The following is a 144179-nucleotide window of genomic DNA, read 5'->3' on the forward strand; positions in this document are numbered from 1 at the left end:
TTCACAGTTTCGTACACTCCACTGTCTCATGTACTATTTGAATGGAATAATGGCTATCCGTGCCCTGGTTTCTTTTCTAGGAGTTTTATGGACTCCATAAAACTAATACCTTTCTGCTCACGGATCTAAATACTAGTAGTTGTTTCTCGGAATTAGCACACACAGGTCGAAACCTGTCCATCTTCTAAAAAGAGAATTACTTCACTTCTGACACCTCCCTCCCCCCTCACCCATGTCAAACACAAATTAACCTTCAAAACCTAATTGGAAACAAGCATTGGTAATGCTAATAGGCTTTGCTTGTAATTTAAAGTGCCTCTTCAATCACTTCTAAGCTTAGGCATTGGAAATCCATCATGCATTCATTCTGACACTCATCCATGCGCTCATATATCCATTCATCCACCCACTAACACATGTTTGCACTCCCCCCTCAGCCATCAACAGCAAAACACATAATCAAACTTAACAAGCACTGTGAAGAACCGGTCTGCACTGAATAAAGTGAGCGGATGAAGCTGGAGAGCATTTACGGACTGTAATTAGAGGGATGAAGTGATGCAGGCAGGAAGCAACCTAGTTACTCCCGATGTCTGTCCACCAAAAAGTAAAACAAATCAGAATACATTTTTTATTTTTAGTGTTCTGTAGCGTGAACTCAACCTGAAGATATTACAGTGCTTTAAATAAGCACCAGTTACATTACACACCTTTTTGGTACGCACAGGGAGATTAAGGCGCACATGCATCAAAAATCAATAAAGCGAGTCCTTATTAGCGATAAATAAGTTATCGATAATAAGGATTCGTTTTTCGGGATGCATGTACAGATTCAGTAAATTCTAGCGATTCGGTAAAAATGGCACAAAACATTCCAAATACACGATAGCAATTCCTTAAATTAAAAATGAGCTATTACCAAATTCGGTATTAGCTATTTCGGTAATAGCGAAATCAGTAATAGTGAATTCGCAAAAAACTAGTCGCTCCGGAAGCAGGCTGATGACATCACAACCAGGAAGTCATCCAGCCCATGCTTCATTCAGTGCCCTGAGGAGCTCAGAGGAGGAGGCAGAGCACAGAAGATGACCTGAGAGACTTCACCCTCACAACACAGCCACACAACACCTATCCAGGATGGACAACAATGCTGCAAATACATCTGCCACGCCCAGCAAGAGGAAGAGAAAGTTCTCTGATAGGGAACTGGAATACTTGATAGAGGGGGTGAGCAGCAAGCATGATAAACTGTTTGGAAAGTTATCCCTCAAGGTGCCAGAAGCAGAGAAGCGCAATATATATGGCTGTGCATAAAGGAGAGGATAAATGCTGTGGGAGTCACGTACCGCAGCACTGACGACCTGAAGAAGAGGTGGTATGACCTCAGGAAACGTGCGTAGGAGCGCATTGCAGAAAGGGTGAAGGAAGTGGCTGGAACAGGAGGGGGCCATCCAGAGTACCCGCCAACACAGCCCTGGAGGACCTCGTTGAGGGGACTATTGAGCCAGAGGCTGTCGTGGGAGTCACCCAAATGGACACTTCCTGCGCAGCAACCACACAACAAGGTGAGATGCATGCCTGCGCTCATACGCTGCATATTGTATACCCATGCACATACCCCCAGGCTAATCACAGTGTGCAGGAAGAAGTACATTACACATATACCCTCACACACGAATTGCATCATGGGAGTTGTAGTCATGTTAGCCAAGTGTGCATATATGATCACCAATGAGCAAGAAATGAGCTCAGCAGTACAGGTCCAACAGTGTATCAAATTTGTTATTTATTATGTGAAAAGTAGGCTAAATGATGAACAGATAGATTACCAAAATAATATACCAATTCACTGTTTCACACACAGATGCATCTCTGGTGGACTCAGATGACAGCAAGCGCCTCATAATTGCAGAGACACCGGCAGAGACTGATGGAGAGACTCCGCCGGACCGTCAATCCACACCACCACTGCCACCACCAACACCGACACCACCACCACCACTGACAACACCACCACCGTCACCGACAACACCACCAGCAGCACCACCAACAAGACGCAGGGCACATGTCCTCGCCCTGCACGTGATTGAAAGAGAGCCGAGCCCAGAACCCACAAGAGTACCTATCCAGACAAGTGTGACTCCACCAGCTCCAACACCAGCACGTGTCCAAGTTAGAGAGCGGCTCAGGTCCATGGGCAGGATTGCGGCAGGATCCAAACAGGCTCCAAATGCCAATGGAGGGGTAGAGTCCCAGATGCTGCGTGTTCAGCGCCTGCAAGGGAGAAATATGAGCACAATGAACCTCAATATCTCATGAGCCCAATGACAGACACTGTGCGTCAACTAACCACAGTAGTAGCAGAGGGGAATCAAGAAATCAACAAGACCCTACAGGAGCTCACCCGTGCCATCATAGCAGGACAACACAGTGAGTGCAGGAGGCATTGGCAGAGCTTGCTTCGTTCTTCTGCATCTACTAGGGCCATCACCAAGCTCCGCAACAGCACTGCTGTCTTATCACGCTGCTCCGTGCCATTGCAGATAGACCTAGGGCATTACTGCGGTGATGTAGCGAAGGCCTTAGGCCTGGTGACCACTTCTGTGGAACATCTACAGTCTGGGACATTCAGTGTTAGCAACTTGGGAGGGGAGGAGGGCAGTGTGTAGCGTGTCTGTGCCAGAGACCAGTAGTAGGAGGCGCAGTTCACGCAGCTCATCAGCCACAGGCACACATCGTGGTGATGTTGAGGAGCCATGCGACAGGATGCTGGGGGTACGTGGCAAGAGGCGCCAGACATGCAGTCCCGCCTATTTGTCCATGGTGGTGTAACCACCATTGGCCACTGAAATATTGTAATTGCATTCCTGTGCTGTTAACGGATATATATCTTTTCACAAAGGATTCAATCACCATCATGTGTCCTAAATATGAATATTTACTTTGACAAGTGCTCATGTGAATTAAACATTTGCACTCAACAATATTTTGTGATGGCTCATTCTTACCTGGATCTAAAGTAATGTTGTGTGATGTATGTCCGCCTCCTCAGACCTTCAGCTGTGTTTGGCACGTGTGACTGTCGTTGTTGTCCAGGTGGTTGGTCATTCCGATCATTTTCATTTCCGTCCATCTCAATGGATGTCCCCCTTCTGGTTGTAATGGTGTGCAGCATGGCACATACTGCTACAATCCTGCAGCAGGACTTGTTGTTATATTGCAATGCACCATCCACATTATGTAAGATCCTGAAGCGACTTTTCAGGATCCCAAATGTTCTCTCAACCACATTTCTGGTGCTAATGTGTGCTGCGTTGTAGCGTTGCTCCTGTGGTGTTGTTGGGTTGAGGTAGGGGGTGATGATATATTCCCGCAAGACGTATGCGCTGTCACCTACAGGAGGGAAGCAAAGGCTTAGCGGCAGTAATGCAAATACATATGTGATGATGATGTAATGAATAGGTATGTGTATGTGCCGAGTAGGTGTCCCTCTCTGAATTCACCATTGAGCAGATGCCTGTGGATGACACTGTGTCTGAATATAAATGAGTCGTGTGTGCTCCCTGGAAATTGTGCCGCTATGTCCGTAATTATGTGCTTGGCATTGCACACAGCCTGCACGTTGATCGAGTGGTAGGACTTCCTGTTACGGAAGATGTACTCATTGGCTGAGGGGGGACAGATGGGGACATGCGTGCAGTCAGTTCATCCGATGACATGGGGGAATTGGGCCACCTGGTAGAAGTCCTGTTTGGTCTGATTCAACTGCTGTGGGGTTGTGGGGAAGGTGATGTGGGTATGTATCATTGTCAGCGTGGTATCAATTAATTTACGGAAGAAGCGTGAAAGCGCGCTTTGTGAGACGCCTCCCGCTACCGCTACGACCGCCTGCAAACTTCCAGACACCAGTAGGTGCAGGCTGCATAGGACCTGGACGTGCACAGGGATTGGTCCTAGGGGTCTGGTGCTGCAGTAGTGGTTCCAGGTCAGCAATGAGGCGCATTATCATGGTACAATTCAGACGGTACTACTTGTCATACACTTCATCCTCATTTTGGCCCAGCAATGTAATGCGCACTCTGATTACCCTCTCTGGTCCTCCTCCTGCGCTGTGCTGCTGCATTCATTCTCATCCTCCTTGCAAGCACGTAGAGGGCTGCCATTTTGAAAGAATTACGGGGTCTCCACTGCCATTTTTGAAGGGTTTCTGATTCATTACACCTGTGTTACACTTTGAATTTGTTCTTTTTGTGTTTCAGCAACTTTACCACCTGGTTGAGATTCCCCTTATTCTGCTCATGCTAAATAGCGATTTTGATGATTTTTGGTATTAGCGATTTTTGATGCATTCATTAGCGAATCTTTGTTTGCTAATCGCTATTGGCAAGCGCAATTGTTGTTTTTGCTATTTCCGATTATTTATTTTGTGATTCGGTAAATTACCAGGGTTTCTTTTAGCGATTCTTTAGTTTTTCCGCTATTGGGGTTGATGTATTGGAATATGTTGTTTGGCGCTCGCTAACGGCCTATTTTACCGATTTGCTAATTTAGCAAGGACAAATTTGCTTGATGCATGGGCCAGTAAGTGCATAACGTATTTCTCTCTCTTCACTGTACCACACAATTCTCTCTCCAGCTTTAACAACCTACCTCTAAACACTCTCTCTCTCTCGAACTCTACCTTTCTCTAACTCTCTTTCACTCTCTCATTCTTTCTCTCTTCACTCAACTTCTCACTTATGTACGAAATAAATGTTTCTCTATATATCATCTCTCCCTCACTTTCTATCACTTTTTCACTCACGCACCCTCTCTCACATAAATAAAAAACATTTCCATTTCAGCACCAATAGCTCTAACTCGAAAATAAATGTGAGACCTATTGCATTGCAAATGCTTGTTTATATATACATCCTCCCTTAGACTCCGCTAATATGGACTTATGAGGTCAAATATATGACCTACGCTGACAATAACCAGACGTTAATATCTAATTACAACACAGTGTTGATCCCTAATTTAGTTATTCATGATTGCAAGTTAGATGTTGGTTCTTGGCTGTCACATAACTCTCTTAAATTGAATGCAGATAAGAAAGATGTTCTATTTTTTCCTAGTAGTTGTCTTTCATCCGCTGTGCCTATGAGTCTTTGACAAGCTTTACTAGGCTCTCCTCTCATTCCATGCTGTGTACAATTTAGGCTTTTATCTTGACAATAAGCTGCCTCTCACTAGCCAGGTCAACCATGTATCATCTGCCTGTTTCTTATTCACTTACCTTTCTAACCATATTCATTTGGAATACTGTGATTCTTTCTTCACCAACTTTTGTTTAATTATAAAGTTTTGTATAGCACGAACATGACCCCAGTGGATATCAGAGCGCTTTACATGAAGGAAGGTAAAGAATAAATTGGACTAGCAAAACAGTCACATATAAGCATGACCCAACAACATTGAAAATAAACTTGATCTCTTAAAAATAGTCCGCGAGGAGGAGGTCAAGAATCATGAAGAGTAGCTGGTATGGTTACGTTCAATGAGCATATGGATGTTGTCTTAGGGCAATATCATAGTTATCTGAAATGATTTTGCTTTTTTTTTGAAGGAGGAGGTAGATGAGATTAGGCAAACATCCGGTTGTAGAGCATTCCATATTTTAGGTCCGTCAACCGAGAAAGCTCTAAAACCCATTTTCTTTTTATGGAAATGTTAGAGTTTCAGAAGCAGGGAGCTCGCACTTCGCGAGTGTCTTCAACCCCCTGATTTTTCAAGCTTTTGGGCCAGATAGGGCTTTATGAGTCATGCAGGCAATCTTGCTTCATGTGGTAGCCTTTGCAGAGATTTTATAGCTAGGGAAATGTGATTATTTCTTTTTGTTCCGGAGACAAGTCTGGCTGCCACGTTCAGGGAGGCTCTTAGGAGGACCAAACTTGTATTGAGGTATGCCGCTTAGTGTGTTGCTACCAAAATCCAGTGTATGCAAAACAAGAGCTTGAACCACTTGCTGTAGGTCCTCATGTGGGAGGTAGGGTTTAAGTTTCTGTAGAATTCTCATCTGTTAATTCCCACCATTAGTGATTGTGCTTATGTGATCCTGCATATTCAGATGTTTGTCCAATGTAATTCCCAAGGATCTAGCAGAGTCTATGATGCAAGGAGAGCAGTTGAGCGCTGTAAGATGTTTCATCCAAAGATCAATCTTGGGGATGTTATTTGGGGAAGAGATGAGAAGAAATTCGGTTTTGTTAGCGTTGAGCTTGAGATGGTTATCAGTGAGCCAAAGATGAGTGTTTTGCAAAGTAGAGTTGAGTGATATAAAGTCCTCTGGGGAGGCGATTTTGAGATACAGCCCAGTGTCACCTGCATACATGTGATAATGGATGATGGCGGATTTTAAGAAGTTTGCTAGTGGGTTCAGGAATAGATTGAAGAGAATGGGTGGGAGTGCGAATCCCTGAGGAACACCAAGAGTGATCGTGTGGGGATTAGAGAGATTTATTAATTTTAACTCTCTGGGATCTATTTTGGAGAAATGAGGAAAACCATTGGAAGATTATCCCTGATAAGCCCATTCTATGTTCCAGTAGGTTCAGTAGGCTATCATGTTTAACCGTGTCAAAGGCGGAAGATATGTCAAGCAAAATCAGAAGGCATGATTAATTTAAATCCAGCATTTTTTATATATTGTCCACAACATGAGTGAGTGCAGATTCAGTGGTAACGTTGTTTACAACGTGGTGTTTACACCGCACGACCTTTACCACGCTGCCATTACAACGCAAGTCGTTACTACGACTTGCTCTGGATGGCGCTGTTGGTTAAGGAATATTGTAATTTTATATTCTAACACCTTCCCTACTGTTACGTGGACTGGTGTTGGAATATAAAATTATAACATTCCTCAATCCGCGACCTCCAACGCAAGTCGTTGTAATGACTTGCGTTGTAATAACCGCGTTGTAAAGTACCGCGATCTAAAAGATCACGTTGTACTGACATACATCCGATTCAGTGCTGTAACCTTGCCGGAAGCCTGACTGCTGTTAGTCAAGGAGTTGAAAATTGTCTATGTGGTTGCAAATTGGGATCTGGACACATTTTTCTAGCAGCTTGGCTAGAGTAGAGATGTTGGAGATGGGTTGGAAGTTGTTTGGATTTGAGCAATCTGCATTAGGTTTTCTTTATATATGGGGGTTACTTGTCCTACATTTAAACAGTGAGGCATAGTGCCTTGGCGTAGTGAGGCATTTACATTCTTAGACCACAGGGGAGAATGAAGATATTGATCTCTTTGAAGATAGACGGCAGTAGAGGGTCCATGAAGTGATTAGATGGATTCAATGATGAGAGAAGGTTGTAGATGTCATTTTGATTGATTGATGTGAAAGGGTGCCAAGAGGCATTATTTTTGGAGAGTTACCTGCGTGGATCACTCCCTTCATCATATTGGGGGTGCGTGTGGAAAGCTGAGTGAGGCAGCCAGTAGTAGCTCCTTCTCTAATTGTAGTTCATTCTCAATATTTGTTGTTTTTTTCCATGAAGAAGGAGGACAGTTCTTCGCAGTTTAGGAGAAAGCTAGTTCCGTGCGTAGCGGGTTTGATATGCTGCATGACTGTTGCTTGATTATTTCAAATAGTTTTTGGGCCTATTTCTGGCTTGGTAAAGCTGTGTTCTGAAGAAGTTGGCTTTCGCTTGTCTTATTCTTCTGTTGTAAATGTTCCTCATTGATTTTAACCTCTTCGCTGTTTATGACCAGCTCAGCTCGTCATCAGCCACGGTAGTCGTGTGCTGATGACAATCAATACAAATGGTTGTCCAACCCAGTGATTCATTACATTAGGGTTGTGTACTTTGACGCTAAACGAATACTGTCCGGTCATTGTTTTGTTGTTCAAAAAGACAACCTGAGCTCGGCATGTAAAACGGCTCTTTGAATTTTGCCGCACACAGCGGGAAAAGCCGCTGCAGCGATGCAGTTAAGCATTGTAGGAGTTCCAAGGAGGGAGAGGATCTCCAGGCTCTTTCTCCTGATCTTAGATTGCTTCTTTTAGAGTTCAAGTTGTCATTGAACCAGGGTTTGGAGACTTTATGGATATATTTTCTGTTGAAGGGGAGCACTTGTGTCTATGATTTCCAGAAGGGAGGTATTGTAGAAGTCTGTGAGAGCATTATTTATGTTGGCCTGACAAATCAGGGTGTTGTAGCAGAGGATGGCTAAATCATTGTGGTTTATACTATGGAGATTTCTCTTCCATTGTTGTGTTTTCTTCGGTTGTACTGTATTCAGGGTAGCCATTAAATTGATGAGGAAGGTGATGTGATAATGGTCTGTTCAGTCACAGTGGCTAATGGACTCCAAGGTGATGTTGTCCTTCTTTGAGATTATAAGGTCCAAAGTCTCACCTTTGTGGTGAGTTGGCCTGTCACAGATTTGAGTCAGTTCATGATTTGATAGGAAGGCCTTCAGGTTGTCCACTGACTGGTCATTCAGGTCATTCCAGTTGAGGTTACAATCTCCAAGGAAGATCTGGGGCACTTTGGGGTTATTGTTACTTCTGATGAGTTCCATGATTCGTTCGATGAACTGAGAATTATCACAAGGAGAGTGATAGAAGGCTTGTAGTTTACAACTGGGTTTATTATTTTACGAGATGTTGATGCAGAGATATTCACAGGTAGGTAGTGTGATTGGTTCTGACTGGAATACAGAGATGGTGTTGCGGTAATGCACGCTATTCCCTACCAGATTTCTTAGGTCTACCTAGTCGAATGATCCTGTGACTAGGGGGTACAAGTAGGTCTGTAATGGGATTAATTAACTAATTAATTAATTGTTGTGTCTTGTAAAGCGCACTGCTACCCGGAGGCCTCGTAGCGCTATAGACCGCTGGGGAACCCGTCCTGGCTTTCCCTGTGAGATAGTCCCTCCTGGGGGTCTCCAAGGTGAAACCAGGCATCCCCGGCGTTTGTGTGGGGCCGTTGTGGAGATGAGGCAAGCTAATGCCCAGAGTTGCCGAGTGTGATCCCTGGTCGGAGTAGGCACCGATGCGAGAATTATCAGTCCGCTGATCCTGGTCCAAGACCCTGCCGCGTCGGGAATCGAACCCTGGTCCCGGGCCGTTCTCTGCACTCGGGTCTGCCGCCTCTAACCAGTTCAGCTAAGTTTCCATGAGGATACCTATATCAAAATTATGTGTGAGGATGAGGTCGTAATTAAGAGCTTCATATTTATTTGCAGATCTGCAATTGAGGAGCATACATTTCATATGATTATTAGTGCGAGGATAGGCTGTCCGTGATATATTAATGCGCTTGAGGTTGTCATTGTTTACATTTTTGTGATTGTAGCTCGGTTCTATGAATGGGTTAGCCTGAATGGTTTTGATTTGATTCTGACCTGCCATATTGGTATTTTCCTCTGGCTTGGTAAGAGAGGAGGAGTTTGTGGATCTCACTGTCTGAGAGATCATTTCTCGATCTCTTTGGGCAAAAGGAGGTGTTGGGAAAATGTATGGTTTTCAGTCTAAGATTGGGAATGTGTCAGGCTTGGGATGGGAGCGTATCTGTCTGGGAATCATTCTGAGTTATCATGGCGCTATTTGGTCTATGGCTGATCAATAGTTCTGAGGTGATGTATGTGAGTCTCTGGAGATCTTCTTTGAGATGGCGCAAAGGTATGGGTAGAGGGAGGAGGTCCAGGTGAGGGGAAATGCAATAAGAGACGTCAAGCAGAGTGGAGGAGCCGTTAATGGGGGACTGGTATGATTGTGAGTCTGGACGGCCTTGATGAGGGTCTGATTGAGTATAATTAGATGATGGGGAAGGGGGTAGAGGGGATGCTTATGTGGTAGTCATTGGACCTGGGAGTTCTAAGGGTAGTTAGGTCAGGGTATATAGGTTTGTATAAGTGGGTCTTTCGAGCATAGGAGAGCACTGTCGGAGTACCTGGTGGGACCACATTGGAGGGCACCGGGGAAGAAAGGGAAAGTGTATGTGGGGAAAAAGTTTGGTGATGGAGGAATCTATGCTTGCTCTGGTAGTGTGGTAGGGAGCCAGCCAATGCTATGGTCCTGCCAGTCTTAGAATGATTCACCGGCCATGTCTGTGATGTCAGTTCTGGAGTGGGGATGGTGTTAGGGAAGGTGGAGTGTAATCATTTATGACTGGAAGTGGGCTGGGTGAAATTGGAGTAGACATGGGCGTTAAAGTGAGTGAGAGTGCTTCATCAAGATCTCCAGGCTGATTTTGGGAGGGAAGATTGTTCTTATTGTAAACCATCTTTTTGAGGGTAGGGAAGATCTTGTTCACTAAAGTCAGATTTTCATTCAAGGATTGTATTAGAATGATTTGAATATTGTATGTAGATATTATAACATTCTCACTGCAGAAGGGAGAGGGAGAGATGGATATTCTAACAACATCCCATGGTGTTAGAATATCCATATCAATATCCTGGTGTTTGCGATTCGCAACATGGAGGATAAGACATTTCTCCAATGGGCTCTTCTTTTTGTATAGAAGATGGGGTCATTAGTTAGCGTTCCCTTGATGGCCCAGAAGTAAGGGTCAGAGATAAGAGTTTCAGGATGGGTTTTGAATAGCTGGTGTTTACGTTTTTTGATGAATTTCTGGAGAGATTGGGTGGGTATTTAATAGTGAAGGCATTGTGGCACGAGGGTTTCAATTTTATTTTCATTGCTTATTGAAGGAGGGTACCTCCTAGGGTGTATAGAGTGGTAGGATGGGGTTTTTGACCTATCTTCAAAAACTGTAAGGTGGAGAGAGGTATTCAAATTATAAAACCAAGTTTTTTGTTTTTTTATTATCAATTTTTAGCAGTAAGGTTGAATTTGGAGATTAAAGCATCCTTTTCTGACCTGGAGCCCAATAAGTGGTGCCTGTATAAGACTTGAAGGATTCAAGAAATGAAGCTCACTAAATTTAATGGGCATTTAAAGATGGCCACCAGATTTGAAGGGTTGTGTAATGGTGGCTGTGGTAATCCTATTTTGATTTCGAGAAAAGTTTATACTGTATTGCATTTCTAGACAAGTGTGGCATCATTTTCTGTGTTTTTCTGACCTTACTCTGTGGTGCGATGCACTGCGAAATGGTGGGTCAGGCCACGAGGATCCCACTGGTGAGCATGGAGTTCCCTCGGTCTTTACCCTTTCAGCCTGTGTGTCACTGAAGAAAATGAAATAGCGCAATCCCCCATCCCAGCGAACCCAAGCTTCACCATAAGTCCAGGAAACAGCATGTCAACACACTGGCAGCCCAGTGTTCTAATTGTAGCTCACTAGACCACTTCCTCTCACAGGAACTCTTTGTGTGGGTCAACGCAGACCACCATAGAAATGCAGTGAGGGGGTTGGGGGTGGAAGCACTCACCAGGTCATTCAGACTACTCGAGTGAGGCTGAGGCATGGCGGGTCTTGGTCTGAGCTCCGGTGGTCCGCTGGCAAGTTCCCTTGTGCTGCTGGATCCCAGCCATGCAGGGGGCGAAGGCGAGCCTCCCTCGGCCATAGCGATGAGCGGAACAGGAGCTGCAAGCCGCCACAATGCTCCTCCAATGTTAGTTAGGTGAGGGCATATAGGTTTGTATAAGCGGGTCTTTCGAGCATAGGGGAGCACTGTGGGAGTACCTGATGGGACCAAGTTGGATGGCACCGGGGAAGAAAGGGAAAGTGTATGTGGGGAAAATGTTTGGTGATGGAGGAATATATGCTTGCTCTAGTAGTGTGGTAGGGAGCCAATGCGATGGTCCTGCCAGTCTGAAAATGATTCACCGGCCATGTCTGAGATGTCAGTTCTGGAGTGGGGATAGAGTTAGGGAAGGTGGAGTGTAATCACTTATGACTGAAAGTGGGCTGGGTGAAATTGGAGTAGACATGGGCGTTAAAGTGAGTGAGAGTGCTTCATCAAGATCTCCAGGCTGATTTTGGGAGGGAAGATTGTTCTTATTGTAAACCCTCTTTTTGAGGGTAGGGAAGATCTTGTTAACTAAAGTCAGATTTTCATTCGAGGATTGTATTAGAATGATTTGATTATTGTATATAGATATTATAACATTCTCACTGCAGAAGGGAGGGGGAGAGATGGATATTCTAACACCATGAGATGTTTTCTTGGTGTTTGCGATTCCCAACATGGAGGATAAGACATTTCTTCATTGGGCTCTTCTTTTTGTATTGAAGATGAGGTCATTAGTTAGCGTTCCCTTGATGGTGCAGAAGTAAGGGTCAGAGATAAGAGTTTCAGGGTGGGTTTTAAATAGCTGGTGTTTAAGATTTGTGATGCATTTCTGGAGAGATTGGGTGGGTATTTAATAGTGAGGCATTGTGGCACGAGGGTTTCAATTTTATGTTCATTGCTTATTGAAGGAGGGTACCTCCTAGGGTGTATAGAGTGGTAGGATGGGGTTTTTGACCTATCTTCAAAAACTGTAAGGTGGAGAGAGGTATTCAAATTATAAAACCACATATTTTGTTTTTTTATTATCAATTTTTAGCAGTACGGTTCAATTTGGAGATTAAAGTATCCTTTTTGACCTGGAGCCCAATAAGTGGTGCCTGTATCAGACTTGAAGGATTCAAGAAATGAAGCTCACTAAATTTAATGGGCATTTAAAGATGGCCACCAGATTTGAAGGGTTTTGTAATGGTGGCTGTGGTAATAATATTTTGGTTTCTGGAAAAGTTTATACTGTATTGCATTTCTAGGCAAGTGTGGCATCATTTTCTGTGTTTTTCTGACCTTAGTAGTAAAGTTTTATTGCGCAATTAATTCAAATCGTTGCAATGTACATACACTGGGATGAACGTTACATATTAAAAGTAAGAGGATAGACAAAGCAGTTAAAACAGAAATGTTGTAAATTAAAAAAAGGAAACAGAGAACGTGCGATAATGACACCAGAAAAGGAGCTTATGCTTGGTCAAAAAGCAAGTTAGAGGAATTAATTTCTAAAATAAACTTAACAAAACGAGCCGCCAACTGCGGAGAGTCTCCTCTCATGCAGACGTCTAGTGCTTCCTGGCTGGTCCTGATGTTGAGAAGAAGCCAAAGGGGACGCAACCAGAAGTTTCTTTGGGCTCGAAGTTTTTGGCAAATGCACAATATATGGATGAGGTTTTCCTCTTCCTGCTTGCAGAAGCGGCATTCAGATGAAGCTCCTTTCCTGTACCCCTGGCCAAACTTGTACGCCATCAGCGGGATTAAGCCAAAATGAAATCGCATCAATTGGAGTTTTATATGTACTTTCGTAGAAGCTGCCAGATACGATGGGAGGGTTTTCGAGGTGTATAGTTTAGAAACCCAGGGGCCATGAAAGAGCTGGGCGACGCATTGCTCGTCGAGGTCGCTTGAGAGACTTTTTGCCTGTTTGGTTAGAAGTTTTGTTTTCGCTGCAATGGGCAACGGAGATGACCATATGTCCTTTGCTTTAAGGGATTCTAGACATGACGTCAAATATTTATTCCACGATGTTTTGTGGTTGCTGAAAACTAACCATAGGCAACTCTTTAGAGAGTGTGGGCTAGCGTGCTTTAATTTTAAGCAATAGTTAATGTAGCGTGCACTCATTATCCACCTCTGGGAGAATAATGAAAATTCTTTCCGGATTTGGGCGTGGGCAGTAGAATTTGGCAGCCGAAAAACCCTACGGTAGCAAGAAGATTGTGCTCTGTCCAACCAATTGTTCATTTTGTCCTTGAATATTATTGCACCGAACGAGATAGTGGGGAGTAATTTTGCGGTAATCAGTTTTATTAACGGTACTAGATTTTGGGAGTGCAGAGCACTTTTTGTTCTGATAAAGGCCCATTCCAGACTATGGGCAACGGCCTGCATTTCGGTTGTATGCACTGTGGGTCTCCCTTTGTGGTCGATCCACACCCCCAGATACTTATAGGTATTGACAGTTTCCAGACTTTTCCCTTCAATGAACCACGTAGACTTTTTGGGTTTTACAGATGATATAATCATTGCTTTGGTTTTTGTCACGTTTATCTCTAACATGTTCATATTGCAGTACTGAGCGAGGGAGTCGAACAGTCTCTGGAGACCAACCTGAGTTTGATCTAGCAGGATGGTATCATCTGCATACTGGAGAGTTTGGATCTTTCTTGACTCTATTCGTGGAGGGAAAGTACGGGTGCATGACAACCATTCAGGGAGGTCTGCGAGGTACAGGTTGAAAAGCATTGGTGCAAGAATACACCCTTGCTTTAAGCCTCTGGTGGTATATATTTTATTGGAGGTCGACCAACTCGATGTGACTCGCACTTTGACCCAGGTGTCAGTGTGTAAAGCGATTAATGCTTTCAGTAGCGACTGTGGGATGCCCCATCTTGCTAGTTTTGCCCATAGGTTTGGCCGACTAACTCTGTCAAAGGCTTTTCGAAAATCGATAAACCCAAGGTGTAAGGTTTTTCCTTTTGCGGCTAGGGTGGATTCCATCAGATGAGCAAGACATATCAGGTTGTCTTCAATGTGGCAGCCTCTTTGGAAACCAGTTTGAGTGAATGGAACTAAATTGTTAGTTTCCACCCACGTAGTGAGTGCAGATAAGAGAATGCTGGCATATGCCTTCCCGTCCACGTCTAGAAGAGCTATCATTCGATAGTTATCGGGGTTAGAGCGCGGTCCTTTCTTATGGAAGGGGACAAGAAGCGATCCTTGCCAAGACGCCGGGATGGAGCCACCCAGTATACCAGCCTCGAAAAGGGGGGTCAGTATCCGGGCCCATTTTCCAGCAGAGGCTTTGAATACTTGGGTCGGGATTCCGTTGGGACCTGGGGCACCACCCGAGCGCATTTTCTTTATTGTTCCAGTTATATCATCCGTTAACGTATTGACAGGAATCATGGTTTCGTCATGATTGACTGGATGGTCAAGAAAGGGCGAGCTGTTAATGATTTGGCCGTGTGGTGCTGTGTAAAGTTTATACTGTATTGCATTTCTAGGCAAGTGTGGCATCATTTTCGGTGTTTTTCTGACCTTAGTAGTAAAGTTTTATTGCGCAATTAATTAAAATCGTTGCAATGTACATACACTGGGATGAACGTTACATATTAAAAGTAAGAGGATAGACAAAGCAGTTAAAACAGAAATGTTGTAAATTAAAAAAAGGAAACAGAGAACGTGCGATAATGACACCAGAAAAGGAGCTTATGCTTGGTCAAAAAGCAAGTTAGAGGAATTAATTTCTAAAATAAACTTAACAAAACGAGCCGCCAGGGTCAGAGATAAGAGTTTCAGGGTGGGTTTTAAATAGCTGGTGTTTAAGATTTGTGATGCATTTCTGGAGAGATTGGGTGGGTATTTAATAGTGAGGCATTGTGGCACGAGGGTTTCAATTTTATGTTCATTGCTTATTGAAGGAGGGTACCTCCTAGGGTGTATAGAGTGGTAGGATGGGGTTTTTGACCTATCTTCAAAAACTGTAAGGTGGAGAGAGGTATTCAAATTATAAAACCACATATTTTGTTTTTTTATTATCAATTTTTAGCAGTAAGGTTCAATTTGGAGATTAAAGTATCCTTTTTGACCTGGAGCCCAATAAGTGGTGCCTGTATCAGACTTGAAGGATTCAAGAAATGAAGCTCACTAAATTTAATGGGCATTTAAAGATGGCCACCAGATTTGAAGGGTTTTGTAATGGTGGCTTTGGTAATAATATTTTGGTTTCTGGAAAAGTTTATACTGTATTGCATTTCTAGGCAAGTGTGGCATCATTTTCTGTGTTTTTCTGACCTTAGTAGGAAAGTTTTATTGCGCAATTAATTAAAATCGTTGCAATGTACATACACTGGGATGAACGTTACATATTAAAAGTAAGAGGATAGACAAAGCAGTTAAAACAGAAATGTTGTAAATTAAAAAAAGGAAACAGAGAACGTGCGATAATGACACCAGAAAAGGAGCTTATGCTTGGTCAAAAAGCAAGTTAGAGGAATTAATTTCTAAAATAAACTTAACAAAACGAGCCGCCAACTGCGGAGAGTCTCCTCTCATGCAGACGTCTAGTGCTTCCTGACAGGTCCTGATGTTGAGAAGAAGCCAAAGGGGACGCAACCAGAAGTTTCTTTGGGCTCGAAGTTTTTGGCAAATGCACAATATATACTAAATTTAATGGGCATTTAAAGATGGCCACCAGATTTGAAGGGTTTTGTAATGGTGGCTGTGGTAATAATATTTTGGTTTCTGGAAAAGTTTATACTGTATTGCATTTCTAGGCAAGTGTGGCATCATTTTCTGTGTTTTTCTGACCTTACTCGGTTGTGCGATGCACTGCGAAATGGTGAGTCAGACCACGAGGGCCCCACTGGTGAGCATGGAGTTCCCTCGGTCTTTACCCTTTCAGCCTGTGTGTCATTGAAAAAAATGAAATAGCGCAATCCCCCATCCCAGCGAACCCAAGCTTCACCATAAGTCCAGGCAACAACACTGGCAGCCAGGGTTATAATTGTATCTCACTAAACCACTTCCTCTCACAGGAACTCTTTGTGTGGGTCAAAGCAGACCACCATAGAGATGCATTGAGGGGGTTGGGGGGTGGAAGCACTCACCAGGTCATTCAGACTACTCGAGTGAGGCTGAGGCGCGGCGGGTCTCGGTCTGAGCTCCGGTGGTCCGCTGGCAAGTTTCCTTGTGCTGCTGGAACCCAGCCATGCAGGGGGCAAAGGCGAGCCTCCCTCGGCCGTAGCGATGAGTGGAACAGGAGCTGAAAGCCGCCACAACACTCCTCGGACAATCCATCAGGATCTTCCGATCTTCGTGTGGATGGCGATGCGCCAACGCTGCAAGGGCCGGAGAGGTGGCGGGAGCCCAAAAGTGAGTACCTAGGTCCAGATGTAGGTAATTTTATTTTACCACTTCTTAAATACCGAATGTTACCGATTCGGTATTTAAGAAGTGGTAAAATAGAGGGGGTGTAGGTATTACAGATTCTGTAAATACCGATTCGGTAATGCCCATTGATTCCTATGGGCATTGAAGCCCATAGGAATCAATGGGCATTACTGAATCGGTATTTACTGATTCGGTAAATACCGATTCCAGCAAGGGTGCAGGGGGTGTCTCTTTGACACCCACTAGCACCCCAAAAACAGGCATGTGTGCCATGTGACACACAGACATGCCCTTAGGGCATGTCTGTCTGTCACATGGCATAGGTGTGCAAACATGTGCATGCACACCTGGATTCTGTATTTTACCACCCAATTGGATTGGGTGGTAAAATACCGAATCTGAAAGGCCTTTGGGACTCAGAAGAGTCCCACCTACATCTAGAAGTTACCGAATCGGTAAAAATACTGATTCGGTATTTTACCGATTCGGTAAATTTACAGATTCTGTAAATTTACTGAATCAGTAAAATTGTCCCCCTACATCCCAAAAACCCATTTATCGGCCGTTACCAGCCGGTAAATGGCCACCTACATCTGGCCTCTAGTTCTTTGTCTCACCGTGATCTCAGCGCGATAATGTCCTCAGGAAATATCTCAATTGTCGTGGATGGCAGGGTTGATCCGAGGATATGTTTCAGACTGATATCCAAACAAACCCAGGAGCCCATGTTGCTCACTCCTACATGGCAATCAATGACTCGCTCCTAAAACAGCTCATACACATTCAGAATGCCACGGCTACACTGGCCTTACATAACGTACCAGAACATTCTTGTGACTTGACGACGTTCATAAAATCAGAAGCGGTGTTTCGGTTTTACCACATGCATTTTTGCAGGGGTTCGGCATTCAACATATTTAAGCAAGCAATATTTGATAAGTTCAAAAATATAAAAAATAAACTTTCAAGATAAAACACTAGTGTACCCAAAGGACACAAGTGGTCCGAAGACTGGCAAAATTAAAGCGCATGAACTCATTTTAAAAACAGAAGAGGGTCCGAGACTGCATATTTGTTGCATGCGATCACACGGCAAAGGATTTAAAAAATGCACCAAAAGCAATAAATCATGATCTTATAGACCAAGAGCGAAAGGATATTGGAATGAAGGCATGCGTTCAGAGAAAGTAATATTGTGACCAAGCATAATAGAAAAAGAGTTGAAGAAGAAGTGGAAAGAGACAAGAAACCAACATCTGACTAGCAAACATTAGGACATTTGAGTTTACGATAGCATGTGAGGGAAAAAAGAATTGCCCATGTGCATGAGCTGCAAATCACTCTAAAACTGAAGCATGGGGATTGGGGAATGCATTTTCGAGTTGAGAACAGACCACAAGCCCTTAGTAACTGTTGTCAACAGGCAGAGCTGTCTGTATAAGACTTCAGTGACGCTTCAGACAGTGGAATACAAGTTTGATTATCTTAGGCATGCCAAGAGGGTTTTACAATAGTAAGCAAAGCAGATCCAATTTGAAAGCTCATCCTTGCACTCGCAACACTGTCTTATTATGCAAATGTAAGACAGTCATTTTTGGATTTGAGGGCGGATTGATGGCTTCAATCGCCACTTCAGAACTTGAAATTGAGTGTGCATTTGCACTTTTGGAAGCATTGGGTCAGCTTCCTACGGCAGTGATCGCTTGGGAGGGCAGTAGTCAAACTGTCCACAGCCACAACCCACCCTCTGTAGGTGTTTCTGCGGCTATTTTTTGAATGGGATTGCCCCCAGACATGGGAGAAGCATGGCAACCCTGAGTAGGATGGTAACAGGGCTGGTGGAGAGGCCACTATGGCACCCTCTCTGGTGCTGGTCAGAAGAACAGCAACACAAGCTCTGGGGCAGGCAGGTATTGTACAAAGAGTTCTGCAGGAGCCGGGGTCCAGTCAGAAGCAGATGATCGAGTGGACCTAGCCGGTGTGGGTCATGACCAGGGCAGGAATTTGGCAATATCATGCAGTAAGTCCGGTATGAGTGCTCTGGAGGAGCATGGGGGCCCTCAAAGACCTTTCCACTGCAAGGACACGTTAGTTCAGGGTAGGGGGCCTGTTACGGCCTCACTCCCCTGGAGAAAAGTGTTCTTGGGTTCTTGAACAATAATGTGGAATTTGAACAGGGACTGAGGCAGAAGGAGGGTCTGATGAGGCTATAGGTGGAGCAGAGGGCCCTGGAAGGACTGCAGATGAGGAATGGGGCCAAATAAGTCTCTACAGGTGGTGAAGCACAGCGCTGCTTGGTGGTGGTAAGGATCACAGTGTCGGCAGTGCCTAATGAGAGGTGTGCCAAGGAGTGTGGCAAAGGGCCACAGGATGCTTTGGCTATGGATGGGACCCTATATGGTGTGGATGACAGTGACAGCGGGAGGACTGGGGTATCCTCTTCAGAGGGTGGGGGAGGGTCTGACACGGGTCTGTGATGTGCTAAGGACAGCTGACCATTGTCCAGAAGGGGAGCAGGTGGAGGGTGAGTCTTCTGACAGTTTGAAGGGTAGCCCAAGCATAAGATGTGAGCATCAGGGCAAGATACACATGTGAGAAAGGCATAGATCGGATCCGCATCAGGAAGATAGCAAGCAACCAAGGAGAGAAGACAGCTGTAACCCCTTTGGCGAGGAGCTAGGAAGTGAGTATAATGATGACTTGGTGGACTCATGGGGAGGAATTCGGCAGGTAGTAAGAAGGGGTCTGGACTTTCAGGGATCCGGGGGTTTTGGTGGCATGGGTGACCTTGAGAAGATGCAGTAAGAATAGTGTGAATTGTGGCAGAAGTTTCTGGTGGTATAGCGGAAAGGGGAAGCGGAAAACAAAGGCACTGGAACTGGGAGCATCGGTGATTCGGGCAGGGCTGAACAGTGGGGTCAGCCTCGGGAGAGTGTAGCGATTGGTTAAGTAGGGTGGGAGGCTCTGCTGTGACACCGATGGGGTAGATGGGAAAAAACACAGCGGAGGACCCCTGATGGGGGACTCTACAGGGGTGACACTATTGGAAGGAGAGTGATATGGTGTTGCTTTATATGGCCACCAAGGGGTCCTTTAATGCATACGACCAAGGATAACATTTGAGCAAATTAGTATATTGATTTGTTTAAATTGCTGCATAGGCAGACTGTGAGCAAGGAAGGTGTGTATGTGAAGGAAAGGGAGCTAGCTAAAGGCCAAAGGTGCCCTATAACATTGATACTTGTACACCGATTTTCATGACTTTCGCAAGCATCATGTGCGAGAAGGTCCTGGAGCAGAGCCTGGCCTGATGGAAGTGTATGAATGTTATTAGTACAGTATGCTAGAGGTACCTCCTGAAAGTTTCACCATGACTGTTCCGGATATAGCAGCATTCACTCCCTGCTGCAGTTTACAGCACAGGCTAGGAGCTGGACGAGGCAGGTGGGACAGCAAAGGGCGGATACTCTGGTTAAACTTGAGGCAATGCTTCTGCGGTTGTAGATACATCCTGACAGTAAAGCTGCAGCTTTCCTGTGGGGGGGTTTTCATTTTGGTTTTCACATACCTTACATGGGTCCCCAAGTGGGTCAATAGTTGGAGGAACTAATGTGGAAGAAGAAAGGCAAGGCCATTCCCAGTGCCTCAGTTGAGGGACTTGCCGGTATTAGTGGTGGTCCAAAGAAACACAATCTGTCATGGTCTGAAGGGGGAGGGGACGGTGAATGATTTAATTGACCAGGGGGAGTGTTTAGTGTCATATACCAGCATAGACACAGCCATTCAGTTGGTGCGGGATTCAGGGCGAGTGCAGAACTGGGCATTTTTTTGCCTTCTGCCAGTGCACCCAGATGCTTTCTACTGGTTGGGACTACAGTTTCAAAGTGGTTTCTTTGTTGGCAAGTGCATGCCTATGGGATGTTCAGTACAGTGCTCAGTGTATGACACATTTAGAAAATTCCTGGAATGGGTGGTTCACACCGTAGCAGCACCTGACCAGTTTCTTCATTACTTGGACAATTTCTTGTTGGTAGGGAGAGCAAGGGTAAAGGAGAATGTGGAAGATTAATGAAGACATTGGCAGTTGTTACAGACTATTTTGGTATGCCACTGGCAGCTGAAAAGACAGAGAGACCGACAACTACTTTGACATTTTTGGGCATTGACTAGCACTCTGTGTTAATGGTATTACAGCTGCCAGGTGACAAGTTGGAGGAGCTGAATGGTTTGATTGATGAGTTATTGGAGAGAGGTAATTGTGAGCTGTGACTGGCACAAATGGTGTTGGGTCATTTTCATTGCTAGTATGGTCGTGCCCCCAGGGGCATACTTTTTGCAGAAGCAATGCCTTTGCGTTGCTGGGGCTGTCAAGCAACATCACAGTATTCATTTGTTCAGACGGATGAAGAAAGACTTATTGGTTGGAAGCTTTTTTGGTGGGTTATGAGTGACAATGTAGCTTCCAAATGACCCAATGAAGTTGAAGGAGGAGTTTGTTTTAGGCCTCGCGAGTAGGGGGCTTTGTGAAGTTCTGAGAGGAGCTTGCTGTGTGGAGAGCTGTCCCCAATCTTGGAACGTCAAGGGCTACAGTATTGCCTTTTTCCGTTGCTGCGGTCAGTGCGTCCGTGGGGTAAAGAGTTGAGGAACAGGAGGGTATTTGTGTGTGTCTGAAAATGCAGCAGTGGTAAAGGTGAACAGAGTAACTGCTTCTGATGCTTGGGTGTTGAAGATTTAGAGAGAATTGGTCTTGCTGTGCTTGGAGGAGAAAATCTTATTTTGAGCTAAGTACATTGTGGTTTTGGAGAACGTGTGGCTGATGCACTTTCTTGTTCACTGTGAGAGAGGTTCCATGGTTTGGCCCAAAGTGTTTCCAGAACACGTATAGAACATCAGGCAGTGAAACCAAATATACTAATGGAATATTTGCTGGCGGATTCCTCAAGGAAGGTGTATCCACATGACTGGAGGGAGTTCATTGCATCGGGTGCCAGGAAGCATGCTGTGACAAGATGGGTTATGTTTGAGATGCGAGGACATACTATAATTCATTTTGGGTCAAAAAGAGAAGGATTTGCCTGTAATTACCACTTCTGGCTAGCTGACAGGTATTGCATTCCATGGTAAGGTGCAATAGGGTTATGACACATACAGAGGAGTACTGGGTCGAAGGCTGTTAGTTGAATTGTCTTGAATGCATGGCATGGAACCCCTGTAAGGCATCTGGTGACTGTCAGGATTCTGAAAGCTAAAGTAGAGCATGCGAGAATCACAAGTGCTTCCGCCTGGAAGACGCCGCACATCAGAACGCAATTCAGCTTGATTTTCTTCTGAGCCTTAAGGGTTTCAGAGTTGGTAGATGAGAAAGGAAGTGCAGGGTTGGTTTTGGCTGATTTGGTGTAGCATAAAATGGATTTTGAAGAGTGTTTGAGGAGGTCAAAGACGGCCAGAAGGGTAAGGAGGCTGTGGTGTGCTTAGACTGTTCTGATTAACCACGGGTCTGCCCTTGGTTGCATCTGTTGGCCTTATTGGTGGTATAGAGAAGAGGGGAGGGCCCCATTTTCTTGCACAAAAATGGTTCTGTGGTAAGCTTGGGGCAAGTGCTGGAATGATGAGAAGGTGCTTATGGGGTACCTGTCACTGACCTCTGATACACACTTGTTTCGGATATGAGCAGCTACGGAGTGTTTCTGGCAATGGAAGGGGGTAGACTGATTGAAGGATTTGTGTAGGTGGTACATCAGATGTGTGCATAGTTATGTTCCACCAGAAACAAATAAAAGGGTTGTTTGCTTTATTTTGTGGAGTCTCACCGGTGGGAAATATGGATCTGCAGGTGTTCCTTGGTAAAGTTGGCGGGGTAAAGGCCAAGGTGTAATTTGGAGAAAATTACAAAAAGCAATTTGATGGACAGAATGTAGATCAATGTCTTACATTCACCCAAGTACAAGGATCTGGGCCTAAATCCATTGTTATTTGCACTCCACACCACCCTGGGTTAGATAATGGCTTTATGCAAATCAGCTCTGACCCTGTGCCCCATGGGAACAGTCCAGTCCGAACTACAACAGCCATATCTTTCCCAGACCGGAATCAAGCATCCGAGGACCGGACCGGTTTCGAGGTAACACCTCTCATCAGCCCGGCTAGCTTGACTCCAGTGGTGTGGAGGCTCTGGGACCCACGTCTGAGCTACCCCGGTACACTCAGGGAGAAAATTACAAAAAACAATTTGATGGACAGAATGTAGATCAATGTCTTACATTCACCCCAGTACAAGGATCTGGGCCTAAATCCATCGTTTTTTGCACTCCACACCACCCTGGGTTAGATAATGGCTTCATGCAAATCAGCTCTGACCCTGTGCCCCATGGGAACAGTCCAGTCCGAACTACAACAGCCATATCTTTCCCAGACCGGAATCAAGCATCCGAGGACCGGACCGGTTTCGAGGTAACACCTCTCATCAGCCCGGCTAGCTTGACTCCAGTGGTGTGGAGGCTCTGGGACCCACGTCTGAGCTACCCCAGTACACTCAGGGAGAAAATTACAAGAAACAATTTGATGGACAGAATGTAGATCAATGTCTTACATTCACCCCAGTACAAGGATCTGGGCCTAAATCCATAGTTTTTTGCACTCCACACCACCCTGGGTTAGATAATGGCTTTATGCAAATCAGCTCTGACCCTGTGCCCCATGGGAACAGTCCAGTCCGAACTACAACAGCCATATCTTTCCCAGACCAGAATCAAGCATCCGAGGACCGGACCGGTTTCGAGGTAACACCTCTCATCAGCCCGGCTAGCTTGACTCCAGTGGTGTGGAGGCTCTGGGACCCAGGTCTGAGCTACCCCAGTACACTCAGGGAGAAAATTACAAAAAACAATTTGATGTACAGAATGTAGATCAATGTCTTACATTCACCCCAGTACAAGGATCTGGGCCAAAATCCATCGTTTTTTGCACTCCACACCACCCTGGGTTAGATAATGGCTTTATGCAAATCAGCTCTGACCCTGTGCCCCATGGGAACAGTCCAGTCCGAACTACAACAGCCATATCTTTCCCAGACCGGAATCAAACATCCGAGGACCGGACCGGTTTCGAGGTAACACCTCTCATCAGCCCGGCTAGCTTGACTCCAGTGGTGTGGAGGCTCTGGGACCCACGTCTGAGCTACCCCAGTACACTCAGGGAGAAAATTACAAAAAACAATTTGATGCACAGAATGTAGATCAATGTCTTACATTGACCCCAGTACAAGGATCTGGGCCTAAATCCATCGTTTTTTGCACTCCACACCACCCTGGGTTAGATAATGGCTTTATGCAAATCAGCTCTGACCCTGTGCCCCATGGGAACAGTCCAGTCCGAACTACAACAGCCATATCTTTCCCAGACCAGAATCAAGCATCCGAGGACCGGACCGGTTTCGAGGTAACACCTCTCATCAGCCCGGCTAGCTTGACTCCAGTGGTGTGGAGGCTCTGGGACCCACGTCTGAGCTACCCCAGTACACTCAGGGAGAAAATTACAAAAAACAATTTGATGGACAGAATGTAGATCAATGTCTTACATTCACCCCAGTACAAGGATCTGGGCCTAAATCCATCGTTTTTTGCACTCCACACCACCCTGGGTTAGATAATGGCTTTATGCAAATCAGCTCTGACCCTGTGCCCTATGGGAACAGTCCAGTCCGAGCTACAACAGCCATATCTTTCCCAGACCGGAATCAAGCATCCGAGGACCGGACCGGTTTCGAGGTAACACCTCTCATCAGCCCGGCTAGCTTGACTCCAGTGGTGTGGAGGCTCTGGGACCCACGTCTGAGCTACCCCAGTACACTCAGGGAGAAAATTACAAAAAACAATTTGATGGACAGAATGTAGATCAATGTCTTACATTCACCCCAGTACAAGGATCTGGGCCTAAATCCATAGTTTTTTGCACTCCACACCACCCTGGGTTAGATAATGGCTTTATGCAAATCAGCTCTGACCCTGTGCCCCATGGGAACAGTCCAGTCCGAACTACAACAGCCATATCTTTCCCAGACCGGAATCAAGCATCCGAGGACCGGACCGGTTTCGAGGTAACACCTCTCATCAGCCCGGCTAGCTTGACTCCAGTGGTGTGGAGGCTCTGGGACCCACGTCTGAGCTACCCCAGTACACTCAGGGAGAAAATTACAAAAAACAATTTGATGGACAGAATGTAGATCAATGTCTTACATTCACCCCAGTACAAGGATCTGGGCCTAAATCCATCGTTTTTTGCACTCCACACCACCCTGGGTTAGATAATGGCTTTATGCAAATCAGCTCTGACCCTGTGCCCCATGGGAACAGTCCAGTCCGAACTACAACAGCCATATCTTTCCCAGACCGGAATCAAGCATCCGAGGACCGGACCGGTTTCGAGGTAACACCTCTCATCAGCCCGGCTAGCTTGACTCCAGTGGTGTGGAGGCTCTGGGACCCACGTCTGAGCTGGGGATGCCCAGACGTGGGGCACAGGGTCAGAGCTGATTTGCATATCGCCATTGTCTAACCCAGGGTGGTGTGGAGTGCAAAATAACGATGGATTTGGGCCCAGATCTTTTGACTGGGTTGAGTGTGTGACATTGATCCACATTCGGTCCATCACCTGTTGTGTTTGCATATTCCGCCCTGGGTGCGCTGGGGATGCCCAGACGTGGGTCCCAGGCACTCCACACCACTGGAGTCAAGCTAGCCGGGCTGATGAGAGGTGTTACCTCAAAACCGGTCCGGTCCTCGGATGCTTGATTCCGTTCAGGGAAGGACATGGCTTTTGTAGTTCGGACTGGACTGTTCCCATGGGGCACAGGGTCAGAGCTGATTTGCATATCGCCATTGTCTAACCCAGGGTGGTGTGGAGTGCAAAATAACGATGGATTTGGGCCCAGATCTTTTGACTGGGTTGAGTGTGTGACATTGATCCACATTCGGTCCATCACCTGTTGTGTTTGCATATTCCGCCCTGGGTGCGCTGGGGATGCCCAGACGTGGGTCCCAGGCACTCCACACCACTGGAGTCAAGCTAGCCGGGCTGATGAGAGGTGTTACCTCGAAACCGGTCCGGTCCTCGGATGCTTGATTCCGTTCTGGGAAGGACATGGCTTTTGTAGTTCGGACTGGACTGTTCCCATGGGGCACAGGGTCAGAGCTGATTTGCATATCGCCATTGTCTAACCCAGGGTGGTGTGGAGTGCAAAATAACGATGGAAACTCAGAGACTTGCATCCTAATATGGATTGCGGTGCCTGCAAGGCACCGTCACCATATTGAGTCCCTTTTCCGCCCGGCCGGCAATCCGACCGGCGTAAAAGCGGCGGACGGTCTTCCCTTCCGCCACTGTGCCCCCCGCCATACTAATATGGCGGGGGGTGAACCAGGGGCATTTGGTGGGTGGATTGCCACAGACGAGCCGTCGTTGTCCACCGCCGGCCCGGCGGTGGCGATCCGCCCGATATCATAATGGGCACTTAGTGTTAAGAAGCTAGAGTGTTAGTAAGACTCAAGGAGTGTAGGCTGATGAATTGAAAATGGATGAAAAGGCACAAGGTCCATCGTTTTAATAACTGCTCTAAATCACATCCTAATGACCATCAACGGAAATTTCTTACAGAAAAGATCGGGGAAAACTGTGCGGTGGTAAAAAGTGCCCACAAATTAATTCTTCATGTTTTGGGAGGAAGTGATCACACTACTCCGCTTGCTTTAGTCCTAAAGGGTGCTTTATTGACAATTGGCTAGGAGAGTCTCTAGCCCTTCGTCTGAGCTGTACACACTACCCTGTCAACTGGGCTAATCAAAGGTTTTAAACAAGCCTGCCTCTTCTAAGAACTCCCACCTCTATTATCCCACCCCAGAACACTCCGAGTCTCCGCCATGGAAAGGCATGTGGAAAATCTCCATGGGGGCCTATTGCGGACCCCAGGGAGTGGGGGGTGTGAGTGGCTGCACTGGGGGGTAACCATGGTAACCCCATCATTGCCATGCACAAGGTGGCAGGCACCGTGCGGTGCCTGTGACGTTGAGCATGGCAATGCACAATATTGGAATACACATATTCACATTGCGGCGGGTGCTGCTTACAGCAGTGCCGGCCGCAATGTTAATGTCGAAGATGCGCCCGCCAGTGTGGCAGGCGTGTCCTAATTTGCATGGCGGGACTACCGCAAGTTCAGCGGTTGGTCCCGTCCTCTGTTGCGCCATCTTAATAGGCCCTCATATCTCTAGAACACCAACAGAAACAAAAGACTCTCTCTCATACACACAAACACACAGAAACCAATCAATGGGAGAGGATGATGGGGTCGACTCAAAGTGGAGGCTACATGGTTTGCTGATAAATTGGGGGTAGCTTATCAGGTTGGTGCCTTTGTAAGGCCAATGTGACTGGGCAGCGCCTATCACATTCCCGCATTAAATTAAGAAAGTTTGACCTGTTTGTCAAGGGATTCCCTACACCACAGGGCAAACGCATGCTATTGAGAATAACTGAAATGTAACTGTTGCATAGATGCGCTATAATGAATTAAATACATGTAAAAAGCGTGCCTGGCATGAAACAGCCAATGCCCAGTGGTCTTTCTACAGTACAGACCTGTCGAGAAGGCTATTGACTTACATCTAGGCCAGGATGACTCTGAAGTAAGGAAGGCTTGCAAGAAAAGATGAACTTACAGCTCTGATTTAGTAGAAGTGTAAACTCATTGCCGTCGACCACAGACCGAGTCAGACTCTTATGAGCAGCAAAGAAGTTCAAAAGTGAACAAATACTTCATAAAACAGTGTTTTCCATATTAAAGGACCATCAAGCACCAGTGACAATCTCAAGCAGTAAATTATTAATAAGCACAGATTTAGCGTGATTTAGCTGCACCCAGAAAGCTCCACTTCCTAATGGGATCGTCTATTGTGCTTAGTTTCAAAAGCACTTCTGGACATTGTGAAATTCCCAGATCTGTTGCTCGCGCTCCTTTCAAAATACCACATTCTGCAATTAACGGAGCATTACACTGCATTACCATCAATTACCTCAAAATGTCATGTTATAAATAAGCCCAAGGGCTCTCACTGGTGCTAGGGGAATAGATCAAACCCACGGAGCAACAAGCCACGGAAAGCAGACGGGCCTATAAAAGCTAAGCCAATTTCCTTTCTTTAGATAAAGGGATGGAAATGAGTGTTTCTTTAAGCACCAATATTGGGCGATGCCTCAGTACCGCACCGCCAAGTGGTGTTCCAATAGTCAATAACAGGATGACGCTTTCAAAGAAGCCACCGTTGCTGTCATTCATACTGTTACATCCAGCTTCATAACTGTTATTGCACTCTGCAGAGGGCATTAACTGCTGGTAGATGCACGCCCCAAAATTATCAGACGAAGGTTAGGGTGTATGATTAGGGGAAATGACTTTTAATGCCCTTTATCTAAACCATCTTATTGTCTTCTCCATATTAGTACAAACAATATTATGACATGAAGAGCTAACAATTGCATTCATTTAGATAGTCTAAAATAACAGAGGCTCAGGATGAATTAGAGCAAAGTTAAAAGCTCTTTGCCACTCCCAAACCAGGTTTAAGAGAAGAGGAGAGATCTGTCGAAGATTGTTAAGTGCATGTGTAAGGAACTTTGTGGTCTTAACGTGCCTCAATTCAGAGGCTGAGGACTACTCAGGGTGGCCGAGTTAATTTTACACCAACATTGTCCTCTAACAACCTGACCAAAGCAAACAAACATTACCACCGACGGTGGTCAGTCCATTGCATCAGCACGAATTTAATACCTTGAGATACTGGAAATACTTGTGGAAATGGCTCTAGCTGCAGTACAAAACGCATGCAATCTAGATTTAGCGTGCCGAAACGACACTGCGGCCAAAATTGCTTTTCTCTTGTTAACATATGCAAACATTGGCACTTGATGCCATCTCTAACTTACTTCTTGCTTAATTTCTTATATTTTTACCTATTTCCAAGTAATATCTGATTGCCTTTCATCAGACACAAACATCACATGATCAAAACATTTGTATCAATTTCTTCTAGTGCTTATCAACTGACTTAAGTGGCGCCACGAAAAGAAAGCATTTGAGGATGAATACTTCTATAGCGTGCTACATTGACATTTGTCTTTCTAGTCACACAAGATGTCATAAAGTGCAGGAAAAGTGCTAAAAGGATGTGAGTGCTAATCGCCCATCCCTTATGTCTCTTTGTCCCCCCCCCCTTTGCCTTCAAATCTTTGAAGGTCATTTAAGGTTTGGTGGATGCGTGGCACTGTCCCATTTCTCAAACTTCTGATTCGTCTGTACACATTTAGAGGTAGGTGAAGTAGCCTCAGCTGTTCCTGCCTGTGAAAACCTTTGAACAACAACCCATCCAGGAGAGGACCAGAGGCCTCCAGTCAACGTACATCAGATTTGCCGTACAGAGCCCAATCATGTCCCTGTACATTTGTCATGTCCAGGAACATCAATTTAATAATTAATGATGTTCATTCTGTAAATATTTTTTTGTTAAATGTTATGAGTGTGTTGTGGAGGGGTATATTGTGGAAAGTATGTTAATTAAAAATCAATATTTAATTAATGAAAATGTGTTTGTTGATGAATATTTATATTAATAGTAAAGTATATTTTTGGTGCAGGTTGTTAGTTTTATCAATCAATCATTCAAAGACATTTATAGAGCGCACTACTTACCCGTAGGGTCTCAAGGCGCTGGGGGGAGGGGGGTGCCGTTACTGCTCGAACAGCCAGGTCTTCAGCTTCTTCCTGAAGGAGAGGTGGTCTTGGGTCAGGCGCAGGTCGGTCGGGAGGGAGTTCCAGGTCTTGGCGGCCAGGTAGGAGAAGGACCTTCCTCCTGTCGTTGCTCTTCGGATGCGGGGGACGGCGGCGAGGGCGTGGTTGGCTGATCGGAGGTGGCGTTTGGGAGCATAGAAGTTGATTCGGTTGTTGAGGTAGCTCGGGCCTTGATCGTGTAGGGCTTTGTGTGCGTGGGTGAGTAGGCGGAAGGTGCTAAAGGGTGGAAAGTAACTAAACTAAATGTATGTAATAATTAATGTTGTTGTTAATATTTTCCTAATAAAAACATTTATTGGTATGTAAATTCTTTTTGTCTTTTATTTATAATAATATTTGTAGATATTTTTGATATGTATTTAACATTGTAATATATTTTTTTAAATATTACATATATTTTTATTTTATTTTTCAATATAGTTATAATTTTTTTGTTTACTTTGTTTTTAAAAGAATTTTATTTTGTTGAAGATATTTTGTGTTTTTAATGTTGAATTGACTGGAGTGGGAATAGTAAATTTTACCCCTCTGCTATCCAACACTTTCCCTACTATTGCACTTATTGGAGTGGGAATAGTAAATTTTACCCCTCCACTATCCAACAGTTTCCCTACTGTTGCACGTAATTGAGTGGGAATAGTACATTTTACCCCTCCGCAAACCAACACTTTCCCTACTGTTGTACTGACTGGAGTGGGAATAGTCAATGTTATCCCTCCGCTACCGCTATTTAACACTTTCCCTACTGTTGCACTTATTGGAGTGGGAATAGTAAATTTTATTTCCCTCTGTTATCCAACACTATCCCTACTGTTGTACTTATTGGAGTGGGAATAGTACTCCTCCGCTATCCAACATATTCCCTACAGTTACACTGCCATATTGTGCAGGGATATGTAGGGGGCACCAAAGGTGCCCCCCAAAACACAACATTGAGGGCCCAGGGGAAGGGAGCCTGCTATGGGCCCTAATGTCCCTTTTCGCCAGCTGTTCATGGCGGGTAAACCGCCAAGAAACGGTCAGCGGGGCGGGACATCATAATCTAAGGCACCGCCACCATTGTGGTATTGCGCCTCACTCTGATGCACCGGTGGGCTCAAGGAGTCCATTGGATGCGTGGCAGTCTGTCTTTCAGACCACCAACCATTCGCCTGCCATTGTAATATTAAAGGCAATAAACATCGTTATGATGGCGGTGGGAACGACTTTGAAATTATGCAACCAACCTTGAAGGGAACTCTACCCCTCATTATGGTAAAGGGACTGTAATCCTTCACAGTTGGCGTAGTGTGATACATCCACACCATTTTCCAAATTCCCAGTTTCCGGGGGCATGGCCAAGCCGCCAAACAACATGGCCGCGCGGCATTAAAGCTCTGCCAACCGTCCTCAGTCCAGCATTGATATTCCTCACACAGTTTTGCATCTGCACCACAGTTGGGCACTGGAAGATTGCTGGCACCGGGGAAAGCACACTGATGTGACCAGTTCATGCCTAGACGGCGTCTAAACTGACTTCCCAGCGATTGATGGCCTGAGGGGGAGGAGTGAGTCTCAGCCTGTGCCGCTCCTTCTGGTGCCGCGACACACCTGCGACTGAGCCCCTGGAGAGGGCTGTCTCCCGCCTCGAGGGGACGACAAGAGCTGCAGTGAGTCCGCCAGGCGGGTTGTGTTGCATGCTCTCCCCCTGATCGTGCCCCAGCACTGCCAATCCGTGGGCCGTTTGGACGCGCAAGGCCTTAACCGCCAAGCCCGCCCCCGCTGAAGACTCACGGGGACCGGGCCTGCCCTGGGTCCAGCTGGTGGCTGTTCGCTCCTTAAGGGGTGCAGATTACAGGGGAAGCTAGGGGCGGAGCTGCTGTGCCTGGCGCCCGGTGGCTCCCCTGCAGAAACGCGCACACATTCTGCCCTCGGCCCAGAAATCCAAGCCCTGGCTTGCCATTCCACTGTATTGACCCGTAAAACCACATCAGACCGCATTAGAAGCCTGACACATCGGCACGGTGCTTGCACCCGACCCTCAGTCACTGCCCCATATGAGGAGAGGCCGTGATTGCACTACAAGTTCCCTCCACGGCCTAAACACCATTCGAGCACCCAGCGCCTGGCTCACTTTTTGAGGTGGCCTCCCCTCTCTCTGTAGGGTTGCTCTGCATAGCGACTCACCGGACCCACCAACGCCCTGAGGTTTTACACGCATGCCTCTGCCTCCATTCTGCACCAGCCTGCCATCACCTCGCTAGCGGGGCAATCACGATACTACTGCCACTCACGAAGCCTGGTCCCACAGTGGCATGGGCCGCAAAGACACCAAACAAAGGACCCTCCTGTTTGAAACGGTTGCGGAGCAGAATCGTGACGACAGCCCCACCATGGCAGAGAGCAGCCAGGGTGCAGATAGTGCAGAGGACCCCATTGCTCAGACCTCATCGCTGCTTCAGGAAATGAGGGCGGGTTTCTGTGCCCTGGACCTGTGCTTTGACACGCTGGACAAGCGTCTGGAACATATGGGGGCCAAAATCCAAACACACACGACAGGCACCTGGATGTTAGCTGAGGGACGCATCTCCGACATTGAAGATGGTACGGCACAATATCTCAGGAGGCTGGAATGCGTGGAACATATCCTTAAAGAGGTAAAAGCGAAGACCTTGAAGCGCCCAGTTGTATTTTGTATTTTGTGTGTTTTATAAAGCGCACAGCTGCCCCAACGGGGCGTCCCAGCGCTGGTAAAACTGGAGACAGTGAGGGTAGGAAAAGAGACAGTGAGGGTAGGAAAAGAGTTGGCACAACAACATCCACATTTTAAGAGTGCCGGAGACCATGACAACAGGCCAACTTGACATTTTGGTTAAGACCCTGCTTCTGGACATGTTTGGGAGGGAGTCCTTCACCCCAGGCTTCGTCATGGAGCATGCACACTGTACACTGGGCCCCCGACCCAATCAAGCCTCCCACGTGGCCAATCATCGCCCGCATTATGAACTTTCGCGACCGGGACACAGCGCTCCACCTTGCCAGAGAAAGAGGGGACACTGCATGTCAGGGCTCCAAAATAGCGCTCTACCCTGATTTCACACTCATGGTGCAAGAAGCCTGCCGTAAATATAACTAGGTCAGGGCCACCCTCCGAAATTTGGAACTAAAACATGGCATGCTTTACCCTGCCAGACTGCGTGTCAACGTCAACAGCCAGACACGCATCTTCGACTCCCTGAGTGAGGCCCAGGAATTTTGCCACGCAAACAAACAGTCAAACAACTGGGCGATTGCCGACGAGACCAGGTCATCTCCCCAGGGCAGCGGCTCCAACGCGAGCATGGAACAGTTTCCAAGTGCCAGCACTGGCTGACTGTCCCTTCCCACATGGCGGCATGTCGAGGACATAACTAGTTTGGGATATCAACGCTCATGACTTCACACTTTTTCTAATGACTGACCGACTGGTGTGGCATTGCCACCCCTCATGGTGTATACCTTGGGTTTGTTTCTAGTGATTTGGATCTACGGAGTTAGGGCTCTTTCATCCCAGCTTGTAATTTATTGGTATATCAGGCTTCATTGTTCACTTTGGGTTATGCTTCACTTCCTTTAAGGTGAGGGTGGGTGGGGGGAGGGGGGAAATGTCATTCTTCTGTAGAAATTTGGACCTAGTTATTGTCAGGCTCAATGTCATCCTAAATGTTTATAACCAGTTGCTATTGTTGGCCATGCTTGTTAGTACTCTTAGATGGCACAGTTAGGTAATGTTTATGGTCCATCTGACTTATCCCTGTTATCTTGGAATGTCTGAGGCCTGAATGATAACCGTAAGAAACAGCAGATTGTTCATTATTTGTTTCATCATAATGTCAATATTGCTTTTTTACAAGAAACACATCTGCCCAAAACTGACCATGCGCAATTCGCATCTAGCTGGGGCACTCATAGATATTTCTCCAACTTCAGTAGCTATTCCTGTGGTACAGCTATCATTATCCTTGGCCATCCTTGGTAATTCCTCCTTTTGCCCACTTACTGTCAAGTTTTTTAATCTAAAAGATGAATACATAATTGAGCCTTTTCTTGACGAGATTTTACCTTTCACAGCGAGGAAACTTTATCTACAATTTAGATATGGTACACTTCCTCCCAGGATCTTCTCCCACAAATGGTCTGCTACTAAGCTAAATAACTGCCCGGCATGTGGCGCCAAAGAAGAGTCCAAGTCCCATGTTCTTTTTTTCTGCCCTAGTTATAAAAACATACGGCAACGTTGGCTTATCCAACTTTGCAAAAACATGGGGTTCAGACTTCATTCAGAGACTCTTAAAATTCTGAAAAGTAATACTTCCACATGAGGTTCTGTAAAATATGCCTTGTCCTGTTATGTTATGGTTCCGTCACGTTTTTGGTGATGTTGTACCGCATTTAGCAAGTACGGCTAATATGTCTCTGTCCAGATACCTGGAAGCTAACAACTATCTGGACGTGGCCCAGTTTGGGTTCCGCCCAGTGCATGGGACGGAGTCGGCTCTGGTGGTCGTGTTGGACAAACTTCGTTCACGAGTCGACACTGGGCGAGCAGCGTTTTTGGTGCTGCTCGACATGTCGGCCGCGTTCGCCACGGTTAGCCATCTGATTCTCTTCAGGAGACTGGAGGAGGCTGGAGTAACAGGGCTGGCTAGAGACTGGCTGGTCTCATACCTCCATAATAGACAGCAAGTGGTGGGCTTGCCACCTTTTAGATCTGGCATGCGGAAGGTTGGGCAGGGGGTGCCCCAGGGCTCTGCCATCAGCCCAATACTGTTTAATTTGTACCTCCGACCGCTTATCCATCTTATTGGCACTTTTGGTATATCGGTATTTAACTATGCCGATGACACCCAATTGATCTTTTCGCTGGAGGGTGGAGATGCGGTTGCGTTGGTGACCTTTCATCGCTGTATGTCAGCCACAGCAGACTGGTTATGTTCCAACCCACTCCAGTTCAACAGGTCTAAAACAGAGGTGCTTTACTGTTCCACTGACCGTGTTCCACGCTCACTACCAGAGGATTTCTGGCCTTCCTTCTTTCCCGGATCAGGGACAGCAGCGGACTCTGTGCGAAATCTGGGAGTCATGTTTGAGCCCAATCTTCAATTGGATAGCTTTGCCAACAAGACCGTGGCCACTTGTATGGTACTGCTTCGCATGCTGCGCAAAGTCCTTCCTATGCTCCCAGTCCCGGCCAGATCTGAGGCGGTACGGGGGATCATACTGAGCAGGTTGGACTATTGCAACGCATTGCTGTTGGGTGCACCGAAGAACTTGGTCGGCAAGCTACAACGGATTCAAAACATGGCGGCTAAGCTAGCTCTGTCCCGTCCGCGTTCCGCTTCATCCACTGTGGCGCTGCGTGACCTTCATTGGTTACCGGTCCAACAGCGGATCCTTTTCAAGGCCTCATGCTTGGTCTTTAGGGCGCTGCATGGGCAGGGTCCCGGCATGCTGCAGAATCTTTTCTCCTGGTACACTGTTCCACGTACCTTGCGCTCCTCTTCCGCTTACCTGGCTACGGTTCCCAGGTTTCAAAGGTCAAGGATGGGCGGCCGTTACCTTCAGCTTCGCTGCCGCCAGTCTTTGGAACTCTCTCCCGCTCCATCTGAGGTGTATGAGCGAACTTCCTCTCTTTAAGAGAAATCTAAAAACCTATCTCTTTCCTAGAGTAGTGTGATCTTCATGACCGTGTGCTGGTTTGTTCAGTCAAAGCGCCAGAATACCCTTTGGGTGACAGTGTTTTGCGCTATACAAAACTGGAATACATACATACATACATACATACATGGAGTGAATCTGTCATGTTAACTAGCGAGTTCATTACGTATTCAGAAACCATATCTCGAATATGGGTTCCATTTTGTTCGTGCCTCCATTTTGGTGTTGCCATCACGTAGGCCCATGGAGGTAACTAGATGAACGAAGTTGCATGGGCTTAGTTGTTCATGCACTTATTAACTAGGCCTTTTCTTGACTCTAAGGTGCATTGTAAGGAACTGACCTCTTTATCTGAAACTGACCGTTTGCGAGGCCAATTTCCTTTGTTGATTGCTATCTGAGATTGCAAGTCAAAGTTCAGGACATCGTTAGTTTTTAGCTTTTCTACACATGCCTTATATTGCTCGTTATCTGTCATTGTTTCCTTTTTATGTTCCTTCGTTACATGCATTGTGCTTTCAATTATGGGTTTGTCCGGCTTGTGGAAATTGAATTTGGGACATCCTAATAATTAACTCGTAGGGTTGGTACAATGTAAAGTGAGCCTTTTTGGAATGTGATAATGTATAGAAATGTGTTTCTATTGGTCAGAATTTGCTGCAGTGGGTGTCCATTTGTAATGTGAATATTGTGTATAAATACTGATGTCTTGCTCTACAAAATTGAGCAGTATCTTGAGTTGTACACCGTGTTGTGTTGCTGGGATTACTGCTACTAGCTGCAGCTAATAAATTTGATCTCTGACGCCACCTAAAAGTATTCCGTGTCTCTGTTTACCAAGACAGGAGAACCCGAAGATTTTGGGCGTGTCCCTGGCGCTGCTGGGTTCTAAAAACCCGGTTCTTCAGTTGGCACCCAGCGGTGGGGAGACTTCAGCGGTACCGGTCCAAGCCCGAGGATCGTGAGGAGCCACGTGAGCAAATTCTGGAGGAAGGCCGCCACTTCATCGACCACTGCATGTCGACGTGGACCAAAAGTCTTTGCTGCGAGGCTTCCCGCTTTTCGACGGCTACGAAGGACTGCTGCCCTGACTGTCGCCCTGTCTTTGACCCTCGATAGATGCTTTGTAGAGCGAGACGATAGACGGTCTTCTGGTGGCGTGACAGATATTTTGGTTAAGTATAAGTGGGTCGCTCCCACGACTTTGTTTGGTTCTTTGTTTTGGTTCTTGGTTTGATTCTTGGTTTGATTCTTGGTTTGGTTTGATTCGGCTACTGCAGTAATCGAAGCCGAGGGGCTCGTATATTTGCGAGAGTATCGATAGTTGATAACCCCTTGAAGTTTGAAGCTAGATTAGTGATCTATAAGATGCCTGGTCCTAGCAAAATTAGGAAATGGTTTAGTTGTGGTTGCAAATAGGATTCCCGATTGGAGGACTCGTGTCCGATACCTCCGGTTGGAACTCCGACTTATGAGCTCTAGTCAAAACACGGAGTGGGTCCTATTACTTATAATGAAGTATGGGTCCGCTATACTAAAAATGATGGTGTTCTACGATGGCCCCAACATGGTAGTTTCGAATCAAATATTTTAGATCATTTGGAAGTTGTGTTGTTCAAGAAGAAAGCCCAGCCGGCAATGTTTGACTCTTTCCGCCTTTGGCGAAAGGAAGCCAAACAGAGAGAAATTAAGCAAGCAAAAAGAGATGGGAAAGATAAGAATCAGACCCCCCAGGATATAGCGGCATGGGCTAGCAAATTTAGCGGCACAAAAATGGAAATTTAGCGGCACAAATATGGAAATTTAGCGGCAATTTTGCGGCATTTTATTTGGCCATTTTTCCTACAACTAACACAGATATTTTAGTTTTTTTCGTTATTTAACAACATGAAGCTATGTAGGTATACTAATGTAAGCATTTCTCCCTAGAAACACTCTTGATTGTGGGTTTAAGTAATTCCCTTTTCCTACAGCTTGACAGTTACACGAAATGAATGTCCACAATGTAGTGGTAAAGCTCTGCTTTAGGGGTTACTTTTTGTTAAAACCTCCTGAACCTCCATCTCTCCCTTCATTCTCTGCTCAACCTGCCCTTCTTTCTGTACTTGGCCTTTCCATCCTACCTTCTCACTTCCTTCCTCCTTTCCTATCCTCTCCTCTCCCATCCCCTACCCCTCTTCTCCTCTCCTCCTCTGCCGGTCACCCTCCCCAGCCCAGCCCGCCCCTCCTCTCCTTAGCTCCACTTCCTTCATGTACTCTCCTCCCCTTCTCTACCCTTCCCACTACCCTGCTCTCCTTCCCTACCCTCAATTCTCCTCTCTCTACTCTTCTCTCTCTTCTCTCCTTCTCCTCCCTCCCTCCCTCCCCTCCCCGTCCCCTCAATACTCTTCTCTCTCTTCTCTCCTTCTCATCCCTCCCTCCCTCCCCTCCCCCGTCCCCTCAATACTCTTCTCTCTCTTCTCTCCTTCTCATCCCTCCCTCCCTCAATTCTCCTCTCTCTACTCTTCTCTCTCTTCTTTCCTTCTCCTCCCTCCCTCCCATCCTGGCCCCTCCCCTCCTCAGCTCTCCTCTCCTTCTCTTCCCTTCCTTTCTTCCCGTTTCCAGAAGGGGCCCTGGCACTCGTCTCGCAGGCCTCATAGTCAGTTTTTCAGGCCTCCTCCTAATGTTCCGTTTCGCGCTGACACGAGTTTTATCTTAAGAGGTGCGAGCCGGCAATTAGTCTGCACGAGTGTTGCAATGAAGGACAACATAAATAGAATAACTTCAAGTGTGGCGTTTATTGCAAGATAGAAAAGTTGAGGTGGTCACAGTGACGACGTGACGAAGCCAGCCAGCAGTCAGACTCAGCAGACAGTCACTGAACTCACTACAAGCCAGCACAAAGTCTAGCGTGACTCTGTGCGCGCCGGTGACGTGGCTGCACTGCGCCTGGGGGGGCACAGTTAGTATTCGCCCTGATCGCCCATCAGGGCCTTTCTTTCCCATACTTATTAACCCTCGGCTCCAGGGGAGAGGGCAGGGCCTCGCCCCAGTCACCGGGAGGGTCTCCAGCGGAGACCCGGCGCGGGAGAGGCACTTCAAAGCCCTTCACAGTGAGCTGCTAATGCCCCATTAAGCTGCCCCATTAAGCCCGGAAAGTTATTCTTTTGTGTCCTTCCCGCCCGCCCCAATAAACAACGTAAGTGGGCCCCCAGGATATAGCGGCTTTTGAAAAAATGCCGCGATTCCTACAAGAGTGCCAATTTCGCGGGCACTTTTGTAAAAATCGCGGCATTTTTTTGAAAGTGCCGATTTCGCGGCAAATCGCGAAATCGCGAAATCGCGATATCCTGGAGGGTCTGAAGAATATGTCAGTATTAAAAGCTGCTAGGCAGTTTAAGGAAGATGGAGAAGAACGTGTGAGTGAAGTCTTAGATAGACAGCGTTGTATGGCCATAGATAAATGTTATCCGGACTTGCTGTCTTCTCCTCCAAAAGTGAATGAAGACCTTGAAAAAGATCCTTTGATCTCTCATTTACTGAGATTGCCACCTCCCTATGTGCAGGCTACTGTGCCTCCATTACCCCTGGTTGTTCCGCCCTTTGTTGTTAAAACTCCTGCTGTTGTTCAGCCACCCGGTGCTCCACAGATGGCTTTGCCTCCTCCTGCGCAACCCATTCTAGGGTCGCCAGCCTTGCTATCAGCTTTGCCTCAAACTCCTTTGCCTTCTGCTTCTGCGTCTTCGACTTCTACTGTTCTTGTCCCTACGCCTTCTTTGCCTCAGAATACTTATTCTCCTGTTCTTATGTCTACTTCTTTCCCTTCTGCTCGAAAACGAATGACCGAGACTGTTGTTAATCTGTTGTCACCATTGTTTGGGTCACTGAATATGACCCCTGTTTCGGAACGCAAGCAGAGTCGTAGTCAGCTTCCTAGTTCTGAAGAATGGACAGTGTTAGATTTGTTGGCTCGTAGGTGGATTTTAAATGCTCCGAGGTATGATTTGCCAGCAGTTATAGATGTTTTCTTTCAGTGGGAACTGCCTAAGCAAAGGCATGTTTTTGATGTAATGTGTACTTTTCTGCGTCAGGAATGGGAAGATAATGAGTTGGGTCCGATTCCGCAGGATGTGCTCGATGTTCAGTCAGAGTTTGCTAAAGGGATGATAGTGGAATCTGATGTTACAGATGCCGTAGAGACGATACTTGCTTTCAGATCTAGGCTTTCGCCTCAGACATTGTATGAACCCGGTTCCTCTGTTAGGAGGAAAGCGAAACAGTACCCTATGAGAGAAGTTCCTCCTGTATGGAATGAAGCAGTTCAGGCTAATGTAAATCAGGGTATTGTTGCCGCTCTGGCTCATTTTCAGCGAGTATGGGTACATGCCCCTTGGAAGAGAGCAGAGGTCTTGGCCCTTAAGCAGACCTTACCTGACCCTCGTAAGAATCCTGCTGGTTATTACAAGGAGTTGTCCCAGACAGTTGACGCGTGTATTATGAATTTAGCTGACATCGATATGTTGATATGTAATGTAGTCCCCCAACCTTTGTGGGCGAAGATTCGTCATGAGAATCATGCTGCTGAATTAGGTGATACCTGGGCGAATATTGTTGCTGCAGATGGTAGACAGGAGGGAGGTGCTAAACCTGAACCTCTAGTTTCAGAATTACCAGGTAGAATTATTAATTTGATGAAAACGATGATGCCCGCTTTACGAGTGAATTGGGATAAGTTAGCAGCATGTAAGCAGAAGAAAGACGAGAGTGTATCTGATTTCTTCACTAGGTTTGAAGAGACGTTTATTGATCATAGTGGTCAGGATATGAGTACGGAAGGTGGCCAAAGGTTGTTTGTGGATAAATTTGTCTTTAATTTGCTTCCCGAACTTTCTAATAAGTTAAAGGACTCTGAGAGTTCATGTGCTGTTTCTCCGTCGGCCCAGATATTGGCTACTGCACAATATTACGAGAATAGTGATAAAGATGAGAAGGATAAAGTAGAGAAGAAAACGAAAGAGTTAAAGATGAAAGTTCTTTTGCAGGAAGCTTATCCACCTTGTCAGAATCCGCTTCAGTTTCAGCAACCTCCACAATTTCAGTGATTGTTACAGAAGCCTGAGCCCTATGCTCCGCGATTCTTTCCTGGCCCTAATCAGTGTGCTTATTGCAGAGAGGAAGGTCTTTACAAGAATAGTTGCCCGGCTTTGTTACAGTGTGCGAATGGTGTACCTAGTCAGAGAAGTCGTGGTGGTTTTCAGCAAGCTCCTAGGGGTAGGGGACGTGGTGTGATCCCCCAAAATGAGCGTTCCACTTCCCTACAGAATTCTGCGAATTATTTTGACAGACAGAATGTTCCGAGTGGTCAGTCTGCCCAGTATTATGTTGAGGATTACTATGTCGAAGGTGAGAGTTCTGGTTATAATGATCACTAGGACAGCCAAGGACAAAGTGAGGGAGTAGTGTCAGTTCCAGTAGACCAGAGTGGACCTTATGTTGAAGTGAGTACATCAGGTGTGGTAGAACCTTTTCTTTTGGATACTGGTGCGATGAAGAGTTCTATTATGCACTCTAAACTTCCTGGCGCACCTTTGTCTGGCTTGACCAATGTTTCAGTAGGATTTTCAGGCGCCCCAGTTCGTAACCTGGTTTCTAGTCCTTTGTCCCTTTCCATTGGTAGTTGTGAATTGGAAGTTCCACTTATTCTAACGACTGGTTGTGGTGAGAATCTGTTGGGTTTGGACTTGCTGAAAAGATTGTATGTAACAATGCGTTGTTCTCCTTCAGGAGTACAACTTACCCTCGGTAAGAAAGTGATTTCTCCAATGTATTTGTCTAAAGATTGTCTGCCACTGGAATTGCGTTCGCTTCCTGATACACTTTGGGCTACAGGTCCAAATGATGTTGGTCTTTTGCAGATTCCTCCGTATGTTGTTACCCTTAAGTCGAATGCTAGGTTGCCTCGTATTCCATAATACAAGATCTCGAGCGATGGTGAGAGAGCTCTTTTAGCGATTGTCTATGATCTGGTTGAGAAGGGTGTAGTTGAGGAAACGAGAGGTAATGTGTGTAACAGTCCTGTTTTGCCTGTCCTTAAACGTACTGATGCTTCTCAGCCACCTGTTTACCGGTTTGTGATAGACCTTCGAGAGGTCAACAAGATTGTCGTCCCACAGTTTCCTGTGGTGCCTGATATCACTGCTTTGTTGACTTTGATTCCTGCTTCGGCAGCTTGGTTTTCTGTCATCGATTTGAAGAATGCTTTCTTCAGTAATCCTATTGCTGAGGAGAGCAGGGATATTTTTGGCTTTTCATTAGGAGGCCGAAGCTTCCGGTTTAAGAGAGATCCCCAAGGTTATGGTGAAAGTCCCTCCATCTATAGTTAGCGTTGAAAACTCAGCTTGACGGTTTTGTGTTACCTGTTGGTGCTACTCTTATTCAGTACGTTGATGATTTGTTGATTACTGCTGATAAGGAAAAGATTTGTAAAGAGGCTACTCTTTCTTTGTTGCGGTATTTGTCTGACCTTCATCATAAAGTGTCACCTTCAAAGTTGCAATATTGCCACCAAGAAGTGACCTACTTAGGTCATCTCTTGTCGAAGGAGGGAAGGAGATTGACCCCAGAACGAATTCAAATGATTGCGCAAATGAGTGTGCCATCCACACAGAGAGAAGTGCGTGCCTTTTTAGGTATTACATCGTATTGTAGACAGTGGATTCCTAATTTTTCACTGTTGGCGAAACCTCTGTTAGCATTGACTCTGAAAGATACTCCGCATCCTCTTCCTTGGTCTGACGAATGTCAGAAAAGTTTTTCTGAACTACGCGATGCATTGTGTTCAGCTCCTGTGTTGTGGTACTCCAAACTATAGTAAGCCTTTCACGTCGTACGTGCACAGAGAGAAGGTTGTGCGTTGTCAGTGTTGACACAACCATTTGGTGATAAGCAGCGCCCATGTGCGTATTTTTCATCGACGTTAGATCCGGTAGCTAGAGCGTTGCCAAGTTGTCTGAGAGCTATAGCTGCAGCGGCTGTTTCTATCCAACAGTCTGCTGGTCTAGTATTGGATAATACGTTGATTGTGATGGTCTCACATGCAGTGGATACCTTATTGAATAGGACCAAGACACAGCACCTTACTAGTGCACGTCTGTCAGGTTACGAGTTGACATTGTTGGCTAGTCATGTTCACATTAGAAGATGTAATGTGCTGAATCCAGCTACATTGCTACCGATCTCTACAGAGACGGATCCTCAGGAACAGCATGGTTGTTTTCTTCGTACAGAGGAAGAAACGAAAGCTAGAGTTGACCTAAGGGATACTCCCCTTACGGATGTTGATGGTACGCTGTGGGTAGATGGTTCGTGTTTTAAGCTTCCGAATGGTGAGACGACTGCAGCGTATGCTATTACAACCTTACATACGGTTGTTGAGACAGCACGCATACCACAGAATTCTGCGCAAGCAGCAGAGTTGATTGCACTGACTAGAGTGTGCGTGTTGTCAGAAGGAAAGCGAGTGAATGTTTACACCGATAGCCAGTATGCGTTTGGTGTTGCCCATAGTTTTGGGCGTTTGTGGAGAGAGCGTGGGTTCCTTACTTCGCATGGGAAAAAAATACAGCATGGGCAGTTGGTGAATGAACTTTTGCAATCTCTCACTCTCCCAAAGCAGATTGCAATTGTGAAGTGTAGTGCGCATAATAAAGTTGTGGATGATGTTGGTCGAGGGAATGCGTTTGCGGATGAAGTTGCGAAGGAAACGGCGAAAGACATGATGAGCCGTATGTATGTTGCAGGCCCAGCTAATTGGGTTATGGCAGGTGGAATGTGTGAAGACACAATAGAAAGTGTGAAAATGATTCAGGCTGAAGCGACTGAGAAGGAAGTAAGTACGTGGAGAGAGACTACGGGTATGTTGGATCCTACAGGTTGTTGGGTTGAGTTGTCAGAACACCAGCGATGGTTGTTGCCTGACATGTATGTGCTCCCAGTGGTTACTATGGCTCATGGAATGGCTCACATCAGTTCAAAGGGAATATGCAAGTTGTTGGCTCCAGTTTAGCAGAATGCTGGAATTCCGAAATGTGCAGAGAACGTGGTGAAACATTGTATGATTTGTCTGAAGTATAATCCTGGCAAGGGAACTCCAACTCCAGCTGGTCATTTTGCTCCTCGAACGTATCCGTTTGAAGTGATACAGTTAGACTACATTCACATGGAGAGATGCAATAATGCAATAATTTGAAGTATGTCCTTATGGTTGTTTGTGCCTTTTCCAGATGGATAGAGGCTTACCCCCTAAAGGATAATACTGCCTTGTCTACAGCCAAGGTTTTGCTCAAAGAGTACTTCCCTAGGTATGGTTTGCCGAGAATTGTATGGTCAGACAATGGGAGTGAATTTGTGGGTCAAATCATGAAGAAAGTGTGTTCTGGTTTGGGAATAAATCAGTAGTTCCATGCAGCGAATCACCCCCAGTCTGCTGGACTTGTTGAATGTTACAATCGTACCTTGAAGCTGAAAATAGGTAAGGTACAAGCGAGCACTGGCCGGATGCCTTGCCGTTGGCTCTTTTGTCAACAAGGACGACAGTGCATTCTCGTGTGGGACTTAGCCCATACGAAATAGTTTTTGGTCGTCCAGCGAATGTTTGGGGTGTGCCTCGTCCTAAAGAATACAGCAGAATTGAGTACCCTATGTTGGTGGATTACTTACATGACTTGACTGCTAAATTACGTGTTCTCCACCAACAGGTCTATGACAGTTTGCCGACAGCTACTACAGATCCAGGACATTCAATCCTACCTGGTCACTACGTCCTGGTCAAGAACTTCCAGCGTACCAAGAATTTGGAACCCAGATGGACTGGTCCTTACTTAGTACTTTTGGTTATTAGAACCGCTGTTAGAGTAGCTGGCAAAAAGAACTGGGTGCATGCCACCCACTGTAAAAAAAGTTCCTTTGACTTTACCGTACGATCAGTGGGTGAGGGATGGTATAGCTGACACAGATTGCGAGAGAGTCCCCACATTTGTGCCCTTTAGTGATGCTCATTTGACATGAACACGGTCAGAATGCGAGGATGATGATGTTCTGCAAGCTGCTGTGCTTCCTCATCTAAAGATTGACACCACCAATCCGGAACTTTCATTTAAGGATCAAACTGTACCTGATAAAGAACGTTACAATTTGAGGCCAAGAAAGCCTGTTGCTATGGACAAATAAAACCGATTTTTTTTTATATAGTGAATTACACCTTGTCAGATCAAGAGACTTTTTTACTTTTTCCTTTTTCGAGTCACCATCCGGATTCAGCTGCAGGGTCGCGGTACAGCCTTAAGGGGTGAGCCACGTATTGACACAAGGTCTGTGGTTCAGGGTCGTTAGTGCGATCTTGGCGCACACTTAAGTGAAGAAGGTAATAGCCGTGAGCAGCACGTTAGAGGATGGATTTTTTTGAGTCTGATAAGTGTGTTAGGAAAGTGGATTCTAAAGTCCGAATATGTATATCGATTCATAGCAAATGTTTTTTAATAATGTGTTTTCTTATGCTTGTGAATATTACGTTAGCTTGTGAGGGTTGGATTTTCTATATCACACAATTGCCGCTTACATCTACCTCCCAACCTACTCTTTCTTTTTCTACTGTTTCTCCACATGAGTTTCATACGTTACCTGAACATGAGCAGACACGAAGATCAGAATTTGTGAACAATTCGTTTATACAAATGTTGCATCAGCATCAGCTAGTCATAAATACCACAAATTGTTGGGTGTGTGGTCTTATGCCACATACTACAGATAAGGGAATACCATATTTGGTTTTGCCTTTTTCGCCTAATGGGTCAGTTTGGGCACTCCAATCAGTGTTTATCTATGCGAATGAAGCCTCTTCTGTACGTTCTGTCAAAGACAATGCGAGTAATAATGCCTTGATACGGGGAATAGTTGATATGATTAGAGATATCGATGCGTATAACGCTATCCCTAAAGATGAGGTACGAGCATATGTCGGTTGGAATAAGACGACATATAGTGTTAGCTTGACGGAGAAAGAAAGACAGCGAAGGTCTCCTCCTATTTGGATTGTACCCCACGGAGTTCATCTTTTTTTGCAAGGTAATGGTCAGAATCCGAGAGCTCAGCTTGGTATGTGTTCACACATACGTTTATACGTCCCAGAACTCTCCTCCATTCGTGCCAGCTAAAGGCACGTATTTTGTTTGTCACGACAGAGCCTACACATGGTTGCCATCTGATTTTTCTGGCACATGTTATGTGGCATTTCTGCTTCCCCCTACATACACTGCTGTTTTCGATTACCATAAGACAAGATATGGTAGAGGTGTTATTGATGCAAAAGATACTGTCGCACAAGAAGCTGGAGACTTCTTTAAGGGTTTCCTACCCTTTTGGGGTCCTATGGCTAATAGTAGGAATATTTGTCAGCTTCCGAGAGTGGTTGAGGCCACTATAAATGAGACTGCAGGTGCCCTTAGCAATATTACAGCTGAGCTTCAAGCGGATCGCCTTATGACATTACAGAACCGCTTTGTTCTAGATATTATACTTGCAGATAGAGGTGGGGTATGCAAATTGATCGGATCTAGTTGCTGCGTTTTCATACCAGATAATGCCTCGACAGTGTACCAAGCCATCCAGAAGTTACGTAAGTCTGCTGAATCTATACATGTAGACGAAGGTAATTGGTCGTTGATGGGATGGTTATGGGAATTGCTGTCCAAATGGGGATGGAAGATTCTGATGTTCCTTGGTATGGCGTTAGCTATCCTTTTCTCGTGTTGCCTATGCATCCAGTGTGGTCCGGCCATTTGTAGTCTTTGTGCTACAATCTGTGTGAGAAGACCCGTCCCGAGAGAAGTGAAGGCTAATAAGATGATGTTACAGTAACACCTTGATGACCTGATGAGAATAGATATAGACCTGGATTCAGATTGACTTGAGTTTAGGTTCTTGCCTTCTTAATGGCAAAAGGAGGGTCTGAGGTTCTGTAAAATCTGCCTTGTCCTGTTATGTTATGGTTCCGTCACGATTTTGGTGATGTTCTACCGTATTTAGCAAGTACGGCTAATATGGAGTGAATCCGTCATGTTAACTAGCGAGTTCATTACGTATTCAGAGACTTTGTCTCAAATATGGGTTCCATTTTGTCCGTGCCTCCATTTTGGTGTTGCCATCACGTAGGCCCATGGAGGTAACTAGATGAACGAAGTTGCATGGGCTTAGTTGTTCATGCACTTATTAACTAGGCCTTTTCTTGACTCTAAGGTGCATTGTAAGGAACTGACCTCTTTATCTGAAACTGACCCTTTGCAAGGCCAATTTCCTTGGTTGATTGCTATCTGAGATTGCAAGTCAAAGTTCAGGACATCGTTAGTTTTTAGCTTTTCTACACATGCCTTATCTTGCTCGTTATCTGTCATTGTTTCCTTTTTATGTTCCTTCGTTACATGCATTGTGCTTTCAATTATGGGTTTGTCCGGCTTGTGGAAATTGAATTTGGGACATCCTAATAATTAACTTGTGGGGTTGGTACAATGTAAAGTGAGCCTTTTTGGAATGTGATAATGTATAGAAATGTGTTTATATTGGTCAGAATTTGCTGCAGTGGGTGTCCATTTGTAAAGTGAATATTGTGTATAAATACTGATGTCTTGCTCTACAAAATTGAGCAGTATCTTGAGTTGTACACCTTGTTGTGTTGCTGGGATTACTGCTACTAGCTGCAGCTAATAAATTTGATCTCTGACGCCACCTAGACGTATTCCGTGTCTCTGTTTGCCAAGACAGGAGAACCCGAAGACTTTGGCGTGTCCCTGGCGCCGCTGGGTTCTAAAAACCCGGTTCTTCACACACCGGTTGTTATCTCAATTTCTCGCTTTATTGATGCTATGTGGCGCAGGAGAAGATCTTTTTTGTAGTAATTGTTTCTAGTCTGTTGTACATATCCATGAATGTATAAAGTATGCAAGCTGTATTTTATAATGTATTTATATTTTTTATAGTTATTGTCACTTGTTTAAGTTTTTTATCATGTCATGTATGGCTATTATGTATCTTTTATGGTCTCCGACCGATATAAAGATTACTTAACTGACTGAATGGCTATTATTATCCGTAAAAGGGTGTCCTTCAGTCCGCATTCCATTATTGGGGTCGCCAAAGGTAGATTTACGATAGTAACAGGCCCCTAATGGGCCACAGCGTCACCCTGGTATGCGTCTATGCCCAAAACACTGACTCCCTGGAATTCTTCCTATCCCTACAGGCCCAGCGCTCTAAGTTAGGGTCTACCCTACTGCTGGTAGGAGGGGACCTTAACTTACTCCTCAACCCCACTCTAGACAGCACCGCCAGCTCCCTTGGCACTAAGCCATGCGCACGCAGGACCATATCAGAAATTTACAAGCAATTCTCATTTTGCGACATATGGCACGCATGCAACCCTTCCAACACCGACTACACACACTACTCCAGTTACCACAACACCTGGACCAGGATAGATTATTGGTTGCTCTCCCCTGGCATCACTTGCTGGTACCACTCCATCGTAATGCTGCTGAGAACATATTTAGATCACTCTCTGATTAAACTTCTTCTTAAGGTGCCTAGACCAGATGGATACGAACGACAATGGCGCTTTCCCATTTGGGCTCTTAATAATGACCTCTTTCACTCAGAGGTGCACAAGGCTATTGAAGAATGTTTTACCATCAATTACGGATCGGTAGACTCTTGGGCAGTTCTATGGGAAGGTTTTAAGGCCTACATTAGGGGTGTTTGTATTGCTAAGCACGTTGGGGTGCTAAAAGCTCTCAGTTCCACACTCTCCTGCCTTGAGCGTGACTTAAAGGCCATAGATAGCGCCATCACTAGCTACCCCACTACAGAGTCGATGACTTGCTGACTCACTCTCATCACCGAATACAAAGAGACCGATGACCGGGAAATACTGTTTTTAGGCAAATATTCCACTGCACGACGTTATGGCGAGGGTGAGCGATCAAGCTGAGTCCTGGCGCAGAGACTCCGCCCCCCCCTTACAACAAAGTCTACATCACCGAGCTGACCTCCTCCACTGGTTAGCTGCTTATATCCACCTCTCAGAATCGTAGTGTATTCCTCGACTATTACACCTCATTATACACCTCAAGATGAGGGCAGGATCCCACAGCACAGGAAGACTACCTTTCAGAAATTGCTCTGGTATATTTGAAGAAGCATATACAGGACTTCCTCGCGGAACCTATTTCAATTGAGGACGTCATTAATGCCATAGAGGCCATTCGTGGATCCTTAGCCCCCTGCCTGGATGGCTTCACTGGGGATTTTCAGAAGGCATAAAAAGACCTCCCAGACCCTCAGCTGATGGAGGTGTAGGCTGAAGCACTTAAGAGACAAATTCTACCGCCCACCTTCCGCGAGGCTGTCATTATCCTCCTCCCCAAACCGGGCAGAGACCCAACCTTATGTGGGTTGTATTGCTCCCAGTCAATATTGAATTTAAACTATAAAATACTAGCCAAAATCCTCACCATGTGCCTATCTCTGCTGATGGAATACATAATTTTTCCGGCCCAAACCGGATTCGTCCCCCACTGTTCCACCTCCCTGAATCTCAGGACGCTGTTTTCGGTGCTTCACAGGATCAACCCTGATGTGCCAGCAGCCGCCATTTTATTAGACACGGAGAAGGCGTTCGATTCTTTTGATTGACCTTTTTTTGTGTCAATCATGCGCCAAATGGGGATGCCAATAGGATTTATTGCCACCATGGAATTATTGTACAGATGCCCCACTGCGAGACTCTGCCTAAACGGCACCCTCTCACAACCCTTCTCTTTATCGCACCGCACTCGTCAAGGCTGCCCCCTATCCCCACTATTGTTCATATAGCCAATGGACTCCCTAATTCGACTCTTCCAGGAGAAACATTTGCAGAGGGGCCTCCAGTTCAACACTGGCCCCTTGTTAGTTTCCTTCTACGCAGATAACACTATTCTTTCTGTTCGGGAGCCTGGCCTTAACCTGAAATCCCTTATCAGGGAAATTATTTGATTTGGACAGCACTCTGGCTTAGGCATTAACTGTCATAAGTCAGTTCTCTCCACAAATTTTACTTTGGACCATTTTGAAAAATATTCAAAAGCTCCTAAAATAAACCAATTCTTCTGTTGATCAATAATGACACCCATTACATCAAAACCTAAAGTTTCCCGTGCCATTTCAGGACACAGAACAAGTGACAATGGGAGATTAACAGATGATTTGCCAGCTTTCAAAAACAAATTGCACTGCCTCATGAACCTCACAAACCTCTCTACCTCAACATCCAAACCATGCTACCAATAAACTTCTTTCACTCTCCTTTTATTTTTAACTAGTCCTAGGTGTCCCTCATGACATACATTTATAAATGTTTTCCTATGACTTCTGGGGGAAGAGCTCTCACTCCTCTTAACAAATTATCTTCCAACACAGATAACTCATTGCGCACTTCCCAAAAGTGCTTTAGTTCCACATTCAAAGTCCTGATACTATCTAAAATATCATCCTTGGCACAAGCTTCTTTCCATTTTTTGCACTGATAGCTTTGTTTCTTATCTTTTCATCCACTCATGCCACACTAATATCATCCCACACTTCAGGATTTTTCTTTCATGGTAAGGGCATCCCATTCAAACAATTTGCTACTTTATTTTTACCTCCAGGTAAATAACACAAAGAATATCTGCAATCAAGTAACCTCACCAACATTCTCGTTCTTCTGTGTGCAGCTTTCAACAAATCCTCAGTCGATAACACTTTGACTAGAGGCTTATGGTCACATCTTACCTTCACATGAAATCCCCATATGAAGCTCCTAAAGAGTTCCAACCCCCGCACCACTGCAAGTCTCTCTTTTTCAGTAACAAAATAATGTTCCCTTGCAGGAGAAAGCGCTCTGGAGGCAGATGCAACTGTGTCTTCCTTCCCATCTGGATTTTTCTGGGTTAAACAGCTCCTTATTACTCGCATCACTAGTGATTATACCTACAAGTGTTGGGTCAAATCTGCACAATAGTTTGGCCTTTCATAATTCATCTTTCATATTTTCAAATTCAGTTTGCAAACTTTCATTCCACACAAATGTAAATTTGTTTTTTAATAACTGTCTCAAATGATGTTTTTTTCTGAGAATCGCTGTAGAAATTAACCATGAAAATCTATTCAACCTAAAAATGACTTAACTCATCTTTGTTCTGAGGAGCAGGAGGATTTTTTATCACGTCCATAGCATTTTCTTTTAATGGTAATTCCCTCAGTAGAGATTTCCTGCAATAAATAATCTAGCAATTGAAAACCAAATTGGCACTTTGAGTCAAACCACTCTTCTTCAACTTCTCAAGTATATTTGACACTCTACTATCATGAAAATGTTTTGTTTTTGCCATGACTAATGTCATCTTGAAAAGAAATTACACCACGTAGCTCCTTAAACAGTTCATGTATCAGTTTCTGAAAGACAGCTGCTATCGACACAAGCCCAAAAGGCATGCAAACAAAGAGGTAACAACCTGGTGATGTCATAAAGATTGTTAAGCTTTAACTCTCCTCATGTAATTCTGTTGATGATAGGCTGATGACAAGTCGATCGTTGAAAACAATCATGTGTTTTGTCAATGCTATCAACTCATTAATCTTTGGTAGGAGAAATTTCTCCACTACAATGTTGTCATTCAAACTTCTCAAATCAATGCATAAACAGATTTTGCCATTAGTCTTGTGCACTATAACTAAAGGAGAAATTGACTCGGAGGCTTCCACTTCTTCTATAATGCCTCCTGTAAGTAAGATATCCAGTTCCTTCATCCCTTAAAGCCCATGGTATATCTCTTGACTTGTGAACTTCAGGTTTGGCGTTAAAAAAAAAAAAATTCTGCACATTCCCATCCAAACTGCCAATTTCACCAGAAAAGATTTCCGGAAACTCTCTTTTAAATTGAAAACCATGCTGATCACTATCACTCATTACTAAGACTTATATACAATTTTCTCTGATCTATCCATCCCAGGATAGATGGTCCCTCATCTGCAACATATCATTTTTCTGTAGCTGATCTTTATTTGAACTAAAACATTGTTCTGTATAACCAATTAGAGATATATTTCTCAAGTAAAGCTTTCCAGAGCTACATCTGGGGGTAATAATGATGATCCTAAAGTTCCTACAAATTTCCTTTCCCATTGAACTTTGTCAATAATCATGTAGGGAGTCCCGGAATCTGCCACGATGAGCATTTCAATGTCACCAAAACCTATTGAACAAACTGGTTTGTTTCTGCATTGTACATTAAGATGATTAACCTTATCATCACTGACACCCAAAACACACTACACTACCTTGGATATGCCTTCTCCATTAGATGTGTCAAAATCCTAATGATCATTTTCACAAGAAACCATGGAAACGTTCTTATTAATGCTTTTACCTCTTCTACAAACGTTTGCAAAGTGACCTAATATACCACATTCTCCACATTTTGGGTTCTTATCTGGACACCTTCTGCATTATGTAAGGTGATCCCTACTACCACATCTATAACACCTTGTCTCCCTTATTTCATACTCATCTTTCTTGCGTTCCTTCTGATTACTTACATCTTTTGTAACCTTATGCCTTACTTTGCTTACAATATCTTTCTGATCATCCTAAATTTCACCTGCAATCACTTATGCACACTTGCACGAAATCTCAGCTTTTTTAACCAAAGCTATGACTTCTGTTATTTGTGATTCTCAAAGCACCCACAATTGTTCTTGTATACGTTCATTATTGACATGCATGATGATTTGGTCTCGAGCAAACTCATCATCCAGTGTCCCGAATCTACAAGTGAGTGTTAATTTTTAATGTCAGTTACAAACTCCTCGATTGTTTCTGAATTCCCTTGTTTCCTGCCAAAAAATGTGTGATGATCAATAGCACTACGTACTGAAGTAGAGTAATAAACATCCAGGTCTTCTAATGCATGCAGGAACACGTCAGTATCTAAAGCTGCCCGAATCTTGTTTTCAATGGAGTTATACACTTTAAATCCCTGAGGCCTCAAGGATTGTAAAAGTATTTTCTTTTTTCGTACTTGAGGCAGTTCCTCAACCGCTTCCTCTATCGTATCTATATAATTAAAAATATATTCTCTCCATTCCTGCCACTTTATAGGAGGTTCCCCAATGGTAGCCAAGAAGGGTCGATGAGGTGTCAAGGAAAATGTTTTTGAAGCACACATTATAATAACCTTCACTTGCAAACTGACTGGCGACTCTCCAATTGCCACCATCAACATTCTACACAGAGCATGACCCATTATATGATATTGCCAACATTCCAGGTGGTTTAAGCAAAACACAACACCCCAGCATGTCAGAACATTATTTTATTTGTTTGTTTTTGAGTAGAGAAGTGTAATGAATAGTCTCAAGTTAATTAAGTGCTCTTTGCCAGCTGGCATTTGGGTCATCAGAACAAACAGGCACGTTTACCACAAGGAGAACACACTGGAATAAAATAGTTTTGATTAAAATATATAATAACCACACATTGAAAGTAAAATTCATCAGGGTGAATAATCTACAGGAAAGAAATGAAGCTGAAGTGAGTAAACAGTACGGAAAATGAAACCGTGAGACCGAGAAGAAGCTTGTGGCAAACTGGAACGTCACATGGATGGAATGTGAGACAACAAAAAAATTGCAGGTAGATTTCTGGTTTCATAAGATGCCTGACTGTGAAATGGATGTTGGGGTAAAATGAAACCTAGCGCAGGGCTTCAAGTATAAAGTTTAGCATTGAACGGTTATTTCTTACACCTCAAGTAGGACCTCACGTAGAGTGCTCTCTTCACAACCTATGATAAAATGTAGCATCTATGAGGTACAAATGCTTGCAACAAAAGGGACTATTTAGCAGAGGTTTGGGTGGTACAAGTCACAGCGTCTCCCGTATTATTCAATCTGAACAAGATTCAGAGTCACATTTGTCATGTTTACTGAACGGGAATACATTTTGCCTAAATTTATTAGTTTTTTTTATATGTGATCTTTAGTGCAGAATATTCCTGTGCTAGAGGAAAAAGTTAAGCATCAAGAATAGAATGCAAAAGCTGTTTTTGTTATTGTCAGCAAGGTGCCTCAGTACAGGTAGTTACTAGATAGCTATTAAATTTAGAATGTTACTTCGGTTTTCTCAGGCATAACCTGTGATTATTACTATTTTTATTGTGTATGTTTTATGAAGTGCATGGCTACCTAAAAAAGGTTTCCCTGTGCTAGGCTAGCTCTCAACAGCCCTTGTAAATTCAGCTCAAAGTTGATGTGGCAGAATGGCAGTGTTTCTACCTCAGTTCCAAGTTTACAAATACTGCAAACATTCTCATCATTTAAATAAATATTTACAAACTGCTCTTCTTCAATCATTCACTTTGCAACTTAATCTGCGTTGATCACGCCCGCATCCCGGCCTACCACGGGGTTTCCGCACTTGTTGAGGAGGATGCCGGCGTTAAAAAATCCTGGTCCTCGGTTTGCTGGGAACTGTTGGGGGCGGAGCAGGGCGGTCAGCACTCTAGTGCCTGAAGCCTATTTAAACTGCATTCCTCCCTCGTTGCGCAGAAGGCAAGCCTGTCTGCACCCATCCGCGGCCGACCGGGGCCAGGGGCCACTCACCGTGCCCGTTTTCTCATTTACTCGGCATTAGAGTTGAAGCGGTTGCAGGGGAACAGGCCCATCGAACATGAGATTCGGGCCAAATTGATGGGTTAGGGAACCTGATTTATAGGGACACTCATCCTGAAATCTCCCTGTCCCCCAGGGGTCGGGTTTCCCCTGCCATTGATAAGGTCCCTCCAGCCTTAATCACTCCTAAACACCAGGAGGGGAGGGGACTCACAATCTGCTATCTGAACACTCGCTCAATGGTTAAACATCAGCTTGAAATTTTTCAGCTAGTTGACTCAAATAAACCAGACATTCTCCTCCTTTCTGAAATGTGGCTTACAGCAGAGTCTGTTCCCGACATCCTGGCAGCAGTGCCTGATAATTATTATATTCTTCAGGCCAATAGGTCCTCGGGTAAAGCAGGATAAGGGGTCGTGGCCATTATCAATCAGAAACACTAGTTCACTTCATTATGAATCACAGGTATCCCATCAGTCAACAGCTTAATATTCAAATTTGAGTCCCCCTCGACCTCTTTTATTTGCGCTCTATTCTATAGACCCCCTCATTTCATGCCTACATTCCCACAATTGCTAGGTGATATGATTTCCCACCTGGCTATCAATCATGCCAGAATCCTTATAATCTGAGATTTTAATTATTGGCCTAGTGATGTACGGGAAAGCGCCGACTCTATTGAATTTACTGGTCTTCTTCAGGAAATGAATTGCGCCCAGCATATGAACTCAGCATCCCACATAAAAGGGAATATGTTAGACCAAGTTTGGACATCAAATTTGGAAATTTCCAAGTTCTTAATTTCTGCATGTATATGGTCAATCAATCAATCATTTGTAAAGCGCGCTACATACCTGCGAGGGTCTCAAGGCGCTGATCGAACAGCCAGGTTTTGAGTATTCTCCTGAAGGTCAGCAGGTCTTGGGTCTGTCGTAGGCTCAGTGGGAGGGTGTTCCATGTCTTGGCATCGAGGTGGGAGAAGGATCTCCCACCCGTGGTTGTTCTTCGGATGCGCGGGACGGTGGCGAGTGAGAGGTCGCCGGAGCGGAGCTGGTGGTTGGGGTTGTAGAAGCAGAACCTTCTGTTGAGGTTGGCTGGGCCAGTCTTGTGGAGTGCCTTGTGTGTGGATGAGGAGCTTAAAGGATATCCTCTTGTTGACTGGGAATCAGTGCAGGTTTCTCAAGTGGCTGGTGATGTGGCCGTGTCGTGGTACGTTGAGAATCAGTCGTGCTGAGGCATTGTGGATGCGTTGTAGTCGTTTGACTTCTTTCTTGTATCTGTCGGGATCCATCTGTAGATCTTGCGGAGCATGCGGAGGGTGTTGAAGCAGGAGGAGGAGACTGCTTTGACTTGCTTGGTCATTGAGAGCATTGAGTCGAGGATTATTCCCAGGTTGCGTGCGTGGTCGGTGGGTGTCAGGGCTGCCCCCAGGGCCATCGGCCACCAGGAGTCGTCCCAGGCTGAAGGGTTGGAGCCGGGGATGAAGACCTCCGTCTTGTCCGAGTTCAGCTTCAGATGCCTGATCTTCATCCAGTCGGCGACGCCCTTCAATCTTTTGTGGAGGTTGGCTTTGGTGGTGATGGGGTCCTTGGTGAGGGAGAGGATCAGTTGAGTGACTTCGGAGAAGGAGATTATGTTGAAGTTGTGCTGTCGAGCAACATGTGCGAGCGGGGCCATGTAAATGTTGAACAGTGTCGGGCTGAGGGAGGATCCCTGAGGTACGCCGCAGATGATCTCGGAGGGTTTGGAACAGAATGGGGGAAGCAGACGCTCTGGGTTCTGCCGGAGAGAAAAGAGGTGGTCCATTCCAGAGACTTGTTTCGGATGCCTGCAGCGTGGAGGCATGTGCGTAGAGTGCGGTGGCAGACGGTGTCAAAGGCAGCGGAGAGGTCTAGGAGGATGAGTGCTGCAGTCTCACCATTGTCCAGCAGGGTCCTGATGTCATCGGTGGCGACGATGAGGGTAGTCACGGTGCTGTGGTTGCTGCGGAACCCTGACTTGGAAGGGTCAAGGATTCTGTTTTCTTCAAGGTATCGGCTTAGCTGTCTGTTGACGATTTTCTCAATGACCTTGGCCGGGAAGGGGAGCAGAGAGATGGGCCTGCTCTTAAGTCTGCCTTAGGTTTTTTGAGTAGGGAGTTGATATTGGCGTGTTTCCAGCTCTCTGGGAAGGTTGCGGTCTCGATGGAGAGATTGATGACATTGTGCAGGTGGGGTGCGATGGAGCTGCTTGCTTTGTTGAAGGCGTGGTGCGGGAAAGGGTCTGACGGGAGCTGGAGTGGATTGTGCTCATGGTCTTGAAGGTGTCATCGACGCTCATGCTGGTCCAGGCTAGCAGGGGGTCCTGGTCGATGGTGTGCGGAGGGTCTGTTGTGTTGCTGTCTATTGAGGCTGTATGGGTATTGAAGCTGTCGTAGATGTCTGCTATCTTGCGATGGAAGAAGGTGGTGAGGGAGTCGCACAGGGCTTGCGACGGTGGGATGTAGTTGGTGTTGTAGCTGGGGTTGGAGAGTTCCTTCATGATATTGCTATTGTGTGCGTTGTTGTCGAGGCGGTCTTTGAAGGAGGTCCTCTTGACCGCCCTGATGAGGGGTGGTGGTTGCAGATGGCGTCCTTGTGTGCTGCATGGCTGTCCGGAGTTTGTTCACTGTACCATTTCTTCTCTAATTTCCGGCAGGCTTGCTTGGAGGCTAGGATTTCTGGGGTGAACCAGCTGGCCCTCTTGCTGGTGTCTCTGTGGGGGGGTTTCTTTAGCAGGGCGAGGATGTTGGCGTAGTCCTCGATCCAGCATCTGAGGCTGTGGGCAGCGTCGTCGGTGTTGGAGTGTTCGGTGGGTGGGCTGAGAGCGAGGTTTGCGTGTAGTTGGTCTTCGGTGATTTTCCTCCAGCAGCCGAGGGGGATCTGTTGGGTGAGGTGGTGTGTGGTGGGTTTCTGGAAGGCGAAGTGGATGCAGCGGTGGGCGCTCCAGAGGAGTTCGGTGGTGTGGCTGATGGAGACCTACGGGCTTAAAGAGAAGACTGGGTTGAGCGTGTGGCCGGTGGAGTGGGTGGGCATTGTGACGAGTTGCTTCAGTCCGAGGTTAGCGATCATGGTTGTGGAGTTGTTGTCGTTGTTGTTCTCAAGGTGAAAGTCAGGTCTACGAGGAGGATGTAGTCGGTGGAGGACAGGACATGCGTGCTGATCAAGTCGCCGATGGAGTCGTTGAACTGGGGGCAGGGTCCAGGGGCTCGGTAGACGAGGGTGCCTCTGAGAGTGGAATTAGGGTCTGTGTGGATCTGGAAATGCATGTGTTCAGCAGTGCTGAGCGCGTAGTCGGTGCTAGTTGAGACAGTGATGCTGTTCTTGTGGACGATGGTTATTCCTCCTCCGACTCTGTTGGTGTGGTCTCTGTGGGTGATCTTGTAGCCGTCTGGGATGGCTATGACGATGTCGGGTGCGGAGGAGTCATTAATCCAGGTCTATGTCAGGAAAGCGACGTCCGGGGATGTTGTGTCGAGCAGGTCCCAGAGCTCGATGGCATGCTTGCTTGCAGAGCGGGTGTTCAGTAGTATGCATCGGAGGTGGTTGGGGTCTTTCATGGCGGGTGGTTCATCGGCTCTAAGGCTGGTGTAGCTGCAGTTCCGGAAGGTGAAGGGGCCGTGTGTGCATTGTGGGGCGGCCTTGAAGCAGGTGTGGCTCCGTCCGGAGTTGAGAGCGTGCAGAGTGCTGGCATCGTAGTGGCGGCGGTTGTCATGGCAGGTGCGGGAGCCAGGGGTTCTGGCCCTGGGCGTGGTCCAGGCGCGGACGGGCAACCGTCGGACCATTATCTTATGACAATTACGATCTCCTGTATCTCCCCTGACAAAAATGTATTGATTAGAAATCATGTGGCCAGAAACTGGTAACGTACTAACATTGGGGAATTTTGTTCCTTACTAACCATCACATCTCCTATTGCACATGAGTCTCTCCATACTCAGGAATTAAACATCAAGACGTGGCTGAAATCCGCTAGTGATAACATTGTCCCCTTTAAATAAATTACTATTAATCGTCCCCATGATGCCCAACGATGGTTCTCAAATGACCTAAAATTGAAGAAACTAGCCTTATAGCAAGCTGAACATAGCTGGAGACGTGATGCTCCCCAGACAAAAAGGCTTGCTATGTTATACTACTTAAAGAGTATAAAAAAGCCATCCTTCAGACTAAGGTGGAATATTTCTCCTCAAAAATTTTACATTCGTCAAACAAGTCCAAGGATATTTTTTCGTTTATTGATGAACTTGCTAAACCGGACAGAGTCCTGGCAAAACCTGTTTCTTCACAATCTTGATGCAACTCTCTCAATCGCTACTTCACTGAGAAAATGGCCATGATCAAGGCCAGTATTCCTTCTTCTTTGTCCCCTACGGCCTCTTCAGTTTTATGCAAAAACTCATTTTCATTTGAGCAAATCCCCCCCCATTTCAAAGGAAAACTTCATGGTCCTTCTCAGTAAAGTCGGGTCCGGCCCCCCACAGAGTGCTGCCCTCCTACCATTTTACGTGAAGCCTTCCTTACTTTGCATTGTCCCCAACTCCTTCAGAAGTGCTGAAATTGTCCCGATACTTAAGAAGCCTTACTCTGATCCGCTGCTACCCAACTAGGAAAAATCTTGGTAGCCCATGTAATGAATTGTTTTAGTTCTTTCATCGCACACTCCCACTTTTTGGACCGGCACCAGGCAGGTTTTAGACCTGCTCATTTACTGAGTCAGTCATCCTAGCGGTTATGGATGAGCTCAGAAAAGAGGCTGATAGGAACCTCACCCAGGCTTTGGTACTGCTTGAGTTATCGGCTGCCTTCGACACGGTCGCTCATGGTCTCCTGATCGACTGTGTCAGCAACGCCGGGATCCAGGGCCTGAAGCTGAATTGGATTGCCTCCTTCCTTAGCAACCGATTTCAAGCAGTCCTTCTGACTAATTTCTCATCCAAAAAGTGAAACTGACTTGCGGGGTACCTCAGGGGTCTTCCCTGTCACCCCTTCTGTGTCCAATTTTCAGTTTACCATGAGCTTCATCAGTAATTGGATGAATGAAAATCAATTGAAACTGAATTCTGATAAAACCAAGCACATTTTGACCGGGGGCCCAGTCAACCCATGGAACTCCAGTTTTTGGCCTACTTTTCTGGTAAGCTCCAATTTCCAGTTGGCTCTGTTAAGAGCTTGGGGATCGTGACCAGCAGTGATCTGTCCATGAAAGCCCAGATTGGTTCGGTGGTATCTGCCTGCTTTTTCCATCTGTGCAGAACCCAGAAGATCAGCAGATTCCTGACCACTGAGGTCGTTCTGGCCTAGGTAATTTCACGTGTTGACTATGCCAACTCACTATAATATTGGTATCCCAGCATATCAATTACACCATCTGCAGTTGGCCAAAACCACACAGCCAGGTGAATCACCTGTCAGTCCAGCCAATATCACGTTAAACCCCTGATGAAGAGCCTACACTGGCTCCCAGTGGCCAAATGTTGCACCTCCAAACTGGGCTGCACCATCTTTAAAGCCCTTGCTGATTCCCAGCCTTTATTTCTTTAAGGATTGAGCGGTACATCCCTTCTCGAGATTTGTGCTCTTCCAATCTCAACCAACTGTCCACGCTACCATTCAAAACGCAAAAAGCATGGAGGGGTTCAGATTTACGGTTCTGGCCCGCAAGTCTGGAACTTGCTCCCCTTGGAAGTGAGAACAGCAATCCCCTATGCTCAGTTCAGGACAAGGCTTAAAACCTGGCTATTCTCCCAAGCATATCAGTAAGGTAACTGCCCGTCAACGCTGTGTCCCTTCTGCCCTCAGTGCCATGAAATCGCTTGGTGTATGTGCGCTTAAGACATTTCTTTAACATTGTGCCCATGTGTGGCCGCTGGTCCTGTGGTGCCAGATTTTGGGTTGTTGGTTATTAGACCGGTCGGACTTAGGGCGGTCTTCCCCCAAACATTAGCGCTGGGATGCCTCTGGGTAGGTATGCGCTCTATAAGTGCTGCTTCATTCATTCATTCAAACCTTTTGCCTGCTTGCCTCAAGTTTTGCTGTATTCGTTTTTGTTTGCCTTAGGACTCTGTGCACTTTACCACTGCTAACCAATGTTAAAGTGCTTGTGCTCACCCCCCTAATCATGGTTTGATGGGCATATACCTAATTGGCACATTTAATTTACTTATTAGTCCCTTGTAGAGTGGCATGCCTTAAATACCAAGAGACTGTAAATTAAATGCTGTTAGTGAGCCCCCGTAGTACTTGATATGTCACCCACCTAACTAGCTTGTAAAACCAGTACTAGACCTGCCACTGCAATTTGAAAGCAGTGACACACTACCATATCCCTTGCTTCCCTGTACCCCGTCTGCCGGTGACCCTTTTCTCCATGTGCCCGTCTGCCTGCCAGCCTTGCCTGCTGCCCCCTGCCGCCGAGCGGTCCTGCCTGGTTCAATGGCCTCGCTCTTCCTCCGCCATTTCTTTGCAGTTTTTCCCGTTGTTTTCCTTCCCGCCGCTGCCTCCCCTGCAGCCCCGCCCCCTGTGCCCATTCGCTGCCCTCTTTCCCGCCTTCTAGCTGACCCTCCCTCCCCACCTCCCCATTATATGGCGGCCGCTGCGCGGTAGAGAGAGCGACCCTTGACCTTCTGGTAGGTCGCTCCCCCCTCTGCTGCAGCGCCACCAACTCCTGTGCCAGCCTTGTTTTACCACCTCTCCTCTGCTGACTGCGGCTCCCCTCGCCGCCCCCACTGCCGCCTTCACTCCCTGAGTGCCTGGGCCCCTAACCCTTGCTTCCCTGTACCCGGTCTGCTTGTGATCCTTTTCTCCTTTCCCCCCCATCTGTCTGCCAGCCTTGACTGCTGCCCCCTGCTGCCGAGCAGGCCTGCCTGGTTCCCTGGCCTCGCTCTTCCTCTGTCGTTTCTTTGCCATTTTTCCAGCCGTTTTCCTTCCCGCCGCTACCTCCCCTGTGGCCCAGCCCTCCGTGCCCATTCGCTGCCCTCTTTCCCGCCTTCCAGCTGACCCTCCCTCCCCACCTCCCCCTTATATGGCAGGCACCTAAGTCAAGCCCGTCTGCGCCCGTCCGATCCGGGACCGCGCCCAGCGCCAGAATCTCTGGCCCCCACGCTAGTGACGAAGCAAGACTCCACTACGACGCCAACACCCTTGCTGCACTCAACCATGGATAGCCCTCCAACTGCTACAAAGCCACCCCTAAGCGCACCCACGGCCCTTTCACCTGCCGAAACTGCACCTTCACCTGCACCAACGACGCCAAAGTACAAACAGCAACGGGACCCAACCAACTGCGATGCATCCTGCTCAACACCCGCTCCGCACGCAAGCACGCCATCGACCTTCTGACCACATGGACCAACGTGAGCATAGAAGACATAATCAAGACCATGAGCACCATCCACTCAGGCTCCCCTTCAGACCCTCTCCCCCACCACATCACCAACAAAGCCAACAACCTCATCGCACCCCACCTGAGTAAACTCATCAACCTCTCCTTCGAAACCGCCACTCTGCCTGAGAGCTGGAAGCACGCCGAGATCAACGCCCTACTAAAGAAGCCCAAGGCGGACCCGAGTGACCTCAAGAACTTCCGGCCCATCTCCCTGCTCCCGTTCCCAGCAAAAGTCATCGAAAAGACCGTCAACACCCAGCTCACCCGCTACCTAGAAGACAACAGCATCCTGGACCCCTCCCAGTCTGGCTTCTGCAGGAACCACAGCACCGAGACTGCCCTCATTGCCGCCACAGACGACATCAGAATCCTCCTCAACAATGGCGGGTCAGCAGCCCTCATCCTCTTGGACCTCTCCGGCGCCTTCGACACCGTCTGCCACCACACACTGCACACACGCCTCTTCGATACAGGGATCCGAGACAAAGCCCTGGATTGGACAACCTCCTTTCTCACCGACAAAACCCAGAGAGTTCTCCTCCCCCCGTTCCAATCCAGTAGCACCAAAACCATCTGCGGTGTCCCGCAGGGATCCTCCCTCAGCCCGACGCTGTTCAACGTCTACATGGCTCCCCTCGCTCGTATCGCCAGACTACACGACCTCAACATAATCTCCTACGCCGACGACACCCAGCTGATCCTCTCCCTCACCAAGGACCCCCTCATCGCCAAATCCAACCTGCACCAGTGTATGAAGGCTATCGCCGACTGGATGGAGGCAAGCAGGCTCAAGCTGAACACGGGCAAGTCGGAGATCCTCATCCTCGGGCCCAACCACTCGGCGTGGTGGCCTCCATCCCTGGGAACCCCCCCAGCACCGACCAACCACACACGCAACCTAGGGGGTCATCCTCGACTCCACGCTCAGCATGACCAACCAAGTCAACGCAGTCTCCTCCTCCTGCTACCACACCCTCTGCATGCTCCGCAAGATGTACAGATGGATCCCGACAAACACACGGAAAACAGTCACCCACGCCCTCATCAGCAGCCGACTCGATTAAGGAAACGCCCTCTACCCCAGAGCCCCGTTCAAACTCATCAGCAGACTCCAAAGAATCCAGAACGCCTCTGCACGCCTGGTCCTAGACGTTCCACGCAGAGACCACATCACCCCTCACCTGAGAGACCTACACTGGCTCCCTCGTCAATAAAAGAATCCCTTTCAAACTCATGATCCACGCACACAAAGCACTCCACAAGACCGGCCTAGCCTATCTCAACAGCAGACTCTCCTTCTACATACCCAACAGGATACTCCGCTCCGCAGACCTTTCCCTGGCCATCGTCCCACGCATCCACAAAACCAACTCCAGGGCCAGATCCTTCACCCACCACGCCGCCAAGACCTGGAACGCCCTCCCCCTCCTACGACAGACCATAGACCTCCCGGCATTCAGAAGACTGCTCAAGACCTGGCTCTTCGACTACTAACTGCAGCTCCCCCCCCTCCCTACCCAGCGCCTTGAGACCCTAGCGGGTAAGTAGCACGCTTTACAAATTCCTTGATTGATTGATTTATTGATATCGACTTGGCATTTAAAATTCATTGTCAAGCCTTAAACTCCCCTTTTATTACATATACATCAGCTCTAAGTTAGGCCCTAGGTAGCCCATAGAGCAGGGTGCTATATAAGTAAAAGTTAGGACATGTACTTTTAAGTTGTAAATGTCCTGGTAGTAAAAAAACTCCAACATTTGTTTTTCAGTACTGTTAGGCCTACCCCATATCATAGGAAACATTGGGGATTCCTTATTACGTTTAGTACGCTGTAATTCCTAATTGGAAGGAGGTCAATAAGTCATGTTTACTACCTATGAAATTGAATAGCAAAGTCAGATTTATTGCGGAAATTTTAAAAATGCCACTTTTAGAAAGTTGCCATTTTCTGCTATTAGCCCTGTGTGCCTGAAGCCTGTCTCTGATACACAACTGGAGAGGGTGACAGCTGGGCTTTGTGAATTTTGCCCTAGACAACCACACACAATGGGAGCTTAGGTGTGACTTAATAGGCCCTCTTGGGAGGATTGTAGGGAGCAGCTGGGCACAGCCTCATCCTTACACCTGAATAGTCAGTGCCCTGTGCCCACACAAAGCATTGCATATCCCCCTGTAGTGAGTCAGGAGCCAGTACAGGAAGGGAGTACCTCTGTGCACTTCAAAGATCCAATTGTGAAGTCTCCCACACTTCAACAACACCACTGGGTATAATAACTGGACCTCACACCCTACCACTTCAGTATACTTCTGGACCTGTGGATACTGTGCCAGTAAGAAGGACTGCTGTGTTGCTAAATGACTGCCACTCTGCTGGACTGCTGCTCTGGAAGAACTGCTTTCTGCTGTGCTGACCTGCTGCCTGCAGCCCTCCAGGTATGAGTGAGGAGGACTGGACCTGCATCACTTGAGCCCCAGAACCCAGAGTGACTCCAAGGACTAGATGGCTGGCCTGATCTGATGTCTCAGGGATATAGAAGACTTCCAACTATCCTGCTTCTGCACCTAGACTCTACCATCTATGAGTGTGTGCTGCCAAGTGATGCCACCCCAACCCTGTACCCTTTGAAGTGGGCCTGTGGTGCTTGCTTCAGCCAAACCTACCCATCCCTTCTCGAACCGATACATCAGCAGTATTGCGTGGATCGGAACCAGCACATCCACCCTGTTGTGTCACCAGAACCTGCGCATCGACTCTGCTGGGTGGCTCAACCCAACGCATCACCTTTGTTACTACCACTGTGTGATGCTCTTACCAGCTGGCGGTCTGCGCATCTTAGTCAACAGCATGCTCGGCAACGAGAACTCTGCATTTCAGTCTGTGCATTAATCGGGGCTGTTGCATTACTGCTGCTGAGCGGATCATTACTAGCGCATTACAGCCACTGTGAGGTTCAACACTGACGCATCGCTTCGACACCTAAGCATCAATTCAGCTACATCCCCCATCGTGGTCATCGGCAGGATCTTTGACGTCAACACAACCCAGACTACAGTGCTTTTGCTTAGTGGGTCAAGCAAGGGCCCTGTAGGTGATCCACTCTCCATCACAGTCGGCCTGAACTTTGTTCCGGCCTAGTGCAACCAGATTTTGCTTGTTTGCGCTTTATGCTTTTTGGCACTATTTTCAATCAATCATTTGTAAAGCGTACCACATACCCCGAGGGTCTCAAGGCGCTGGGGAGGGGAGCTACTACTGATCAAACAGCCAGTATCCTCCTGAAGGTCAGCAGGTTTTGGGTCTGTCGTAGGCTCAGTAGGAGGGTGTTGGTGGCGGGGTGGGAGAAGGATCTCCCGCCGGTGGTTGTTCTGCGGATGCGAGGGACGGTGGCGAGTGAGAGGTCGCCGGAGCGGAGCTGGCGGTTGGGGATGTAGAAGGAGAACCGTCTGTTGAGGTAGGCTATGCCGGTCTTGTGGAGTGCTTTGCGTGCTGAGAGCGAGGTTTCCATGTAGTTGGTCTTCAGTGATTTTGCTCCAGCAGTGGCGGGGGATCTGTTGGGTGCGATGGTGTGTGGTAAGTTCCTGGAAGGCGAAGTGGATGCAGTGTTGGTCGGTCCAGAGGAGTTCGGTGGTGTGGCTGACGGAGACGTGCAGGCTTGAGGAGAAGACAGGGTTGAGCGTGTGGCCGGCAGAGTGGGTGGGCGTTGTGACAAGTTGCTTCAGTCTGAGGTTGGCGAGGTTATCGATCAGGGTTGTGGAGTTGTTGTAGTTGTTGTTCTCAAGGTGAAAGATCAGGTCTCCGAGGAAGATGTAGTCGGTGGAGGTCAGGGCGTGCGTGCTGATGAAGTAGGCGATGGAGTCGCTGACCTGGGGGCGCGGTCCGGGGGGTTGGTAGATGAGGGTGCCTCTGAGGGTGGAGTTAGGGTCTGTGTAGATATGGAAGTACATGTGTTTGGCGGTTCTGAGCTCGTCGTCGGTGCTAGTCAAGACCCTAATGCTGTTCTTCTGGACAATGGCGATTCCTCCTCCGACTCAGTTGGTGCAGTCTCTGCGGGTGATCTTGTAGCCGTCTGGGATGGTTATGGCGATGTCGGGTGCGGAGTTGTCGTTCAATCAGGTCTCTGTCAGGAAGGCGACATCTGGGGATGTTGTGTCGAGCAGAGCTCGACGGCGTGTTTGCGTGCGGAGCGGGTGTTCAGTAGTATGCATCGGATGTGGTTGAAGTCTTTCTTGGCGGGTGGTTTGTCGGCTCTGAGGCTGGTGTAGCTGCAGTTCTGGCAGGTGAAGGGACCGTGTGTGCGTTTCGGGTGTGGGTCCGTCCGGAGTTGAGAGCGTGCAGAGGGCTGGCGTCGTAGTGGCGGTGGCCGTCGTGGCGGGTGCAGGGGCCAGGGTTTCTGGTGCTTGGCACGATTAAGGCGTGGACAGGCGCAGATGGGCTTGCTTTAGGCGCGCCCGCTGCGTGCGTCTGCTGCGCGGCTGTGCAGCGGCCGTGCAGCGGCCGGCATATATGGGGAGGTGGGGGGGAGCAGCTGGGAGGGAGGGCAGCGAGTGGGCAGTCAGGGGGGCGGGGCCACAGGGGACGCAGCAGCGGGGGCGGTGAGGGACGATGAAGGGAACAGAAGGCAAAAGGGTGCAAAAAACGCAGGAAAACGACTGTCACAGAAGGCAAGAAGGCACAGAAATACAGGGAAAAAACGAGTGATACAGAAGGCAAAAAAGGTCACAGAATACAGGAAAAACGAGTGTCACAGGAGGCAAGAGGGCACAGAAATGCAGGGCAAAAATGAGTGGCACAGAAGGCAAAAAAGGTCACAGAATACAGGAAAAACGAGTGTCACAGGAGGCAAGAGGGCACAGAAATACAGGGAAAAAACGAGTGGCACAGAAGGCAAGATGGCACAAAAATACAAAGAAAAAACGAGTGGCACAGAAGGCAAAAAGGGCACAAGAAACAGAAGGGAAAAACGGGCAGAGAGGCACGGGGGCAGCGAGGGGAACAGAAGGGAAAACCGGGCTGAGAGACACGGGGGCAGCAAGGGGGGAAAACGGGCACGGACCACGAACAGGCAGCGGGGGAAGGCAGAACAACAGCAGTCACAGACACAACAATGAAATACAGGTAATACAATAAAACAATAATTTAGTATCATCGGTTTTACTCATTGGATTTTTTTCTTTTTGGTGTAAAATAATTTCTTAAATTATCATCTTTTTTTCGGTGGCGTGGCCAAGACACCAAGCATGGTCCCATCCCACAAGAAATCCTGTCTCTACTGTGGCATCCACTGACTTAGAGGCGCCGAAAAGGACCCCCCCCCAAATACAATGTGGGGGGCATAGCGGTGGTCCGGGTTTGCCAAAGAGAAGCTCCGAGGAGCGAAATCAGGGTGGAAGTGAAGGGTGCATGGCCGAGATCACGACCATGGTGGACGCATAGGTTGGAAGCTCCATCCCGGCCTACAACATACCCTGAGATTTCCATCCAAGCAGCTGGCTTCGTGACCACCAGGGGGAAGACATACACCCAGAACAGTAGCGGAGCAGAGGAGGGATCAATTCTGCCAAAGCTCCGTGGTAGGCAAGGTCAAGAACGCAGGGCGCTGGATCGAGCTGGCGGCTCCAGTGTAAAGGGGGCACCATACTAAGAAGGCGGCCAACGTGATAGAGGGGAACACAAAGAAAAAGGCCCGGAGGCTGTGTCTTACCTCCTGTGCTGTGTCTCCTGCTGCCCCCCCCCAGGCTGGGACAGGTAATTGAGGACCTTGTAGTGTGGCTCGGGGGCAGGAACCTGTCTACTGCTTCGTACCTTCCGCTGGTGTCCGCCTGCAGCTACAACGAGGGACCGCGGTCCCTTAAAAATTGAAAGGTGGCTGTGGCATGCTCTCTGCTTTGCACCACCCCATGGGCTCCACCTGAGAAGACGGTGGGTGATCGCTGGCCTTGGAGTGCGGATCCGGACAGCAAGGACCATGAGAGAACCAACGAGCCTCACGCTGTGCAGGGCCTGACGAGGGCCATATAGATCCGGGTCCTCAGATGTCCTCACACGGCAGAGCGGTGCTGGAGGTGGGGAGGAGTACCCTGCACAGTGACAGCAACAATGCCGTGATGACCTTGGGCCTGCAGGCAGACCTACGCGAATGCGGGGGCGGCCAGAAGGTGAGGGAAAGCCAAAGGCCCATGATTGGGAGGACAGAGGTGGGGGCCTCCACCTGAAGAGACAGTCGGACCCAGGGGCGGGGGCGGCGTGTTTGCTGTTGGGCCCCGGCACGTTGTGCCTTTGTGCCTGACTTAACTGAAAACAATAGCAGGGACCTTCTCAGCAAAAGGGACAAGACTTACAGCAGGCCATGCTGAGGAGTGCCTGGACCTCCCTGGAGGCATTGGTGGGGAGTGGTTGAAATCAAAAGATACACAATCTTTGCATAGAAGTTTTCATTTGGACCAGAGAGACAACACCTCTTTGGAGTACACCTGGGAACAAGTCGAGGATGGTGAAAAGCAGCCTTTAACTTTCGCGGGTGTGCAGACTGAGATTGAGGCAGAGGTCCGGAGGAATCCTGTGGAGAGTCTGAGACGGTGCCGTGGACAGAGAGGCCTGACTAGGCCCCAGAAGGTGACACATCGGCCTCCCCTAGTGCCTCATCCATAAGCTACATGTGGTGATGAACGACGCAGCAAGGTTGATATTTTGGCTCCCTCGAAGTACTCACGCCACCCCTCTACTATGCAAGCTGCACCGAATCCCCACTAAATAGAGAGCACATTTTAAGGGTCTCTGTATTGCCCATAAGGCAATTTATGGAAACACACCATCCTATATTAATGATCGCCTCAAGAACTATGTTGTAGGCTGTACACTGCGATCATCACAGGCCTGCTGCCTGTCCACCCCACGTTGCAACACCGTATCCAAAGGGGGCAGAGCTTTCTCTGTCCTACTCCAACAACTTTTGAATCAGCTGCCTGATAACCATCGCAGGGAAACCTGCCCTCCTCCCCTTCATAAAACAACTCAAAACTGTCCTATTTAGGGAGGCCTTGAACACTGTTTAATTACCTCTCCATTGCGATGCTTTTGATGCTACCTCCAACTGGCACTTGGCCCCTCTGATTTTGATTTCATTTATTTGATTTTTCTATTTATATAGCGCGTGAATGCCCGAGGGCGTCTTGGCGCTGAGATGTACCACTGGCTCTTAAAGATGTTGACTAGAGCTGTGCAGAGGAAAAGCCATGTTTTAACTTCCTTTCTGATGGATTTCAAGGATAGGCTGGTTTTTATGTTTAGTGGTAGTTGGTTCCAGATTCTTGCTGTGTGTACCAGGAAGCTTCTTCCGCCCCAGTTGGCTCTCCTAAATCTAGGGACCCTGATGAACTTCATTTGGCTGGATCTGAGAAGTCTATTTGGCTCATACTGTTGTAAATGCTTTTTTAGAAATCCAGTTCCGTTTATTGCTTTGTATGCCAGGCACAGTGATTTAAATTGTATCCTATTTACAATTGGTAACCAGTGCAAGTTTTTTAGTTTGTGGCTGACTGTTTCGAACTTTGGTATTCCTAGTACCAGCCTGGCTGCTGCGTTCTGCAGGCGTTGTAGCTTGAGTAAGATTTTCTTCCTTGCTCCGGCATATAGGCCATTCCCGTAGTCCAGTCTGGACAATGCTAGTGCTGTCACTACTGTCTTGCGTGCATCATACGGTAAGTAAGGTAAAAAAAATGTTAATCATTTTTAGGATGTACCAGAGTGATGATGCCAGTTTACTGGCTTGAGCGTCGAATGAGAGATTAGTGTCTAACATGATCCCTAGGTTTTTCACCCTTTCTGACGACTCGGGCATCTTCCCAGATCTTTTGGCCACCATGAAGGGGACCATATGTTTGTGTCCCCTCCTAATATCATGACCTCACTCTTGTCACCGTTCAGTTTTAGGCAGTTCATTCTCATCCATTGGCTGATTCGTGCCATGCAAAGTTGGAATTATTCTGCTGTGTTCTGTACATCCTTACTTATTGACACCACAATTTGGGTGTCGTCGGCGTAGGATATTGGGGTGAAGCCACTGTTCCTTATTATTTGTGCGAGGGAAGCCACATATAGATTAAAAAGAGTGGGGCTCATCGATGAGCCCTGTGGGACTCCGCATGGTAGGTTGAATAGGTTGGATTTCGCTTCTCCTGATTCTACTGAGAAGGTTCTATTCTCTAAGTAAGAGGCTATAAGGGCACAAGCTGAGTCATGTATATTTGCTATTTTTAGGCGTGTTATAAGGATCTCGTGGCTGACTGTATCAAAGGCCGCCGATAGGTCGAGTAATATCAAGGCTGCCTTCGATCCGTTGTCCAGTGTTTGCCTAAGTTCCTCCACTGCTGTAATCAGGGCCGTCTCTGTTCCATGTCCCACACGGAAACCGAACTGAGAATAATCCAACCAGTTGCGGTCCATCAGATATTGAGATAACTGTTTGTTTAACAGTTTCTCCAAGACCTTTGCGGCAAAAGGGATCTTTGCTATGGGTCTGTAATTATTAGGAGTTTCACAGTCTAGGTTAGTTTTTTTTAGCAGCGGCCTGATTAATATAAATTTCCAGTCTTCCGGGAATATATTGGTATTGATGATTTTAGAGAATAATTTTTCTAGCACTAGGCTCAGTTGCTGGGAGCAGATATGCATTATTTTGGGTGGACAAGGGTCCATTGGGCTACCTGAGTTAATGGTGTGGATCTCTTTCTGGATCTGTTCAGCTGTAGGGGGTGTGAAGATGAATGATGTGGTTTGGACTGGTTGTATTACTGGGTTTAGTAAGTGTGAAGTATCCTTTTCTACTGTCTCCGTGCTCTGATTTTTAAAAGAGTCGTAGACTGATGATACTTTGCTGACAAAGAAGTCCCCTAGTATGTTGCAGAAGTCTGATGACAGTGCTTCTGAGTTGTTGTTCTCAAATTTTGATAATTTCTTGACAGTGTCAAAAAGGGTTTTGCTGGAGGTTTTAGACTGATTGATTTTCTGAGTGAAGTATTTACTTTTTTCTGTTATTATTAATTTCTTGTAGCTGGCTAAGGTAGCTTTGTATTCTTGTCTGAGGTGGATATCGTAGTTGGTTCTCCACTTTTTCTCTGCTCTTCTGCACGTTTGTTTTTGTGTTTTTAGTGCTTCTGAGAACCATGGTTGTGAAGGGGTTTTTCTTTTAAGAGTAGCCTTTTTTTGTGGGACTGTCAAGTTGACTGCATTATCTAACCATTCGTTGAATTGTTTGCAGGCTATATTACAATTTTCGTCGAATGTGGGATGGGATGGTCGGAGTGTTTCTAGAAATGCCTGATTGTCAATTTTAGACCATTCGAGATAGGTTACTTGTTTGATAAGTTCCACAGGTCTTCCAGTGTCCTCTTTAACTTCCAGAGTGAATCGGACTAGTTTGTGGTCTGACCATGGGATTGGAAGAGTGTCAATTTGATTTAGGCTCTGACATGATGTGAAAATACCGTCCAGTGTGTGTCCGGCATTATGGGTATCTAAGTGTACCTTTTGTTCCAAGTCAAAGTTTGTCATTGCATCGATAAAAGCTGCTATCTTTGGGTCTGAATTTTTCTCTAGATGCAGATTAAAATCTCCTAGGATTGTATAATCTGGACTTGTCACACTGGATTCAAGAAACGGACTTAGTAGTTCAATTAAGGGGGTTTTTGCACTAGGTGGTCTGTATATTAGTAGTCCATTAAACGTATAATTGTTTGTGATTTTTATTTGGAAGGTCAAAGTTTCACAGTCTGGGGTGCTTCCTTTGTCTGAGATTTTAATTCTAAAACCTTCTTTTGCTATGATTGCCAATCCTCCCCCCGTTTTATTTTTCTGTCAACTCTGGAGAAGGAGTGTCCCTCCGGAATAGCTAAGGCCAGGTCAACATCTGATGCTTCGTTTGCCCATGTTTCGGTGATAAATAGTATATCAATATTTTGTTTATCTATTAGTTCAGCTGTCTGTATATTATGCTTGACTAATGACCTGACATTAATCAAGCCAGTTTTCAGAATATTCTCTCGAAAGTGCTTACAGACCTGTCAGTAATTTAGCGCTATATAAAAATAAACTAACATAACACAGAAGACTTCGACCAAACCCACAGGGAAGCCCAGAAACTAGGGGCTGCGGTGATCTCCCCCCAAAGAAAGACAAGCCAGCGACAACACTAAGGGTTGCACTCGTGAGTGCACTTCATTGAGAGCAGGGAAAAGCGCAACCAGAAGTAGCCAGCCACAGAGTTGGGAGGCACCGGCTCCTCACCCAGGCGTGGGGGAGACCCTTCCACTGTGGCCCTAGTCACAAGATCTGCCACAAAGGGCTTACTGGAGGACAGGATACCTAAGCCGAAGCAGAAGTCGGGGCACCCAGCCTGCTACCAGGGAACCTTCACTTATGGCACAAGAGAGAGGAGGCAATGAGACCATCGGAGAGGATGACTCCCTCCACTCACACCTGGACAGAGGGTTGGCGGTGGTGCAGCGTGGCTCTAAAAATTCTTCATAAACCATCACCTCCAACCCACGGAGCTACTTACTATTTTCTCACAATTGGGCCCATCATTCCTATCTGCATTCATACACACATTTACTCTGCTCTGAGGATTCAGTAAGGATCTAAAAGAGGAGTCGCCGTGCTATAGCGGAGTGCATTATTAACAACTGCAGTTTTATTTCTAAATACCATGGTTTTCATTAAGACAAGGAAAATAGTATCACCACACTATTCATTGAAGATTTGGATCTGCTAGTAAAAGTTGACTAAAAGGATATCAAGACCAGCTTAATTCTCCACTTATTTAATTTGTCTTTTAGACATTTCAATCTCCTAGCATGATCTCTACGTTTTATTAAACTAGAAATATTTAAATTATGCAATAAATCCTGAAAGAAAAGTTAAATTTCAATAACATTCATTTATTAGCATGACAGTTCGAAAGAAATAAAATAGAGAAATATTACCCAAAGGTGGAAGCGAAGACATCAGTATAGAATGTAATAGTCTCTCTCTTTCTCTCCCTGTCTGGACTTCGCACCCATTCAAAAGTTAAAGTCGAGAAAAATTTCATAGTCCCTGAGCCTTAAGGAAAATTGCGCAGACCCTCAGCAACCCTGGGTGCAAAAATCAAATCAATAAGCAAGCTTTTTTCAATGTCCCAAATGTCCTCTTTTATACCCTTTTTCACTAACTTATCTATCTAAATTCGTAACTCTTAAGTTCTAAAATGTCCGTGTTTGGTCCATTTGGAGTCGGATGAGCATCATCTTATCCTCTTTTATTATAATGTTTGCACAGTCATCATCACGTTGCCGCAACTGGGGTGTTATTGTTTAAATGTTCTTCTCCCTTCAAAGTGTCCTTCAAATTGTTAGTTGTCATTCCTTTCCCATGGGCAAATTACTAGCTTTGCTGTCTTTTGGCTTAGGCCCCACATAATGGCTACGCTGTCCTTGATCCATAGTGCTCAGTCACAGGCAGCTTGCATCTCGGATCTGGGGCCTGCACACTTCTGTCGCCATCTCGGAATTTCAATTAGCTCCCATCTTTCTTTTGCTTGCATAGGTCTCAATTTAGGAACTATCACGGAAATAAACACAAATAAGTGTGAATTTCCGAAATAAAGCCCTTTCTGTTTACCTCCCCCTTTCTAATGATAACCCGGTTAGTATTTACCTAGCTTTAAGCAACATATATGCATGATTTGACTTACCAATCTTCATGATTTATGCCACAAGTAAACAAACAGAAGCACATTCATGCATTTAATTTTTTAGATTATAACACATGCTTACGCTTTATGGCACAATATACGACAAATGTGTAAATTATGCTTTTTCAAAAATCATGCAAATTAGTATCCCACGTGTATTTGTGAAAGCAGTCCTCGGAAGCCTGTTTCCGGTCCAGGGAAGACATGGCTTGGCAGTTCGGGCTGGACTGTTCCCATGAGGCACAGGGTCAGACTGATTTACATATAGCCATGTCTGAACTGGGGTTGCAGAGTGGGCTAAAGAACGGTGATGGATTAAACCAAGATCTTTTGACTGGGTGTGAGTGTTTGATTGATTCAGATGCTCCGTCCATCACCACCCCCTTTTCTACCGCTTTTGGCCACCATAAGTGTGGCGGGGTATGCTCAGACGTGAGTCCCTTGCTCACTTTGCCACTGGATTCAAGCAAGCCGGGCTGAAGACGGCTGGAATGCCAGAAACCGGTCCTCGGAAGCTTGTTTCCGGTCCAGGGAAGACATGGCTTGGCAGTTCGGGCTGGACTGTTCCCATGAGGCACAGGGTCAGACTAATTTGCATATAGCCATGTCCGAACTGGGGTGGCAGAGTGGGCTAAAGAGCAGTGATGGATTAAACCCAGATCTTTTGACTGGGTGTGAGTGTTTGATTGATTCAGATGCTCCGTCCATCACCACCCCCTTTTGTACCGCTTTTGGCCGCCATAAGTGTGGCGGGGTATGCTCAGACGTGAGTCCCTTGCTCACTTTGTCACTGGATTCAAGCAGGCCGGGCTGTAGACAGCTGGAATGCCAGAAACCGGTCCTCGGAAGCTTGTTTACGGTCCAGGGAAGACATGGCTTGGCAGTTCGGGCTGGACTGTTCCCATGAGGCACAGGGTCAGACTGATTTGCATATAGCCATGTCTGAACTGGGGTGGCAGAGTGAGCTAAAGAACGGTGATGGATTAAACCCAGATCTTTTGACTGGGTGTGAGTGTTTGATTGATTCAGATGCTCAGTCCATCACCACCCCCTTTTGTACAGTGTATGCATTTTATTCTATGTTGGTTAATTTCAAAACCACACATTTAGTACTTATTACTGTTATGGAGAGTTAATTTTACAAGGGGAACACAAACATTTTTGTTTCCCACCTTGCTCCATCAACTTCCCCCTTTGGTGATTTTATCACCAAATACCTCCCAAAATTTTGAAATTTTTTAACTCAACATGTTTCAAATTCTTCTAATTAGTACTTGTTATAATTCCGTTTCTGCTAGTTTCTTTGTATCTTGATAAATCCTTTCTTTATATTGCTCCATCTCAATATCACCCTTTTCTCTTTCCCTGTTTTGTTTTTCTTCAATCTTTTTCTTCAAAGTTCTTTTTATATTTCTTCTCTGCCTACATTGACAACTTAATCTCAAAACTAAAATCACTACTATGATTATGGTCACTGGTTTTAGTATCTTACCTATTATATATCTACTTATCTCATAAAACCAATTTCTAACTGCTGATAAACTTCTTCCAAGTTTTTCAAGTACACCTTCTACTTCTAATGGTTCTAGTTCTTTACCCAATTGGGTAATATTTGTAATGTATTTTCCAATGTTCTGACTCTTGTCTGGGATATAGGTGCAACAGTGTTGGTCCTTTAAAATTCCACAAACTCCTCCCTCTTTTGCCAGTGTTATATCCAAAGCAAGTAGATTTTGCATCACCATACTTCTCATGGCAAACATTTCAGTATTAACCATCAAGAATCCTCCAGCTGTGTCAGTTGACAATTTATCTACTATTGTTGATAATTTTCTTATCCGATTTGCATTAAATGATATGCCTACTGCTGGTATCCGTGCTCCAAACACATCACCTATTATTTCAATTACACTTTCTCATTTTCGATGACTTAAGGGTTTAACTATTTCATGAATTCCATTTGTACCTCTGTCAACATGGAAAATCTTTGGAAAAACCAATTCAACATAAGATGAGCCATACCAGTGGTCAGGTAACCTATAATAGGCTTTGTTCCCACACAGGAAATAGATTCCTGGGAAAACTGGGTCATTTCCACCTTTAAATCCCCATCCCCCTTTGATACTATATGTATCTTCACATTGACTTGTACCCACAAAATAATTGTCATACACAGTATTATCTCTTTGGATACATAAATTCCCTACGATTGGTGTATCAATACTTATAGCAACATTTACATTATGTCCTTCAATATTATCATCTGAAAATTCCCATTTTGTAGATTTAGTTTGTTTCACTTTTTCTCCTCTCTTATATTGTTGTCTCCTTTCTTCTACCATGTTCAAAAAAGCTTTTTACTCATTTCTCATTTTAAAAGTCAAATTATGTCTAAAAGCATAATCGTGAGTCAATTCTTGGGTTTCCAAAAAGTATTCACCAAAAACTTTAGCAGGATTAATTTTGTTTAGCCCTGCTACAATTTTCAATTTTGCAAATACATCATCCAAATCAGAATAATAATATTCTAATTTCCCAGCTCTATAAAATAGACTTGTTATAACACTACAGGTCACACCATATGTCAATGGCAAATGGTGGTAGGTTACACCTTCTTACACAGATGCAGGCAATTTTACACAGATGTAACAATTGCTGGCTTCCATTGTTCTCACATATTCAGACAATAATTTTGAAAAAGTATTCCTGGAAAAATCACTAACAAAGGGGTTGATTAGGATTGTGGTGAATCCGCATACTCCGGGCCAGCGGAAGCCACCGCCGGCCTGGAGGATGCGGATTCACCGCCACGGACATCTGAAACACCCACCGCCGCATTAGCATGGTGGTGGGATCAGCGGCGGACGGCAAGTCCGTCCGCCGCTGATCCGCGGTGTATGCAAGCAAATATGGTGGCGTTGTGTGAAAGACACCGCCAGCCATATTAGGATGCAGGCTGAAACATGCTTTTCCACGGTGGCTTTTCCACTGTGGAAAAGCATGTGGTCTTTTGTGTTTGGGGGCCCATTGCGGGCCCCCAGGGTGTCAGGGGCTGGGGGTGCACATGGGGGGTACCTATTGTACCCCCCTGTATTTACATGCACAAAGCGGCAGGCACAAAGTGGTGCCTGCCGCTTTGTGCATGTAAATGAAAAACATGAATTTTTAACCTTGCGAAAGGAGCTGCTTCAAGCAGCACCCGCTGCAAGGTTAGAGATACAGGATGTGACCACCAGGGTGGCAGTCATATCCTAATTGGCATGGAGGGACCACCGCTGCCCCTGCGGATGGTCCCTCCACCTCAGGGGTGGCGGACGGACGCAGGTCCGTCCGCCATCCTAATAGGCGCCAAAGTTATCTTGATGGATTTCAGGCCTATATACATGTAATTTCTCATGTTTCAAATCATGATTTTTATCTTTCAGGCTTTCATTTGCTTTCAGTTTTTCAATGTCAGGAGTAAAAGCAATAAAAATAGCAAAAATTAACCATATCAACATCAATATTCCAGTACAAATTAACCACATTCTACACCATTTTCTAAAAATTGAACATTTTGAATTAGTCACTTCATTAGTAGCTTTTTTTTTACACAGCAAATATTTAAATCTTTTTACGTTCAATTGTCTCTTTACAATCTTGACACTGACCAGGAGGACACAGCAGTTCCTAGACTGCACACAGGCACTGCAGTGGCAGGCCCGAGACACCATTTTAGGGCTACTCATGTGGGTGGCACAATCAGTGCTGCAGGTCCACTAGTAGCATTTGTCATCACCAGCCCTGGCACACCCAGTGCACTTTACTAGGGACTTCGTGGTGATACAAATATGCCAATCATGTATATCCAATCATGAGAACAATTTACATAGGGAGCACTTGCACTCTGGCACTGATCAGCAGTGGCAGAGTGACCAAAGCATCTAAACCATCAAAAACGAAATCCAGCACAGTATCAAAAATACAGGAGGCAGAGGCAAAAAGATAGGGGAAAACCACGCCAAAGATGCCAGGTCTAACAAATCTTATTTCACTTCCAATGTTCCTTCAATTTCAATTTCAACTTCCGTTTGGATATATATATATATATAATTGGCCTAAAGAAATTGATGGACTAAAAATTAAACTGGTTAATAAAGCAAAAGTGCAAGAGGATCAAGTAAATTAAAAAAACAGTCAAAAGGAATTGTTGGGAAAGAAAATAGAAGTTGTGCAAAGGCCAAAAAGAGTGAGAAGACCAAATCAAAAATACAAATCACATGAGTGGACCTACATGGTATTACCTGCAATAAGGGAAGTTAACAGCAGCCAAGAAAACTTGTGTAGCCAAGGTGTTGAAAAAGAAAGTGAGTAAGCTGTAACATAAAGAAAGTAAAATGATTTTCTAAATGTAACAGTGGAAAGAAAGGGATATATATATATATATATCCCTTTCTTTTCACTGTTACATTTAGAAAATCATTTTACTTTCTTTATGTTACAGCTTACTCACTTGTAACAGTGAAAAGAAAGGGATATATATATATATATATATATCCCTTTCTTTTCACTGTTACATTTAGAAAATCATTTTACTTTCTTTATGTTACAGCTTACTCACTTTCTTTTTCAACACCTTGGCTACACAAGTTTTCTTGGCTGCTGTTAACTTCCCTTATTGCAGGTAATACCATGTAGGTCCACTCAGGTGATTTGTATTTTTGATTTGGTCTTCTCACTCTTTTTGGCCTTTGCACAACTTCTATTTTCTTTCCCAACAATTCCTTTTGACTGTTTTTTTAATTTACTTGATCCTCTTGCACTTTTGCTTTATTAACCAGTTTAATTTTTAGTCCATCAATTTCTTTAGGCCAATTATCTCCTTTTCTTGCACTCTTTATTTCAGGTTCAGTAGTGTTTCGTTCTCTTCTCCAAGTTCGTTTTCTTGTACCTCTCCTTTATTCAGTTTCATCATCACTGTCATCGGTCTCTGTCTAAGATCTTTCTATAGTTTAATTTATAATGAATTTCACAGGATCTGATTCTTTTCTGGAATTTGAATTGTCTTTCGTCAGTTCTTTCACTCTGTTAGGAACTTCTCCATAGCTGGTACCTGGAAGCTCATCCTCATCGTGAGTTATTTCCTTTTCACCAGTTTCGAGATTTATGTTCCTGCTTTCAGAGCTTTCAAACTTTCCTTCAGTATTTTCCAAATTACCAGCTTTCTTTTCACTTTGCTCAGTGTCCTTGCTTGTATCAGTTTCTACCAAATTTCGACTTACAAGTCGATCTTCAATATTTGGTATTTCAAAAATGTCATTTTCTCCTTCTGATGCTGAGCTAGTATCTGATATTTCCAGATGTCAACGAACAGGTCTAGCTTCAGTATCTGGATCTCTTTTTGGTTCACCTTCAGTATCTGAATCAGTGGTACTTTCACTCTCCTCCTGCAGATTTTCAGGCTCTGGCACACGAATAGTGTGATTAGCGTGCACCGATCTTTTGAGTTTAGCACACTTAACTGCAGTGGTACTAACAAGAATGACTTGCCGTGGTTTCTGCCGTCGAGGCACCAAACTATTTCTTCTCCTGTGAACTTTTATCTGTACCAAATCTCCAGGAACTAGATCATGAGCTAGATGTTTTTCTTTCATTTGTGACTCAGTTCCCACCTGATGGAACACAGAAGTTACTACGTCAGACAGATTTTTGCAGTAATCCAGTATGATATCATCATTTATGCTCAACAGTTTTACAACTGGTACAAATGCTTGTCTCATTACTCTTCCCATCAAAATCTCATGTGGGCTTAATCCTGTTCTCTTGTCAGGAGTACTCCTCAGGGTCATTAGAACAAGTGGCAAGGCATCGGGACATTTTAGTCCTGTAGCCAAACACATTTTGGCAATTCTGTTTTTTATTGTTCCATTTACTTGTTCATCCACCCCTGAAACTTCTGGTCTGTAAGCACAGTGCAATTTTTGATGAATGTCCAATGCTTCACAAATCATTTGGATTAGTTAATTGTGGAAGCGACTTCCACGATCTGTTTCAATAGTTACTGGGAAACTGTAGCGTGGTTTTACTTCTCGTAACAGGAGTTTGGCAACAGTTACTCCATCGTTTCTCCTAGTGGGGAATGCTTCAACCCATCATGAGAATAGACAAATTATTACGAGTACATACCTAAGTCTGTTACATAGAGGAAGCTCGATGAATTCCAATTGCATTCTAGTGAATGGACCCCCCTCCCGTCCTATGGTTCCCAGACTCACAACAGTTTTTCTTCTTGGGTTCAGTTGTTGACAGACAAGGCATCTATGGCAAAGGCTCTCAGCAATCATCCTAAACTTTGGATTATACCATGTCTGTTTAAAGAGCCTGATCATTGCATCTCTTCCAATATGGGCATGACCATGATACGTTCGGGACATATTTGAAATCATGTTATCTGGCATTACTAGTCTTTCATCTTTGGACCTACCGTACGTGACGACGGCATCGCTATCTAGATGCCATGACGAGGAAACTCCTGACACAGGAACTGAAATTTCTTTGGTAGAAAGTCAGCATTACTTTCACCATTTTGCCCGTAAGGATTTACCTTTTGGAAATACATCATTTGATTGTGAAATCTAATCATTACGGAGACACTGGGATTTTCTAATATGCCCTTTGGGATCATATTCTTTCTAAAAAAATAAAGCCGTTTGATCTCCCTCCTTAGTTGTGGGCCAGTATAGGACATTGCCCGGTATAAGCTATTTTCTTTTGGAACCTGCATTGAGTGTAGGAATTTCACTTCATCTGACCCCAGATTTCTGAGATATGCTTCGTCAGCCCTGATGTTTACATTTGTTCATATTTCAATATTATGATGACTAGATCCTGGGTCACTAATGCATTATGAAACGTAACATGTGCGCCCTGATGAAGGAAGCCATATAAAATTGCTATTGGTACTTTCCGAAACGCGCGTCGGCGCTTTTCTTCTATGTTTGCTACAGTGGTCTATTGTTTTATTGATTGTAATATGTATTGTCTTATGTTTCTGAATGTAATTTCGGGCCTTGTGTCCACTTTTTCTTTATGTGATTATTTCTTGGCTGTTGAACTTTATTCATGTGAACGTTTACCTATACATTGGTGAATATTGTTTTTTATGGGCTGCTTTCTTTTCCTCAGATGTTTATGAAACATTATGGGGTATTTCAACAAGAATAGTCCACTGTGATGTTTTATATAAATGGATTTGTGTAAATGAACTGTTTGATGTTTATCTTATCCTGTCTTTCCCCTTTTTATAGAAAAAAAGAGAATTTTTAATTTAATTTTTTAATTAATTTTAATTTTTAGTCCATCAATTTCTTTAGGCCAATTATCTCCTTTTCTTGCACTCTTTATTTCAGGTTCAGTAGTGTTTCGTTCTCTTCTCCAAGTTCGTTTTCTTGTACCTCTCCTTTATTCAGTTTCATCATCACTGTCATCGGTCTCTGTCTAAGATCTTTCTATAGTTTCATTTATAATGAATTTCACAGGATCTGATTCTTTTCTGGAATTTGAATTGTCTTTCGTCAGTTCTTTCACTCTGTTAGGAACTTCTCCATAGCTGGTACCTGGAAGCTCATCCTCATCGTGAGTTATTTCCTTTTCACCAGTTTCGAGATTTATGTTCCTGCTTTCAGAGCTTTCAAACTTTCCTTCAGTATTTTCCAAATTACCAGCTTTCTTTTCACTTTGCTCAGTGTCCTTGCTTGTATCAGTTTCTACCAAATTTCGACTTACAAGTCGATCTTCAATATTTGGTATTTCAAAAATGTCATTTTCTCCTTCTGATGCTGAGCTAGTATCTGATATTTCCAGATGTCAACGAACAGGTCTAGCTTCAGTATCTGGATCTCTTTTTGGTTCACCTTCAGTATCTGAATCAGTGGTACTTTCACTCTCCTCCTGCAGATTTTCAGGCTCTGGCACACGAATAGTGTGATTAGCGTGCACCGATCTTTTGAGTTTAGCACACTTAACTGCAGTGGTACTAACAAGAATGACTTGCCGTGGTTTCTGCCGTCGAGGCACCAAACTATTTCTTCTCCTGTGAACTTTTATCTGTACCAAATCTCCAGGAACTAGATCATGAGCTAGATGTTTTTCTTTCATTTGTGACTCAGTTCCCACCTGATGGAACACAGAAGTTACTACGTCAGACAGATTTTTGCAGTAATCCAGTATGATATCATCATTTATGCTCAACAGTTTTACAACTGGTACAAATGCTTGTCTCATTACTCTTCCCATCAAAATCTCATGTGGGCTTAATCCTGTTCTCTTGTCAGGAGTACTCCTCAGGGTCATTAGAACATGTGGCAAGGCATCGGGACATTTTAGTCCTGTAGCCAAACACATTTTGGCAATTCTGTTTTTTATTGTTCCATTTACTTGTTCATCCACCCCTGAAACTTCTGGTCTGTAAGCACAGTGCAATTTATGATGAATGTCCAATGCTTCACAAATCATTTGGATTAGTTAATTGTGGAAGCGACTTCCACGATCTGTTTCAATAGTTACTGGGAAACTGTAGCGTGGTTTTACTTCTCGTAACAGGAGTTTGGCAACAGTTACTCCATCGTTTCTCCTAGTGGGGAATGCTTCAACCCATCATGAGAATAGACAAATTATTACGAGTACATACCTAAGTCTGTTACATAGAGGAAGCTCGATGAATTCCAATTGCATTCTAGTGAATGGACCCCCCTCCCGTCCTATGGTTCCCAGACTCACAACAGTTTTTCTTCTTGGGTTCAGTTGTTGACAGACAAGGCATCTATGGCAAAGGCTCTCAGCAATCATCCTAAACTTTGGATTATACCATGTCTGTTTAAAGAGCCTGATCATTGCATCTCTTCCAATATGGGCATGACCATGATACGTTCGGGACATATTTGAAATCATGTTATCTGGCATTACTAGTCTTTCATCTTTGGACCTACCGTACGTGACGACGGCATCGCTATCTACATGCCATGACGAGGAAACTCCTGACACAGGAACTGAAATTTCTTTGGTAGAAAGTCAGCATTACTTTCACCATTTTGCCCGTAAGGATTTACCTTTTGGAAATACATCATTTGATTGTGAAATCTAATCATTACGGAGACACTGGGATTTTCTAATATGCCCTTTGGATCATATTCTTTCTAAAAAAATAAAGCCGTTTGGTCTCCCTCCTTAGTTGTGGGCCAGTATAGGACATTGCCCGGTATAAGCTATTTTCTTTTGGAACCTGCATTGAGTGTAGGAATTTCACTTCATCTGACCCCAGATTTCTGAGATATGCTTCGTCAGCCCTGATGTTTACATTTGTTCATATTTCAATATTATGATGACTAGATCCTGGGTCACTAATGCATTATGAAACGTAACATGTGCGCCCTGATGAAGGAAGCCATATAAAATTGCTATTGGTACTTTCCGAAACGCGCGTCGGCGCTTTTCTTCTATGTTTGCTACAGTGGTCTATTGTTTTATTGATTGTAATATGTATTGTCTTATGTTTCTGAATGTAATTTCGGGCCTTGTGTCCACTTTTTCTTTATGTGATTATTTCTTGGCTGTTGAACTTTATTCATGTGAACGTTTACCTATACATTGGTGAATATTGTTTTTTATGGGCTGCTTTCTTTTCCTCAGATGTTTATGAAACATTATGGGGTATTTCAACAAGAATAGTCCACTGTGATGTTTTATATAAATGGATTTGTGTAAATGAACTGTTTGATGTTTATCTTATCCTGTCTTTCCCCTTTTTTATAGAAAAAAAGAGAATACTATAATGAAAAATAAAAGGAAAAATTAAATACTGAAACCTAAGTGAACAGTTCTGTGGGTGTGATTATCTAAATTTTGGAACTTTTGTCCTTTTTTCATATTTATTGGGGACACCCTTTTCATGTTGTCTAGTACACTTTCTTCTTTGTATACCCAGATCTCATCCTCTTCTCTTTGTCTACATCCTGCCTTTAACCAGTTATCCTTTTCTTCTTCACTAGCTTCTTCCTGCATTTGTTTTACCTCCTGCCATGTCTCTACTACATTTGTTAGCATCAAAGGACTTGAAACATGTTCAGTTTGTCTATCCCGATTAATGGATGCTGAATTTTTAGCACAGTATTTTGCAATTGCATCAACATATTTGTTACCTCTCGTGATGTAATCATCTCCCTTCTTGTGGGCAGCACATTTTACTACTGCTAATTTATTAGGTAATTGTATGGCATCGAGCAACATTTTCACAAATTCAGCATTTCGGATGGGGGAGCCTGCCGAAGTCATCTAACCTCTTTGGGACCACAGTTGACCATAATCATGGACAACCCCAAATCCATACTGACTGTTAGTCACTATGGTGATCCTGATATCTTTTCCCAATTCACATGCTTAAATCAAAGCAATCAATTCAGCAATTTTAGCTGAACGAATTCCTTTCAAACAAGATGCTTCCAAGACATCTGCTACTGTACAAACAGCATATGCAGCACGCACTAGACCCTCATCTGTTCTCAGACATGATCCAGCCACAAACATCACATAGTCGGATTCAGGTAAAGGTACATCTTTGATATAAGACCTTGGTTTTGTGCAATATTCTAGTACATCCAGACATTTATGATCCAATTCATCTCTTACTTCCACATTCATGGCATCAGGTAATAATGTAGATGGATTTACATTTACACATCTTGAAATTGTAAATTTGTCTGTACCTAGAATTGTCTTCTCATATTTTGTCATTCAGTTATTGGTAGGATCCTGTGTATTACTTCTTGTGAGGAGAATCTCCACCGAATGAGGTACATATACTCTCAACGGAAATCCCATCACTATACCTTCACTTTGTTCGATACTCATGCTTGTAGCAGCTACTGCTTTCAAACATCCCGGCAATGCCCTTGCAACGGGATCCAGAACAGCAGAAAAATATGCATTTGGTTTTCTCAGTTTTCCATGTCTCTGTATTAAAACTGACAATGCAAATCCTTCCCTCTCACTGCAATATAGCTCAAACTCTTTTTCATAATCTGGCATTCCCAAAGCTGGTGCTTCACATAGACTTGTTTTTAGCTGCTCAAAGCTTCCAGTTCTACCTTATTCAGAGTTATTGGGTCTTTTAATGGAGTGGTGTGGCTCACTGGTTAGAGGCGGCAGACCCGGAAGCAGAGGTCGGCCCAGGACCTGGGTTCGATTCCCGACGTGGCAGGGTCTTGAGCCATGGTCAGTGGACTCGATAATTCTCGCCTTGGTGCTTACTCCAACCATGGGTCCCACTCAGCAACTCTGGGCAATAGCTAGCTTAATCTCTACAAACGGCCCCATCAGTGTCGGGGATGCTTGTCTTCACCTTGGAGATGCCCAGGAGGGACCATCTCACAGGGAAAGCCAGGATGTGTTCCCCAGCGGTATACAGCGCCGGGACGCCCCTTTGCTGGGGCAGCTGTGCGCTTTACAAGTATACGACATTTACAAGTATACAACATTTTACATCCGCTTTTGTCAATCTCTGTAAAGGTTTTGCTATTAGTGAAAACCCACTAATCCATTGTCGACAATATCCGACCATTCCAAGAAACATTCTCACCTGTCTCTGTGTTTTTGGAGGTTTCATTCCCTGTATCATTTTGATCCTTTCCAAAGTAACCTGTCTGATTGCCTTGTCAATCTTGTGTCCCAAATGTTGTACTTCCTTTTGACAAAACTGTAATTTTGACGGTGACACTTTATGTCCTTCATCTGCCAGATGATTTAACAGGGTAACAGTGTCTGTAACACATGCTTCTTTTGTTTTTGATGCCAATAACAGGTCGTCAATATACTGGACTAGAACTGATTCTCCAGGTAGACTTAGATCTTCTAATGATTTCTTTAATAATTGATTAAATATTGAGGGACTTTCAGTATATCCCTGAGGAATTCGACACCATGCTAAAATACGATTTTTTAATTGGAACGCTAATAATGGCTGGCTTTCAGTGTGTAATGGAACAGTGAAGAACGCATTACATAGATCAATGACTGTATACTATTCTGCATCATGTGGAATTTGGTATAAAAATTACTGCTGGGTTTGGCACAATCGGACAACATGGAACGACTATCTTGTTTATCTTTTTCAGGTCCTGCACTATTCTGAACGTTCCATTTGGCTTTTTCAATCCCATTATTGGTGAATTACAAGGACTGCTTTCTATTTCTCTCAAAATCCCTTGCCCAATAATTTTCTCTATCAATGGGGTTATTCCTTCAATTATCTCTGCTGTCATTTTGTATTGAGGAATATTTGGATAACTTACTCCTTCTTTTACAGACATTTTTACAGGATCTACATTTTTCATCAAACCAATATCCTCTCCTGTAAAATTCCACACTTGATCTTTGACTACCTCTTTCAGTTCTTCTGGTATTCTTTCTCATTCAAACACAGGAAACATTTTATTCTTTTCCGCCTCAATTAGTGTCATTGTAATTTTATACAGACTATCCTCATCTGGAGTTTCGAGCTCTATGCCATCTGGTGAACAATAAATGGCACAGTTCATTTTACACAGTATGTCCCTTCCAAGGAGATTTACAGGACTACTGTCACACACAACAAATCGATGCATGTCTTTGGAATTTCCAATTTCAATTTCTATCGGTTTTGTTAAGGATGTTTTAATATTCTGATTTGCTACACCTACCACTTGTATATATTCACTCGAGAGAGGAAGATTTTGGAATGTCCACTGATCTAACAGTAGACCGGGAAGCACCTGTGTCCACTAGGAAAAGTTATATCTACATCATTCACTTTTCCATTCACATATGGACCAAACTGACTACCTCCAGAGTAGCGCCAAGCACGCGCTCTTGCTCTCTCTCAGGCACCGTCAGAAACTATCATCCGACTCGCTCCCGTCCTCTTTCAGCCAATATTGCAGACTCACATGCACTCTATTATTTCTTGTTACCTGGTCTCCTACACAGAATCCTGTCTCTGCACTGTATCTCTGTAGGTGAAGAAGTGGAGGTTGTGGCACCTGACACTGTGGATTCACTACCTGCTGAAGTGGCGATGGTTGCTGAATTATCTCATTCTGCACCTTTGGATTCAATAATGTATTTTCCGGATTAACTTTTGGTGATACTTACACTCTTCCAATGCCCCAACCTGCCGCAATTATGACATGGATATTTCTTTTTTAATTCTTCTATATTTCCTGTTAACTTTGGTTTCCCTTTCACTCTATTTTGAAGAGCTTCTGCATTCTTATTTTCTAACTGAGCTGCTTGATGTTCTGCAACCTGTGCCCACATCGCTTTCTCTTCTCTTTGAGTTTTCTCTGTTTAACTTCAATTTCATCACTACAATATTTTGCTTGTCTCAGGACTTCGTCCACTGAACATGATTGCCATCCCATCAAATTATGCCTAATCATGTCTCCTATTTCTGGTCTCAATCCAAACACAAAACGATATATAAAGTGACTCAAATCCGTTTCGTTTAATTCCTCATAACCGCTGTACTGTTTAAATACCAATAACAGTCTTTCATAGAATGCATGAACTCACTCTTTAGCCTCTCGTATTGTCCTGTCTATTTTTACTCAATCTGTCTCTTTTGGTGGAATTTTATTTTTCAAAAACACTATTACTTGGTCATATTTTCGCAACACTTCAGGTCCAGGAGCGCCTGTCACTTTATCTCGTGGATATTCTTCTTTTGGCCAATCCACTGTAATCTTACACTCTGACCATAAATCTGCCGGTACTACTATGTCAAATAACCCATCTAAATCTTCCCATAAGACTTTTGAAACCTTTACAAATCAATCTACTTGTCTATACCATTCTACTGACTTCTCTCTCAATCATGGAAAATCATTTGTGAATGATAAAATATCTTGTCTGCTCCAAGGTACATGCACATATCCTTCTCCCGGTATTTCTCTCATAGGAAATTCTTTTACCACTTCTTCCTTTTCTCTTACTTGGAATGCTAATGTGGATTTATCACTGCTTACTTTTCTTTTCTTTGCCCAAACCAATTTCCATTTATCCATGTCTCCCCATTTTCTCAATAATACAATAATTCTTTTATTTGAGTAATTCTTCCTGCTGTATTCATGTTTTCTATATCTTTGTCAGTAAAATCCACTCTATACGGTTTCTGCAAAATTTTGTATTTTGTAAAATCCACATCCATTTCACTTGCTAAACTTTCAAACCTTTCATGTGTGCTTTTGTTTTCCATGTAATACTTTTACACATAAATGTAATCTCATCATCCTGATAATTTTTCAATCTATCTGTACCAATTGTTCCAATTATTAGCTCTTCCATATCAACTTTTAATCTGGCTACATCTAGCAATTTTGACTCAGTTTCTTTTAATTTTAAGGTCTTGATCCAATCCCTTAATTCTTGTTCAGTTGGACCTACTGGAGTTTGTGTTAAATCGATTTTCTCTACACTTTTCTCTGGAGTTACAGAATCTTATTCTGCTCCTGATGGGAATTTATACGGAAGATTCTGATTAAAAGTCAAATCTGGCAGTGTCATTTGGTTAGTACGTTTAATTCCTAACAAATCTGGATAAACCTTTTCTTTTACTTTTTCAAACTTTGATTTAAAGGAATAGTTAAAGATGACTCTTTTATTTTCTGGTTTTCAAACGCTGGAATTACTGGACCTATTGTTACTGGAACAGTTACAGCTTCTATTTTTTTAGTGAGCTCCTGTATCTTTTCTTTTAATTCATTTGTTGAACGTATATATTCAGCAGTTCTATGTTGTACTTCGACTTGTTGTTCTACTCTATTTCCAATACTCTCCATTTCACTTCCCTGTTTAGGTGTCCCCTTATATCTTGTCCCAAATAATGGAACATCCGGTTCATATTGCATTTCTACTCTCTCTGGGAGATCACTGAAATTTAAAAATCGTTTTGGAGTTTCCGATAATCTATCCTCTAGCTGTGGTGCACTGGGAGTTGTACCCATAGAGTTTGCTTGGTAGGGCGGTGGCCTCCTATTTAGGACCTCTTCCAATACTGCATCCTCAGACCCACAATCCTCATAACTCCTTTTTCCTGCTTCTATATTATTTCTCTTTCTGTACATTTTCGCCCTTTCTCCTCATCTACCAATCTAACCGGATACATTCCATCAAACATGTTTGCATCCCTCCATCTTAGCATACTAGTTTCATGTGTTTCTCTCCAAAATCTACAACTCCTATTCCTTGGTCCGAAGTAATCTCAGAACCTTTCTTGCTCTAAGTCATGCATTTCATCTTCCCACTAAACCAAAGCTTTAAACTGTGTTGGTCTAGGGCTCGGTTCAAGCTTCGTAATTTTGTATCTCAAATTTCTTAATATCGCAAGACTAAAAGATCCTTCTTCTGAGAAAGCTAACGAACCATCATTTTTGGTATATCTTGCCCAATTTTCTAACCATATACATGGGATGTAGGACGTTACCACGCATACTTTTACCACGCATACCTTTACAACGCGGTATTTACAACGAATACCGTTACAACGCATAGCGCTTAGAGGTGCTGGATAGTGGTAAGTATAATTTTCTATTCCAACTCCAGTCCCCGTGGACACTAGGGAAGGTGTTGGATAGAAAATTAAACTTATTCCCTATCCTAGAGCGCCACCCAGCGCAATGCATTGTAATGGTATGCGTGGTAATGCCTGCGTTGTAATGGTAGTGCGTTGTAAAAAATGCGTGCTCAAGGTTGTATACCATATACATGTAGCCATATTTTGTCATCATTTATGATGCTGGCGTTCTCAGCTGAGGAATTACTTTTCCCTCTCTAGTTTCAATTACTTTGTCTTTTTTTAATACATTTAAAAAAAATTGAAACCATGAAGGTTTCTCTTTCTCCATTCCGTAATAAAATTCCATTTCGTTATTACTCTCCTGATTTTGAAAAGTTTGCATACTCTTCCGTAAACTGCTTCGTAACACCAGCCTATCACAACGCAGTTCACACTAACGCACCAATTAGAACAAGATACGTTTCATTAGTGCTTAATCAATTATCTCGCTGCTTTCGCTGAAGCACCAATCAGCCCTTACTATGTCTTGGTCGCACGGACCAATCCTAGCACAACACTTTTTGAGTCAGCACTACTCCGGTTTTCTGTAGCTTCGACTGACCCCTCCTTTACAAAGTTTATCGGCGCACTGTATTTCCACTTTTATACAGCAAAATCAGTTAGTAACCACATAAAACAACTCCATTGGTCTGTTTCGATAAAAACCAAATGATAGTTCTTCAATCACACAAGAATTCTGTATTTCCAGAAGATAGCACGTACCTCTTCTTTACCACAGAATTTTATTTACGCCGATAAAGCAGCTCTTCCCTCTACCTTACCCTTCTCTCAAGCTTAGGTTAAACTTTATTACTCTCTCCGGGTAGAGTTTTATGCAGGATTCTTAATAATCCCTGTGCTCAGACCCAAGATTTCACAGGTTGCCCTCGCTATACATTCACTACTTTTACACGTAAAGGTCCCTAAACTTGTAACATAAGACAATGTCACCACTTTGAAACAGACTATGTGATGTGCGACTTCCCTTGCCACACTTCCTCTGCCTGCAGACAGAGTAACCAGCTTCCCACACTTTCCGGAAGCCTTTTCAAGACTACATATAACGTAATACGAACTCAACAAATGTTAGTCCAAAAATGTGGTACATCATGATTCTATATATTCTACTCTACACATCATATATCCTAGTCAACCTATAGCAACCAATGCTCTGCTACCAAATATTATTGGTGCACCACGGCTCCAAAAATTCTTCATAAACCATCTCCTTTAACCCACGGAGCTACTTACTATTTTCTCACAATTGGGCCCATCATTCCTATCTGCATTCATACACACATTTACTCTGCTCCGAGGATTCAGTGAGGATCTAAAAGATGAGTCGCGGTGCTATAGCGGAGTGCCTGACCTAAACTTTATACATTATTTACAACTACAGTATTATTTCTAAATACCATGGTTTTCATTAAGACAAGGAAAATAGTATCACCCCACTATTCATTGAAGATTTGGATCTGCTAGTAAAAGTTGACTAAAAGGATATCAAGACCAGATTAATTCTCCATTTATTTAATTTTTATTTTAGAAATTTCAATCTCCTAGCATGATCTCTACGTTTTATTAAACTAGAAATATTTCAAATATGCAATAAATCCTGAAAGAAAAGTTAAATTTCAATAACATTCATTTATTAGCATGACAGTTCGAAAGAAATAAAATAGCGAAATATTACCCAAAGGTGGAAGCGAAGACCTCAGTATAGAATGTAACAGTCCCAAACGAAAACCTCTCTGTCTCTCTCTCTCTCCCTCTCTGGACTTCGCACCCATTCAAAAGTTAAAGTTGAGAATAATGTCAAAGTCCCTGCGCCTTAAGGAAAATTGCGCAGACCGTCAGCATCACTGGGTGCAAAAATCAAATCAATAAGTGAGACTTTTTCAATGTCCCAAATGTCCTCTTTTATATCCTTTTTTACTAACTTATCTATCTAAATTCGTAACTCTTAAGTTCTAAAATGTCCGTGATTGGTCAATTTGGAGTCGGATGAGCATCATCTCATCGTCTTTTATTATAATTTTTGCAGTCATCATCACGTTGCCGCAACTGGGGTGTTATTGTCTAAATGTTCTACTTCCTTCGAAGTGTCCTTTAAATTATTAGTTGTCATTCCTTTCCCACAGGCAAATTACTGGCTTCACTGTCTTTTGGCTTAGGCCCCACAAAATGGCCACGCTGTCCTTGACCCATTCTGCTCAGTCACAGGCAGCTTGCATCTCCGATCTGGCTCCTGCACACTTCTGTCGCCATCTCGGAATTTCAATCAGCTCCCATCTTTCTTTTGATCGCATAGGCCTTAATTTAGGAACTATCATGGAAACAAACGCAAATAAGTGTGAATTTACGAAATAAAGCCCTTTCTGTTTACCTCCCCCTTTCTAATGATAACCCGGTTAGTATTTAACTAGCTTTAAGCAACATATATGCATGATTTGACTTACCAATCTTCATGATTTATGCCACAAGTAAACAAACAGAAGCGCATTCATGCATTTAATTTTTTAGATTATAACATGCGTACGCTTTAAGGCACAATATACAACAAATTAGTAAATTATGCTTTTGCAAAATCATGCAAATTAGTATCCCACGTGTATTTGTGTATGCATTTTATTCTATGATGGTTAATTTCAAAACCACACATTTGGTACTTATTTCTGTGATGGAGAGTTAATTTTACAAGGGGTATACAACATTTTTTTGTTTTCCAACATGCTCCATCAACGGCCATCGCCGATACCAAGAACACTCTACAACAAAACATTGGGGCAGTCTTGGTGGGTCTGGGACTATTGCAAGCAGAACATTGGCAGCTGGCAGACAGAGTCTGGAAAACGGAATCCGCAAAAACCGAGATGCAGCGGAACAAAAAACACACGCTGCCAAGATCAATGATTTCAATTTCAATTTAAGCTTTATTTCGATTAAATCAATCATAAAAGCCATTTACCATAAAATACAGTGTTCGATGATACCAAAAATGACTTAAAAACAGTTCTTGTCTTTAACAATTCCAGTGAATGGATTAACAATTCATAAATTTTTAACTTAATACAAATTTAGAGTGGACTGTGAAATTTAAAATTCATCAATAAAAAACATTGACCATTAAAACTGATAAAAAATATGTGTGTATATATATATATATATCGCCAAACCCAATTTGTTCACATGGAGCATGGACAACTTCCGGGCGGTCAGGGCGCTGGGGGCGAACAACCTTCATTCAAATCCAAAACAACTCCAATTCAGAAGAAAAGAAGTGCACCCGACCAGACTTCAGGAATTCACTGGCACTCTTTATTCAATAAAATAGCAGCTTCGTTCAAAGTCCTAGCGGCTTTCAACTACATGAGTAGTCTTTTTCACAGGAGAGCTGCATACCAGGATTTTGTGGCATGGTTTCCGACTTTATATGCCCTCTCGGACCCAGCCCTCTTTGCGTGGTTCTCCAATACTGCAATTCCCAAAATGCGCTTCAAATGTAAAAAAGTCTCCCGTTCATTTTGCATTTTTTCTGTTAATCACTTTCCCATTCTATTATCATTCATGGGTGTTTTCACATTGCAAATATTAAATAACGAGTTCATTTGAAGTTTTATTCTTTGCTCATGTTTTTGGCTGTTATTGAAATTTCTAAGTATTCGATAGTACCTGCATGCCTGAAGTCCGTCAATGAAGGAGACTTGGGCTTCACCATCCCACACCTCACGGTGTTTGCCAAAAATATCTTGCTGGAATACTCCGTGCCTTTCACTTTGGAACACTGCGGGCGGGTCCCGGTCCATTTCTGAAACATCCAAACCCAATTAGTTCGCAGGGAGCATGGACAACTTCTGGGCGGTCAGGGCGCTGGGGGCGAACAACCTCCATTCAAATCCAAAACCACTCCAATTCAGAACAGAAGAAGTGCAGCTGACAGACTACAGGAATTCACTGGCACTCTTTATTCAATAAAATAACAGCCTAGTTCAAATCCTAACGCGTTTCAAATATGTGAGTAGTCTTGTTCACAGGTGAGCTGCATGCGAGGATTTTGTGGCGTGGTTTACTACTCAGTGCGGGCTCGTGTAGGGCGTTACACCGGGCGGTGACGTGGGGCGGAGGAGGGGCAGGGTGGGGGGGGGTGTAAAATACGGGAAACGGATGATTACAGGTAAGTAACGTAAAAAAAGAAATAAAACAAATTTTGTTGCGCGCGCTGCATCGCATTTGGCGTTGCTGCGCGCGCAACAAAATTCGTTTTATTTATTTTTTACGTTACTTACCTGGAGCGGTATCTACAAGCGGATCCCTGTCCTCACCTACACATAAATCAAGCTGCTGCTCATGTGCCACTCGAAGGAGGACAACCTTGGAGCGAGAATGTATGTGCGGCCGTCCAGCCCCGGAGTAGGCACCACCCCGTCATCTTTGGGGGTCACGGAAGTGAAACAGCAGCTGTACACGGGATCGAGGACGGGCCCACTTGTGGGGTCCATACAGGACTTGATTGTGTGCTTTCCGTACTACACTTCCCATAATGCACAGTCTCATTGGAGCCTCCCATCGGCGGGTGTGTCATATGGAAATTGGAGAAGTGTGTCAGCGGGTGCGCACACCGCTTCCATTAAAGCCCCTGAAGAGAAGCAGATGGAGCTTCGAAATGCGTCTGGCAGATCCATTACGGAGCGGCATCTACAAGCGGATCCCCGTCCTCACCTACACATAAATCAAGCTGCTGCTCGTGTGCCACTCGAAGGAGGACAACCTTGGAGCGAGAATATATATATATATATATATATATATATATATATTTTTTTTTTTTTTTTATATATATGTGAATGTGAATGTATTGCCATTTATATAGCGCACTACTTACCCGTAGGGTCCCAAGGCGCTTTGACCGCTGCGAAACCCTTCCTGGCTTCCCTGAGAGATGGTCCCTTAATGGGTATCTCCAGGGTGAGACCAGGCATCCCCGGCGGTCTGGTGGGGCCGTTAGTGAAGATGAGGCAAGCTAATGCCCAAAGTTGCCGAGTGTGATCGCTGATCAGAGTGGGCACCGAGGCGAGAGAATTATCGAGTCCGCTGACCCTGGTCCAGAAACCTGCCGCGCCGGGAATCGAACCCTGGTCCCGGGCCGTCCTCTGCTCTCGGGTCTGCCGCCTCTAACCAGTGAGCCACACTACTTCACCCAATATCATCTTTTTTTCAACGTTGGGTTGGGATTTTCCTTGTGTGGTGTTTTCACTTTATTACTGTTTGTGTGATGCATAAATTCTTTACACGTTGCCTCTAAGTAAAGCCTGACTGCTTGTGTGCCAAGCTACCCAGGTTAATTTAGTGATTTTGGGGGGTTTACCTTGTAGGGGACTGTGGATGTTGCTTGACCAGGGCCCACACCCCAGTCAACCATCAACCCAATTTTTCACATTGGTTGACTGGGGTGGGAGCTCTGGGCAAGTAGCAACCACAATTCTTGTCATGCTAAGGCACAAGCATACCCAAAATCAAGCTGTGCTCAACCCCCTGGTAGTTTGCCACAGAGCAGTCAGGCTCAACTTAGAGGCAATGTGTAAAACATTTGTGCAACACTTCAAACAGTAAAACAGTGAAAACACCCACAAAAAGGATCCAACGCCAAGTTTGAAATATAGAGTGAAATGTTTACAATAAAATAACACCAAAACAACAAAACTCCAATCTGTAGAACCGGAGTTATGAATTTTTAAAGACTAAAGTTTAAAATAGCACCTAAAAACATAAAGCATCAACCTCTACTATCTGGTCACGCAGGACCACGTCAAAGTGAAAAGTTCAGGTCAATCGTGATAGTGCATGGGTCAGATACGGTCCCAAATTAGCCCCATTGAAGATTTACATTCTCATGTTTTGAACCACATACCCTGTTTGCTTTGGAGAGGGACGCGAGGAGCAGGGAGAGAATCTCTGGGAGGCTGTCGGTATGGTACAAAAAGCAGTCTGGGAGTTGCAGACACAGGCAGGCTGGAGCCTGGCACGGGCGGTCCTCTGCAGAAGGTCAATGTCGCTGTGTGAAGAGAAAGGCTGGAAATGGCGTACACTCTATTTCGGTGCAAACGGCACAGTCTTTGTGCGAACTGGCTTGTTCGCAATAGAGAAGGTTGATTTAGGAGCCCCTGAGCCACATCAAGGGTCAAATGAGTATCAGCAATAACCAGCATGGAAAAACATACTATTGATGTAAAACCCAAAACTAAAATAGTGTCAATCAATCAATCAATCATAGAACTTGTAGAGCGCGCTACATACCCGTGAGGGTCTCAAGGAGCTGAGGGGAGGGGGGTGCTCCTTTTGCTCGAAGAAGAGCGAGTAGGTCTTGAGTCTGCCGTATGTGGGTAAGGAGGGTGTTCCAGGTCTTGGTGCAAGGTAGGAGAAGGATCTGCCGCCGGAGGTCATTTGTTGAATGCGGGGGACATTGCGGACAGTGCGGGGACAGTGGCGAGGGCGAGGCCACCAAATGCATCTAATGAATGCAGTGATGACTGATCAAACATATGCGTATGATCTTTTTTAACATAATTACTCCTGAGGAAGGGCAATTTGCCTGAAATGCATTAGGTCTACATCCTATGTTGAATTATAATGAATGGTGAACCACCATGTGTTCTGGAGAAAAGCCTCTTGTTGAGCTTGTTGAGGAAACATTGAAACACAAACGTTTGGATTAAAATTGATTACTTACGGATGCATGCGAGTAAAAAACTTACGGTACCGCTTACCTAGACAAGGGACCTCATTCAAGGCCCATGGACCTCATACCACACGGTAAGGATCATCCCATCAGCTTTCGTTTTTGCCCTTCTATGACGGGCGTAGTTCGCTCCTCATTCTATTGCTCCCTTTTTTCTCAGGTTTAATTACTGCAGAAAAAACAGCAAGCAACGCCCGTCTTATCCAGTAAATGACTCCAGCTCTCCTCTCCCACAGCAGCTGGAAGCACATCGTAACCCAGCTGTGGATTTCACTTCGATACTCCAACAAGCTATCTTCGCGGTAAGCACACAATTTGCAAGCATGATTCAATTGGGCGATCCTAGAATCACCGCAATCACTTAATATCTTCCATTGCCTTTGCAGATTTTATTTCACTCGTGCCATTTCTTCATCCGCTCACGGCCCCCGCCATCCGGATAGACCCTTAGGTAAACTACCCGGTGTTCCTTGAATCACCGTCTTTGCGTAAATGCTATTTTCACTTGCGCCCTTTTCACCGTTCATTTCACGGTCCTCGCCACGCCCGGAACCTAACCCTTCACTTCCCTAGTCACCCTAATAGGAGCATCAAAAGACCGCTTCCAATACTGTTCACGCATGCCACCCAATTGGCCTTTTTCGACCAAATAATCACACTTTATGAAAGCATGAAGCTCCTCTCTGGAGTAATAAGTCCAACCCTGCTATGTAAATTGAGGATTTTATTAGGGTATGTTGCAACATAGACCTCATGTTGCATTTCCACTGGTTATACATGCCATTACTATATGTAATTCATAATTTATTATTTTTCTCCCCTTTTTCTCTCCCTTTTTCTTTGAATTTATGTTTTGTTTATGTTCATACGGTTTTAAACTCTCATATGGGCATGTAGTTTATAATGTATAAAACAGGCATGAATTAAATGTCCTGAGGATGATCCCCTTATCTTTGCACAGGGATCGAAACGCCGTTGTCACCATATACACTATATGTTTTTGACTGTACTAATATAAACATGTCACAATAGTGTATTCTTGATTCATCAGTCTGCATGATTAGTTTGTACGCAGACCTTGTTCTCCTTGCCTGACACTCTTCCTTTGTATGTCAAACTTGTCTGTATGTGGTAGTTGAACACAGGCTGTGTGATTTGTATAGATAACTGACGATCTAAACTTATGATATATTAAATTCTGTCAGGCTGGACAAAGAATAAAGAAACAATCTGATCTATATTTATTTTCATGTTCATTTTACGTTGTCTAGGGACCACTGTCTTTAGAAATGATTGAAAATAAAGGCACGTTATAGTTAGAAATTAGCATTTAAAAAACCTCAGTAATTCACTGAAAAAACCATAGGTTTCAGGCACGTTAGTTGGGCATTTCACTCGTAAAAAACCAGAGAAATTCTGGTGGTATAGTTAGTTCAGCTAACTATAACTCGTGCCCCTGCAATGCACTGCTGATGACGTCACATATTACATCATTCATGACATGGTCAGTGACATCACTGATGACATCTCAAATGACATGACTGATAACATCATCCAGTGACTGTGTGTTTCTAAAAGTGTAAATATGTTTTATATATATGCCAAGGTGTATTGAAGAATGAGTGGGTGTATGAGTGTGTGAATGAATGATTTAGTAGATGTGTGACTGATTGTATATGTGACTGATTAAGTGTATCTTACTGAATGCATGGGCTAGTGAGAACACTGTGTAAATGTCTGTATCAGTTTCTTAGTTGCTATGTAAGCAGTCACATGGGTTGGGTAGCCCACCAGGTACCTCCAGTAACCGCCACAGAGCTACGTTGCAGAAAGGTGTAAAAAGGGGCAGGGCCTCGGACCACCTCCCTGCAAAGCGGCCCTGTGGCACTTACTGGAGGTAACTGGTGTGCTCGTTGGCTCCCAGGGACCCTCAGGCTTCAAGGGGACTTAATCCACCAACTTAAAACACGCCACAGGCGCATTTGCACAGTTGTCACATCAGGTACCGCCCCCTTCACTGCACCACTTTGCAAACACGCCCCGTGTCGCGTTTTGTTTTTCAGAAGGGGGGCTGTGTGGCCCCTCCTTATTTTCCCTTTTTTGTGGCCCTGGGGACCCCATCCCTTAGGGCCTGACCACTATTTTGATTATTTTTTTTATTTTTATGGATATGTGTAAATAGACGCACAGAAAAAGAACTGGTGTGCATGGTGTTTGATGCCAGATGCCAGATGCCAGAAAAGTATTGGTAAGCAGGACACAGATTAGATTCACAGCGGTTGGTGAAAGAAAGGTCAGGGCTCGGCTGGGGGGGCGGGCACAAATGCTATGCCTTTTAGACACGCGCATGGCGTTTTTGGAAAATTACCTGTTTAGATGAAGCAGGCATATACATATAGTTGATCCCTACAGTCTTGTTTGAGATGCCAGCACAGGTCATATATGTAGGTGGGAGGGGTAGTATATCCCATATAGCTTTGATGAATGTGATGGGAAAAATGTTACCAAATGTTACCAAAACTTTTACCAACACTCCACCAGTAACGTAGGTTATTCTCTTAACAGGTTGACAGATAGCAACCATAGGAATACGTGTGGGCGGTGTGGATATTTACACATCCCTAGGAAAGGGGGTTGCAAGTATGCACAGTGGGGACAACCACCTGGTAAATATTCCATACGTGTGAGCATCAAATTCGAACACAAACATGCGTTGCGTGTAGTGGTTTTGAAACGTGTGCTGTGCCTAACTCTGTGTTCGTGTTGTTTGTGTCATTGTTCACCAGGTATATTACTGAGCTCACAGTGTGGCGAGGACTGACCCCTAGCCTTGAAGAAATAGCTGAGAATTTTTTAAAAAGGCAATGAAAAATCTTGCCTTTCCATAAAAACTGATAGAGTGCAACAGTAAGTCTTGGTTTTAAACTGAGCAGACGCACAATAGTGATTAAATATTGATGGTTTTGCCAGTGGTCGTTTAGCTCGTTTTTAGTTTGTAGAAGCAAAAAAACTGTGGAGTTTTTGCTTCGATAGTAGGGGGGTCAGTATTCGGTTGCACGCAGAATTTTTTCCAAGTGCGTGTTTTACCTTTTTCACACTTTCAAATTATTTGTGCACTTTTTCACAATATTTTGTTAAGGAGATTGCCAATGATGCGAACCGGAGCATACTGGTGAGAACCTACCAGCATCTCCCATGGTGGTGTTTCCGTGAAGTACCTTCAAGACTTTCACACATTTTTCTTTGTTGTGGTATGCACATTGACTTTTTGTTGTGAAATATATATGTTTGGTTGTATACTAGGGTATTACACCAAACAACTTTTAAAATTTGGGATAGGAGCACCAAGATTGGACAGCAATATGTAAGCTGGTATTAAAATTATTAAAGCCAAGATATGGCTTTAAGTATGCTCACGAAGATTGTCCCATATTGGTGCAGGTCATTTTGTGTGATTGTATACTTTGAATGGAAGGTGACCTGTTCTAGATCCCGCTTAAGCTCCTTTTTGGGCATGGAACATATAATGCATACAAGTTGGACTGTACGCGCACAGTCGGAACACCGTGATGATAATTAAAACTGTTAAACCACGTCAAATATAAAAGTAAAGTGCTAATGCAGCGCCCTTATGACTGTCTGAGTGTTTCCAAGCTAGACAAAGAGCTTGTGAATTAAAAGTCTATGTTTGTGTGTAAGTTCTGTCTTTGGTTTAGGAGATGGCTTATTAGGCTTGGAGCTATATATTTGGTTAGTACGCCTCTTTACATTTCTTTTTACTGATCTGTACATAGTAAGGGCAAAAATACCTCTTGACGGTTACTGAGACTGTCAATGAATATCATGGTAGGTAAGATCCCAAGACGCTTGTGCGAAAAGGATGGGAACTGTCAGAGAACTTTCGGGCTGGGCAAAGTGTATACATTTCGGTCCTGTTGTCTTCTATGACTGCTGTCTTTGTACGCTGTGTTACATCTTTTTGTGGCTCAAACTGGCTTGTTATTTGGAAACACCTCTTTGCAACTCTTTTTGCTGTTCCTAGACTTTATCTGAAGTGTGTGGGGAACCTAGCAAATGCCCGTAATTGAAGGACTGGATTAATCTCTTTCCTTTTTCTAGATCCTTTCCTGCTAAAGTCAGAAACTTCACTGCCTTACATGCTAGCTGGACTATTGATCCTCCTAGTGATTTTATTATGGCACATCTGGATGTTCTTATTCGCTGTTGACTCAATATTGACCGTAATATGTTTTTCCGAAGAGGTAAAAGTGCTGGGCAGATACGTAATAGGTAAAGTAATGATTCACTACTGTGGCCACAAAGATGGCACTCCTGGGTTGAACAAGTCTGTTTCCAGTTTGGTGTAATATCTTTAGATGGATAAAATCCCAACCTCAGTAACATCAGGGTATGCTGGTTTGGTTCTGAGAAGTGTTCCAGCAGATATGGATGAGGTTTTAAAGCTTTATTTGTTGGCATCACCACCCGCGCATGATTGTTGTTCGCCAGTGCTGCTTTGTATGTTAACGATGATTGCAGACTAGTAGCTTTATTGGTAGCTTTATTGGTTATTCATTTGAGCTCAGAGTAAGCAGTTATTGTGCGTTAAGCCTCAAATCATTTTAGAGTTCTTTAGTCTGGATTGTTTTCCAATTTTTAGCGAGCATTCGTAGGTAAGGGAGTTTGCCTGTGCTGCCCTCATTCTTCAGTAGAATTTTATTAGTGCGCCTTGTCTTGCTGGAGTCTGTTTTTTTAATCCAAACTCCAGCCTGATATATGCTTGTGATATGTGTTGCGTGTTTCCTGAAGAGACTACAATGTTAGGTGTTCAAAACTGGTGCATCTTTGGTTTGGAGTAATTCCGATTCATATGAGATTGAGGGCATGAATTTTGATGCTACAACCTTCAGAAGCTGGTTTGTGGAGCAATCTCTGCAGTTTTTTAAATGAAAATAGCAGCCAGTCAGCTTTATCATGCCTTGAGGACGCGTGTTACTTATAGTTGAGATGACGATCAAGATGTACGCCCGGATATTTATAAGTTGCAACCTGTTAAAAGATGTTACTATTTGCCATACAGGTGAATCTAGGTTGTCTTTTGTGGGGACTTGAAAAGCACAGTACTTTCATTTTTTGGTAGCTGAGGTCCAGCTTTGCAGTTTTTGTATAATCTACAAGCTGAGTTATCAGCCGCTGTAAGCCTCAAGGGGATTTGCTGAGCAAGACTATCTGGTCAGTGTATTGAAGGCATCAATCAGACTGGAGGAGGCATCGCCATCATCCACAGGAACACCATCCGCATCACGACCAACACCGACGACACCCTCGCACCCGCCGAACACTTGCACTTCCAGATCCACATCAACCCCAAGACGACCCTCAGAGGCACCCTCATCTACAGACCCCCGGGACCACGCTCACAATTCAGCAAAGACATTGCCGACTTCATCAGCCCGCACGCCCTCCCATCCGCTGACTACATCCTCCTCGGGGACCTCAACTTCCACCTGGAGAACAACAGCGACCGCAACACCACCACCCTGCTGGACAACCTCGCTAACCTCGGACTCAAGCAACCCCCACCCACTACGCCGGACACACACACGACCCCGTCTTCTCATCCAGCAAGGACATCACCTTCAGCCACACCACCGGACTCCACTGGACGGACCACAGCTGTGTCCACTTCAGCTTCAGAAGGACCACGATCCACCACCACCAGCAACAGGTTGCACGCAGAAGCTGGAACAAGATCACAGCCGACCAACTCGCGACTTCCCTGAGCAAGAACCCACCCACCAGCGCGAAGAACCCCAGCCAAGCGGCCACCAACCTCACGAAGTGGATCAGCGACTGCGCAGACGACCTCGCCCCTCTGAAGACCCCGCCCAGCAGAAAGCCCCATGGTTTACCAACGAACTCAAGAGCTCCAAGAAGAACTGCAGAGCCCTCGAGAAAGCCTGGCGCAGAGACCCAACACCGGACAACAAGACTGCCCTCAAGCTCACCACCCGGAAACACCACCAACTGATCCACGCCACCAAGAAAACTGCATTCAAGGATCGACTGGACAACAACGCACACAACAGCAAGGAACTCTTCAACATCGTCAAAGAGTTCTCCAACCCCAACACCGGAAACAACGACATCACCCCTTCGCAAGACCTCTGCAACTCCCTCGCCTCCTACTTCCACAACAAGATCGCGGAAATACACAACAGCTTCAGCACTCAACCGACGCACGCCACGACCAAACCCCCGCCCCCCCCACCACCACCCTCCATGCCTGGACCCCGATCAGCACCGAACACACCGTCCACACGATGAACTCCATCCACTACGGATCTCCGAAGGACCCCTGCCCCCACCACGTCTTCAACAAGGCCGACGCTGTCATCGCACCCCACCTACGGGACATCATCAATACCTCCTTCGACACCGCCACCTTCCCGGAGAGCTGGAAGCACGCCAAACTCAGCGCTCTACTAAAGAAGCCATCAGCCGACCCCACCGACCTCAAGAACTACCGCCCCATCTCGCTGCTCCCGTTTCCTGCAAAAGTCATCGAGAAGACCGTCAACAAACAGCTGGCCGCCTTCCTCGAGATGAACGGATCCCTCGACCTCTCGCAGTCTGGCTTCCGGGCCAACCACAGCACCGAGACCGCCCTGATCGCAGCAACCGATGACATCCGAGCCCTGCTCGACAACGGAGAAACAGCGGCCCTCATCCTCCTAGACCTCTCTGCGGCCGTCGACACTGTCTGCCACCGTATCCTAGTGCAGCGCCTCAGCGACGTCGGAATCCAGGAGAAGGCACTGGAGTGGATCATCTCCTTCCTCGCCGGAAGAACACAGAGAGTCCGCCTCCCCCCGTTCAGATCAGAAGCCACCAAAGTCATCTGCGGCGTTCCTCAAGGCTCCTCGCTCAGCCCAACCCTCTTCAACGTCTACATGAGCCCCTTCGCAGCCATCGCACGCCAGCACAACCTCAACATCATCTCCTATGCCGACGACACCCAGCTGATCCTCTCCCTCAGCAACGACCCCGCCACCGCCAGAGCCAACCTACACGATGGGATGAAAGAGGTAGCCGAATGGATGAAGAACAGCTGCCTGAAACTGAACTCAGACAAGACGGAAGTCCTCATCCAGGGCTCCTCGCCCTCCGCCTGGGACGACTCCTGGTGGCCCCCCGCCCTGGGCACCGCACCCAAACCGACAGATCACGCACGCAACTTGGGCTTCATCCTGGACTCCTCCCTCTCCATGACCAGACAAGTCAACGCCGTCTCCTCGTCGTGCTTCAACATCCTGCGCATGCTACGGAAGATCTTCCGGTGGATCCCCACTGAGACCAGGAAGACGGTCACCCAGTCCCTCGTCACCAGCCGTCTGGACTACGGCAACTCCCTCTACGCCGGAACCACTGCCAAAATCCAGAAGAGACTCCAGCGGATCCAGAACGCCTCAGCATGACTCATCCTGGACATCCCCCGCCGCAACCACATCTCCGGACACCTGAGAGACCTGCACTGGCTCCCGGTCAACAAGAGAATCACCTTCCGTCTCCTCACCCACGCACACAAAGCCCTACACAACCAAGGCCCAGGATACCTCAACAGCCGCCTCAACTTCTACGCTCCCAAACGCCAGCTTCGATCGACCGGCCACGCCCTAGCCGCCGTCCCCCGCATCCGAAGAGCCACCACAGGGGGAAGGTCCTTCTCCTACCTCGCCGCCAAGACTTGGAACTCCCTCCCGACCCACCTCCGCCTGACCTAGGACCACCTCGCTTTCAGGAAGCAGCTCAAGACCTGGCTGTTCGAGCAGTAGCGGACCCCCCCCCCCCTCCCCTAGCGCCTTGAGACCCTCCGGGTGAGTAGTGCGCTATATAAATGCTTTGATTGATTGACTAGTGGTACATTTCCCAAATTCTGGGGTCTCCCTGTACTTGGCATAGATGATCCTACAGGTCCGCTGTATAAATGTTAAACAGGCAGGGAGCCATGACGCACCCTTGTTGTAAGCCATTGATGGTTAATATTTTGTTGGGTACACTTCGGCCAGCTCCTAGTTTCATTTGAACCCATGTTCTCGAGTAGAGGTAATAATTGCCTTAAGCAATTTTGTAGGGACTCCCCAGCTTTCCATTTTTTCCCATACTTTTGTTCTGGGGTTCCTATCGAAAGAAGCTTTGAGGTCTATGAAGCATGCATGGAGAGTGCTTGATTTGTTAATGGCTTGCTAGGCCAGGAGAGTCACTGCTGACAGGTTTGCTAGGGTACTCATCCCTGCATAAATCCCGTTTGTGTTTTGGGGCCTACGTTTATACTGGTCATCCAGTCCTCTAAGTCAGATAGCAGGTTTGAGGTGTAGATCTTGGCCTCCAAATGTATAAGTGCAATTAATCTGTAATTAAAAGGGTTTGAACACACCCCAGTTTTACATATCGGTTGGAGAATGTTATGTTATGTTATGTTAATAAATTTATAAAGCGCACAAATATCTGTGGGTGTCTTAGCACTGATTTGGCATAGCAGTTTGGCAAGAAAAGATGGAGGACTAGATATTAAAAAGCCAAGTTTTGAGCAGTTTCCTAAAAATCAATAAGGTGGGAGCTGCCCTGATTTTATAGTCAGACTGTTCCAAAGTGTGGGGGCACCGGGGGAAAAACAACTACCCACCCATTTGAGTCTCTTGAATCTGGGGTGGGTACACATTATGGAGCTTTTAGATCGTAAGTCTCTACTGGGTACATACCATGCTAGAGACTGTTTGAGATGAAGGGGCCCGAGTCATGCAGGGTCTTATTGGTGAGGCAAAGAGCCTTAAATTTAATTTGGTTGCTCACTGAAAGCCAGTGGAGACCCCTAATGGAAGCGGAAACTGGCTGGAACTTAGGGAGATAAAGAATAAGTCTAGCCGCCACGTTCTGCATGCTCTGTAATTTTTTCAAGTACTGTTTTTGAAGCTTTACCTAAAGTCCATTACAATAGTACAGTTTAGTGAGAATTAGTAGTGTAATGACTGTTTTCCCAGAGTTAAGGGAAATAAAACGAAGGATCTTCCTGATAATTCACAGGGTGTTAAAACTAGAGGAAATAACTGAGCTAATACGTTTATTAAAATTCAAGTTATCATCCATAATTATTCCTAGATTTTCCACTTTTTGAACCTGAGTGGGGAGTGTTCCTAGCTCAGAAGGCCAACAAGACGGGCTTCAGAATTGTGGTCTATTACCAAAAAGAATGACCTCAGTTTTTATCAGAGTTTAATTTAAGGAAGTGTTTGCTCATCCAATTGCTGACAGCTCTCATACAGTTGTGAAACTGGGGGATTGTGTCATTAACATTGTCAGAGGCCAACACAACGATCTGGTATCATCAGCATAAGAATTGGGAGAAAACCCATAAGATCGAATCAAGGAACCCATTTCGGTGACAGAGATATCGAAGAGTAAAGGGCTCAATGAAGATCCCCGAGTGACCCGACAAGGAAGAGAAAACAACCTAGATGAAAAATACTTTAGCATTACTGTGTGTTGTCTGCCAGTCAAAAAAGACTGGAGCTATTTTGCCATGAATCATGAATTATGGCTGTCTCCAATGCATGAGTGAACAGGGGGGTTAGATGAATAGACCAAAAAGGTGGAGTCTCTTTTGAATAAAGCATTGGGCTGGCCATTTGGCCCTGGTGCCCCTTCACATCTTAGCTTCTTCATGGTGTGTCTTACCATCTTTTGTGTAAACAGAAGGCTGAAGTCATTTTGGTTAACCCACATTATTCCATCATAAAGCAAAATGTTAACAAGTATGCACATTGCCTTCCCAAAAGGCAAGAGAATAGCATGTGTCACATATCTTCTCCCAAAATGAAAGTTTGTAGGGCTACAGGTGTAGGCATACTACATGGGCACCATCTTGAAACCGCGTAAGTTTCCTTCTGACTGATGGGCTTCTAATAGGCATTCCCACGGTAGTGCCTCTAAAAATGAAAATCACATTGGGCATGCCAAAACCAGTTCATGGTCAGTCTATAACCTAACCATGAGAATTGCTGGTCAACAGCTAATACCCCGACTATCGAAGAAAGGCTCGATCAGCCCTCTGTCACAGGAGAGCTGAGTGCTCCACAGCATCCATAAACAAATTTCATTTGCAAGTCCACGGGCAAACCACCAAGGCAGCTTCTATTTACAGAAGCTCTCAACCTACCCCGCACCATTGTCGCAACATAAGGGGCCCACCTCCCCCTCAGCTGCTCTGTCCCAACCCCCTGTGAACACCACCCATGAGAGCACCATGGAGCAAATTCTCCAAGAAACCTCAGTGGTGGGCGCCGGCTAGAAGACATGGATGCTCACATATCATCCCTCACGGAAGAGATGAAATCAATCTGGCTATACATCGCAGGATTTCAGACCTGGGTGGACGGGTTTTAACAGAGGGTGATAGCTGTGGAAGGCCATCTAGATACCATACCCGATAGAGATCGAGTACTCCTTTTCTTTCACAGTAAGGTGATTGACCTGGAAGATCGCAGCAGGAGAGATAATGTCCGCTTTTGGGGATTTCCGGAACCAACAGAGAGACCCGATGCCAAAGACTTCCTCAGAGATGCCCTCCCCACGCTCACAGGTATCTCCTTTGACCCTCCACTGGAAATGCAACGCGCCCACTGCATCGGCCCTCCACGCAAAGACCCGAACACTCATTTGAGGCCCCTAATAGCATGCTTTCTGCGACATGAGTAGGCCCAACAACTACTTTCTGTGGCTTGCTCCAAAGATCCGTTAACATTCGAAAGCCATGAAATACGCATGGCAGCGGACTTTTCCAAAGAGACCAATGACCCCGATAAAGCCTTCCTTTCCTTGCATCCCCGCTTGTGCCAATTAGACATCAAATACGGCTTTTTGAAACCTGTTTGAATCCGTATAACTAAGGACGGTGTTTCCTAAGAATTCTATGACCGGGGGGGCATGGCCAACAGCATGGCCGGCTAGGACGTGCCACTGCGGAGCTCCAGCAGGGCTGCCTCGTGATCCGTCCATAAACTCAACCTGTACCCTCCAAAAACTACGACGAGGAGGCTGAAAGTGTCCTGTACTGGATAGAGGCGAGAGACAGGAGATTGGTGGCGTCCTGGACGAAGAAATCGCCCCGGAGTCAGACGCTCGTGTGCCCGACTTTACCAAGATGGCGGTTGTCGGCGCCCGGGTGCTCCGATCGCAGTGAGCTCGGGATCTCTGTCTCTCCCTTGCTAGAGGCTGCCGAGGGTAGGAGACGCTACCGAAGAAAGCTACGCCCTGAGCGGCCCCCGACATCAGCCGCACCGACCCCCACCCGGAGATCGCTCATGACGGAGCGGACTGCATCAAGATGGCAATCAAAAGGAGAATGGACACTGGTATCTGTAAAAACCAAATAGTTTTTTATCGAGAACCCTCATAGACTTCCTGGAAACGTGTCGTAGCGGTATATCTTTTATCCGCCCCCTCAGGAGTCATGGCATAGTCATTGGGTTAACGATTAACGTGCAGGGTGCCTGCCTCACCAGAGGCTACTTCCGGTATTTACAGAAGTGTCCAGAAATAAAAAGTGGGTAGAAAAAACTGTTAAAAATAGTGAGTAGATCAGAAGAGTGAATTTTATTAACAAAGTCTAATCACTAAGCTAAAAACGTTGTGATATTAAGTAGTCGAGTTAATGAACTACTATATCGTATTCAAAGAAGGTGTCGACATGTTTCAGCTCTCGGGGCCCTACAGGGTCAGGGGAGCTTTTGTCAGGACAAGGACAAGAAACAAATATACAAGGAAATACACACACTATTTGCGTGGTATTAGATGCTGATGGCATGGAATTTCCAAGCTGTATTCAAAGACAAAAAGAACACCAACAAATAGTGAGTTGGATAGTGTGTGAGGTACGGCACTATAGGGCACACATTATGTACAGCGCATAATTAATGCTATTAACAGATTATTCTGATTGTAGAAATAATCCCAGAAAAGGTTAAAAAAGTGGAGAAAATCACAGGTCCAAGGGAACAACGGGGAGTGGGAACAGCCAAATCGCCGTCTAGTATATCAATGTCTTAGAGACGGGTATCATGCAGGAGTCTTTACATGTTGACAGGGTGGGAGCAGAATATGGATTGGTGCATTAGATTCATGTCTCTGCTATTAAAAGCCCCCAGCACACCTCCAGTAGTCAGTGTTCGTTTATACATGTATCCGAAGGATACCCAATCTTTCAATTAAGTTTACCTTTCTGATTGAGTTTTTTGGCATCAACAGGGACTCGGAGTCGCTCCAGGAGTTTCACTATGGAGGAGACAACAGCGGGTCTAAGGTTATTAGTAGAGGCGTTCTTACCTGGATAGCTGTGTGGAAAATCAGGAAACGCCATTCTTACCCATGTGGCCCGGATTTCGTGCCTAGTGCTGACTCTGCCCCTGGTTCATGATAGGTCAGAGCTCACTGCACTTATATGCTGGTTGTAGACACTAAAAAGGGACTACTGTTCGGACATGTAATTGACATACCAAGATGGTGGACTCACTGGTGGGGTATCTAGGTACATTAGGTGAACTGATGCCAGGGGATATGGTCATTCATACCTATTACATCAGTTCTTAAGCGGTCAACCCATCTCTGTTCTTTGTTAAACAAGACTTGTTCAGCATTGTGATCTTTGAAGTCGAGCATTTCCAAAACTGTCCATTTCAGGTCATCACACGTGTGACCGGCTTCTACAAAATGGGCACATAGTTTGGTCGTGTTCTTTTTCAGCCTCACATTGCTTCGGTGTTCTCCTATACGGAGTTTGACTTTACGGCAGGTCATGCCAATGTATTGTTTTCGGCAGGGACATGTGATCAGGTAAATCACATGTGAGGAGTTACAGTTCGTATGACTCCTTTGGGTCCAGAGCAAATCGTCATTTAGTTGGAGAGTTTTTGTACAGGTGGTGAATTTACAGACCCCGCATGTACCACAAGGGTAATGTCCGGTCACTGGAGTCATGTTGATGTCTCTAATGTTGGACCTTGGCATAGGTTTCCTCGGTCTTGTGTGGACCAGAACATCTTTTATATTCTTGGTTCTTCTGTTGGCAAACCTAGGTTTGGGCCAGTTTAGGTTGCCAGAGGTGAGTATTTGCCATTTCTTCTTGATGAGTTTTTGGACTTCATGGGTGGCTGGGCAATAGGTGGTTACGCAGGTTACGAGGTCTTTCACTGGCTCTTTGGTCGTGCTTTGTAGTAGACAATCTCTCGGCTGATATTTTGCTCGTTTTGCGCACTTCTTTATTATTGCCGGAGTGTAGTTCCTTTTCTTCAGTTTACGGCTTAGTTCTGCTGCTTGTTGTTTATAGTCAGTTATTTTGCTACAGTTACGTTTGTGTCTCAAGAATTGGCTGTACGGGAGGTTGTCTCGTAACGGCCGTGGGTGGTAACTGTAGTAGGATAGTAGGCAGTTCTTTGCCGTGGGCTTAGTGTAGGTTTTGGTCTCAAGTTTGCCATTTTTACGAGACAACCTCCCGTACAGCCAATTCTTGAGACACAAACGTAACTGTAGCAAAATAACTGACTATAAACAACAAGCAGCAGAACTAAGCCGTAAACTGAAGAAAAGGAACTACACTCCGGCAATAATAAAGAAGTGCGCAAAACGAGCAAAATATCAGCCGAGAGATTGTCTACTACAAAGCACGACCAAAGAGCCAGTGAAAGACCTCGTAACCTGCGTAACCACCTATTGCCCAGCCACCCATGAAGTCCAAAAACTCATCAAGAAGAAATGGCAAATACTCACCTCTGGCAACCTAAACTGGCCCAAACCTAGGTTTGCCAACAGAAGAACCAAGAATATAAAAGATGTTCTGGTCCACACAAGACCGAGGAAACCTATGCCAAGGTCCAACATTAGAGACATCAACATGACTCCAGTGACCGGACATTACCCTTGTGGTACATGCGGGGTCTGTAAATTCACCACCTGTACAAAAACTCTCCAACTAAATGACGATTTGCTCTGGACCCAAAGGAGTCATACGAACTGTAACTCCTCACATGTGATTTACCTGATCACATGTCCCTGCCGAAATCAATACATTGGCATGACCTGCCGTAAAGTCAAACTCCGTATAGGAGAACACCGAAGCAATGTGAGGCTGAAAAAGAACACGACCAAACTATGTGCCCATTTTGTAGAAGCCGGTCACACGTGTGATGACCTGAAATGGACAGTTTTGGAAATGCTCGACTTCAAAGATCACAATGCTGAACAAGTCTTGTTTAACAAAGAACAGAGATGGGTTGACCGCTTAAGAACTGATGTAATAGGTATGAATGACCATATCCCCTGGCATCAGTTCACCTAATGTACCTAGATACCCCACCAGTGAGTCCACCATCTTGGTATGTCAATTACATGTCCGAACAGTAGTCCCTTTTTAGTGTCTACAACCAGCATATAAGTGCAGTGAGCTCTGACCTATCATGAACCAGGGGCAGAGTCAGCACTAGGCACGAAATCCGGGCCACATGGGTAAGAATGGCGTTTCCTGATTTTCCACACAGCTATCCAGGTAAGAACGCCTCTACTAATAACCTTAGACCCGCTGTTGTCTCCTCCATAGTGAAACTCCTGGAGCGACTCCGAGTCCCTGTTGATGCCAAAAAACTCAATCAGAAAGGTAAACTTAATTGAAAGATTGGGTATCCTTCGGATACATGTATAAACGAACACTGACTACTGGAGGTGTGCTGGGGGCTTTTAATAGCAGAGACATGAATCTAATGCACCAATCCATATTCTGCTCCCACCCTGTCAACATGTAAAGACTCCTGCATGATACCCGTCTCTAAGACATTGATATACTAGACGGCGATTTGGCTGTTCCCACTCCCCGTTGTTCCCTTGGACCTGTGATTTTCTCCACTTTTTTAACCTTTTCTGGGATTATTTCTACAATCAGAATAATCTGTTAATAGCATTAATTATGCGCTGTACATAATGTGTGCCCTATAGTGCCGTACCTCACACACTATCCAACTCACTATTTGTTGGTGTTCTTTTTGTCTTTGAATACAGCTTGGAAATTCCATGCCATCAGCATCTAATACCACGCAAATAGTGTGTGTATTTCCTTGTATATTTGTTTCTTGTCCTTGTCCTGACGAAAGCTCCCCTGACCCTGTAGGGCCCCGAGAGCTGAAACATGTCGACACCTTCTTTGAATACGATATAGTAGTTCATTAACTCGACTACTTAATATCACAACGTTTTTAGCTTAGTGATTAGACTTTGTTAATAAAATTCACTCTTCTGATCTACTCACTATTTTTAACAGTTTTTTCTACCCACTTTTTATTTCTGGACACTTCTGTAAATACCGGAAGTAGCCTCTGGTGAGGCAGGCACCCTGCACGTTAATCGTTAACCCAATGACTATGCCATGACTCCTGAGGGGGCGGATAAAAGATATACCGCTACGACACGTTTCCAGGAAGTCTATGAGGGTTCTCGATAAAAAACTATTTGGTTTTTACAGATACCAGTGTCCATTCTCCTTTTGATTACCAATTACTCACGTAGGGGAACTGAATGGACTCCATTTCCTCTTCCCTCCTTTTTTGATAGCGAATGCATCAAGATGGCGCCCGGAGTTCTGAGGGAGAGCCTTCGGCCCTGAGAGGTGCGAGCTGGGCCCCCGACTGGCTGGCGCAGGGGCACTGCTGGTGGCGGCGGAGTGAGCAGAGCGCAGCGAGGAGCTGGGGACCCACAGCCGGTTCTCCCTGCCCCGCCTGCAAAGCAACCGGGAGGTAACAGTCTGCACCTGCCCACAAGACTATGCACTGCGCCACGGGACGGTAGCGACCTCCCTGAGAGCGGACCTCGGTGCGGATTTGAACCCAGCGGCGGCGGAGGTAGGAGGCACTAATCCGGCACGCTAAGCCTGCCTAAGAAGGAACCGGGGAGCAGGAGGGGGTTGCTAACGGGCCCCCGGGACCTACACTGGCCGCAGGCATCCTATGTTTTGCACACCTGGGGGGAGCAGCGCCGGAGGAGCTACAGCGGCGAGCGGGAAACACACCAGGGACACTCGGGTGGCAACGGGTCGACCTGTCCTGAGACCCCCTCGGCGGCCGTGGCTAGGGGCGGCGAAGCCACTGCAACACACGCCCAATCGCGCCTGAAGCATCCGCACACCTGAGAACTGTGGGGAATCGCCAGTCCTGGTCGGAGCACGGTGGCAGTACGGGTGTGCGGAGAGGCGGGGGCGTGGAAGGGACGAGGCTCGAAGTGACCGGCCTGGGGCGTGAGAGAGGCCAGGAATATCCCAGACCTATCGTTGTTGTACATAGAACTCCCATGTGCAGAGGACGCTTGTCACAACACCTTGCAGAACATGGGGAAAAAGGAGACCCTACCTAAGGGACCCAAGCAGGGCCCAATGGACAACTTCGCTGCGCCACGCCAGATGGCAGAGGGCCTTCCCGCGGTTTCGGGCGCATGTTCAGATACCGCACTACTGATGGAGGCCATCCAGGCACGGCGTACTGACATTCAAGAGTCCAGGGCGGCCCTGTAGGTCAAAATTGGTGAGGTGGGCTCGGAAGTGACACTCCTACGACAGGACTTTCGGAATCTGACCGACAGGGTCACCTCTGCGGAGGCTCGGATGGGTGAAGCCGAAGATTCGATCACGACCCTCCGAAAAGACATGGCGGAATTCCAGGCGTCATACTGCCAGCTCCTTTGGAAAGTCGACGACGCCGAAAATAGGACCCGACGCAACAACCTGCGCTTTGTTGGCTTTAGAGAAGGGATCGAGAAGACCGACATGGTGTCCTTCCTGCACAGGTGGCTAATGGAAACATTTCCAACAGCACAATTCTCACCGTGCTTCATAATAGAAAGGGCGCACAGGGTGCTCCTTGCCAAACCGCCAGAAAGGGCAAGACCACGTCCGGTTATTGCACGCTTCTTAAACTTTGCAGACAGAGACTTGATATTGAAAGAGGCGAGGAAGTTGGGCGAAATCCGACTGGAGAACTCTCATATCATGATATTCATTGACTATAGCCAGGAGGTGCAAAAACAGAGGCGGTCCTTCGATGCGGTGAAAGCTAAACTCAGAGACCTGAAAATTGCATACATGCTATTGTTTCCGGCAAAACTCAAGGTGATATACAATGATCAGACACTCTTCTTCACGCACCCAGAGGACGCCTGGCAGTGGCCGGAGGAGCGCCCGATCCTAAACAGCAGAGAGATCGCTCGTCGTGACCAGCTGGATAGATCCCTGAAGACTGCGATGCGTTGGGAATTTCCGAAGGCTCAGCCGCTGAAATCCAGAAGGTCCAAAAGGCAGACCCAAGCAACGCCGTACAGAGGCCGAGGCGCTGGGGGGGGGCGCGCAAAGGACGGTCCGCCTCCCCGAGAGGTACAGCCGAGTCGGGGTCGAGATTCGCAGTATTAAGTACTACGACACGGTCGGAAGGCGAGGAGGAGGAGGCTGTCGATAGCCACACTTCGGGTGGTGAGGAGGAAGAGGAAGAGAGACGATCAGATCACCCTTTGGTACATGAAATCCGTGTGTTGGAACAGGACTTGTCGGGACAGCAAAGTGCACCCGAATCTGAGACTCAAGACTCCAAATCCTGATAGGAAAAGGGCCTGAATCGCAGTGGTCACCGCACGCCATGGGATATGGCAATGGGGAAGGAGGCGTACATATTTGGTGGACTTGAAGAACAGGAGTGGCAGCCCTGTACAGGGAAACACGCAAGTTGACACCCCCCTTTATATTTTTTGTTTCACGCGTTTGTAAGGTTTATTGGTGTTTGCTAGGGAGGGTTTGGTGGGTGGGCGACAGGCCTACTCCTACGGACAGTTATGTCCTGCTTTGGGACACACCTGGAAGGGGAGGGAGGTGGGGTGGGGGGAGGGGTTTTCCAAGTTGGGTTGGGTAGGGGACAAAATGGGAATTGGTGGAAAGTCAAGAAAACTCAGGGGTGGGATCAGTTGCGCATGCCAAGCCTCCGTACCACATCCACCCACAGGGGCTGGGCCACGCAGAATCACAGCACATTCCGATGGCAGGTACCGTAGACACACCACGGGTAGAGGGCAGAAGATTGAAAATCCTAACATGGAATGTAAATGGGCTAGGCTCAAAGATCAAGAGAGGCCTCGTTAACGCCTATATCAAAAACATCGACCCGACATAATTTTCCTGCAGGAAACACACCTCAAGGGTTCCCAATGTGCCTTCATAGCTAGAGGCCGGTACAGGGTATTGGTTCATGCAGGATACACGTCGGACTCTAGGGGCGTAGCAGTCATAGTCAAAAAATCCCCTCCCTTCACAATTACTCACACATGGATTGACCCACAGGGGACATACGCTGGAGTGCAGGGTAACTGGCACAGAAATACATATACCCTGATCTCAATCTATGCACCGCCCAAACTACAGTCACGCACGAATACAGCGCTCGCAAACATACTCTTGAACACAGCAGACACGATACAAGTGATAGGGGGGGACTTCAATGACGTGATGAATACACACCTCGATAGGTCCGGTAACACTGCCTGGGAGGACCGCATGACTGCGTTGTTTGACCGAATGACCACTTTAGGACTGACCGACGCATGGCGATGGCTCCTCCCGACACGACACACCTATTCATACTATTCTGGGGCCCACAAGACGCTGTCAAGCCTGGATTATATTTTTATGTCCCAACAGCATTTGGGGATAGGAGACACCGCAGAATATAGGGCCAGAGGCATATCTGACCACTCACCGCTGTAAGTGGAAGTGGGGCATACCCGAGCTAGAAGTGCGGGATCCTGGCGCCTTCCGGCCTGGGATCTTCAAAACGCTGCGATCCTGAGAGGAGTGAGGGCAGACATAAAGGTATATATTGCGGAGAATGAAGGTTCGGTGGACTCGGCTATCACTCTGTGGGAAGCCCTGAAACCAGTCCTACGGGACAGGATTAGATCCAGATTGGGTGAAGATAGGCGGAGTCGCCAGGCCGAGGTAGAGGCCCTGGAGCAGGCTATTCTGCAACGGGAAGATGAATACTTAGACCATAAGACCGAAGATACCTTAAGACAGTTGCTCGACGCCCATAAGCAATATAGGGAACTGGTGACCAATGAGGCCAGGACCCAATCCTTAGCTACCCTCCATAGACTGTATGACGTTGGGGACAAGTCAGGGAAGCTCTTGGCTTGGCTCAGCAGAAAAGAGAGAGCCGAGAGGTGGATAGAAAATATTGAAACGATGGGGGGCAATGAGGTCCACTCACATTGAGATAGCTGAGGCCTTTGCTACCCATTATGAAGCCTTTTACGCAGCCCGAGACCTAGCAACCCATGAAGTGGCTCTCCAATACCTAGATGATACCACACTACCGGTCCTCCCCCCAGACGATAGGGAGGCTCTGGAAGCAGACATCACATCTGATGAATTGCGAGTTCCATTGCCAGGCTCAGACCTGGCAAAACCCCAGGCCCGAATGGCTTCCCCGCGGAGTTTTTTAAGGGCACGGCGGACCTATTGACCCGCCACCTTAAGGGCCTTTTCGCCAGTGCCTTCGAAGAAGGAGATCTCCCACCGGACCTCACTATGGCCACGATAATCCCGTTATATAAGGAGGGCAAACCGAGGGAGAAATGTGCCTCCTACCGGCCGATATCACTCCTAAATATGGAGGTGAAAGTGCTGGCAACCATCTTGGCCGTCCGCCTGAGGGCGGTCATCACGGACCTTGTGCACCTGGACCAATCGGGGATTTTTGCCTGATAGAGTTACGAAGCTGAATCTCAGGAAAGCCCACAACTGCCTCCAAGAGGTAAAGGAGAGAGATGATCCACATTGGTTCCTTCCCCTGGACGCTGAAAAAGCTTTCGATGCAGTTCATTGGCCCTTTCTGTTTGCAGTGCTCCAGAGATTTGGTATCGGGCCAAAGTTTACTAAGTGGATTCGGTTGCTCTATACTGGCCCTAGGGCAAGAGTGCGGGTAAATGGGATACTCTCCTGCGAGTTCCAAATCCAGAGAGGCACCAGGAAGGGCTGTCCCCTATCCCCTCTCCACTTCACGCTCGTCATTGAGGTGCTAGCGGCCACAATACGGCTCAATGAGGGTATTTACGGTTTTACTACAGGCGATATGGCACTGAACCCTGAAAAGGTCTCGCTCTATGCGAACGATGTTTTGCTCTACATCACCAAGCCAGAGAGCACTATACCGGAACTATTTCGTGAGCTAGAGCGATACAGCGAGATGGCGGGCCACAAAATAAATTGGCATAAATCGATACTCTATGACCCATGGAGACGCAATCAATGGGGGCGACTGCCGGAGGAACTGATGACAACGGATGAAGGCTTTCAATACCTGGGGGTTTATATAACAACGGATGCGACCCTCTCTACCAAAGAAACTTGGAGCGAGTCATTACCAACGCAGGGGCGGACATGGACCGCTGGAGACGGCTCCCACTGACGATCTTGGGTAGGGCCGCCATGTATAAAATGGTCATCCTGCCGGAATTCTTATATGCCCTACAGAATGAATACTACCCATTGCCAGTGACGGTTTTCCTTAAGATCCACGCAGATCTGAGATCCTTCTTGTGGCTAGGCAAGCAGGCTAGGGTAGCCCTGTCCACGTTACAGAGGCACCAATATAGTGGAGGGATCTCGCTCCCCAATCTGGAAGTGTACTATTGGGCGGAACACCTGACCCCGATTAACGACTGGATCCATGCGCCGGTAGAGCACCCAACGTATGCGTTGGAAAGAACTACACTGGCACCCAATAATATACTGAGATATCTCTACGGGACTGTTGGGAGGGCACACCTTCTCCCCGCCACATCCATAACACTTAGGGCGTGGACGAGAGCTACACGACACATGGGCTGGGAAACGAAACCTACTCGGCAGACACCGCTGTGGCTCTGCCAATGGTTGACAGAGTTAAATAAACTGAAAGGATTCCAGAGGTGGGATGATATCGGCATCTCCACCATCGGCGATGTCATAGCCAAGGGGGAATTGAAGCCGTTCCGAGTCCTCCAAACAGAGTTTGGGCTGAATAATACGCAGCATTTCAAATACGCTCAATTGCGACATGCCTGGAGAGCCCAGAATATCACGCTGACTGACATACCAGAATACGCGCCACTGGAAGGGAGGCTCCTTCAAGAACAGATAGTGGGGGGAGCGGTCTCCCTGACTTATAAGACACTGACCAACTAGATGCTGGGTGACCTAACAAAACTCAGACACACATGGGAGGCAGAGGTGGGGGAGATGGAAGACTTATATTGGGAGATAGTCCTGATGCATCCCCGGGAAGTGGCCATCAAATCTAGACTACAGCTTATCCAATTTAACTTTCTCCATAGAACATACTTTGACAGAGTACGCCTGTGCAAGATGGGGAGAATAAAGGACCCAAGGTGTCTTAGATGCCTGCAGAGGGAGGGAGACTTCTTTCATACGGTATGGGCTTGTAATATAATACAGAGATACTGGACTCAGATATTTGGGGAATTGGAAGAGGTCCTAGGGGCTTCCATCCCTCTAGACCCCAAATTAGCACTGCTTGGGATGACGAATGAGGTTGATATGACCCGCCCACTACTCACCTTCCTAGTCATGGCATTGGTTGTGGCCAAGCAAGATATTGCAAAACATTGGGGAGCGTCGGAACCCCCGGACCTAGAGGAATGGAGAAGGGGTCTAGACCTATACATGGCAGCGGAGAGGGTCACATATAAGGCCAGGGGTGCCCTAAAAAATTCCGAAAAGTTTGGTCAAAATGGAGATATTATCACGGGTTGGATGGGGGACTGTAGAGGGGTGTTTTATGGAGAGGGGAGGGGGAAATGGCCTCCGCACCACAGTGCTTAATGTTGGGTCCGGACTGAAAATGTTGACCACATAAGAAACAGAGACACACCCGCCGCTGTGGGCATTCAAAGACTGGCTGTCCTTGGCTGATGATGGGGAAGGAGGAGGTGCTGGGGGAGCGTAACTGAGGTTTTTTTTTCATGTATATATTCTTTGGGGACTTATACACTGAGTTTTTCTACCGTTCACCAGGGGAGGGGAGGGAGGGGGGCGTTTTAAAAATAAAAATGCAGAAACTTGGAATGCCTATGAAAGATTGCAGCTGGGTCAATCTAGGGAACCATATTACATGACTCATACTCGCCGCCCAACCTCTGGGATGTGGGCTAAATGGCTGTGTGTCCCTCCCGGCGATATGCAGCAACAGCTGTGATGCACCTTTGTACGCTCCGACAGATTGTATACCGGCTCCTTGTGTATCTGCAATAAAAATAAAAAAATTAAAAAAAGAATTCTATGACCGGGAGGACCTCCATATTTTTCTGAGTAATACCCACATGCACGGTATGGACAACTCCAGCTCACTGACAGAGGTGAACCCCACCTTGCTGCCTCTCCCCGCCCCCACTGGCAGAAAGTGGCAAACTGACAGTGAGACCCACCATCGAGACCATCCTCCTGACAGAGCACCCCGCACTAGGGATAGGGTGCAAGCTCTCCAGGTATTAGCTGTCCTTTCCCAAGACCAGGACAGAGACAAATCTCGATCCCCACTGAAACCCTTGTTACGTAGTGACAGTCAAGCTACTGCCCTGCAGCCGGTATCGCCAGACTATCTACAGGTCCCTATTCTCCCACCCTTCCTCCCCTTACTGGTGCTAATCACTGCTACTCAGATCCTCCACACATGATCTACTACTGTGGGGCTTCTACTATAATTGATGGTTGAGTGACCGCCCACCTCCCTACCTAATTGAACCCCCTGGACTCTGTCACCCTACCCTACTCCCCACCGGACATAAACATGATCCCCCATGCCCTGCTATTCCCCACCCATGAGAACCGTGCGGCTTGCCTGTGTCCCTGTTCCCATGCCTAACCCACACCAGCCCATCGGCTCATCCTCTCCAACGCACTGCTGTCCAGATGGCCTCAAAGTGATACCTCCTTGATTCCTGCTCACCCTTCTCCCCTCTCCCCTCCTTTATTTTCTCTTCAGTCACGCATGCTTGCTCAATCTTCTGCTGTTTTCCTATCAGCTAGGGGTACATACCCTCCCTATTACTCCGGCTGTTACCCCTAAGCACCTCTCTCCTGTGTAACCGGGGCCATACCCATCCCCCCTTCCTATTTTTCCTCCCTCCCTTCTCTATCTGCTTCTCTATCTTTTCCTTCTTTTTCCCCAGCTCTCCTCTCATCTCTCCCCACCCCCTCATCTCCATACCTATACATTCCTTCACCTCTCCCCCTTCACCTTTCTCTCCTTCCTTGACTTTTGTCATCCCCACCTACCCTCACCCCCTTCTCTCCCCCTCCAACCGGATCTCTCCTCTCACCCAACCTCGCAACGTCACTCCTGCCCAGGGCCATCTCAACTATCTCACCTATAATCTTGTACAGCATTTTGCTACACAGATCCTAAGTAAAGCCTCCCAGCACACCTCACTTCCCTACCCGTGGCTGTGCTACACACTTTCGAAACCAATAGATGGAGGAGAGGTCTGAAGCTGCCACATCTACCCCGCCATGTGCGCTTCCCACCATACCCTTTCTTGGACTGTCAATGGGCTCACGCATTACATCAAAAGGAAGAAAGTACTCTCTTATATCCAGTCCATAAGAGTAGACATGGCTCTGCTACAAGAAACTCAGCTAGACACCCTAGAGCCTGACAGGCAGCGCCGCAACTGGGTGGGCAAGTTGCTACACAGCAGAATTACTACACAGATATCCCCTGATAGTGGGACTCTCTGCAAATGCGGAGTCAAAATCCTTATCTGCAAATCTCTGCCTGTCGCCGTAACAAAGACATGGGCTGACCCTGAGGGCATATATTCCTTTGCCAAACTATGCCTCAGAGACAATTTCTTATGTATGGGCTTTGTCTACGTGTCAACTGGGGCAAAACAACCTTTTCTACTACACCTTAATAGATTATTAATAGAGATAGGAGCCTCACAATATATCATTGGTGGAGGCTGGAACCTCGCACAAGACCCAGTACTGGACACAACAGGTCCCTTAGACAGAAGCAGTGATTCCAACAGGGTCCTACTGGGCAATGTGGCCCCGGACAATGATCTACTAGACCACTGACGAGTCAGTCACCCAACAGATGCAGCATATACTTTTGTTTCCACAGTACACGGCACACTCTCCAGAATTGGATACTTTCATATCAATCAAAAGACAGTTGCCCTCATTTGCGAATCCCGCATATTAGAGGTGGACCTATCCGATCACTTTTCAGTCTTACTGCCATTAGACGTCGGACTGGTCTCACCGGGACGAAAACTATGGCGAATGAACATGCAAAGGTAGCTCACACCCCAGGGGCATTTCCAGCTGGGATTTCGTGTCTCCACATACCTCTCCAAAAATAACAGCTCAGTAGGTTCTCGTAGAGTAGTGTGGGCAGCCGCAAAAGCCACCGCAATGGGACAACTAATGAGAAACACTGCAGTGGCCAATAAACAGGCAATTACTCATCAGAAAGAATTAGATCGGGGTATTACTTCCCTCACTAGGCTCTACTCTAAACATCCCACTTTGCGCCACCGCAGACTCCTAGAGCACACCTGGATTGCCTTTAACCCCTTGCATGCTGATGACGAACCCCAGCCGTCATGCACTACAGTGCTCGTGTGCTGATGACGGCTGGGGTTCGTCAAGGCCCGCCCCTGTTCATTTGTTTACAGCACAGGGGCGGAAACGGGCCAGCAGTGAAGGGGTTAACAGCCTCTAAGGCTGAATAAGCCATGCAACATCTGAAGAGATGACATTATGAGCAGGGGGAAAAGGCTGGTTGATTGCTGGCAGACCAACTACAGCAGAGAGAGGCTGCCATGGCTATACCCACCGTAAAATTGAAGGGAGTCAAGATCTTTCCTGCCCCCAGGAGATAGTAAACGAGTTAGCCTCGCCTGGCCCAGACTGAGTGGCCACCTTCTTGGATGAGGTAGACCTCTCCCGACTCTCAGACAAAGGCCAAGCTCCTGGAGGGAGAAATTAGGAAGCAATAGAAAACACTTGCCATAGCCAAACTGCCCTACCACAAATCTCCTTGGGAGGATGGCTTCCCCGCGGAATTCTACAAGTGGGCTGGGGAGGAGACGGTTGACATCCTGTATGCTGCCATCCGGGAGGCAGAACCAGAACAGACAAAATCCCTGGGACCCTTATCCAATAAGGCAGTGATAGCAGTTCTGCCCAAACCTGGTAGAGATCCTCTACTGTGTGGCAGCTACAGGCCCATCTCCCTGCTTAACTGTGACATTAAAATCCTGGCCAGTGTTCTAGCAGCACGTTTGAGTAAAATCCTCCCTTCTCAAATCCACCATATGCATGTGGGCTTTGTGCCAAGCTGCTCCTCAAGAAATCCTCTCTCACCCTGGCGTATACTCTGTGGATTGCCAAGGACCTACCGATGGATGAGCTGGCTCTTTCCCTAGATGCCAAAAAAGCATTCAACTACATCGAATGGGATTATGTTTGCTGCGCTCAAATGATTTGGCTTGGGTGACTGATTCATCACCAAGGTACGGCTACTATATAAGGACCCCATTGCTCAGGTTAACTGTGGGGAATTGTTATCTGTCCCCTTCACGATCCAAAGAGGTACACGCTAGGGCTGCTGTCTCTCCCCACTCCTAATGTTTCTGGCCATGGAACCACTTGCTTCCACCATACACAAATCCACCAGCATAGTGGGTGTCCCACTTATATCTGGGATTTCCAAGATTTATCTTCATGCAGAAGATGTCCTGCTAACCTTAACAGACCTTAATCACTCCCTTCCAGCATTGCTGAGTGTCATTGATGATTTTTCCATCCTTTCGAGGTATAAAGTAAACTGGGACAAGAGGGAGGCCCTCCAAATATCAGTTGACACTTCTAAAGCGGCCATAAATGGATATCCCTACTAACGACAGTCCCACCACCTTAAATATCTAGTGATTCTGGTGAACAGGAGAGCAGAGGGGATGGTTTCAGACGCACATGGGCCCACTGGTAGTCCAGATGAAGCGTGACTTTGAGAAATGGTCCAGCCTTGGGCTCTCCATGTGGGGACAAGTGCAGGCAGTGTAGGTGTTCACACTACTGTGCTTCAAATACACGCTTGGGATGCTCCCCATCCTGGTACCCTTATCCATGCTACGTCTCATCGAATACCGCATCCGATCATTTATATGGGGATCCTCGAAACCCCGTCTAGCCGCAGCCAAACTCATGGAGCACCGCTCACATGGAGGCCTGGGCCTCCTATTTGTGGAACACTACTCCCTCACCCTCCAGCTCTCCCAATCGGCATACCTGCTCCCTGGCACTACGGAACCACCGCAACAGTCAAACATGAAACTGGAACTACTCTCTGCCAGCTCAGGGCTTTCTGTGCTTTAAGGGGGATGTGCCCGCCACCCAAGAAACCCATACTGCGTGCTATGCACCAAGCTTGGCTACGAGCACACCGCCTTCTTGTAGTTGACCCTCTCTGACAGGAAAAAGCACCCCTATGGAGGGAAGCAGGTATTCACACCCTAGACCAACTTCTGCTTAACAGAGATCATAAGCTGTTCAATCATTTGCTGGAGGAATCTGGCCTTCATCCGTGGCAAACATGGTACTACATACAACTACAACACTGCCTCAGGCAGTGTATGGACCACTGGTCCCTACAGTCCTCCCCTATAACATCCTATCTGACCACCTGAGGGCACCCCAAAGGTGTGATGTCAGGACTATAGGGCACACTCTCAACCCACCTTTTCTCACAGCCCCTTTTGTGTACTCTTCGTCTCAAAGGGCAGACCCGAGTACAAACCGCATATTAGGATGACGAATGGGCAGATATTCAAGAGGCCCTGAACAAAGGCATGAGAGAGGCCCGCCTGAGGTTTTGCCTTTTCAAGACGCTACATGACTGGCATTGGACACCAATGAGCCTGAACAGAGCGGGTCTCCTCACTCACAAGTACTGTTGGAGATGCGTCACCACACACTGCAACATAGTATATATCATATGTGACTGCCCTTTAATCCAACCTACCTGACGGCACATACATACGGTCTTGAGCTCCTCCATGCCACTATGCCTCCCGCTCTCTCCTTCAGTTATTCTCCTTCATGATGTGAGGGATTCACCAGAACTCTCACATCTGCAGCCTGCCCCTCTACACAGCCTTGGCCAAGATATGCATTCTCTACCAGTGGAGGTCACCTGCACCCCTGTTGCAGAAAATGCGGCTGGTGGCAATGATCCAAACGACCTCCCACTAACACATAATTTATAATCTGCAAGACCAGACTGAGCTATTTTTACAGACGGGGTGCCCTTCCTTCAGTAAGGGACTGATAATAGACATCCTGCCCCAGGCCACCCTCCCCCATGAGTCCTAAAGAGCTGAAAGGGACCACACAATCGATTAGAGCCACCTCACGGAACTCCTAGGACCCTCTCATTTTCTGGACACCTTACTCCTGGTATCCAAGCAGGGCAGCCCCCACCCCCCTCTGTTACTTTCCTCCTCCTGGACTCTCCAACCCTTCACTCCCATCCCCTAACCCATCCTCTTTTCTCCCCCTGCCTCCGAATACATAGGCTCATTCAATGATGGACTCCCCCCTCCCCACCAAGGGCAACAGCTACCATTCCCAAATATACCAGTTCCACCCTTCATAGTACTCTTACCTTCCCTAAAATCAGATTGTACCGGACTCCCCCAACCCACACCCAACACCCACTGCCTACAACACCTGGCTAATGATGGTATGCTCCACCGCTTCATCATCTTCCAATGCCGCGTTCTCATCTGAGGCTCTCAGGAAAAACACACACTTTCATTATGTGGGTCCTCTAAGGGTTGGTTCTCCCCTCAAGACACTGGACCTTCCCCCTTCATTCCCCCCTCACCCCCTTTACTGGGGTAGCACCAAAGAGCATCGCTGCCTCCTAATATCTTCTAATACTTATCAGTTATCTCCACTTGCCACTCTTTATATCTGTACACATCTACCCCCTCTCTTTTTCCTCTTTGTTTTCTTTATATGAGAGATAAGATCATCATCTTCCTGTTTATGTACCTATTCTAAACAAATTGGAATAAGGGTCACCCCCACCCATGTTGTATGAATATTGTTTGATTACTCAATCATAATAAAAAAGAATTGCAACACAATATAAAAATCTGATGGAGCATAAACCATTACTTATTTATAATGTAGCTCATTCTCCCCACATCACTACCAAATGTAATAATGCATCTTATGTGGTTTTCTTTGTCTTGAGCAATGAAGTTCGATCCATCTTGAAAGCCTTTCATCCTACTTGTTCAATCAAGTCTCAATCATAACCCTTTCGAATAATTCTCTCTTTACTATCTTTAACGTTCCTCACAAACTGTTCATTGGTACTACAATATCTTCTCGCTGTCACCACCTCCCCCACTGGAATTGATTTCATTTGAGATTAAGGGTGTGAGCTTCTAGCATGCAATATATAGAGTTGAGAGGCATTTCCTTTAAAAACATCCTGCTTTCCAATTTCTCTCCTGAGACATAGCTCAATATCCCAAAAGGCAATGCAACTCTTGCTGTGGGTAATTATAAATTTCATATTCTTGTCACTATCTTTCACGTATAATACAAAGTTTAGAATTTCTACCTTGGTTCCTGTCCATATGACCAAAATATTGTCTATAAATCTGTCCCAAATATTGATCTTGCTGACCCACTGTGAACCTCCTGAACCCCACACATGTAATCCCTTGAACCACCGTAATAAAAGGTTTGCATATGAGGGCACAAATCTGGAGCCCATTGCTGTACCATGCCATTGGAAATACCATGTGTCATTCAATATATACATAAAAGCATTGTTCTCCAAAATCAGTTTAGTCATAAGCAACAGCATCAGTGTATGATCCATATAATTTTCTGGTCTCTTTTTAAGACAAAATGTAAGTTCATGTAAACCCAGATCATGCATGATACTAGTATAAAGAGATAACCACATCCACATTTGTGCTGCATAAATACTTTACTTATTGCCTATACATTATGCCTGACTACTTTGTGTGAAGCTACCAGAGGGTTACGTACAGCTATATTAAGTGACTTTTAAGGGTTCACCCCGACAAGATTTTTGCTTTTTGCCTGATTGGGGCTTTCACTCAGGCAACAACCATAATACACCAATTTCTTCTCAGAGAGAGGACAGTAGAGGTATTGTGTGCCAAGAAAGAAACCTACTCCCACACAATGGCTGATGCTATCTTATCAGAAAACCTAAAGATAAAGTGGTTACGCAGAATCCAAGGCACTGTTGTCCTCAAGAGCATATAAGGAAATGCGCAAATAAATAAGTAAGGATTGACTATAAATCAAGAACATGCACAGTATAATTAATTAAATTAGCCTTCTTGAGTCGGATATGTTAGGAGCCATAAAGTTTTTTTTGTAAGTTTTGGATTATTGCAGGAGGCAAAGTCAGTCAAATAATCCTATATACAGGGATTTAGCATTTTGCAAAAATCAACATCCAGATGCACCAAGGAGTCTGACAAAAAGTCCTGACACAAGGGAAATGTGATAATTATTCTAACTTTTAAGTACGAGACACATTGGCATGGGACTACTCTCCAAGATACAGGCAACCCACTCGCTCTCCTCCAAAATGGGCCTTCTTTTATAACAAAATAAACAGTACAATCTTACAGTCAGCATGAGGTTAGAAAAAAAATATTGGCTAAGCAAATCACAATAAAGAATAAAATGCAACAATATTTAATACCATCCCCATAATAATCAATAATTAGTCCCCATTTGGCCTAATTTAATCGGATATGACAGTACAAATCTAGTTACATATAAACATGTAGGGTTAATGACTTGGATTTACTATGAGTCCATGTGGAGGTTTTGCAGAGATGATATGGACTCAACTGCTGATGTCCAACCTTTCTGATTTGGATATATGTCCACCAAGAAAGAGCGATTAGACTTAGGAAATAGGGTCTAGAAGAGTTGACAAGCAAAGACCCTGAGGCGCGGTCAAACTTGAAGTGAAAAACTATTGGTTAATGATCTCAGTTTTTAATCTGGTCTTTGGATTTCCCATCTCCTTCCCGCCCACCCTCCACCCCTGGTTACGTAATGTCTATTGCCTGCGATCAGCTTGCGGTTCTCGTCGTGGCATTTTTCTTTTGGTGGCTTGTACTTTGACCTGTACGGATACTTCTCTGCGAGGTTCGAGAAATGCACAGTATGTTAGGATTTAATTACACCTTTCTTACACTTTCAATTGCATAAGAATATTATGCATAACAACCTTCTGATTACAGTATTTACAGAAACCTTTTAGATTATAATCCAAAATCTAGTTCTGCTGAATGATGTTATTTGCACACCAAACGTACATTTTCAGTTTGTTATCAATGTTCCATATAGCGCACTGTCTAATCTCTTTCTGGCCTTTGACTGCTGTCTTACTCGTATTTCCTATTTTGAATTGTAATACTGTGAAATAATCGGTCTAGACTATATGCATATTCATGCTTTTAGTTTGAAGTATTTATACCATATAAGTTTGTAACTGTAGATTAACTTCTTCTGTTTCCCTTTTTTCCTAGTTTTTTACTGGCGCTGACCCGCAAAGTATTACCACCGGGATCTCTTGTGCATGTGAAGATGCCAGATGAGTTCCAGGATTCTCAAGCCAAAGTTGTCACAAAGATTTCTTCCCTGATGATTAATTCCACCAAATAAAAAATGTTCAAACATGCCACACGGAGCGGAGAGATATCAATGGTGGGCTGATATAAATATTGGATAGCACCTGATGTATTTTAGTGGGCATGCAGGCCAATTTTACATAAGGCAGTTTTCGAAAGGCAAAACGATATTTCTGTGGCTTAGCATTACTGGACTACAATACTACCATGGCAAGTATGCATGCACAATGAGACATAAGAGTATGCTTATTCCGGTGACTGTGCTAAAGCATGTCAAAAGGACAGATTTATGAAAAAAATAGGCTCACTAAGATTCAAGCAGAAAGAAGAGGGCGGACCTTGCCGAGCAAGTTTTTGAGAGGAAATCTTTGTTTAGAGCTTATAAAGGACAACATCTTATTACGAAAGGATATTACAGAATCAAAACACATATTACATTCAATAATGTTTCAGTGCACATTTTACTGTGTGTGGTGACGGTAAGAATGAAAACGTATACTAAAATATACTTTCCTGCTACTCAAAATGTGTCTCACCTGCGTTTTTAGGTCTCGCCTTGGCAGTGCATGCGCTGCTTGCGCTGTCTCCGCGAGACATAAAGTAATCTCTGTGTTTGGCAAGCAGCTGGTAGTTTCTCCTGCCGCTTGTCATTTGCTGAATGTTGGTATAGCTTTTGTTAGCTTAGTTTTGACTGGCTGTTGATGTCAAACTGACTTCCGTGCAGTCCGGAAGCAGCGGCCACCAACTACTGTTTTCGTCCGCACTGTTCGCACTCCTTCTTTGTCTCGCGCATCTCTGCCTGACGTAAACATGGCAGTGGCGCATGCGCAAGGAGCTGGTGTGCGCGAGGGGCGATTTCAAGAAACAGCCAGCTGCATTTCTTGCCTAATTAGAGCGGTCGCGCTTGTTGCAGTTTAGCCTTGGTTTTTTTGTAGGTTTGTTTACTTTCCTTAATGGTGCAGCGCTATTCCCGCTATAATGTGTTTTTTTTTAGTTAGTTTACTTTCCTTTGTGCGCTCGGGTATTGTAAACTCTTTGCCACTCCCTCCTGTCTTCAGCCCGAAACCCCTTTATCAAAGTTGTGCAATAAAAATGTTTTTATTTGTTTACTTTCATTTAGGCGGCACAGGTATAGCAAACACTTTCCCGCTCCCTTCTGTCTTGGTTTTCCAACTCGGCACGGTGTCCACTTTATGGGGGGTCGCGCTATAACTTTTATATATGTCTGAGTTTGTTCCCCCTTCCCCGTGCAGACAAAACCTCTATGCGCCATTATTCTCCCTCCATCTCCCATCTATTCCCTTTCTGTGGCGGTTTCCACTTTATTGTTTCTTATTTTTATTGCAGCTACAAACAGTTCACATTCACTCAAGAACACTAAGTGCATGACAGTAAACTGCACAGTCCTCTCCAAAACAGATCTCTCGAAAGCACTCAAAACCTTACTATGTGTATATTGACGTTGCAATTGATTGTTTCACACAGATTTCGTTGACCAATCCTGCAATCTGAATTCGTCCTTATCCCTCCTTCAATGTCCCCAAAAGAAAGTAGCCCTTGTGGTATGTTACAGACAGATGAGTGCAAGTGCTTTTCGACTTAGGGGCTGTTAGTTGTATCGGAGCCCAGTGGACCTCTCTCCTTAGCAGCCTCCGTCCGGAGCGGCAGCAGGTAAGAGGATTATTACCTCGGGCTACTTGAACCGGAACAAACACCCAGTGCATATTTATCTCGCTTTCCCAAAAGTCATGTGTGACATAATCTCACGAGCCCATGTGTTGCTGCTGTGAGTTCGATTGACACCCCTATCAGTGTTCCTTGCCCCTTTCCCATCCTTGCACATAAGGAACATGGGGATTTCTAGCAGATGACGCTCTAGCCGACATTCAACCCCTGACTAGATATGGCTGCTGTTTGTTATAGGCCATCAGTAAATTGTGTTAAGAATTATGAAAGATTACTCATTGCGATAAATAGCCCATCTCTATCACCTAGAGTCAAAGCAATCTAGTTGCCTCGCAAACCTGTAATCAAGTGAAACAAGCATTTGCAGTGCAATAGGTCTCCCCTTAACGCGAGTTTGAGCGATTGACATTGTAAATGACAATGCCTTTTAAGTTTAGGTTTTTAAAACGCAAATAAAAAGCATTGACATTTACAATGCTAATAGCTTAAAGTCTTAAAAATGCGAGACATATTGTATTGTAAATGCTTGTTACAAATTGTTTCTTCTTCACTCAATTGCTCTGGCAATTAGGGATCCATTAGGAAGGCGGACGGAACGCCACCGCCTGCATGGCGGTGGCGATCCGTCTGCCATCCTTGCCGTCCGCCGTCCGCCACCTTTCTTCCCCCTACCATATTACAATGGCGGGGGGATCGTGGTGGAGGGGAATACCGTCCGCGGCGGAAAAAGCCTGATATGATATGATATCAGACACCGCCAGCCATATTAGGATGGCCTTGGAGGAATGCCTTTCTGTGGCGGCAATGCAGCCACGAAAATGCATACGGTTCCTGCTTTGGGGGCCCGTTGCAGGCCCCCATGGTGAAGGGGGGTTGGGGGTGCAAATCGGGGTACCAATGGTACCCCCCTGCATTTGCATGCACAATGCGGCAGGCACCGCGTGGTGCCTGCTGCTTTGTGCATGCAAATGCGCAGCATGCATTTTCAACTTTGCGGCGGGTGCTGCTTAAAGCAGCACCCACTGCAATATTAAATATACGGGATGTGACCGCCAGGATGGCGGTCACATCATAATTCCAACGGTGGGAACACCGCTGCCCCTGCGGACGGTCCCTCCACCTCGGAGTGGCGGACGGACGCAGGTCAGTCCACCATCATAATCGACCCCATAGTTCTTTATTCATGTACAATTCTTGAATTACTACATTATTTGCATGGCAAATAACAATCGTCTAGAGATTTTTAATTACTCATTGATAATGTGAGCGTATTTTTTATCATTAGAAATAAATGCTTAATTTAGATGTGCGGAAGTTAGCCTGACTAGGCCTCAAAACAGCTAGCATACATTATTTGAGATGTTCAGCAAGAATGTGCATTTTTATTTTATGTGAGCTAGCATTATCCGCATTATTAGTGTATTTTCTATAGCGCGCAGCTACCCCAACGGGGTGTCCCGGCGCTTCAGCCCCTGTGCATGATCATACTCAGATGAGGGGAAATTAACAGAAGAGGAGAGTTTTTAGAGCTCTGCGAAAGGGTAGTTCCTCATTGATTATACGAAGAGAAACAGGCAGTTTGTTCCATAGGGCAGAGGCACTGACCTGAAAAGTTTTTCCCCCTGAGCGAGCTCTTTTGTATCTAGTAGTAGACAACAAATGTTGAGAACTGGAGCGGAGACACCTTGCATTGCTGTAGGGTTGGAGGCAAAAGGCCAGATAGGCGCAGCCTTTACCCCTAAGTGAACGATGTGCAAGGGTGAGAGCCTTAAATTCGGCTCTTCTTTGGATCGGTAGCCAGTGCAATGCCCGTCGGTGGGGGGAAATATGCTCTCGCAGAGAGATGCCACACACTAACCGAACTGCTGCGTTTTGGACGATCTGGATCCTGTCTAAAAGGCCAGAGGCCAACCCTAGGTAAAGACCATTCGCATAATCTAGATGCGAGGTGATAAGGGCCTGGACAATCGTTTTCCTGGTGTTCGGGGGAAGAAAATTAAGGAATTTCTTGATCATCCTGATCTTTGAAAAACAAGAGGAGGACACTGTTTGGACCTGGTTCTTAAAGGAAAGAGTGGTATCCCATCTAACCCCCAGGTTCCTAACTGAGTCCTTCGGGAGAGGGGCAGAACTCAAATCGAGTGGCCACCAAAGGTTAGAGTCCAAAGGTGATGACTGATGAAAAAATAAGACCTCCGTTTTTTCGGCATTGAGTCGGAGGAAATTGTCATCCATCCACTGAGCAACTTTACGGAGACAATTTTTTAATGGGTCAAAGGTAGTGGCAGTTGGGGTGTCATCATAAGCAAACAACAATTGAATGTCGTCTGCATATGAAATGGCCCTAATTCCCAGCTCCGAGATAAGCTCTGCAAGTGGGGAGAAATACACATTAAATAATAGCGGACTCAATGCCGACCCATGGGGGACTCCCCATTTTAGTGGGTGATGATTGGACTTCAAAGGGGGAGTAGACACAGCCTGTGTCCGATTGGCGAGGAAAGAGGACAGCCACTCCAGAGCCTTACCTCGGATACCTTTAGCCCTAAGGCGGTCAATCAGGACGGGGTGAGAGACGGTGTCAAATGCTGCCGATAAATCGAGCAGCACCAACACCGCTCTAGAGCCCCCCCGTCCAGTTTCTGTGTGCTTTTCCATTGCAGAAATTGAGCAAATTAGAAACCGGGGTATTGGTGTTGTTTACTGTATTTAGAAATTGTGTTAATGTTATATTTCTGAACTTAAAAAAAGAAATTATGTTAATGTGCCTTCCTCACTAGGAAGTCATGTCCAGGATGCTCCTGTATGTTGCAATTTGCAATGCCCTATGCCTAGGCATGAACAAAAGAGCCTTCCTTCACTGAACGTGTTATTGTTTGTTCTGTTACATAAATGTACGGCCATCTCCATCATTTCCTATGCACACCTCTTCACTAACATGCAGCAAGGTATGTGTTAACTGGGCGCATCTTATTTGATGTACCTTGTGTATTTGAAAAGTGATTGTTTTAAATGAATGTATCTTTCTTTATCCAGCCTTATTATGTCATGTCTCACCATACTTATAATGAGGGTTTTCTATCTAGAACCCTATAAAAAATGCTGTTTTTGGGATATACTCCAGACTTTTTCCTGCTTCCTACTTAAGTAGACTCTGCGCTAGTGTGTCATTTGATTTATGCTTAGAGTCTATCTCAAAAGCAAGTCAAGAAAAGCTCAATGTCAGTCCTGCTTAATTATACTTTGCTTCTGGCTTGTACTTGCTTTAGAATTGATCTTCTGCTAATTCTCTTGCATTGATGTTTGACTTATTATGATTGCCAATTCCTCCTGATTTAACTAATGAAATTTTGTTTTCAATATTGATCCTAATTTTGAATAAACCTTTATTGTTTTAACTTGAATTCTTGGCTTATGAAGACTCAGACTGTCAGGAACCTACGCCGCATTTCATTGTTTTAATTAGAGCACTGACAATATCACAGACCAGTTAGCGGTGTGAATGATTAAGTACCTGTTTTACTAAACTGGAGCCATTGTTTTTTCATTTCTTCTAAACCTAAATGTAGGTATATTGAAGTGGACACACTAACAGCACTGATGCAGAAATTATACAACAGGAGAAGCCTGGATCAGTAGCCGAAAACTTTTATTCAGCATTTTATGATTGCAGCATTCATTTAAATATCAGATGCGCACAATGCTGCATGGGACAATGGTTTTATTCTCAACTTTGTCATTTAACCAAAAACCTCATCTACTTGTAACATGTGTAATGAAATGTGACTCAGTGCGATGTAAACATGTACTGTATGCCTAGCACAGTTACGATTAAATGATTCCATCACAATTTAGTTTTAAGTGGAGCCCTAAACTCACAAAATACTATTGTGCATAATGCATATAATGACCTTCATGTGGGGGATGCTAGAGCAGCAAAAACAATCTTGTGTGCAAATCATTTGATTTTGCAAAATGCATGCTTTGTGATCTCAAAAACCTTTGCTGCATCTCTGCCTCTATAACTCTAAATTAGGTAGCTTGATTTAATTGATGGTCAGGGTGGATTTATTGCAGCACTGGCAGTTCCTTCGTTTCCCAAGTCTACTTAAATTTGATTGCACTCTAATTGTTATTGTCCTGGGAAGCATGTAAATACATTTTCATCTGTTTATACTACTGTTTGTTGGTGAGCCTTCAGCTGTTATTTGTTAAAAAGTGCAAAAATTAATCTTTTGTTTACCTTGATCAAAAAAGGGGAACATTTGTGAATGTAAGTGGTTATTTATGAATTATGATAATCGTGCTATATATAAGAGGTAATTGCAATATAATACTATAAGATATGAATATGTCATTGTATGTTACATCTAAATGAATAGAGAGTCACACACAAGATATACAAAGAACTGAACTAGCCTCGCTTTGTTTTAAAAACTGCAAATGCGCAAGATTCTTATCAGGTTACTGGCGTGGAAGGCTGAAAATTTTGTGATGTTTAGCTGTCCTCATCTGCCAGCATTCTGAAGACATTCCTGGCATTCTTCAGTCTGCTCTTGATGATCTCAGAGTACTGCCAGGTAGGTGAAATGTCCTGACCACATTTTAGATATTCCATGGCTAACTATATCAGAATGAGTCAAAATATTATACACAGCAACAGCCTGTACCAGAAGATGTTTGGATGACCCAGCGTCATCAACCTGTCATGCCATCCTCATCGCAACTGTAGTTTTATTCTGTGGAATTCATTTTCAAACATGATTTAATGGTGAAATCAGGTTTTTGAACATGTAAGTGGAAAAGTAACTACATAACAATGTACTTTGTGCAGCCTCAGACAAAACTGCTCTAAAACCAATATGGTCACTCAACCCTTCCCGAGCGAGCTAGAATACACATCCTTGGATGAGAGAGATTACAATTCTGGCATAGAGGACAATAGCTAGCTGTCAAGTCCAGGAAATGGAGATGGTTGTTAACTGCTGACCACTTAGCAAGGATCAGCTATCTGGGAGTGGACAGGAAGAGTTGGCAGATCAGCTTTGACTCCACCTTTTTTTACTTGGAGGATGCAGGTAGGGCGTATTCTCTTCATTAAAAGGACCCTCCCAGACAAGTAGGCTCCAGTCACAATAGGCGAGAGTACCAGTTTTAACCTGTTAAGTGGAAGGACAGTCATCTATATAGGGGAATGACTAAAGAGCTAAAGACAGGATTGCCTGTTTGAAACAGTGGCTCCTGGATAATTGCACAGTTATGCAAAAAGAAAGTGCAATAAAAGGATGTGGGAGACTGTGAGAAAATTATTAGGTTTGGGAGGAGGAATTTCTCCAATCATTATCTGGTGCACTGTATAAATCTGGCACCTCAACCACCAACTCCTCAGAACATTAATAGACATGGGAAGACTTCACTTGAGGAAGACGGCCCTGCTGGAAGAAGATTCCTGACATTAAAAGAAGAAAGACTAGCTCCCTAAGAGATAAATGTGTGGCAGATCTTGGTGCAATAGATGATGAGGAATGGGTAGAAGCACTACAAGTCTCCAGAGTTATTGAAATAAGAATGGGGATTTGGCTGGGTCAGCTTGAATCCTACACAGATCCTATCATTCAACACCACTGCTACACAAGATAGGAGGAGCACCTTCATATAGCTGGTTGAAAGGTTGCTGTCAGGAAGGCATGTTTCTACATATATTGTGGACAAGCCCAATCATCCAATCCTTGTGGGAGAGGGTGACAAGACTGATGTCAAGAGTGGTATCCATAGAGATCCCCACGGGTGCAAAGTTGTTCCTTTCCTTTTAAATATACAAGAGGAGAGTGACTGGCCTATATATACAAAGTTACGGTAAGGGATTAGAGCAGGGGTGGCAAAAAGGAATGCGGCAAAAGCGTAGGTCTCGTCAACGGGATTCACGAATGGGAGACGGATATGAACTGGTGCCGGCAGGCCGAGAAAGTGGTGTACCAGAGCAGAGGTAGCCACAAGAAATGGGAAAAAGTATGGGGGAGCTGGTACCCCATAGTGTTGTCACTTACTGTGACAATTGAATGGGCTTGGGGTAGAAATGTTGATGTTGGAAAGATTGGGAAGTCTGCAGCACTCATACCAGGATCTATGGATTGCTCATCTGTGTATGTATCCTTGTGATGGGGCTGGGATTCTTATCTAGATTTTTACCTTATCAATTCTCCAGAATCCCAATACAGGTCGACTGGACTTTTTTGTCTGCTAAGAAGTGTAGAGGGGAGGTTTCCAAACTCATAATTAAACAGCTCCAATCAGCTCCAATCAGATCCAATTTAAAGAACCACTGACTATGAACTGGAGTTAGGAATTTTTTACAAAGCCAAAAATAATTGGACATACAAACACCTCAGCAAGAGGTTCAAGAAATAGACTGGCACTAATACAAACATAAACCTACAAAGGTGTCTCAGACGGCTCAGAATAAAAAGCAAAGTCAATTCTAGGAACATCAGGCATCCAATTATCGTCCCAATTTGAAGTCTGGACTGCATTTGCAAAAGGGATGGAAAAGGTTAATCTGTCCCTAAACTAACTCTAAGGTGACATCCCTACTTAAGAATTCCCTTCAAGAAAAAGTAAAGGTGTCAGCCGTGAAGACTCCCTAAGAAGTGTATTCACGTTTCTCAAATAAGTAGTCTAAACTACTGAGCTCATTCTAAGATGCTCCTTCCTACACCCCACTCTGCCCACATCCGGCTCTGCAACCTCCTGACAAAATCTGCTCTCCACCCTCAAGGTCTGTCCCTAATACAAAACTCCCAAAATTGTAGATAGACCCAGTGCACACCCCTCTGGGCAGGTGTTGTTCTTCGGATTTTTCCAGCATGGCATTCTTCCATCCAGCATCCATTGAGGTGTCCTTGGATCCCAGGCACCTTCTCGCCAAATGTTGCAGATGAACATTCCTCTGGCACCTACTCGTCCTCACTCCTACCAGCCTAACTTCCAAACAATGGATCTTTCTACCTGACAAGCTCCGTGACCTTGCACCTGCAACTAAAATACATAAGAAGCAACCTTGTGCACATCCAAAGTTACAATTCAATATTTGCTGAGTACAGCACTCTTCTCAACAGGCAGCTATTTCACAAGAATAACCAATGCTAACTAAAGAAATTACATTTAGGCCTCTACTGGCTTTTCTTCATGTCCCAAGGCCTTTACGTATTTAAATGCATTTCTAAGTGGTTCTACATTATAAGCAGATGCCCCTAGAGTCAATAATTTTAATATACCAGTACTACTCTATGCGGATGACGCAGTGTTACTGTCTAGGACACCCTTGGGCCTTCAACGCCTAATGGATTGTTTTGTATCCTTCATTAAGAATAGGAAACTGGTGATTAATAAGGCTAAGACTTATGTAATGGAATGTAGCTCTGGAAAAGTTAAATGTAAAGGGAAAACCCATTATGTTATTGATGGTGAACCAGTGAAAAAAGTTGCTAACTTTTGTTATTTGGGAATTACCTTTTCTCAAAATGGGAGCTGGGCCACTGAACATAAGGTGGTCAGAACTAAGATGATCAGGAGCGCCAATGGGGTCTTTCTGTTTGCCAAGAAACTGGGGAATAGACGTATTAAAGACATGTTAAATATTTATCAATCAAAATGTCTTTCTGCTGCCCTTTACGGGGCAGGAGTCTGGGGGGTGTCAACAGCCAAGAGCTTACAGGTAGAGGAGAACCTTTTCCTGAAAAAGCTCCTATGCTTACCCAGGTCTACTTCCAATTCCTTGGTTCACAATGAAACAGGGATCCAAGCCTTAAATGATCTGATCATGCTAAGGCCCATACTACTGTGGCGCTCGATCTGGCTCAGTGATGGTACCTCACTGAACAGAGCAATTATTAAGGACTGCCTTTTATTGGACCAACACTTAAAGATCCCTTGGATCAGCTACATTATTGATTGTGTACAAAATCTATTTGGAATCAATGTGGTTATGGACCCCTACGGGCTTTCGGAAATCCCCAAATCTGATGTGAAATCAATATTTTTAAATCACTGTAATGAAAGGCATCACTTAGAGGACTCTAAATTAACTACTTGTGTACTATACAATAGCATGGATGAATTTACCGGTTTCAGACCATATCTATCACAGGTGACAAGAACCTCGCACCAGTTTGTGCTGACCAGAATGAGGAGGGGCATAGCACATCATCTGGTTGCGTGGCCTAACATTAAATCGCGCCCTGTTGGTCCCTGTAAATGTGATAATAAGACTGAACAAAGCACTAAGCACTTTTTGTTAACATGTGATTTGTACATTGAGTTAAGAAAACTCTACTTGAAGCCATTATTCATTAGATTTGGAGTGAGAGACATTACAGAGGCTATGAAATTGATTTTTAATCTGAATCATGCGGATATTTGTTTTTTTACTGCATCTTTTATATTCAAAGCGATTAGCGCCAGGAAAAGTATGTGTTTTTAAAAAACTTTTGGAGTTTTAAATATTTATTCCATCCCCCTGTGGATATTTTGTAATATGTGTACCTTTCTTTGATCGATAATGTATATATACTGTATATTTATGTTTACCTCTATGAAATTGTATGAATATCTGTATTACTTGTGCTTTTATGGACATGTTTTTTTGAATGTTCCGAATAAAGCTTTATGAAATGAAATGATAAGGGGTTTCAACGCAAAACCAAGGAAACCCTTTCCAAGGTTTGCAAACAAACTCCCGGCTTTGCCAAACCCTTTGCCAACTTTTTCCCACACAGTTTCCTCAGTCAGATCCTCAATCTCACTATGGATCGCAGTAATGTTGCTTATATATTTCTCCAGATCTTTGCTGTTGTCTGGTATATAAGTACAACATTCCTGGACCTTCAAAAGTTTACAGACTCCTCCCCCTTTTGCTAGAAGGACGTCTAAAGCAAGACGATTTTGTAAAACCATAGTCCTTATCGATAACATCTCACCTTCAACCAACACCAACGACTTAGCTGTAGTCATTGACAACTCATCCACAACAGTCGCCAACCTTCTGATTTTCACATCAATCATGATCACTCCTAAAGTTGGTATCATTGCTCCAAAAATGTCCCCAACTATGGCTCCTGCACTTTCACTTCGCTTCACTCTCGCATGTTGCCCTTCTTCCAAAAGTTCAAAATCTTCCGTATGATAAATCTTGGGAAAAATAATTGCTAAATAACATGTTCCATACCATTTCTCAGGCAGTCGCACATATGCATTTCTCCCACAAAGAAAATACACAGTCTGAATAATCTGCACCACACTTTGCAAGAAGTCTTTTGAATAATACTCCAAAGTGAAAGTATGCTCACATGTGGTATGACCTACATACACATTCTCATAATATGTCTGTGGTCTATGAAGGTACAACTTCCCTTTCTGCACTTCATCTAGAGCTATTGGACCATAACTTCCTTTTGACTTGTGCAGCTTTTCTTCATCGGTCCAATCTACCCTACCCTGTTCTGAATCTCGCAACTGCTTTTGTCTCTGGTACCTATCTTCCACTTGTTCTATAAATTTCTTCTCTGTGTCTGACAACAAACATGTGATATTATGGCGATGAGCATAAGACGTATCCAACTCTTGTGGCGTAATAAAATACGTCCCAAGCCTGTCTTCTGATTTATAATAATCATACTTGTTCAAAATCTTGTAAGCAGGTACTTCAGGAAGTACAGCATCATAATTCGAAAAGAAATATTCAAAATTATTTCGTCCATAAAAAATGCTAAGCAGCAAACTACATGAAATTCCATAAGTCAATGGAAGGTGATGGTATCTAATACCCTCATCTACAGAAGCAGGCAACTGCATACACACATAGCAATCTTTCGCATCCATGGCCTCAATATACTCTGCCTCTAGACAGATCTGCATGTAATCTATGACTCTCCTCTAGCAGCAAGGCACTTTCATCTCCTATTTTGACCTCTTTTTTGCTAGGAGTAGTAGGTGTAGGTGTTCCCTCTACCTCCACTGCCTGCTCATGTGGTACTAAGGGGGTCATTATGATGGCGGATTCCCCGCATACTCTGGTGGGCAACCACCATCTAATCGTAAGGAGAAGGCTCCGAGCAATTCCACCTATCCTCATATGGTAAATAGACCATTGATGCCTAACTTCTTCTTTGGCCCACAACATGGTCCATTCATTCCAACGCTGCATATGGGGAACCCTATGTTTGGGGGGAATGCCCCTTTAATGCATACCCCTAACCCATTTGTACCATTTGGCAACACCCCTCTGTATGATAACGGAATGGTTTACCAGGTCCCTACCCAGAATAGGTCTCAGTCCCTGAGTCACCTAGATCAGAACGATTGACATGAGATTGAACCCCCTAAAGATCTAGAGTTTGAAGCGGCCGTTATGTTAACTAATGAAACGAGTAATGTATGTTTGAACTGTACGTTGAATGGGGGAGATACCCTAAACTCTACACCTAACATACAGCTTTTTAATATAGATAATAACATGTCCATACCTAGTGTGGAACAGTCAAAAGCTAGCAATGAAAGAGAGAATATAACCTGTCATATTGCTAGTTGGAATATTGCGGGAATTGTGGCCAAGGAGGACGCCTTAGGCTGGATTGAATTTGTGCATTTGTTTGATATCCTATGTTTTCAGGAAACATGGAGTAAAAAATTCAATGGCATTGAGGGGTATGTGTCCTATGAGCTCCCAGCACTGCCCTCATCTCATGGTAGAGCTAAAGGCGGTCTGTTGGTGTTAATCTCTGTTAAATTACCAATCCATGTGAAAAAATTTGTTAACGTGGGGGCGCCTTCGCAAATTTTATGGCTTACACAAGAACCCGGCAGAAACATTCTATTGATAAATTTCTACAACAATGTATTTGACAACACTAGACATGTAGTAATTAACGAATTAGATACGGCGGTGAATAATTTCGTGAGGAATTTTAACAATGTATTTGAATTTATTTTCGTGGGGGATTTTAATGTACCTGTGTGCCCATTATCCACCCAGAAAGTTTGTGGTGTGTATAATCGACAGGGGGAAGCTGAAGCCCATTTCCCTCACCACACTTACGGGGAAACTTTGAATACCTTTATGATTGATCACGATTTGGAAATCTTGGATAATGCTAAAAATGACATGGGTGGAAATATTCCAACTTTTAAAGGAAGGGGCGCTAATACCGTTATTGATTTTATATGTATGTCATCAACTATTGCCCCGTTATGCCCGATGCCCAATGTGATAGATATTATGTTGAGTGACCATAACTGTTTGACTACTGAACTAACCTTTTGGGTAAAAAATCATGTCTGTGAAAATGGTATTATCAATAATATTGAACCCCATAGACAGAATGGTTATAGACTGAGGTGGAAAGGAGAAAAAGCCGTTATAACTTCAGACTCAATTATATCTAGTTGTTTGACAGATATCACGGCAATTTTAGAATGTGAAGACACCTCGTCTGACAGTATTGATCACTTTAACAATATTAATTCCATTATTAACAAAAAGTTCACCAAAAAGGCGGGGTCTAAAGCAAGGTGTCCAAGGGGCTGGTTTGATCATGCTTGTTCCAATGCCCGCAAAGAACTCAAAGAAGCCCTTGCAGCCAAACCAAGGGACAAAGTTCTGGTGGTCCAATTTAGACAGGGATTTAATACTACCCTGAAACGTAAAAAAGCTGAATTACAGCAAGAGGCCTGGAATAATCTCACCCTAGCGGCGGTCACGAACAATTGTACCCTGTTCTGGTCCACGGTAAATAGCCCATTCCTAAAAGATGACAAGGCTCCTGAACTCACTTCTAACGTGAGCATGGACTCATGGATCCAACATTTTTCTAAAATCTTTGATTCTTGTAATCTAATAGATACCAATGGGGATAGATGGCCCACCCTTGCCTTAGATATAACCATCAGTGAAACCATGGCTAGTATTAGAGCTAGCAAAGGAGGCAAGGCCCAGGGGCCAGATGGCGTTCCCATAGACGTGTACAAGACCGCCCCAGATATATGGGGGCCATTGCTCACCAAAATCTTTAATACAGCTATTAGCGGTAATATACCGTCTACTTGGGAAGAGTCAATAATCATCCCTATTTTCAAAAAAGGAGATCGTGGGGATGCAAAAAATTATAGACCTATATCCTTATTGGATTCATCAGTTAAAATTATGAGTAGGGTCCTCCTTGTAAGATTAGAAGAGTGGGCAGAATCTAACGAGATTTTAAGTAATTGCCAGTTTGGCTTTAGAAAAGGCCGTGGTACTATAGAACAATGTTTGAATTTAGAGCTATTGGTGGGAAAATATACCAAGGCAAAAAATGGGTCGCTCTATCTTTGCTTCGCCGACCTTAGCAGTGCCTTTGATCTGGTAGACCATGCAATACTATGGGCCAAATTACTGGAGATGGGTGCCCCAGAGGGAATTATTTATTTCTTAGCCCGATTGTATGAAAAACTCCGCACCAGTGTTCGCTATGGACCCAATGGGGAGTGTACCACTAAGTTTGGGATAAGAAGGGGCATTAGACAGGGGTGCGTTCTTGCGCCCCTGCTTTTTACCCTTTTTATTAATGAGGTTGAATCTGCCCTGCAGGCAGTCGCTGCAGATGCCCCTAGAGTCAATAATTTTAATATACCAGTACTACTCTATGCGGATGACGCAGTGTTACTGTCTAGGACACCCTTGGGCCTTCAACGCTTAATGGATTGTTTTGTATCCTTCATTAAGAATAGGAAACTGGTGATTAATAAGGCTAAGACTTATGTAATGGAATGTAGCTCTGGAAAAGTTAAATGTAAAGGGAAAACCCATTATGTTATTGATGGTGAACCAGTGAAAAAAGTTGCTAACTTTTGTTATTTGGGAATTACCTTTTCTCAAAATGGGAGCTGGGCCACTGAACATAAGGTGGTCAGAACTAAGATGATCAGGAGCGCCAATGGGGTCTTTCTGTTTGCCAAGAAACTGGGGAATAGACGTATTAAAGACATGTTAAATATTTATCAATCAAAATGTCTTTCTGCTGCCCTTTACGGGGCAGGAGTCTGGGGGGTGTCAACAGCCAAGAGCTTACAGGTAGAGGAGAACCTTTTCCTGAAAAAGCTCCTATGCTTACCCAGGTCTACTTCCAATTCCTTGGTTCATAATGAAACAGGGATCCAAGCCCTACATGATCTGATCATGCTAAGGCCCATACTACTGTGGCGCTCGATCTGGCTCAGAGATGGTACCTCACTGAACAGAGCAATTATTAAGGACTGCCTTTTATTGGACCAACACTTAAAGATCCCTTGGATCAGCTACATTATTGATTGTGTACAAAATCTATTTGGAATCAATGTGGTTATGGACCCCTACGGGCTTTCGGAAATCCCCAAATCTGATGTGAAATCAATATTTTTAAATCACTGTAATGAAAGGCATCACTTAGAGGACTCTAAATTAACTACTTGTGTACTATACAATAGCATGGATGAATTTTCAGACCATATCTATCACAGGTGACAAGAACCTCGCACCAGTTTGTGCTGACCAGAATGAGGAGGGGCATAGCACATCATCTGGTTGCGTGGCCTAACATTAAATCGCGCCCTGTTGGTCCCTGTAAATGTGATAATAAGACTGAACAAAGCACTAAGCACTTTTTGTTAACGTGTGATTTGTACATTGAGTTAAGGAAACTCTACTTGAAGCCATTATTCATTAGATTTGGAGTGAGAGACATTACAGAGGCTATGAAATTGATTTTTAATCTGAATCATGCGGATATTCGTTTTTTTACTGCATCTTTTATATTCAAAGCGATTAGCGCCAGGAAAAGTATGTGTTTTTAAAAAACTTTTGGAGTTTTAAATATTTATTCCATCCCCCTGTGGATATTTTGTAATATGTGTACCTTTCTTTGATCGATAATGTATATATACTGTATATTTATGTTTACCTCTATGAAATTGTATGAATGTCTGTATTACTTGTGCTTTTATGGACATGTTTTTTTGAATGTTCCGAATAAAGCTTTATGAAATGAAATGATAAGGGGTTTCAACGCAAAACCAAGGAAACCCTTTCCAAGGTTTGCAAACAAACTCCCGGCTTTGCCAAACCCTTTGCCAACTTTTTCCCACACAGTTTCCTCAGTCAGATCCTCAATCTCACTATGGATCGCAGTAATGTTGCTTATATATTTCTCCAGATCTTTGCTGTTGTCTGGTATATAAGTACAACATTCCTGGACCTTCAAAAGTTTACAGACTCCTCCCTCTTTTGCTAGAAGGACGTCTAAAGCAAGACGATTTTGTAAAACCATAGTCCTTATCGATAACATCTCACCTTCAACCAACACCAACGACTTAGCTGTAGTCATTGACAACTCATCCACAACAGTCGCCAACCTTCTGATTTTCACATCAATCATGATCACTCCTAAAGTTGGTATCATTGCTCCAAAAATGTCCCCAACTATGGCTCCTGCACTTTCACTTCGCTTCACTCTCGCATGTTGCCCTCCTTCCAAAAGTTCAAAATCTTCCGTATGATAAATCTTGGGAAAAATAATTGCTAAATAACATGTTCCATACCATTTCTCAGGCAGTCGCACATATGCATTTCTCCCACAAAGAAAATACACAGTCTGAATAATCTGCACCACACTTTGCAAGAAGTCTTTTGAATAATACTCCAAAGTGAAAGTATGCTCACATGTGGTATGACCTACATACACATTCTCATAATATGTCTGTGGTCTATGAAGGTACAACTTCCCTTTCTGCACTTCATCTAGAGCTATTGGACCATAACTTCCTTTTGACTTGTGCAGCTTTTCTTCATCGGTCCAATCTACCCTACCCTGTTCTGAATCTCGCAACTGCTTTTGTCTCTGGTACCTATCTTCCACTTGTTCTATAAATTTCTTCTCTGTGTCTGACAACAAACATGTGATATTATGGCGATGAGCATAAGACGTATCCAACTCTTGTGGCGTAATAAAATACGTCCCAAGCCTGTCTTCTGATTTATAATAATCATACTTGTTCAAAATCTTGTAAGCAGGTACTTCAGGAAGTACAGCATCATAATTCGAAAAGAAATATTCAAAATTATTTCGTCCATAAAAAATGCTAAGCAGCAAACTACATGAAATTCCATAAGTCAATGGAAGGTGATGGTATCTAATACCCTCATCTACAGAAGCAGGCAACTGCATACACACATAGCAATCTTTCGCATCCATGGCCTCAATATACTCTGCCTCTAGACAGATCTGCATGTAATCTATGACTCTCCTCTAGCAGCAAGGCACTTTCATCTCCTATTTTGACCTCTTTTTGCTAGGAGTAGTAGGTGTAGGTGTTCCCTCTACCTCCACTGCCTGCTTATGTGGTACTAAGGGGGTCATTATGATGGCGGATTCCCCGCATACTCTGGGCCGGCGGAAGCCACCGCCGGCCTGGAGTATGCCGGGAATCCGCCGAGGAGGCCTGAAAGACCCACCGCCAAATTAAGATGGCTGGTGGGTCTCACAATCTGTCCTCCACTTTTCCGCCGCGGTCGGAAGGCGACCACGGTGGAAAAGCACTAACATGGCTGGCGGTGTCTATCACCGCCAGCCATATTAGGATGTAGGAAAAGTAATGCTTTTCCACGGCGGCTTTTCCGCTGTGGAAAAGCATACGGACATTCACTTTGGGGGCCCGTTGTGGGCCCCCTGGGTGAAGGTTGCGTGGGGGGTGCACATGGGGGGTACCTATGGTACCCCCCTGCATTTGCGTGCAAGAAGCGGCAGGCACCGCACGGTGCCTGCCGCTTTGTGCATGCAAATGCACTGCTTTCATTTTTTACATTGCGGCGGGTGCTGCTCCAAGCAGCACCCGCCGCAATGTAAAACATACAGGATGTGACCACCAGCGTGGCGGTCACATCCTAATTGCCATGGAGGGACCACCGCTGCCCATGCGGACGGTCCCTCCTACTCAGGGGTGGCGGACGGACGCAAGTCCGTCCGCCATCCTAATCAACCCCTAAATACGAAATTACAACTACCAGAAAA

Source organism: Lissotriton vulgaris, chromosome 7 (assembly GCF_964263255.1).
Source record: "Lissotriton vulgaris chromosome 7, aLisVul1.2, whole genome shotgun sequence".
Lineage (NCBI taxonomy): Eukaryota > Metazoa > Chordata > Amphibia > Caudata > Salamandridae > Lissotriton > Lissotriton vulgaris.